At 34.7% G+C, this 144,179-nt stretch overlaps 1 long non-coding RNA gene across 5 annotated transcripts; it reads left to right on the forward strand.

Moving 5' to 3' along the window:
- The first annotated feature begins 34,781 nt into the window (after positions 1–34,781).
- Positions 34,782–94,037, forward strand: LOC135295438 (uncharacterized). Of its 5 annotated transcripts, XR_010357532.1 has the most exons (5): positions 34,782–34,950; positions 35,832–36,019; positions 43,084–43,131; positions 43,300–43,373; positions 49,891–50,020. It is a non-coding gene; the product is annotated as an uncharacterized LOC135295438 (long non-coding RNA). The 5 variants fall into 5 exon arrangements; XR_010357534.1 differs by lacking the exons at positions 43,084–43,131; positions 43,300–43,373; positions 49,891–50,020 and adding exons at positions 91,314–91,438; positions 93,686–94,037; XR_010357533.1 differs by lacking the exon at positions 43,084–43,131.
- The last annotated feature ends 50,142 nt before the right edge of the window (positions 94,038–144,179 follow it).

The raw sequence follows: 144,179 nt of genomic DNA on the forward strand, positions 1-144,179 counted from the left end.
AGCCAAAGCTCCCCTTGGAGAAAGACGTAGACATACCCAGAGAATGTTTCTTCTTACGCCTAATTATATATCCATGATAGGCCAGATTAATCATGTTCAAGAATAGACTATGATGGAGGTGTCCACAGTAAGTAGCTTCACTAAACACCTCAGTAACTATGTTTAAAGATAAGTGAGAGGAATACCATCCAAGGTATCTTTGCATGAATATTTAACGTAAATTTATTAATATAAACACTACTAAAACTTAAATATAAATAAAATATTGTATTCACAGTTTTGCTAAATTTAAGGGGATTTTTAGATGCTGTTGTTTCATCCTAACCCTTCTATACCATTGTTTGTCATCTATATTTATTTAGCATTTAGAAATCCTGTGTAGGGAACATATTTAAAGTACTATGTGCTAGCCCCATTGGTGTTGTAAATGTACACAATAACATATCCTATTTAATTTAGAATAGTGCAGAAAATGCTAGATAATAGGATGAAAGAGTCTCGTGTTGAAGTTCAGTTGAAATCTTAGCTCCAAAACAAACAGCAGAATATTTATCTGCATGACAAGCACTTTGCATACACGGTAGGGGTTACTGTGAATTGTGCAGCAAGATCTTAGAAGATGAAAGCTTGTGGCTTACTGTGGGTATATTTGTGGTACTGAGACACTATTTCTCATTGTACAACTTGGTATTTTGTGTTAGTACCTTGAAATCTGGATGTTCACTAGCCAAAGAGGTGTGTTTCTCTTTTGCTCTAGATAGTTGTCACCTGTAACACATTTTGATAGTGATTTATCCCATAATCTTACATCGCCTACCATTCATGATCAGTACTACAAAAATTATGTACCCAAATATGCATAAAATATCTTAAACAATGAGGAAGCAATGGTATCATTGGATGGATTTTTTTAAATTATAATTTTAAAACATTCTGAGACTACTGGACGTAACTGTTTCTACAACACTTTCCAACACTCTCTCAGTGTGAGCTGTGACATTCCTTGTGCTGGCTCAGCCTGTTTGGAGAGGTAACTTACATCCTCTTGATAAAAGTACAGTTTCAGTCCTCTGTTTCTTTTATCAGAGGTGAGGAAGATGGGAATATATAAAGGAAGGGTGGGAATATACAAAAGACAAAATGTTATGTGAAATCTTTTTTTACAAAAAATTATATCTCTTTTTACTTTTGCTACATTTCCATTGGTTTGAAATACTCATTCTTGATTTATGCTCCAAAGATGAAGTCACCTGGCATATTTTGGAACATCTGCCAATTTATAAGTATTCATCCCATTAGGGCCCATGGATTTATATATGACCCATTTGCATAAGTATTCCCTGACCTGATCCTCCTCCACGAAGCATACATCCTAGCAGCACAGAATCATGGAAAGGTTTGTGCTGGAAGGGGTCTTTAAAGGCCATCTTGTCCAAATCACCTGCAACAAACAAGAAAATCTTCAACTAGATCAAGTTGCTCAGAGTTCTGCCCAGCCTGACCTGAATGTTTCCAGGGGTGGTAGCTTGGAATGCCTTACTTATATCTCATCTGACTCCACCCTCTTTTAGTTCAAAACATTAACCCCTTGTCCTATTGCTCCAGATATCTCTCCAGTCTCTCTCTTGTGGAAGATCTGGTTAATTAACACAGATGTTAGAAAATAGCAAATCTAAAACTTGCTGTTTCTAAATGAAGTCAGTACTGTCATAGTTTAATTTCAGCCTATTTCTATTTATAAAAGGGATTCTTCAGAATCATGCTCATATCCAAGCTAGACATCCTTCCTGGTAGATGTTTATAGTTATTGGAGAGAAATGGCTATTCTTAGTGAAGAGTTCTCCCAAAGTCCACAGATGAAATGCAAGTTCAAATACCAAGATAAAGAAAATTATTTTAGAATAGGATAAGCTTCCTGGTGATAAGGAGAGCTTGTGTGGCAAGAGATATGAAACTCTAATGTATAAGCTCTAAATTGTCCCATGCTGCACCTGAGTCTGCCTGTATGCACACCCAAGATGTTTAGTCACTTATTCCCTGTGTGGTCACACCCTGTCCAGTCATCTGCATAGATGAGGTAATGGATTCAGTTTGAAATAGCAGAGGGCCTGAGACACGGTTATTGGTTGAATTCCCAACCATTTTCACAAGTAGATGTTTGACTAATTGTTACAGGAACTTTCCATTTGGAAACTTCAGAGTGTTTAGTATATTTCCCTGGGCAGTTCTGGATGTACATAGGCTAATCTATATGCTTACATGTGTTAATTAGCATTCTGCAAGGTTCATCAGGCCATTGCAGAGAATCCCCAGGCTTGCAAAATTGACCTCCATAGAAAGATGATCTCTTTTCAGAAGCAAGAATAGTCTTCAGGAAAAGTAGAAACTGTCTCCAAAGATATAGATATGATTGTATCAGACAGTCTTGTAGGTAGGTAAGATAGTAAGAAGATATTTTTAATATAATTTTAAATAATATATAGCAATAGGTCATGCAAGTGCTGGATTGCAGTGACCAACCAGGTATCATAATTCAGCAAAATAATGGTTTTGAGAGTCTTACTGAGCCAGCTGACAATGCCATTTTAAAGACCCTTGTCTGACATCCAGCCAGTGACCAACCATGTAGTTTGAAAGATTTGATTCACTGCACAAACACTGACAAAATGATAACAGGATTGCATGATTTAAGCATTGGTTAGATGAATCCTACTGTAGCTAGAGACTATGTAGATAGATATAGTCAGAGTAGATAGATACAGTCAGAGACTTTGAAGATCAGTACTTGAGTTCAGGATTTATGCCCCAACAAACCATCTATTCCACTGCCCAAAACACAGGAAACCAAATTGTCAGAAATTCTCTGAAGGGTGTCTTCTTAGATACATAGCCATCAGTCTTGAGTATGATTGTTTGACATGCACTGATCTGGCAAGTATAACTATTACTACAGAAATAACTGTAATACTACTTTTGCTTGAGGAATGCTAAGGTGCATCCTTATTGGAGATGAGATCTGAGTATCTGAGTATCAGCTGTCATATGATCTTCATTGAGCCCAATGCATTCATTAGAAGATCACTGATAGAATACAAGGACTGAGAGAAATTTTTTCAGAACACTATATCATAAGGACTTTTACCTCAATGACACCAAATCTGATTGCCAACTCTTTCCTGCAGCTAAATCAAGTGATGAAAGTTTTAGAAGAATCTGAGTAAACATTCAAATTTCAGAGCACTCAGAATGGTTGACCTTTAAACAGAAAGGTGTTCTCAATCATAACAAACATAGAGCTAATGCCCTATATAATGCTGAATTATCATTAACAGTTAGAAAGGCACTTGTGATACATCAAGAATAGAGCAGCTCAAGAAAGAAAATGTGCTTCTAAAAATTTCTGGCTTTGACATCTTGGTAGCTCATGGAGACATACCTTCTATTAAGATTTTACCTACAATGTATTTCTTATTTTAAAGAAACTGCAAGGAGAAATACTTCAAATAATGAATTCTGTTTGTTATTTTTATGTACTATAAGCTGCACATGTCTTCAAGGGTTATGAGGCATTGCAAATGGCATAGGGATTTTCTTGAAATTTTCATCAATAGCTTGCTTCTCCCAGCAACAGATGGTTTCATATCGAGATTTTACCAGAGAAAGTCAGCATGATGAAACAGCAAAGAAAAGTTTACCCACCAGAAATGGCACAAAAATCTTGATCTTAAAACCATACATTAGAGTAAAACTAGTAACATGTATACTGTTCTGATTATTTTGTTAAGTAAATAAAAAGGCCTCAGATATTATATCAGCATCATACTGAGACAACAGCTTATACCTAAACTTAGAAACACCACTAATAATATATTTAACAGCACAAGAGAGGGTGTAAACCCTTGTTTTGCAGCTAAGTTTTTGTGCTTGCAACTTGATAAGCTATTATACATATAAGGAGTTTTTATTGGTTTGCTTCCTTTTACTCGCTTATCTTTTCAAATTTCTGAGGAAAGCAAGGTATGTATGGAAAGAAACAAGAGGTAGGATATATTTGGTTTTACCTCAGTATATCCCAGTAGAGTTATAATATGGACAAAGAGCACAAACAGTTGCAGGTATTGAGAAAAGCTGAGCTTACTGCAGCAATGATACATGTATGACAAAAATTTAGCACTGATTTAATATGACCTTAGTTAAGTGTTTTGCATTGTTATTCAATTAAAAAGACAGTGTCACAGAACAGAATCAAATGAAATATAGCTTGTTAAGCAGAGAACTAATTAAAGGTACTCGCATCACAGGGCAGCCTGGAGCTAAGCAACAGAGAAAAGTTGGAGAAAGGTCTGGCACAATTTTAAGGCTGCTTTCAGTATACTCCAAGAGCAGTGCAAAATGGTGAATGTTGATCAAAATTTTCTCATAAGGGTAGTAAAGTAACCTCCAGGAAAATGAACAGAAAAAGAGGAATTCTTTGAAAATATGAGAGCTAGCTGCTGTAACTCAGAGCCATACTACCTGCTATGTTTGAGGGTGTTACATGCCTTTATTTCTACATTTGTTCTACTCTGATGTAAAGAATTGTCTTATTTTTTCGCATCAGTTTATTGCAATGGTTGCCATTCAGTAAGAACTGGAAAATCCTCGACCTTGGATCCTCCTTTCTATGGTTTTTAAATGCAGTTTGTAAGATTATTTCTCAGTAGACAAAAAACACCTCCTACCATGTGAAAAGAGCTGCCCCGCACACCTCCAAATGATAGATATCAGTATGTTTTAAAGTCATCTTTAATTTCTGTGTTTTCCTTTTTTTCCTCTTAGCCTGATTCTATAATCTCTCCTTGCATATGAACATCAAGCTCTGGAATCTTTGTAGGTGAGCTTGCTCTCAGTTAATTTTTCTTGTAATGAGGTTGATAGCAGCTGAGTGATTTTAGCTGCTGGACCTGATTACTTGCACTAATGGTCTTACATGAAAGTCATCTTTCAGAAGAGTTGATACTTGAAGCCTTGCAGGATTTAGGTCCCTCTCTTGCATTGATCTCTGCTGAAGTTACAGGCTTAACTAACTCTGGGAATCTGAGCCTAAGCCCTCCAGAGTGCTGGGGCTTAAATATGTACACCTCTCCTGGGCATTTTATGTTGCCTAGTTTAAGCACTGATATTGTGAGGTTTCTTCATGCAGTTTAAAGTTCCTGTTTTATCACACAGGAACCTAGAGATTTTATTTTAAAAACAAACATCTGCCAAAATAAATAAAGGTTCATCTCTGCAACATACTGTAAGTAGTTTCCTTAGATATTGTGCAAGAGCACTAGACCCGAGTCCTGGGGGGGTGGTGCGGCGGAGAAAGAATTCCAGTCATAGACTGTAAATAACTACTGAAGAAAAGACCTGCTGGTGAGAAGGAATTCAATGGAAATGCCTAACAATAAAATCAACAAGTACAGAACTGGTGATTTTAAAAGTGTGGATATTTGTTTAGAAACCTGAAATCAAATAATTAATTTTGAAACTATTTTGTATCTATTTTAAAAGGTAAAAACAATGAAACTCATAACAAAAGAAAAAAGTTACCAAAGGAAAAATAACCAGGGAATATACATTGTTTTTATTTCCTAAAAACTATTATTGACTGCCAAGAAGTTTAAATTAGAAGTGTATTTTAAAATTCCTAATGATACATTATGTACTCCTATCCTAGTGTTCTTTAAATTCTGAAAGTATTTAGCTGAATCCTGAGGGTTCCACTATGCAATTTTTATAGTTCAGTATCCTTACATTAGATCATGTGCAAATTAATAAAAGAAATAGGAAAGATTATTTCTAGCTTCCATGGTGTTGTATAACTGAACTTGCTACATACCTTCTTCCTTGTTTTATTCTTTCTAGTCAAACTGTTTTTTTTTCTTTTTCAGCTAGTGTTATTGTCTTTTACCTATTTCCTTTTTCTGTGAACTAAATTTTCACTGTATCTGCAAAATTCCCAGAATAAATTAACTGTGAATCTTAGGCATATCTCTCAATTACATGCACCTGTAGTGGATCAATTAGCTTGCCTAATTTTTAGCAACAATAAATGGTCCACAAGTGTTCTCCATTAATTAAAATGCTATCAGCCTTTTGCGAGTGCACTTCTAATGTGTTCTGCCTACAACAGATTTGAGGGTAGCTACTTTTGGATGGACCTCATGGTTTAATTTGCATTCTGAACTCACTGTCCCTCTCTGAAAACTAATGCTGGATTTTCTTTTTTTTTTCTCATGAAGAACAGTTTTATTTTATTAATTACTGTAAAAACTTCTTGCTGTAACACTAAATCTGATCTCGTACTGTACCGATTTATATTTTAAAGGAAAGAGTTTTGTTGCAGCTGCTCTTTAATTTTTGTTGTAAAGTCAGATTGGACCTCTCTTTAATGTCTTTATTTGACGTCAGTCTACCCAGAAAATAATTTCCTTACATGAATGTAATGCATAGCCTACTGTAGAAGAGTAATTCTTCTAGATGTTAGAAAAGTATGTTTAAATCATACTTCTGTGCTCATGACCTTTCTAAGGCAATTATTTAAGAGAGTTTTGCAGATTAACTGCTTTATTCTGCACTCCCTGAAAAGTCTCTGCTTAAAAAGCACCCTGACCACTCTCAATGATTCTGTTTAATGATGCAATTCAACTTTTTTGCAAGGACCATTTTTAAAAAGCCATACTGCTAAGTATGGCTTTATAAATTATTTATAGAGAATTGCTGGGACAATATCTTTCTTGGTGACTTGCTGGTGTGAGTAACACTGAATTATCCACAGAAATTAAGTCAACAAACCTTATTCTTTTCTTTTTCTCTTCCAGCACCAAACCTATGTATAAATTCGTGCCAGAAGCCATTTTAGATTTTATTCAGGAATATTTTTCATTGCTTCACTGAGTATTTCAAACAGACAGAAAAATCTTGCATTACTAGCCATTTAAAATTAGCAATTTTGAATCAGTCAATTGAGCAATGTGTACAGGTATTTGGTAGATATTTCTATAATACACACTCAGCCTAAAGAGCTAAGAAAAACATAGTAGAATTATGAAAATAATCATATAAGTACATGAATAAAGTCAGCCTACAGCTACAGAAGAATTAACCAAAACAATAAACTGGTAACAAAGACCTCCTTATTCTATTTTAAATTATGTCTTTCAATTGTCCTTTTATTGACCCTGTTTTATGATCTTTCCCAGAGACTTCAGTCCAATGTGTTATTGACAGCAAGGAGAAATTCAGTGAGAGCCTCTTGCATACAATTTTCCTGAAATCCCTCCCTATCTGTTGCCATGACAACACATCCATTCTTTCTGGAGAGAATGTTTCTTCTATTCCCAGAAAAATACTTTCACAGCTTCATTGTTTCAAATATTTGAGTGGGAAGAAGAAAAGAAAATCCAGGAAACAACCTGGAAAGCAATTCATTCTAAGTGGACTTTCTGAATAAAGGAAGCAACCCCTAGGATTTGGAGCTAGAAGTCACTTTCTGTAACAGTTGTAAGTTTCTGCACATATAAACATTTATATGGGATGTTCTAACTACATGTTAAAAAAACAAAAAAAAACAAAAAAAAAACAAACCACCAAAAGCTGGTGCTCCTGATTTTTTGGTTTTGAAAAAAAGTAACTTTTATGCAAGGTTTTATATGGACCATAATTGTGTGTTAGAAGCACAGTCTGAGAATACTACTTGAGTCAAGAGTCTAAAACTACTAAACCTATACAAAGTCTGTCTGGACCTAGCTGCTTACCACCTAAATTCTCTTAAATTCTGCAGGGAACGGAAATTACATGAAATAGCATTTCTTTGCCCTGTCAAAGCAAAGAAATAGCTAGCACAAACCAATTGAATTCTGTTTTTATTCACATGTAATTACATGAGAAAGATAACTGGGGTTTAAAAAAAGGCAACACAAATTCTCTTCTTTATTCTAGCAGAAAAACCATCAAGGCTGTACCTCAGGAAGCACAGAATACTTTTCAAGAATAGGAGTGAAGGTCCTACTTTTTTTTCTTTTATGCTGAACCATTTTAGTGTAACTAGACTTTTACCTGAAAATAGAAATAACCTGATGTAAACTGAATAAGATGTGGAAATCTCTACTGGTAAGTAACACAAAAGTAGTATTTTATAGAGTAATTTTTAAAGATGGTCTAATATTCCTTTCAAGCATAGGAATTGCAAACTTACTTTCAGTTTTGTGTCATACTCTGACAAAGATTTGTATTCTTTCTTCACTACCCTTTTATTTAAATTTCATAGATTAATTGGAAGTAAAGAATAAATGTATCATACCTTTTTCCTTTTAGTTAAGTCTCTAAAATCTGCAGTTTCCATATTGGTGATTAAATATTAAGGGAAGAAAACTAGTAATAAATTATGATAAAGTTTCAGGAATATATGGAAGATAAAATAATATTCTTGAAATAATAAAGAAAAGTATTATAATTTTCCAAATGAAAAACACGGAAAAGATAACCAGTGGAAAATTTTCGGGCTCTAAAGAGGAGACTGCTGAATTATAAAAATTAGTATTATCATTTCTCTTTATTGTGACAAAGTCTATCATTCTGCCTCAAAGTCTGCTCCAGTTTCTCTCCTCACTAAGTGTATTAATCCGAGTAAAATATGCATCCTAATAAGAACTATTTTTGTCTTAATTAATTGTAGTGGAATCCCTTACTTAATACGTTTCCTAAAAGTAATTTTGTAAAATATATTTCTAATTTACAGAATAAACACTATCTGCAGATGGTCAGGGGAAGCTATTTCACACAGTCAACATTTAGAAGGGAAACAATATCAAAATAATCAGTTTTGTTAATGCTCAGCAGACTGGCATTGTACGTGTTTCTATAATTACAAAAAAAATTTGAGTATTCTGAAATCTTAAATGGACTTGTAATGAACATCAAAATCTGCACACAAAATTTACCTGTGAATAGTAAGGTACATCTGAGTAAATAAAGACAAGAAAACATAATTTTTCTGGATCCAATTTAATGGTATTCTGCAACCTCTTTTATCACTTAGAAACTGCTCAGTACTAAGAGAAAACATATTTGATTAAACTATTTAGAACAATTTACATTATATCCTATTCTGATTTAAATCTATTTTAACTGAACTCAAAGAAAAGCTAGAGTATAATATCAGATCAAAAGCTAAGGAGCTATTTTATAAATACTGGAATAGAGTTTCATATATAATATAGCCATCATGTTTGTCTCCAAAGGATCTTTTTGCATTTCTCTATGCTGTATTTTTTCTTGTTTTGAGTACAACATAGGCACCAATGACTGCATAATAGAAGAGAAAATTAAGAAATCCTACTGAATTTTATAGTCAGCCAGACTACTATAGGATTTTTTAAATAAACCTGCAAATGTTTCATCCAATTGTGTTTTCAGCACTTCAAAAGATATGATTATGATTGTGTTCCCTTCCTTAGAGTGTAATTGTTCTATATTTCCTCAGCACTTATTGTGACAAAATGTGAAAGCGTTAAACAGAATGATTCTGTTTGCTTATGCATTTGTACCCTTTTCCTCCATAACCTAAATTAGGTCATTATATTCAGCTCATCTCTGTTTTATTACACTGACTGCTTCTTTGACAGGAGGAGATATTTTGGTAGGCTTCTATAGACTGTAAAAAAATGACCTTTTAATTTTAAAATATAGTGTTTTCACCACTAAAAGTGTTATTTACCATCTTATCCTCTTGCTTTCTGCTTTGAAACAAGGCCTTCCAACAATTGCACACAGCAGATTTGTGATGTATCAGCCATTTCAAAGTCATGTAAACTCCTGCTCACACCACAAGGCATCTCTGTATATTTATTGTCTCCAGAGCACAGTGCACTATAGCATATGGTGGTGGTGGTGGTTTAACACCAACTGGGAATTAAACTCCAAATAAGCCACTCAATTCCCCCCAGGTCCCTGAGTGAGAGTGAACAAAGAGTGGAGACTATGGGTTGAGATAAGAATTTACTGAAAGAAACAGCAATGGAATGAGAAATGCACGGAACAGCAGCAATGTTAATAAAAAAGTGTACAAAACCAGAAGGTGCTTTACCCACAATAAGGTGTTCACTGCCTTGACTTAGTTCCACATGGCTCCTGGGACAAAGACAAGGTGGCAGCTGCACCATGTGACTTCCCAAACAAAGGCAAGCTAGTGGTTGCTCCCCACAGTCAACTCTCCCCATCTCCAAGCCCAAGACAGCAGAAAACATCTTTGTATCATGGAATCTTTGTATCATGGATTGGGTCATTTTACATAGATGAACAGGTTGTCCTTAACATTGCCCAGACTGTTTGCTAATTAAAACAACCTCAAAAACAGACAAAGAAAAAAATGCAAAACATAGCATGACAATGGAGATTTGGAATGTAATACTTTAGTAAAAAGACAGTAAAATTCATGTCTAATGTATCCTCTTAATTTTATCTGTTTAAAAGCTTTATTTTTTATTTATTTTTTTGGTGAGGAATACATCTTCTAAACATTCTACAAGTTGCCATGGTATACACTTTAATTCTTACCATAAGTGAAAACAATCTTTTCTGTCATAAGGTTTCTACTGAAATATTTTCAACTTCTCCACATATGTATTCACATCTTTAAAGAATTTGGCAAAGCAGCTCAACAAACTCTGTAATGGTCATAGGTGCTGGTATTTCTTGAGATTTGATTTTCAACCAAGAGAACCAGAAGGTTAAGGAAGACAAAAAGGTGGACTATCTGGCAGCATTCAGATGGCTAAAAGGAAGCCAAAGCTTTCACTAGAGCAAATTTGGCATGCTTAATGGTTTGGGCTGGCATAAGGTAAAATGTTTATAAGCTATATCTGTATATATATTTATCTCTGTATTGCTTACAATGTTTTCTCTCCCAGCATAAGGTCTATCTCAACTGACAGACTTCTTTTTAGCCTATGACAGAATTACAGAATCACAAAATGGGGGAAATATAAGTCATCAAATATATAAGTTATACAAGTTATACATAGTTGCAATCTGGTGAGTTTGATCAGTTTCTGTGAACTAGTATAGAATTTTCTTTTCTCAGATAATTAATGTTATTTCTGGAGTGTTTCTTAGTAGTAAATGTTGCATTTGAGATACCTGACTGGTTAGAGATACTGAGAGAGTAAAAAATTTTCCTGCTTTTTCTGACTTTCTGGTATCACAGGCTGGGAGGCAAAGAGATAAAGAAACTGTTCCTTTCATCATATCAGGAGGGTGTGTAATATAACTAAGTTCTATTCAAGATTTTTCATTTGTCTTCTGAGGATATATTGGCATCAGCTGCTGACATTTGAGGAGTTTCTTTCAACAAATGTAAATAGATGAAAAACTAATTCTAACATGTTAGAGCTAAGAACTGCCTTAGGAAAAAACATGTCTAGCTAAATAAGTTATAAGGTTCACATATTTGTAGACACAAGAAGTTACGATTGGTCTTGATCATGAAAAAATAAAAAAATGGGAGAACATCCTGAAATAGCAGAAAGATACTATTTATACATTCATAGCTAAAGACTGAATGTTATTCTACACAGCAGTGCTGACTTCTTACTTTTTTTTCCTGTAGTTTAATTTTCAACAGCACCTTAAAGACAAAATTTGATTAAACTTCTCAGGTAAAATCATAAAATATGTTTATTCCTTACTTTGACCTGCCTTATAATCTAGAATTTGGATTTGTATTGATGGAAAAAGTGAAAAGAATGAACAACACAATTTTGAGCAAGATTTAATGTAGTTTTCATTTTTCTTGGACAGACAGATATTGTAACAACATAATCTATAATGATTTGTTGTAGCAAAACTAGAGGCTTGTTGTGATATTAAAGCAAAAAAAAAAAGTCCATTATCTCTCAGGAAAGGAAATAGAAACCCTTTAATGATTGAGCTGACAATCTTCACAGTCATTAGGGACACTGATAGGAACATTTTCACCATGGTATACAGAAACCAGCTGTCATATATTAGTATTACCTAATATCAAATTCCCTTTCACCATACTAAAAATACAGCTTTGTAGAAACTAAATTTGCTTCACACAAATATAGGATTCTATTCTTATCTCTTTCATTGAAAGAGATAAACCTCTGTTTATAGTCTCTGATTCCCTTATTTTCACTACTGGGAAGTATAAACAATCTATAAGATTCAGTAGACCACAGCCACATAGACCTACAAATCCTCAGGGATGTATCTGGAAGAGCACTAGAATTTCTGCTCTGGCAACAAAGCCCTGCCAGGATATGAAACAGACCATTGGAAGTGCTGTGCAGGAGAGAGGATGGTGTGGGACAGTGCTAAGTTAGGCTCACAAACTCATCTTTACATCCACAGCAGGGTTCAGGTAAACAATGTCAGGAGTGGGAGCCCAAATAATACCCACACAGGGCACAGGTCTTTTATTTATTATGAGAAGGCCATCAAAGGCCCTTGTCCACAAGCTCAGAGGACCTCAGCAATGCACAATTGCAGGCACGATCAAACATTAAGGATTCATAAAGGATGAACAAACACCTTGTGCAGACCCCTCCCAGAACTGTCCCATGAGAGCCACCAGCCCTGTTGTCCAGGCCTGAAATCCATCAAGTCATCAGAAGCAACTCTCTGGATCACCTGTCAGACTATGTATGGCACATCTAAGGGTGTGGGACACCTTATGGAATGTAGGGGAAGAGAGATTCATGGTTTCAGGTAACTTACTATGGGATGTTTAGGGGAAGAACCAAAAGCAGGAAAAGGGAAGGGCTTAGGTGATTTGGAGAAGAACAAGTGAGAAAAGATGAAGAGCTATGGGGGCAAAAAGGCCAGCTGAATACTGACTTTTCTGGTCAGTACACTTGTCTAGCTGTTGAGACCTGGGAAGCTAGAAACTGGGTAGACTGGAAACCAGGGATATTCACTGGGCAGATGGAGCATCTGAACTCAGTAGACAAAGGGATCCAACTTGTATATGTATATAAATACATATGCACACACTTTTTTCCCCCTTGCTATTTTATCTTCATCCTGCTCAGACAGAGAGGGGAGCAGGATGAAGGTCATTCATGCAGTCAGTGATTGTGTAACTGATGAGTGTGTCTGTCTGTGATGTTTGCCACCACCCCCTGAGTGAATCTGTAAATATGTGTTGTACACGTGTCCTGTGTACATGTACCTGCTTGAAATGCAGCTTCAGTCTCACTACTGGATGAAAATAGGAGCATGGAGTCACAGCAGACTCACTTCTCTTTCAGAATATTAAATTTGGCATGATATATGTAAATTTTCACCTAACATAATGTACTTTAAAATTATTTTAATGGTTTATGGGTCACAGCAACCTGAGAATATTTTAACTATGTGTTTTTATTGATAATAAAACATGTTTACTGAAATATTTAGTATTTAAAAGTCTATAGCAATCTTCTGGAATCATAAAAGACCCCATGTCCTAAATACCACAAATAATTTTTTTTCTCTTTTTCTGAAGGGTTAGAATTGTATCAACCCCTGCAGATTTCAAGGGTTCATTACATTTATTCCCAAAGAAATTCCACAAACAGTTTTTTTTTTCCTGTTCTCCTCACTCTCTCTTTTTGTTTGGTTGTTCTTCAAGCAGCCTTGAAGATTTTTCTTGGGAGCAGAGGCATAAACAAGATGAGCAGTAAGTCAGAAAAGGTTTCGCAGTTTAATGACCAACCTCATTTCCTCTTCATAAACCTTTACAAGATTTTAATGTGCTCCTAACTTTATATCTGCATCTTAGTTTAAGAGGCTTTTTAGAAGCCTACAAATATTTTTCACAGTTTAGATTTTTAATCTCTATGTCTCTGAACAGCTAATATCACCTTAAATGTTCATATGTCTGAAAATATCTCTGTATAATTAATTCTGTTTTTCTCATAGGAGAAAAGACAGAAATGGACATCCAGAATCTTTTCTATATCAGCAAAGAATATATATACCTTATAGGAAATGTTGAATATTACTGAAGAACAATACAGTCTTACTTACATGTTTCTCTCTGAGAAAGAAATTCCTAAATATGTAACATAACAATATCTTATCTTAAACTACATTATTAAAAGAGAAAAAAAGGGGAGATAAGAAAATAAATACAAGGGAAAAATGGTAATAATGAGTATAATACTGAATTTGTCTCTTTAATTATGTATTTGTTGTTGAAACCTTAATTTTATTATTTTTCCTTTGTTTATTTGTGCTTTTTTTGTTTGTTTGTTTGTTTGTTTGTTTGTTTTTGTATTTAGAAACCCTTTTTATCATTTAATAGACAACATAATGGGATAAGCAAACTGTAACAGGAAGTCTTCTGGCTCCTACACCAATGGCTGAAAATCTAATGCCAGCATGGTTTTTTTAGGTTTGGTCTTAGATGCACATCTCAATTTCCAAACATATTGTTTGTGATAAGAATTAATGAAACTGAACTGCCAGATTTCTGCCATGGAACACTTCCTATTTTGTAAATTGAATATCTGTTAGGACATCAACCATCCCTAAAAGACACCAATAGGAGGAGGATGTATTCATCTGTGCTATAGACAGAGACTGTCTGTATTATCAACACATTTCAGAATGGGGATGGACTGGCCAAGGGCAAGGTTGTGTTGCTAGTTGGAGTGGAAGAAAATACATTATTTCTAATTTCACATCATTGCTTGATCACTAGTCTGATCATTCATTTAACCAGAGCGCAGTTTCAGTTATTCTCATTCATACTTCTTTATCAAATTAGGTTACATTTGACTAATGTGTTGAAAAGCCTTTGAAGACAGGAGATAGATGAACAGATGTAACTGAAAGTCTTTCTTAAAAAGAAACAAGCTAAAATTATCTCTTCATTACAGTAGCTAACATGATTCATTTCATTCTTTGAAGAGTCAAAGTTAAAATATGTTTCAACTGTTCTTCTTTCAAGAACCAGGGAGATGATTGCGTATTTCTTCATTGTTTCATTTTGCCAGGAAGCTTTTGTCTAATGGGTGTATACACACTCGTGTGCATATGTATGTGCATGCATAAGTAAGTGCATGTGCATATACAGTTATGCTTTAATGTGTATGTCTGTGTATAAATATTAACACAAGTCAATTCTCTAATCTCCTCTGAGCTGTATAATCATCTGTGCTACTCTTCTTTGTCTTTCCTTGTTTTGTGTTTAGTTTTTACTGCAACTATTTTTAATGCTTTCTTTTTTCCCCAGAAAAAAAAGCAAATCACAGATTAAAATATATAATTCACAGCATCTCTGCTTTAGGTGAAAGAGTCTTAATGTTTATTGGGAAAGCACAACAATTCAGCACTTGTAAATATGTCTCTGTATACAGTTATTTCTAACTTAAAATGGGCCTGTGATTTCCACAGTACTTTACAGCAGACAGGATGATCCAGTTTTGAAGATAATTTCTTACAAGGTTAATCTGAAAATAATGATGGATTTCATCTAGCCCACTGGCATAATTAATTGTTTTGTACAAAACATTTTACTTATGAGGAAAACCTGTGCCAATATGACCAGATTCTAACTGAAGGAAATGAAAAGCCGAGAAAGGTTAGCATTGTGAATTTACTTCTCCATTTCAAAATTTAGATATTGAGCTCTAATGAAAATGTTTTTATTTTGTTTTTCTTTCACTAAATGAAAATTTGGCAAAGCCTTGAAACTATGAGAAAAATCAGCCTAAACCAAAAAAATTGGCAAAGTTTTACAGATCATGCAGTTTCTGTTCAAAAATGTCCCAGAACAAAAAGAAAAGTGTGACTCAGGACATATAGTCTGAGCTATCATCAGAGGTAGAGAAAGAATTGCAAGACTATCAGAAGAAGCAGTAAGACTGGATGCAGTGGTACATAATATTGAGCAATCTGTTGATCATTTCAGCTTACAAGACTTTTCTTGGGAGTGAATGATTAGCTAAAATGAGAATTTGTCAATCTTAGACTGTTTTACTAACTAAACTACAAGGTAAAATAGTAATTGTGAATTCATGACGTATCTAATTATACTATAAAATAATAAAATACTACTTTAATGTGTAAAAAACCCCCAAAAACCCAAACAAACTATCTAAACTCAACTGAGATCAACAAAACCAAGAATTTTTCTCTTTGGGAACAGAAAAGGTGAAATGGAGAAAGTGTTGTATCTCCTGGCAATGTTTCATGAAAGAGTAACACCAGGTAAACTGTAAAATTGATGGCTCTCATGTATTGTACTGCAATCCATTTGGATGGAGGAAGGAAAAATATCAACATGACTATATATTCTTGTCCTTATTGGGGCTTAGAAAGCATTCACCATTCTTATTAAAATGGTATAATATTTTTAGTAGTTTCCCAGCTTGCCGGACTTTCCATTCAGTCAAGTGTATGTCAGTCAATTCTTTGCCAAATTAAGCTAGAAAGGACACCTGATCAGGCAGCAGTAACATGGAAACCAGTGATGAGTTCTGGTTATGCTTCTCAGTTCTATAAATTAGATGAATTACTTATCAGATTACTCTTTCCCATGTACATTATAGTAATTTTCCAACTAACTATTGAGGGTTGTAAAAGTGTGCATAAAGATTAACAGAGGAGGCCACAAATATTTAGTTATTCACAGAACAATGAATGTCTACACGAGCATTTTAACAAAAATCCTGAGCTTATGTGGGCTCACTCCAGCAGAAAAGTCTAGACATAGATTTATTTATATTTTACAATTTAAAATTTTATTTCTATATTACAATTTAAAAATGCCTAACAAAACTGACTTCTGGATATTTTTAAAATTATTGTTTTAAAAATTCTTTTCATGCCACCATATCTATGCATAGTTATATTATTTTTAAAATGACTCCCTTAATCCACAGGAATGTGGATTCCCAATGTGAATCAATGTGTATTACCAGTGTGCTAAATATATATAATATTACTTTGCAATCTTCAGTCACATCCTGCAAAAAATCTCAAAATGCAAAATTTATTTACAGAATAAAAAAACTTCTTTTCTCATTAAAAAAAAGAAAAATACCTGTCTGTATTCAGAATAATGTTTCAGGAAGAAAATTTCCATTTAGTATTTCTTTTTATGTGCTCATCAAAGACTGGGAAAATGTATCCATATTGGTATCTTTTATTAGTGGTCTGCGAGTTTTTCTATTAGTTTTTCCCTAAAAGAAAAGCATGTCTCTGAAGTGTTTCTGCTAGATGGAGAAGAATGTTCATATTCAGTCCCAGTATTTTTCCTGTAAATTCAGATGTTTGATGTGGGTGAGTTATAGTTCGCTCCAAATTTTGCAATCATACCTGAGTAATAACTGTTTCTATTTAGAACTGTTTTCTCCAAGCCTCTCAAAAAATTGTGGAAGAAAATGCATTGAGATTTTTAGTCTCATTCTTATTTTTGACATGAAACAATAATGAGTACAGAAAATATATTGATTATGAAAATATTCAATAATTAAAATGCAGCAATAGCCTGGAACTCCTAATTTACCTTTTCTACTGCAGAAGTCCCATTTTTCTCCTCTGATCTATTTCTCTTCATGTTTATTTTAGGTTTGAGGTGGGTTTTTTTTGTTTGTTTGTTTGTTTGTTGTTTTGAGTTTTTTGTTGGTTTTGTTTGGTTGGTTGGTTGGTGGGTTTTTTTGTTTTTTGGGTTTTTTTGTTTCTGTGGTTTGTTTCTTGTTTTGATTAGGGTTTTTTTATTATAACAGGAAAATATTAGAGTAACTTTCCTTGGCCTTTGTAGCTTCTGCCTTAAATTTTCCCTACCAGATTTTGTTATCCCAAGATCAGATGAAACCATTTATCTCTCATTGCATCTGTTGCCCTCTGATATGAAGCAGTTCACTGAGCAGGATAATTTTTTACACACACATAATTCCTTGCATTCATTCAGTAATAGAATAATATTTGACAGTGGCTACAGGCCACTTGAAATTAAGGAAGAAATTGGTAAAATGCTGATAATCTGCATCTTTCTGCCAGGTTAATAGCAAATACATGTTTGGCTTAAACGCTTCTTATTGATCCACCTCTATAAGAGTCTTGGGCCTACACAGAATCTGCAGATCTTTATATTTGTATCAGCTGTGGAAATATGTTCTATGGATTAAATGGGAACCTCGCATCTATGATTAGATCACCTGCTTTTACTGTTATGTTAACGTGGTGAGACATGTCCTACACATTTTCTGTGTCACACAGAACTGTGAAGAGATATAAACACCTTATTTAAAAAGGGCTGTTATTTGTGAGCATATCTCCCTCCCACCCTTTCTCCTCTTTTCCCTATGGTTTAGTAATTCTCAGCTGTAAATATCAAAGATTTCTTAAATAAGCCAAAATGTGCTAGGGAATATTTAAGTGCTATGTTGTCTTTTATCACGAGACATGCATCTCAGCCCCATGAGAAATGTAGCTCTTGTCTACATGGTATTAATTTATTTCTTTTTGCTCCTTTGAGACCTTGTAATCCAGGAGAAGATTTAACCTCTTAGTATTCATTCTTGCATTCTCTATATTTCACTATTAGATTGTGCAATTCCCCATTTAAATAAAGCACTACATTACAGCTGTCCTGATATGTTGTCTTGCTTTTTACAGCTTACCTCTTGCCAATCCATTCCTTTTTAAGCTTGGTATTATTAAGCTGGCATGTTTCTTCATTAAGGATGAAAAAAATATAAATGTATCCATATATCTTCCTGTTAAAATTTTGTGGCTTTGTAACCCTATTTTAACTTATTTTCCATTCTATTTGTATAAAACAGCTCTTTAGATATTTGTTTGTGTTACAGAAGTCCTTTGGTTGTTTTTTTTTTTTTTTTTTTCAATTAACATTGAAATTGTCCATATTACTGTATAAAGATACATTATATCTACTATGTTCATTTCAAATTTGTTCTTCTTCATATCATTTGTCCCCAGAGGCTTTTCCCATATTAAAAGGTATTAAAAGAAAAAAAAAAGGTTTGACATTAAAAATTCAACTGCATAAAAAATGTACTATTTACTAAAAATTTCTGTCATAAAAATCACACAAAAATCACTCTGATTGTCAGAATTTTAAATCAAATGTTGGTAGTACATTCTCTCAGAATCCTTTCATACACAATTAAAGAGAATGTTGTCTTGAAATGTAAGCTGTTATTACTAACTGGAAGGAGGAAATTTTTTTATTGCTTTTTTTTTTCCTCATTTCTTTTGTCGTCTCAGTAATAACAGATGCTGTGAAGGGAAATTGGGGAGGAAAACAAGAAACAGTCTACCTACAGTTAAGATTAGAAAGCAAAGCCTCACATTTTGAAATACTTTTCTTAGAAGAAAACTTCACGGCAGATTAGTTCAGCCAAAGGTTAAATTTTTCTTCACATTTGATATTAACTTGAAGGTTAAAGAACAGTTCAAAGATTCATGACTGCATCCTCTCAAAGCAACTAAGCAATATCACTAACTGTATTGGAAAGCAATTTCAGGTGGGTTTTTTCATGAAAAATCTGGACCTGGAGTATTTAACATCAACAAGATATATAAAAAGGGAATATAAACATCAAACATTTTAAAATAAAGGTAAATTCTTTGTATAACTACTTTAAAGGTAGATAGATGTTAGAAAGCTCTCACAAGAGCACATGCATATGCACCACACATACAAAAAATGAATTAAGTATGTGCAAAGTCTTGTAAGTATTTCTCAAGAAGTATAGAATACAGTAAAACAGATTAGGTCTATATAGGAAATCACAGACGATGGCTCAAATGGATGAAAAGATGGGCACTCATCTGATCAAAACTACTTATGCACAGTTAGCTCAAGGAAGTTATTCAAACTTAGACTTTTTCAGAAATACCTTGTCTAGATCCAACAGATGGTATAACTTGTGCACAACAACTAGGAGCAATGTAGACATCTGAGTGTGGCTTTACACACAAACCTTTCATAACTGACACCAATCTCATTAGATTAGATCCTGTTGCTTTTGGCTTGTTTCCAGACAAGGTTGCAGTAACAGGAGCAACAGATGATATAAACAATACCCAAAAAAACCAAAAACTAGAAGCAAACAGGACAGAAAAATTAAAGCTAAGGACAAACTAAGTAAAAAAACAAAAAGTTAGAAAACCAAAAAATATTTAAAAAAATAGGAATAAGATATGACGTGCAAGTAAAAAACCAAACTAACTATCATGAAATGGCTTTAGATACCAAATAGAATGAAGTTTATGGATGGTATTGAAGTTATGGATATGTAATCAAGACAATTCTCTTTTCTATTTTTTGGGGGTTTTTTGTGAGATTTTTTTGTTAGTTTTGTTTGTTTCTTTTTTTCCTTGTAAAATTATTCCTATGGTGTTATTACAGATGACAAGCAAAAAGAAGATGCAAAATGCTGTTTCTGGATTGTGATCCAGGGAGAGCTGAAATCAAGATATTAGAGATAGATATACACAGCAGATTGATTTTTTTAAACTTATTATCAGTGATGTCCTAAGAATATACATCACAACTATAAATTTGCAAGAGGTATGGTGAGCATTCAATCTGTGAGTTTACTACTCTGTGCAAAAGTAACCTTGTGAGATTAAGAGCCAAATTCTTGCACTTAATACATGAAGTAAATATAGATATAGATAGCATAGGAAAAATCTGTAGTATTTCTTTAAAGTACAGAGAACTTTACATTAGTTCAAATACTGTGGCAAGAATATATAACAAAATACCAGTCATTTGCCCCAAACACTTAGTTGATATGAAGAGAAAATTGGGAGGACTTTTTACACTAGCAGTACCATAAGCAACCATAACTTTATTTGAAGGACTGGGACTATACCATCTAAAGGAAGATAGAGGTGCTGTGTTATCTTCTGCTGGGTTTTGTTGGTTTGTTTTTATATTTTCCATCATTGCTTTGACCTGGAAATTCACCCTGAAAATACAGCAGACTGTTCTATGAATCACATTCAAAACTGGCAAATGCAGGAAATTAAAGCTGTAATTTTCAAGAACTTATGTCCATGTAAACAATGAAAAAGAGTTTTCTGACAAGTTTTATAAAATGTGATCCTTGATATAAAACTGACTTGGTTTCCTAACAGAGTATGGATACACTGATTATAATACTTCTGCTTCTAAAAAAGATTTTTAAAATTCTAGATTATCATAATATTTTTAATGCATGTGTAAAAACAATAAAAAAAATCCAGAAATGTTCTTTGCTACCAGAATACCAGGAAGTATTTGTCTTCATAAGGGAAAAATCTATACTACCTTGAAAAAGAGCAAATATGGTTGCCTTTGAAAAAAACAAATATTCACATGCTTTTGTGAATATCTTTCTGAGAGCAGGAAAGATCAGAAAGACTAAACAAGCTTTTAAATCTGTGTCTGTGCTGGGACTGAGGACATTACTCTTGGAATTTCTGAACACTCCAATACACATAGAGTAGATTTATTCATGTGAGCAGTCAGTGTACTGACTTCTGCTAGATAATTACACTGTGAATATTTTCTTATCTTACTTGAAATCCTCTGTAGAGTTTTAATACACTGCAGTAATTTTATACTTATTCAGGAAAAAAAAAAAGGAAAAAGCAAAAATCAAAAACAAAAACCCAGACCTAAAAACCCAAAGCCAAAATAAGAAAAACCCCAAGTAACCAAACAAATAAATCCCAACACCCAAAAAACCAAACCCCATCCCAAACCTTGAAATAAGAACAGAGTTAATTTATTTTCCCATCGTAGATGCACACAAATGAGTTAATTTCTTTTCCCATTGTAGATGCACACAAATGTGCATAGAGTTTTTGGAGGTGTAAAGGTGTGTTCAGGGTCTGAGCAATCCTTTAAAAATACAATGCTGAAAAGAAGGACAAACCTACAGTTCATTTGTTTCCATAATAAACTAGTCATCTTCATCAATGTCTCTATTGTTCAGTTTTCTTAATAAATGTTAGAAAAATTACTGTCAAAATATAAAATCAGCCAAGCCATTAGGACATCTTAGAATTATATGATCAATCTTAGTTTGTAATAGGTGAAAATCTATCAGTGATAAATCCAGAAACAAGATCATAATGGTGAGAAAAATGTACTAAAAATTAGCAAGAAACAAGCATGAGAAATGAAAAAGAGACATAGAAGGCAGCTCTTTAATTTGGAAAATAAATGCCCCCTCCCCAGAGAAAATGTGGAGCAAAAAGCCAGTCAGAAAAAGAAAATACATTGAAATAAATGCCTAGCAAGGTGCCACATTGAGGACTATTCAAAGGTAACATGCTGTTAGAAATCAGAGGGACTTGATAGATACCTATCTTTAAGTTTCTTTTTGCCCAGAAAATGCCTAGGTTTTGAGTCTCAGATGTTCAGCAAGTGCATTTCCTCTAGCTCCAAGAATGCATCATATTAATTCAGTAGAAAAAATCTGTTGTTCATTTACCTTCAAGTTTCCAAAAACTGAAAATAACATTAAGGCTTAACGTAAAAAGCAAATCAAGGCAAATACTTTTAACATTGAAAAAAGGAATATTAGAATAAGAAAGCAGATTAAGTAGTCTTTTTTTTTCTTCCTTTTTTCCCCTTAGAAATACCATAAGGCATTATCTTAGTTCTAAAGATTTTAGCTTTTGACAAATACTCAAATGTTCATATTGGACCTGATGTTCTTTCTTTTGAATTTAATGGCAAAATTCCCATAGATTTCAAAGTAGGCAGAACCAGGCCTGTTATACATAATTGATATGTAAAATCATGATAGAAACATTAGTGAATCATTTTCCGATGCATTTTTGCATGTTTTCATATAAGTTTATTAATTATCTTGATTATTTCCATGGAGAATAATTATACACATCTCTGAAGCTCTTATCAGTGTAAATATTAAAAAGAGGGAATATATAAACAGATTACACTTACAAAATATTTTGGGCAATTTGAATAATTATCCTACATACTGCTGCTGGAGAACTGCCTACTTCTAGAGTTCTACACCTGCTATTTTAAACTCAGTTTTGGGTCTATCACATATAAGGAAGATCAAGATTTTAGTCTGCATTGAAGCTTTTGAAGTATTTTCCAGGGAAAATCCTTAATTTTAAAAATGTATCATACAAACTACAGATACTAGAATGTCTGTTTAAATTAGCAGAAGGGAATAATAATTAATTTTGCAAACTTAATAGCCTCTTTCAGCTTCATAGAAAATGTTTAATCTTAATTGCAATTTCATCCTGACTTTTTCTTATGCCAGAGAATACAAATGCGTAGCTACCTGTCAAAGATATCCATATTAGTTTTCCCACTCATAAGAATTGAATTTCAGTTTGAGAGTGAAGGTGTAAGTCAGTTCAATTAAAAGTACTCAGGACTTCATATTTGCCAACAGATATGGATCTTGTGGATATCTTATTTTAAGTGATACTCAACACCTATTTTAGAAATTTTTTTGGTCCAGCCTCCAGAAACTTGATGAGGCATTTATGTGAAAATATCCTTATTTAAATCTTACATTCTGTGATGATTTCTAAACAGGGTAATATGATCTGTGATTCAGCTGATAATTCACAAAACATTTAAACTAATTTGCGTAAACCTAAGTGTCTACTACCATTTATGATTGGTTTGGAATTACCAATTCAAATAATGAAGCATACTATTACAGAAAGATAAACATGCACAGAAGTCAATTCTAGTAAGGACATGTTAAAATTGCACCTTTTTGGGGACTGCAGGACTTTAGGCTGCATAAGCAAATTTTGTAGTTTGAAAATATTTTCAATTACTCTCTCATATTTCCCTACTTTTTGTATGCATAAAAGAAATGTCCAGCAATATTCGTGAATTACATTTTCCTACCAGCATTAAATGTTAAAACTAACTGCTGCTTAGCCCATTCTCCATATTTCAGTAATTTAGCCTCTTTTCTTTCCCGCATCAGCAGTGTCAATGAATGTCACAGAAATGAAAATTAACTTTTTTGGGGACTGAAATGCCACATTTGTTGTCTCTTTCAGAAAATACTATTATTTTCCAATGGGTTGGCTTGATCTCAGTTCACCAACCTAGAAATGTAAGGTTCATACCCCTTTATTCATTCTTCCAAATTAGTTTGTATTAGCTATTCACTTTAAGGCCAGAATGACTGTAACAGACTGATGGAAGACTATGGAAGTTCATTTTATTACATGTTGTGGTGTGATTTTATACTTTGTAATATTTTGTAATAATTTTGATTTTCTATCCCCTTATTTTCCCGAAATGATGTACCCTATCTTGTACCCCCTTCCTCTACCTGTGTAATCATTCTCCTGTGTTGAGATCATCCCCCAAATCCCTGCCCTGGCTCTCTGTCAGTCACTCAGCATCCCATCTCCTCTATCTAGAACTTTCGGTCCAAGTCGTCGAGTGATTAGTCCGAGACCAGGGGTCAGCCCCCTAAGTGTTACTCTATACGTTATCCCAAATGTCCATCCCTAAGGTTGCATATCTGAAGGGTCTTTATTGGTCAGCAAATGTACCTACCTTCGGTTTCCTCCCCCCCTTTAAATATAACCTTGAGATTCCTTTGTTGGACTCTGAGCAAGGCGCATCACTGAGGTGTGGGGCCCCCTGAGGAGCTCCGAATAAACCTTGGACTGGCCCCCTGCTGAGAGTTGGCCTTTTATCCTCTACCGATGCCTCCGGTGTCTCTTCTGATGCAAAGGCACCAGCCCAGCTGCCCTCAGTACCCTCGGGGCACCAGAGAGTGACCCCCCCCGCTGTCGGTCCCTTTGGGGCTGCCCCCCCGTTGTTTGCCGACCCGGGGCTGGCCGGGGTTCACTGGGAGGCACCCAGAGAGATGGAGATAATTACAGATTAAATAAATTAGATCATGTCATCCTCTAGAAAAAAAAAAGGTGGAAAGAGACAATGGTTTAAAAGGTGGCAATGTCTACTACATGGGAAAAGGGCAAATACTTCTGTTCAATTTCACCAGTTCTGAAGCACTGGCTAGTTCACTGTCTTCTGAAGATGGAAACTTGGTTTATCCAGCATCCCATTTGAAGGAAAGCTCCTCCCATTCCTGGCCATAAAATAATAGAAGATAGAAGCTGCTCTCAGTTGCAAGCCACAAGCAGCACAAGACCCATGGAACAAAAGCATCATGTATCTATTAAACAAATTAAAATTTAAATTCTCTCCCTTTAGTTCATTTAAATTGCACTTACATTTCTTTCTGGGTGATCCACAAGAAGATATCTAAAATCCTTTGGTGTATCAACTGATGTAGACCATGACATGATTAAGAGCTTTGTTGCTTCTCTCAGCTACACAAACTACCAGTCTCTTTAGACTTCTGTTACTTGAGCTGTATTTTTACAGGACTTTAGTGGGTGGTTTAGGCTAATCTTGGTGAAAGCTCTAGAAAGACCTGTGATACAAATACAAGTGTGTAATGAAGAGGAAACAGTATTTATTATCATTAAAAATCTTTTTTTTTTTTCACTTTTGGTCCATGTCCTTCATCCTTTAACCATTCTGCATCTGTATCTAAGGTTTGTATCAATTTTTGTGTGCTTTGGCACAAAATGATTAGCATTATTATTCCCAAAACTCAAAAACTATTGATCCTATCCCAGACTCAGTTCACTTTCCTTCATAATAGAAGTATTTACTTCTAAATAATTCATATTTCATATTAGCATCCAGGTTAAATATAATGCTTACAAGCTCACACTCAAAGGCTAAGGATATGTTAAGCAAAGAAAGATAAGAAAGAACAACATGGTTCCCCCATAGCCTGAAGGAATTAATTTCTTATTTTCCCTTTCCAACCTCCATGGAAATCCTTAACATTAATTCTGTCAAGATGTAGCTTAAACATGGAAATCAGCACATGAAGCTGCCAGAACACTGAATTAAACAAAAGTGCATGGTTCTATAGGCATAAATCCCGGAGAGCACAGTTAAAAAACAAAACAAGAACAACAAGTGGTTCCAGTTCATCTCACACTATTAAATAGGTCAGTGATTTCTATCCACAGAGTCATGGCCAACTTATCTCTTCCAGCTCAAAGAAAGATGTGTTAATTGCAAAGTGAACAGTACATGATGTTTTACCATTCACTAAGAATTCTCTGGCCTGAATTTCACCTCTGCCTTAGATTACTGCAGCTTGAGCTGAAATGTCTGAAATTAACTGAGCCACAGAAAATTACAATAGAATTTCAGCAGCTAACCATATAATAAATGTATTTCAGCATCAGCACACACGGAGTATATACATTTAATTTAAAAAAAAGTATATGGGTTATGGCTTCGAAATCACATTAATATTTATGCAACTTTTTCACTAGGACAAGCTGTAGCATTAGGATTGTGTACAGCTGCCATTAAATCAGTGGGTGACCACCTATCTGTGATGTAGAAGCAGTAATTGCCACACACTTGCACCATCTCTCTTTGCCATCCTTCTACTGATTAAATAGAGCCTGAGGTCACAGCACTCAACTCGCATTTCTGAAGTAGAATAAACAGAGCTGCAGCAGTCCTTTGGTGAACACAAGCGTTCTTTTGCAGGCAGGCTGATGACAAAGCATGCACACCTGGGCTGTCTGCACTTGCCTGGATGTCAGTGAATGAATACAGAGATAATCACTGTGTGATGTAAATTGTTTCTGGGTTAAAAATAAACAATCCATGAACTAAGTACAAAATTATAAATTAATGACAGACCTACCTTGATTGAATAACTCCCCATGCTCCATATGTAAGATTTCCTCCTATTTAATGGATACAATAATGAGTTGTATGCTTAGAAAAGAACTTTTCAGGTAGTTAAGATGATAATTTTGTCAGTCTCCACCTTCTGAGGAAGAGACACTGACACTTCCAGTGTCTAGAGACACTGACAATTCTTGAGTGATCTCACTTTGGTTCTGTTTCATAAGTTCTGGTAAATGCAAGTCCTTGTTATACAGAGGAGTGCAAATGATATGAAAAAAAAAAAAAAAAGAAGTGATAGAGTTTTTCTTTTATCACTTATATCAGTGTATGAGAGCAGGGGTGATCAAAGTATGTTCTGAAATGCTATGTCATAAGCATTTTTGTCAAATATAAATTGGACAGGGAGTGATGTGCTGAGAGATGAGGTGCCTGAAAACGTTTGCTTAGTTGCACAACTTCCTATTCCTACCAAAACTGTTGACCTATACTTTCATACTGGAGGTGGATCACCTAGTGAAGCAAAGATGTGACTTCTTGTGATTTCCTAATAGACAGCAGTTCTTAAAAGATGAATCATAATCACGTGACCACATGTTGAAAGCATTAGCAGATGTTAAACTGCTACTGTGATCCATTTAGCAAGATCGGCTTGAAGACGTGAGTCCAGGGGGGATTTTAATATGGAAAAATCAGACAGCAGTAGAACTGATTGGTCTGTAACATTGAAAATCAGTTTTGAATTAGTGTGTTGACACTGAGAATGTTATTTCTCTGATTTCCAAACAAGTACATAATCACAAGGGCTAAGCATAAATTTTCATCTCTGTTTGTATTTGGATATGAATAAATGACTGAATTCTCAGCCATTTTGGGAAATGAGAAAAAAAAACCCATAAAAATATATAAAAATATAGATATAGAACACATTAATTTTTGCAAAAATAAGCCCTACTGTTTTATGCATACCTTAGCTCAAATACTCTTAAAATTTAAAAAGTAGGAAATCATATTCTGTGTATTCTCAAATCTTACCCATACCTGGATAGGTATGTGAATTGACAAACACAGGTAACCAAAGGCAACCACCAAACCCCAGCTAAAAGGAAAAGAATAGATTTATTTCATTACCTCACTGACAATGCTGCTCACCAGAGACACACAGGGACACACAGACTTGGTTAGTCTCAGCTCATCCTAGCGAGCAGGGAGGCTCAAGCATGGCTGTGAGAGTGGGTTATCTCTACACAGGCATTCTACTTCCCAAAGCATGCACAGGATTGACAACAGTAGGCATAATAAATTGAGTTTTCCCACACAGACAGTGTTTAATCTCTAATTCATTTGTTCTCTTTATAAAGATATAATATTTTGTATACCATTTCATAACAGCAGAAAAATACTTAGTCAACGTTTTATCCCTCTGTTCCATTTCACTCATTAAAAACTCCACTTTTGTTACATTATATCAGGAAGCCAGCTAACTGATCCTGATTAATTTATCCTTATACATATTTGATACAGGTGTAAAATCAATACACGGAACTGCTATTATTTTCTAATATTAAAAACAGAAACTAAGTCTAAATAGCACATTACTACTATATACTAGATAAGAATGTGAAGATAGGTGGACATTTGACTTGACAAAGAAGAGTGAGTCTTGTTTTATCTTGAAAGGCTGTCTTTGGGGATATGACACATTATCAGTTGTCCTACTTTTAATTATTTTGTGTCCCCATAAATTAGGCATGCTAATTTTTGATGTATAATGAAAGACTAAGTTAAAAACTGTGGTCCTGACCTATTATACCCTTCATATTTGCATGAATTTAATATGTATTTTCCTGCTCTGTAAAGTTGCACGAACATGTTTAACTTTTTTCGCCTCAATAATTTTTAATGCAACATAAAGGTAAATATATAAATAAATTGTATTTAAAAATAGGATTCAAAGAAAATAAAAAGGAGACATCTCCTATATACCGTAAGTGGTTCTGTATTTCCTTGGATATTAAATAGAAACTACTGAGCATACTGGGATTTACAAACCAGCAAACTTACTGGAAAAGTCTCAACTTACCTCAATGAGTTAGACTTTTAAGACATTAATAATTCATTTTCCATGTCATTCAATAAATTGCACATTGACATTTATCTCAGCAGGACGAGAATTATCTCTTCAGATTTCAAATTTTGTAAACTCATTTGAGAAAATCCCTAAATTAAGGATGAGTAGATCACTGATGTCTCTTAAATCATGAAAAGCTATGATTGCAACACACTAGTACTCTTAGCATAAAAATAAACAATATATTGTAAAAAATATATTGTATTCATTGGTTTTTTTGAGGTTGACAGAATTGAAGCCAATGCAAGTTCTGGCTTTCTCTAATGACAAGTCATCTGTATGTTTTCCAAAGAGACTGGACCTTGGCAGAACTGGGTGTCAGACTTCAAAAACCTTAAATTCTTCATCCAAGTCAAAGTTGGTATTTTGCCAGTGGTTTAGTATCTCAGATGTAGTCTCATGGAACATTTCTCAGATTCTGATTTATCTCAGTATTTGGTCTCCAGCATTTACTTCAGTTGAAACAACTACTGCATTAGGTTTTGGCAGGAATCCCACAGCAGACCCGATACAATTTTTTACTGTTATCTGAGTGCTTTATTATGCACCACTTGGGTTAGTGATTGCAGTGAAATTTTAAAATCTCTGTGAAATTTTAAAATTCCCTCATCTGTGAATCTCATTTCTCAATTTGAAAATCAAAATTGTCAAGAATTTCTTTAGCTGACAGCCAAAGCCTTATTTCACTTCTGCTTTAAATCTGCTGTAGCACATGGCTTACTTGATTTTATTTGTGTGTTTGGGGCTGCACAGAGTTCCTGCTGAGGTTCTGATATGAGTGCAAAGCAAAGTCAGCTCCTAGAAGAAATTAACAGCCCTCTTATTGCTAATTAAAAGCTCTTTGCTTTCTCTCCACATGGCCATTGCAGCTGCTTCACATCCTCTCAATGTTTCAAAAACACATAAATTCAAAGAAAATATTGTGAACAGCACCTGGCACTTGCTGCACCTGCCGTGATGAGACTATATTTCATTCTGTCAGTAAATTAAAATTCTCCAGAGCTGAAAAGGATGCTTTTTTTCACATTCAACGTCTTCCATTTTCCCCAGTGGTAAAGAGATGGTAGTTTTCCTTCCATTTTCGATACTAAATATATCATATTGTTGTTTGCTTCAGTGGTGCAGACACCTGCCTCCTGCTGTAAATGTTGTGTTCCACTTTGGAAAGATTTCCCCAGGGCTCCACATTCAAGTATTGGCTTGTAACTATGGCTTAATATCATGTCAAAATCTCTTAAGGAAGATGCAGCTTGTCAAGTCATCTCAGGACTGAACCTCCATCTAGTGAAATTCTGCAAATATCCTTTGAGTGTTTGAAGCCTAAGAAGACAAATAAAAGGCTAGCAAGTCATTTGTAAAGATAATGGCTAACAGCATGCATTTTCCCATTCCCTCCCCCGCTTTCCATTAATGTTGATGAAGGGAGAAGAGCAGAGTACAGGTCAGTGATATTTGTTATTTGTATTCAGGTCAAGGAAAGTTCCAAACTTTTGTGCTTTGAGCATGGCAGCAAAATGGAAGCAAAGAGAAAGAAAATCTCAACCAAACTGTGGTAGATTTAAGCTCTGATATTTTGATCTTAGAGCTTATTTTCAGAAAAGAAATGGCAAGCAGGAAGTTTTTCACTATAAAAAATTTAACAAACAACACTAAAATTTGGCTGGATCCTTGTAGCATGATGCTGCTGTGGTTGCCACAGTATAGGAGTATTTTTTTAAAGAAATCTACAATGATTACATTAGAAGTGGGACTACAACAGAAATTATTATTTGGGATTTTAGCATACAATAGGAAAGGATTTCCCAGTAACTTTTACTAGGGGTTACCTGAAAAAGGTATTCACATATTATCAAAAGGGTGTGTGTTTCTTTTTTTTTTTTCTTTTCCAGATTGAGAAAATGGTTCTCTAGATAAATATTAACCTCTTCCCAAATTTCTATATCATTCAAAAATTTGTACTAATTGTCCCCAACAAAGGGAGAAAACCAAAACCCAACAACAAATCCCAACACCACTTTGGATTAACACCTAACAGGGACAAGGGTCTTTATTTCAGTGTTCTTTTTTACCCTAATTGTATTTCTTTAATAAAATAAATGCAAAACTACCAAGAGCAGCAATACATTACTGCTCCTTTCCTTTGTCAATCTCCTCACTTTCAGTCCTCGGCTACAGTCCTCATAGCAGACCCAAACCTGCAAGTTTGCAGGTTCGAAGGAGTGTGGGCATGCTTGGTATGAGTGAAAAATTTCACAGTTTAACACAGGTCACTGCAAACACTTCATGGAAGAGGCCAAGGAGAGCTCACAGCTCCCACTCAGGAATGAGCATGACACAGAGAAAAAGAAATACTGACATTTGACTGAAGAGTTGTTGCAGATAGAAGGGAAATAACATTTGGGCTGTTGAAATCCTAAAAAAAATATTTTTTGTGTAATGCCTGTTATTCACACATAACGTCTAACACTAACAGACATTCAGTAACATTTCTAAGTGAATTTTACTGAAGGTTGATCAAATCTATGCGAATTTATAACGCCATCATTCAGAAGACACACATGAGAACTGAAGATTTGATTAATTTCTTTGGATGGTTATTTCGTGGGCTTCTCTACCCTAAGACATAAAATTTATGAAATTACTCAGAAAGAAAGTAAAAGATGTATATGTTACATCTACCAAGCAAATTCTTCACAATTTTTAGCTGTAGTCAAGCAGGAAAATAATTCAATTTTAATTGTTAAATGTTGAGCTTGTTTTGAAATATAAAACAATTGAAAAAACATGATAAAAAGAAGCCAGTCAGAAGATCTTCTAAAACAATACAAAGTATAATTAATACTTTGTTAGGCTCTCATATCTATATCTCATAATGCCATTATGCTTAATTAAAAGATGATATTTCAAAAGTCTATTTAAATCATTAGGTAATTATGTCGTTTCAATGTTCAACTATTTCTAATGTTTACTCTTAAAAAACAACAGAAAAAATAGCTACTGATATGGATATGTCAAGGATTTATACTATTATGATTCTATCATTTGAATCTCTTGTTAAAGATATATAGTTTTAAAAACAATATATATATTGATTTTTTTTTCTCACCATGCGTCTCAGAACAATATTTGTCATATCCTTGATACTCATCAACTTTTCTTCACCAGTATGTTTTTCAACTTCTGTTGATAATGTCAATCATGCAGTTTTCCATGCATCATGTAACTTATTTTTTTTTCTTTACCATTTGAAATGATGTATTTGTTTTGTTTGTACTTCATTTAAAATCCATACCAACATCATGAAAATTTACTTTGAAATAATTGGGTGTCTAGCAAAGATTTTCTAAGATGCATTTTATTTCTTGGTATGTCAAGTCAAGACACTTTTCTCATGAAAAATACAGATCTAGCAAACACAAATACTTTATTTATCTACTTTGGATTTTTTTTTTATTGTTCCATAAAATACTGGAATGCTTTTAATTTGAAAAACTAATCTTTTTTTCCTAATTCCACCTATTCAATTTTAGAAATTATTTCCTAATGAAAAATTTACTTGAATATTTGTTCTGATTTTTATATGTAATAACAAATTAAAGTGTTGAAATTTAGAAAAACATTAATTTAACTATAAAATGTCTGAATTTTAAAAACATTATATTTAGTCAAGCTTATGAAAGTTTTTGGTTCTCTATCAAACTTTGGGAAAGCTGACAGGTTTTCTTTACAAGCCTATTCATAGCAGGTATAAATACCATAACAGATGCAAGTTACAATGGGAAGAATTGAATACAGAAAAATTGCCTGTATGTTAAATAAAAACAGCATTGAAGAAAATGGAATTTTCAAGCTCAAAATACCTACTATTTTCAGTATGTAGTAAGTGTTATTAATAAAATAGTCTGTGAATTACCTCTCAGCCACAGAATCAGCCACAGAAGGAATAACACTTGGAACTCCTAGCTCCCATTGTTATACTCCATGTTTCCCTTGGTGTTTCCCTTTGTTTTTGTTCTTTTGCTATACTATTAAAATTCATATATAAGTAATAGGAGAGATTCTGAGTTGAAAGGTGTTGTCTATAAATTATTGATATTAAATAATAGAATGACTGAAATTGGAATAAGCAAAGAACTAAGTGAGCAAACATCACCTAATCATTGTGAATTAAACAACTTCTGTTTGCTTTGATATTTAAAGTTAATTTAAATAATATCACTCATGTAGTACACTTTTTTTGCAAGACAATTAGCTTGATAAAAAGTATTAATTAATACATTTTGATAAAATTTCATGTAATATATATTAAATTATTAAAAAAGGATTAAAGAGCAAGCATCAGACAAATCTCAGGAGGTCATTCCAAACAGACTATCATTATTAAAATATTTAAAACATATATTTGTGTCATGTCATAATAAACTCTTGCCTTACTCTGCATCATTGGTGATTTATAAGAAAATAACAAATCATCAATGACAAAGTCAACAGTAAGTAAGAAATTACTTGTAGGGAAATACCTGGATTGTATGGTAGACTGGGAAGACATACCAATAACATTTTACAATGATGAAATATAAGTGACAAAGAATTATGATACACTTTCTGTGTAAGATCTCTATCTATGTAGAATCAGTGATTCTAGTACTTTTGCTAGTACTAAAGGATATTTTATTCTTGTAGACATAGAAGACAAAGTGTATTTGGACCATCTCCTTTGCTAATATGGTTTAGACACTGCCTTTACTGAAAAGCAAGGACTTAGTTCATTAAACACCAAGTACGCTGACTCACGGGGGAGAAGAATATAAATAACTTTTTCTCTGATTATATCACTAAGTGATATTGATACACTTCAGACCTTCTCAAGACTGAATGTTTCTCAACTGGGAGTCTAAATACCATATCATCTTAGATGAGGCGTATGAAATTAGTTCTATTCTCTTTGAGAACGGGACTGCATAAGTGATTAGAGCTCTGGAGAATCTGCTCTGTGGGAAAAATCTGAAAGAGCTGGGTCTCTTCTCTCTGGAGGAGCAAAGGCTCAGGAGAGGACCTAATCAAAGTATTCCAGTATTTAAGGGCAGCTACAAAGAGAAAGATCATTCTCTCTCTTCATAAGAAACCACATAGAGAAGACAAGGGACAGGAGCTTCAAGTTGCCCTGGGAGAGATTTCATTTTGGTATAAGGAAGGAAGTTTTTACAGTGAGAACAATCAGTCCCCAGGAACCACCTCCCCAGGGGCATTGTAGTTTTCTCATTGCTGGAAAGTTTCAGCATGCAGCTGCATGGGGGACTAGGTAATCTTGTCTAGACTCCAATTCACACAAAAGGTTGAACAAGATGAGCTCTCGAGGTCCCTTTCAATCTGGGCTGCTTTACAATTCTATGATTCCATGAAAATTTTCTGCTATACTCTCGCATAAGGTTAATAACCAAATCACAGAAATATATGCGTTGAAAGGAGCATCCAGAGGACACATAATCATCTCTTCTTCTGAAATGAAGGTCTATGGTCTAATTATATTGAATTTCTCAAGAACTCTTTCAATCAACTTTTGAATGTCTCCAAGAATGGACTCTCCACAAACTCTTTGGGTAGCATTTTGCAGTGTCCAAGCACCTTCTATTTTGTCCTTATTGTTACTCAGACCTTCCCACCTCCCAGCTTGTTTCCATCATCTTCATTGTGCATACTGAAGCATTCTGGCTCTATCTTTGTATCCTCTAATCAGATGCAGGCAAAAAGACTTATTCTTTCAAAGATGAACAAACCAAATTTTTCACCCTCTCCTCACACCTGCATCCCCCTTCCAAAGTCTTTGTTCAATGGAAACCCAAAATGGGTCGCAGCAGTCCATATGTGACTTCACAATTGCCAAATAGAGTGGAAGAATCATTACCTTGGATCTGATGGCTGCATTCTTGGTAATACAGTCCAATATGTCATCAGCGTTCTTTGATGCAAGTCTACTCAACTGATATATGTTCAGCACACTGCCCACCAGGATCCCAGGACATTTTATGCAAAGCTGCATTTTTCCCAATTAGTCTCCTAAATGGTCAGTTAAATCCAATCCTCAGCTTATGGAGTAGTGAACAGAATTTCTGTCCTTTGCCATAGTTTTAAGAATGCTTAATGCAAACAAAATGTTTGAGAGTTTAGCAGGCATTTCTGTCGACATTGTCCACACTAAAGTTAGTTTTTGAGTTTTTTTCAGAAATATATTTCTGACAGGATATGATTAAACAGATTTACAGTAGATTAGCAAAAAAACTGTCCCCTGACTCAAAACTTTAAGTTCTTGCAATTAGATAGTAATGTTCAGTGTATCTTTCAAAAAATCACAAACTTTTTCTATACTACTTGATTTAAAAGTGAAGATTTGGATTAAATATTGTTTTGCTGGTGGTTCAAATATGGCTTTAGTTCAAAACATTTTAACGTTTCTTCTAATTGGGATTGTATTACTCCTTTTATAAAATCCTTCTTATGCCAGAAAAAAAAGAAAAAAAACAGTTGACTATCAACTATCAAAAGTTTATCTTTTACTTTTTTGGCTATTCTAATAGTAACAAAAATTAGGTGCAAGTGTTTTATGTTCAATCAGACAATCAGTTAAAATTTAACACTACAGCTCAAGTAACAAATTTCTGCCAGAAGAATTTACAATGGGGCACAAAAGGAGTGAACAATTGTGCTGGAATTAAAATGTTAGCACTCTTTTTCAAAATGTGGATTGTCCTAAGTATGAAGTCCAAACTATTAATGTTGTAGGAAGAGTCACTGACATTTGAAAATGAGATATGTCAAAAATACTAGCAAAGCAGCCTAAGAGAAAGAGCAATATCTCATTGTCAGAACTATTTTTAATGTTGTACAAAAAAAAAGCTGAATTCTAAGAAATGTCCTGGCCTACATTCCTATCTTTTTCACAAACAGGTTGCCTTTTGCATCTTATGGAACTATATTGCCACCCACCATAATGATTACTTCCAAAATACAAAATACTGCATTAACGGGGATCTTGAAATGCATGGCATGTTGAGAGAACTTTGTAAAGAATGGGTGACGTGAAGAGATATGAACTACATCAAGCTATGCAACTGTTTGCCATTTGAGGCATGCAGGTAAATTGAGTATCATTGCTTTTATACAAATAGACTCTAAAAAATCATTTTGTAAGCTGTTGCTGTAAAAATCTTACACCACCTTCACAAAACACATAAAGACACACTTCTCAAACAGAAAAAAACCTCATAATACCAGCTCACATTTATTAATAGTGAGCTTCTGAAACACAGTTTACAGTTGTATTTCCAGTCCTTTTGGGAGATTATCACAGTTAAAGATGCAAAGATGTTCTTTCCTGTTCTGCAGCTATTCACGCATACTTCTACATATTGATCTGTGTTTTTCCTGTCTTCAAAGAAGGACAGGTCAGGTTCCTATGGTACAGAGAGGAGTAAGATGATAAAAAAAAAAAAAAAAAAAAAACAGTAAAGAAAAAGTGAAATTGTACCTGAATACCTGTTGTGAAACCAAACTGAGTACATGCTGCCAGGGTTCCTCTTGATATCAATGTTTAGGCCTGTGCAAAAGTCAAATGCAATATGAGATTCTTCACATGGAGTGCTAGCTATTTATTGTTGACTTATGATTCTGTTACTATCCCAATTATAGTATCAAAGGTGTTCCCCGGGTTGTTTTGAGGAGGGCTGCTTGAGGCAGGTGGTTATGAAGACTGACATATTCTCTCATGCTAAGAGAATGTTAACATTGTGTCACCATTTATGCCAGTATAAAATTATTGTGTTAAATTTCCCGTTTTTCTGTGATGTCCATCTTTTACAGCTTGATAATTCCACCTATGTCAGGAGTACATTCTGAAAATTTATCCAATGAGAAATTCCTTTTCACCTTTTAAACCACCTGCTCTAACAGACAATTCAGATTTATGCCAGTTATAGGTAACATTAAGAGGTAAATTGTTAGAGAAAATACAAAGAAAAAATAAGAAATAGTGAGGAATGCTAAATCCTGATTGATAAACCTTCTTTCTTTTTGTTATAAAATGACTACCTAAAGGGAGTAGTGTATATCATTTACCTTGACTTTAGCAAGGCTTTGACACAGTAACCTAGTAAAACAGAAGAGATAAGGATTGAATGGGTGGATGACAAGGCAAATTAAAACTCAGAACTACTCTTTGAGTCGAAGGGCAGAGATCATGGTTTTGAAGTCTTAACTGGTAGTGAATGTCATGCTTGGGTAAGTACTGGAACTCAGGCTGTTTAGTCTCTTAATCAACAATTTGGAATATGAGACAAAATACATTATCATTACATCTGTGAACAAAGCCAAACTTGGGGGAATGGCTAGTGTGTTGGATATCAGGGCTGCCATTCAGAGGTACCTCAAAAAGATGGAGGATTGGGTTAACAGAATCATCATGAATTCCAACAAAGACTAATGTGAAATCTTGCTGCTCAAGACAGAGCATCCCCTGACATCAGTGCAGGTTGTTAACAGACTTCTGCAGAAAGGAGCTGAGGGCCAAATGACAATTTAAAATTTAGTGCAAACAAGTTGACAGAACAGATAAGTCACTTCTCTTCAGCCCTGGTGAAGCTGTATTTGTAATGCTGCCTCCCAACTTCAGCTTCCCCATGCAATGTAGGGATTGACAAACCTGAGAAAGCCTAAAAGTAAACTATTAATGCAGAGAGAGCTCCAGACCTAATTATATACAAGGAAAGACTGAAGAAATTTGGTTTGTTTAACTTTGAGAAGGGAAAGCTCAGAAAAAAATATTATTGCAGCCTTTTCCTACATAACAAAGTGATTACAGAGAGAATAGAAGATGACTTAATTCAAGTTTTCATAGTGGAAGCAACAGGCTACAACAAAAGAAATTCTTATTGCATAGTGGTAAAAAAATCACAGTGAGAGAACAATAACATATTCAGATACATAGATAATTTTTGGAAATTTAAAAAGTTCATTTGGAAAAGTTCACAGGTACCTTGACCTACCTTAGAGTTTATTTTTGGTTTGAGCAGGATGTTGAAATAAATCAGATCATGTCTTTTAATCTTCATTTTTTGTAGTTCTGTCATTCAAACACTGCAGGACTGAATGATAAGAATAGCATGCAGAATCCAAAACAGATCTACCAGGCAATTTATGACAGAATGGAAACATTATGGCTTTGGTTGTAATTTTTGTGTTGAGTTGGGTTTTTCAAAGCTATGTACTATATGACTGTTTGCTTATTGCTACAGAATTGGTGAAATGCAGAAGGGTAAGACAATTGCACTGCCTTTAAATTCCCAGCCCAAGTTTGCTTTACCATCAAAGAAACACTGTATTTTCTCCAAGAGTTGCTTTCCTTTTTGTTTTTTTTATCCATTAACTGGTGCTACTCAGACTGCAGTCTGCTAGTTTCAGACTACTTAGCTTCCTGCATTAATTTAGGTAGGATTCGTTTTATCCCCTGATTCACTTTTTGTTATGATCAGTTGTGTGTCTTAGCTTTTTCCATGAACTTTTTGAGAAGTTTTTCTGCAGGGCCTTTCAAGTTTTCAAGTCTCTCAAAAGGTTTGTGAAGGCAGATTCGATTTTTGACCTCTAGCTTGACTTCTCAAGACATCTTATCTTGAAGTAGTACTAGCTCTGATTTACTAGAGTAAAAGTATTTGCATAATTCCATGAAATAATAACTTTTTTCTTACAGGTCTTCAGACTTTTCCTGCCATGACATGGCTTTTCCATCCATAAAACCCCAATTTTCTTATGAGCCACTGTGTACAACGTACTGTCAATAACGTGCTGGTTCTTAGCCTTGAATTCTTCACTGCCTCATCCTTCCTATTCAATTCAGTATAAAGAAATACTTGTTGTTAAAGTTCAAGTTTTTGAATGCTAAGTTTTAAAAAATGTGACATACAAAGAAAGAGCTAAATTTAGAAGCAAGAAAAATTATTGTGAGTGCTATGCACAGTCACAGATGTGAGGTGATTTTTGAGCTGGTTCTTTCCCTATCTTTGTGCTGCTTCAAAAGTAACCTGGTACATAATTTTACCTATGAAGATTATCATGCTCATTATCTTAAGCAACCAGTTACTGAATCCATTGACAGAGAAAACAAAGTTCAACATTCCTCAAAAAAAAAAAAGGAAAAAAATAGAAAAAAATTTCAAATAAATCTGTATGTATTTTGATGTGATATTTTCAGAGAACTGCATTTTTCAATCATCAAATACAACTCAGCCCCAAAATGCATCACATCAAATTACCATCAAGCCAAAAGACATCTGTTCATAACTGCATGGTAAACTCAATAAAGATTAAGAGTAGTTAGAATACCAATTACTCGTGAAAGCCAGGAGCCACAGAGAAATTAGCAATAAATTGATAAATTGATAAAGGCATTAAGGCTAAACAGTTAAAGCTAATGACAATTTATGTTCCAGCACAGAGTATAATCTAACAGGGACCAAGTCCTTTAAATTTTCCTGTGCACAAGAAATCTTTGCTCATGCAGAGAGAAAATGATCCCTCTTCACATACTTGCATCTATATTTGATGTTGTTGCACTTACTTGAAGACCTTAAGGAGAAAATGAGAAAACTTTTTAGGGACCTTAGCTAGAGGAGACTTTTACCCCAAAACATATAAAAGTTATTTGAATGAGAAAATGCATGAAAGGAAGGACTTTTCATAAGCTTTTAGCCCTGGGCATTGAAGATCTGCATTATGATTTCTTATACTTTTATCTCTTACTGTGAAAAAGAATATTGCAAATCTGGAAATACAAAAATTCACTACATTTTTGGTCTCAAGAAACTGTGCTAAACCATCACAGGGCATATAAACTACACTAAGTAAAAGATTGTTATAAATCACCCAAGAAATATTATGACAACTTTTAAGCTTCTTTGCCTGTTTGTTTGCTTACATACTTTATTTTCTTTTTTGTTTTGTTTTGTTTTGTTTTGTTTCAGTTGGAGAGGGAAGTTGTAAGCAGGAATAAAAAGAAAAATAATATTTTCTTTCCTAGTAGCTTAAGAGAAGCACTTGCCAATAAAGTACCCCCCAGTAAATGCAGATGATCTGAAAACACTAAAGGAGACAATATGCTCTTGTAGAAATTTCTTCAGGGAAAAGAAAAATATAAATTATTCAGAAAGTTCTGAAGGTTTAGAACAAGTTGTTTATGATGCACGTATGAGACAACAAATGTGACTGCAGCAGTTCTCAAACACTATTTGTGCTGCAATAAGTGAAAGGTCTCCATTGAATAATGGTTGACTGAACAGACAACTGGCTGAGGCCATTTGTCAAGGTAAAAAGTGTGTAAAGCCACATTTTCTTTATCATTAAGGAGAAATCACTTTAGTTGAAAGAAGAAGTATTTTGCTATACATTATTTAAATTAATTTTATTTGTGATTTTAAAGATTTAATGTCAAATATACCCCATCTGCTATAAGAATGAAGTGAAAATTTTCTCTGACTGCATAAAAGATAAAATAGTTTTTTAAATTTAATATTTATGCATACAAATTTTAAAATTCTGCTTTATCCAAGTAAAAAATATGATCTTTTGTGTAAGTCTCCTTAATATTGTACTTATTGTCAAAGATGCTAAATCTATGATGCATTCATTAATAGGTATTCAATCTTTCCTCATATTTCATCCATAATTATTATCTATTTAATCACAATATATATTAAAATCTTCTGGGTATATGAGAAACAATCAGAGGTTCTTGAATTGTCTGCATGAAGGCTACCTTGATTCTAAAAAGAGTTTTGACTCATAATTATTTTAAGAATTGTCTAATTTTTATTCATTTAATATAGTTTGAGTCTCATTTGTCTGTGGAAGAAAATTGTGTAAAGAGTGGGGTTCTTTTCTTGAGTGCAGACTATGAGCTTAATGAATTCTGTATGCCTTATACTATATGCTATTTTTACACACTAAAGTAAAATGAATGGGCAGCATGCAACTGTTTAGTGGAAAACCAGTGGGACAGGTATAATAAATGTTTGTTGAACAATAGCAATCAATAGTATAAAGCAACTGTTTATTAAAAAAGTTAATGTTCACAACAAACACTACTAAGTTTAGGGAACAAAAAAACAATAACTTGTCACTTCCAGAGAGGATTGTAATATGATGAATTGTCAAGAAAAAAAGCGGCTAGATCATCACTATTGTCTGCCAAGGACACAGTTTATCAATGTCACTACTATAATCACAAAGTGACTAAAGAAATTATATTCCCACTTGTTCCTAAAAAACTTGTATGTGATGGCAAATAACAGAAGCTTCTCTTGAGGGTTGTCTAACAAATTATCCGGAAAGTATTCTAAAGGATGATTTTAAATCAAAGGTGCCATATTAGAATCATGCTGCTCTTCTTCATTCTTTACTTTTTTGTCTTTCATAAGATTTTTCCAAGAAAGCTTTTGGGTTGTGTTTAGAAGATAGATCTTAGTATGTATGTGTTCTATCCCTTTGGTTTTTCCCCAGATTTTCTTTTTTCTGTGATATATGTCTCTAAGGAAACTCTTGGTAACTAAAATAAAATAGACCAAATGAAAACTTAAAAAGTATCAAAAAAATCAGGGAAAAAAAGTAATATTTTTAAATTTGGACTGCATATATAGTGTACTCTGTCCAGTGCTTAGATAAAAAGAATGTGGAATTCTCTTTCAACATTTTTTTTTATCATAGATTTAGATCCTGAGCATTGTCTTCTGTGATTCTGAGTTAAGAAGTGTCAAATAATATTCACAGTCTTTTGAATGAAATAGTTTATACAAATTCTTTCAGCCATTGTTAGATAGCTGCAGACTGAGTCACAAGTAAGATATACTTACTTTAACATTCCAGTCCTATCTTTATCTCAGAATAGTTCCTGATGGCATATTGCATTAGCAGATAAATTGCTTAAATGAAAGTTTTGATTTGAGATTTTCTAAATATAGAAATTATTTTATATTTATAATATGTATTTATACCATATTAACATGATAAATTCCATATATCTTACATCCTAAAATATAGATTAAATAGTTCATCAGACTAACTTCTCTCTATATATGCAAAATTGTTATAGTGTGAAGGGGTGGTGAGAATAGTCCATAGTTGAAGAGAAAGCACAATCCCAAAAATAATCTGTAGCACTCAATATAAGCAGTAAAACAGCTAGTATATCTCTGGGACCATAAATTAATTTTATAAACTTTTCTTACTTTAGATTCTGTCATATTTATTCATCAACATTTGAATTCTTGGGTATTATAAGACATTTGAAGTGGTACTAAATACCTGTGCTCTGGCCAAATCTTCTTTTGAGGTGCTGAGCTGGCATGATTTTTCACTTTCATTAGCTGTCTTGGCCAACTACTCCAGGGACTAGAGTAGGTATTCAAACACCTAGCTCCCACAGAAACACACAGATTTAGGCCTGAGGATAGATGGAGTACTGGCAAGATAATTAGCAGTGCCTAAAATTGTGTCAAACATCCAACTTTAAGAAAATCTAAAATTTTACCCAGGGGATTAGGGGTGTAATTCAGTTGCCCACACATTGGTGCCTTGTGGGTTATGAGATGACAAAGAATATTTCAACTCATCTCCATCTTCATCCTAGAAAATATGTCCTTTGTCATATCTACCAGACAGTGGATATCTTTGCTATCCCATAAGCATATTTTGTGATTCCAGACATCTAGGTATTGAGTCAAACACTCCAAGCACTAATATGATGATAAGCTCTGTCATGTATTGCTCAAACAGAATACATGTTTTATGATCTAAACAAGATCATGTCTGTGTTTGGGGTATTTTCTAAGCTTTCTGTATGAGAAATAGTTCTCCAGTCATCAGCTCATTTGGAAAAATATGAGACACAGATACAAGAAAAGAGAATAAATGAGAGAAGGAAAAGTACTGCTTACTCAAATGATCTTTCCTTTTCCATTTTGTTTCACTCATTGATACCATCATGAAATTCTAATTGTTTTTTTTATCCACAGTGATTTTGTCAACTTATTGTTTTGAGTAAACTTTATAGAAATTGTTTTCCTATAAAAAATGACTGTTGCATTGCCTAGAGGATGAAACAAACAATAAATAAATCATCTCTTTTTTTTTTTTTTTTCTATAAAATGTCTGTCAGGAGGGCTGTAATGCTTGGTATTTTGATGTTTGGGTCAGCATAAGAGCAGTAAGTACCATAAAATTTTTACTTTAGAAATGTCACTACTAAAACAGCTATTACTATGGAAAATTATGCCAGTAGAAAACAATTTGATGTAGTTGTCTGCAGGAGGGCATCTAGTGCTAGTTGGGACTGTCCCTCTAATTTTTTTTTTTTTTTTTGCCTATTTGGAAGGAGATGCTTCTCCAATTGGTTCATTGTCACATCGCTCTTTGAATGTATCAGCCTATAACGTCACTGTGGGTCAGGTATGACAATGAAACATTTTGTTTGAATCTGTTCTTGAAAGGTTAATAAAACATCACTGTTCTCAGTAGATATTTCTCTTTGTTACTTGTCATGAGTTTCACTTACCAAAATTGTTGGGATATTTATTAATAGTATGCCAGCTTTAAGGTCATCTTGGAACAAATTTGTATTTTAGCATGCATCATGTTAACTATGGTAACTTTCTGAGTATGAATACCATAATTCAATACAATATGTAATCTAGTTACTTGGTTTGTAATAGCTGCAGACTGCTATAAGCAATAACTGAGAGATCTCAAGGAAAAAACATCTATAAAAAATATTCACAAGTCAAATCAGGGTGGAAACAGTATGGCACTGATTTTCTGCAAGGGCTCAAAGATCACGGCTTTCAGTCTAGCAGACTTATTAAGGTGGTTGCAACACACTTTAATTACGTGATTGATATTATCTTCAAAAGAAGTATCAGAATTTGGAATGACTCCAGAGTCATAACCATTATACAAGAGATAAAGGGAACAAAATAAACCTCTGCAGATTACACCTGAGGCCTTTTTCATTAGTAAGCTAATCAATACCAGCTTGCAGAATCGGCACAGGAACAAAAACAAAAAAACTTCACTTGCCCTAGAGAGAGGAAGATCCTGTAAAAGTCAGGGCTTGGGAAATAAAATGATAACATTGTAACTGGAAAAAACCCAAACTCTCACATCAAAGTATTCTTTTCTAAAATCTGATTTCATTTTGTTCTGTCCATTACTACTCGTATTGCTTTCCAATTCTACCTTGCTCAAGCACTAAAGAGGAAATTTCCCCTCTGGAAGGTTTTTATCTTTTATGAACAACATCAGAACTCCTTTTGGTATTTTTCCTCTGAGGGTAAGAAGTATATAAACCGAAGATCATTTTGTTTTCCATTCTGACTGTATTACTGCACTTGAGGGGAAATTTGTCTTTATAAAAGGGTTTATGACATTTCAGTGCAATGCAGTATGGTAACACTTGATAACTTTCATTTGGTTTTATTGCTATTCCTTTTGCATCAGATTTATGTGTTCTTTATGGAGTTATGAAAAGACAGGAAAACATAATTTATATTCCTGAATTTTCTTCTCCACAATAGAACTGAAAAATGTGAAATTTCAAAAATCTTACCATTTTTTTCTATCTGTATTTTTTCTCAGTCCAGGATTCCTCCTTTTAATTCCATTATTTTCTGAGACCTGTAATTGCAGTAAGAGCTTTCTAAATTGAAAGTTAAGGTGTATGCTAATAGTAAAGAAACTAATGTAGGCATAAAAGATATTATTCAAAGATAATCGTGAACTACAGTTTTATGTTAGAAGATTAAAAAGTTTTACAACATTCTGTCCACAAAGCTTATGTAGACGGAAAATTATTTGACAGAAAGACCTTTAAAGTAAAAAAAAAAAAAAAAGTTTACTTTTTTTTGCATAAACTACTAAACTATTATTGTTTTGTTTCTATTGCTCTACATTTATTGGAATATCTGTCATTATTATGTCAGTAAAGTGCAAGCAGCTTTTAGTACTTAAAACTTTCCTTAATTATATCTTGGAAAGCAGTATTTTTATTGCTGGAATATAATGTACATATTTGCACTCAAGAGGCCTACTGTAGCCCTTATAAAAGTCATCAAAATGCAGATTAATATTCTTAGAATATTTCCCTAAAATCTTAGGGACTTTTTGGATACAAATCACTACTGTTTTAGATTAACATAATATTGTAACATATCTGTATGAGTGACTGTGTCAAACATTTTTCGTACTTAATTGCAGTGAATATATGTCTCACTGGTCTCCACTGACCTTAGAAACATTTTTTGTTGTTGCATCTTGGTTTTATATGCTTTTTAAAAATATATTTTTATGAGAATAGACCTTTCTCTATCTTTCAGGTTTATCATCCTGTAACACTGTGGTAATTTCTTCCCTGGCAGAAGTGATAAAAACCTTCAAAAGATATTTCTCAGTGGCTTTCATTACAATAACCACAACCATCTGTATGAGTAGAAAATCCCAGAGTGCATAATATCAAATAATGTCTCAAGGTGCAATTCACCAATCTGGAAACACCATAGACTGAGTTACATTCATAACTGAGCTTGAAGACCTGCAGGCAGTTTTGACTGCTATTTCTAGACAGTAATTGAGATACAACAGTGATGGTGCTCATGCTAGAATGGCAAGTGAAGTTTTGGGATTTCTCTTTAGCTTATGATTATTGCTTCATTTAAATAATTTATTTTGCACAAAGTATACTCTTTCCTTGCAAAACAAAATGAAATAAACCAAACAAGCAGGGAAGAATACTACACAGGTCTAGAAATTATGTTAGCAAACAGAAGCAGTGTTTTGAGACCTAGATGTCCACTCTCAATTCTGAAATTAAGAATTACTGATGTAAATGCTAAAATATTTTCTGGGGAAAGTTCCTTTGAGGTCTTCTACATTTTTTTTTTGCTGTACTTTTGGTTGTTTGTTTACTGCAGGCATCATCTTGGCAGTCTAACATTTACACCACACAGGGACAACAGATTGTCATGCAGTACAGATTATGCCATTGCTAAAAACTAATTTCCCACAGCTTAAAGAGAACAAAGCTGGGCTTAGTGACACGATTTGTTCAGTTTTTTATTCTTTAGCTAGAGCTCAGATAATATTGATCTTCTATTTTTTAAAATATCTTTTTAAATAGAATTTCCTGTTTCCTAGCTTTAGGGCATAAGGACATTATTTAAGGGAAACTCAGTAGGCTCAGGCTTTCATAGTAATTCTGATTGGCTTGAAAAAATAGGTTTCAAAACCATGTAGAAAGTACTGGTTAAAAATTATGTCCTGTAAAGAGATTTTTAAGGGAAGAGTTTCATTAGTATAAAGAAATATGCTTATCAGAGGAAGACAGCAAAAAAAAAAAAAAAAGTTAGATGAAGCCTCAAGTAACTCCAAAGATAGTTAAGAAACATGTTTTCCCTCTTAGAGCAGTTTGTTGTAACTGAGGGAATTACTCAGTGAATAAGACATTCAGAAATGGAAATTCTAATGATTTAAAAGAAAGCAATTTTAGAAGTCTATTCTGTGATAATGTTAACAAAAGTATTTTTAGGTCCAAGTTCTACTTGCTTATGTCTCCTGTTGCTTTAATACAAATGCAGCGTTGGCCCTTAAGATTATTTCATTGTAGATGCCAAACAGGCATGATTTTCTTTTAATAGACTCTTCCCTCTAGAATTTCTTTTCTGTAGTTCTCATCTTAAAAACAAAAAAAAAAACAAAAACAAAAACAAAACAAAAAAAAACCCCCAAACCCAAAACCAAAAACATCTGCATGGTGACTACCATCTGTTACTCAGAGTACTCTCAGTCATCAACTGTGCATGGAGTTAATGGCGAACTATTAAGACAATCTTTGAGAAGTGTAATTAAAAGGATGTACATAAGATGCTTTAGCAGTGGAGATGCCACCCCAGGAAATGCTGTTTTGGCATAATTTGGAGGAAAATTAAAATACAGAGAAATAAATATATTAATCATTCTAACTTACAGAAATTCTTTATTTACCTTTTTTGATAAACAGCACTTTCAGCAACATGACAAGAGAGTCCTTACCTTTACATTCCGATTCTTTCTCTAATATTGACAGTTCAAAATATAGACAGTTTAAACTATGTGAGCTGGCATGAAGAATGCTTTTGATGCCATGAGAGGCTACCAAGAACAGAGGCTAGACAGTGTTAAAGGAGTAAAGTAGGTATTTATTAAAAGGTCTTCAAAAGATACACCTTGGGCAGTACAGGAGCCTGGCTGAATCTACACCCAAGATGGATGATGGATTACACATTTTCACACTTTTATAAGTTTTGGTGCATTTACATATTGGGGTTAATTTTCTAATTACAGCTTAGGGCTATGAATTCCCAGCCTCCCAGGTTGTTTTCCTCAATTCACTGTAGTTTACACTTTTTTGGGCCTGGAGCTGCAATGGTGTCCTTGGTTCTCACTGGAAAAGGATTGTTTTGTCTAACTGAACTGTGAAAAGAACTTGCTAACACTTTATATGAAGTTCAGAGTTACATACTAATGCAGTACAGAATCTGGAAAACACAAAAGCTAAAACTTAAGGCATCACTTTAAATTCAGAAAATATCTTTCATCTTATCAGTGAAAATAGCCATGTAGATTGTCATAACTAAAGATTCAATTTGAGAGTATTATTCTGCTCTTGCAAATATGCTGTGACCCATTATGGACAATAAATACATTTTAAAGAAAATCAGGTTATTTAAACATAATTTATGGCAAATGTTAACTTTATTAGAGGTTTTTTGTCATTGTTTGTTTATTTTGTTCTGTGTTGTTTGATTTTTTTTTATTTCTTTGAAAAATTCCTAGTTAAAACACTTATAGAATGGATCTATATAGAAAAAACTTTAAGAATCTAATTGAGAAAAAAGGGTATAATAGAAACAGCTAAAATATAATCAACTGAAATAAAATTTGAATTTAAAAATATTCAAGTAACTTCTCATTAAATAATCAGTCTGTTATTTAGATTAGACCAAAGAAGAAAGGACAGGATTTTAGATTCACAACATTGACAAAAATACACTCAAAATATTTTCTCTACAAAGAAATAGCTATGATTTTTTTTCGGAAAAAACAAACATCTGGAATCAAACATGTTCTTAGTTTTGATAATGATATATTAGGTATATTATCAAGATATATTTACCTTGATAATGTCTTTGTTAGTTCTAACAATGCTGTTTGTATAAAGCACTGCATGGTCCAATCCTATTGTTACTGACATAAACAGAAGGTAACCCACTGACCACAAAGAAGTTAGGATTTAGGTGGTTATGTTAGTTAGAGACATGTTGGTATCAATGAAAACATGCAAAATAATGAAAGTTAAAACAAAAAAAGCAATGTGTTATGCTGCACATTATATTTGGGAAGTTTAAACCATATGCTGAGCTGTGGAAAACGTTCTTTGAGCAGTGACATCTTGCTATTTTGCTTATACCAAGGGAACAGTGCTGGCAGACTCCAAATTGCCTCTAGCCCTGTCATATGCTAAAGAAGCTTATAGGCTGGTTTATGCTTTTAGGTGCTATAGGCATGATTCTGATTCTATTTGTACTGTTGTTTTTTTTTCTTGATACAGTTCCACTATCTGCAATGGAATTGCTATTAATTTTGTACTGTGTGTAAGAAAGGATATTCAGCCCTTAAATTTAATCTAACTTTTTCTTTTAGCTGAAGATATATGTGTTTTGCCATGCATTTGAAATCCAACTTCACAATTTATTTGAAAGTTTTATATACCTTAGGGTAACTCTGTAATGTTTTCTCCCATTCATAACACTTAATACAGATCCCAACATATATTACTTTTTTTGTTTACATCCACTTTTCATTTATTTTGGAAAATTATTAGGAAAAAATCTGCAATCTTCTTGTTTGCAAGAACATGTAATGTTGCACATTACTTCATTTTCTGAGATGGTGGGTTATGTCTATACATCACTGTCAGTACATGCAATTCTTCTTATTCTTCTTGTAATTTGTAATAACATTGCCATATTGCTAGATCCATGCTTCCTTTATGGTGAGATACAGGGTGCATATTTGAAGATAGAACACTGATGAAGAACTCACTTAGTAATTTCAGTATTATGAATTTGCATTTTTCTTCATTACCACGCTAACACTTTGATTAGGAACAAGTACATACATTTATGCTCATATACACAATAAAGCTACATTTTTTATCAGGTTCAGAGTTAGTGAATTGTTAAGCAAAGCCATTTCAATCCAAGCTGACCATACATCATGCTTAGCCAATAGGTATTTCCATGAAGCTCAAATTAATAGCATTTACGTACAATGGCAAGGTCTGTGTCTTAATTGCCAACCAATCTGATGAGTCATCACGGTTTTAGTTTGATATTCATATTGGTACTGTGCAGTAAAGTAGGTACTTCCCAATAAAGGTACTTGGTAATAGAAGATATTTTTTGTCTGACTCTAACTGTAACTTTCTATTTTTGTGATTTTCAATTAACAGGATGATTATTGCTCTCTGTATAATGGATTATGCATAATAACTAGGATGTGTAGGTCACCTGCTTGTATTAAAAAATCCTTTTAATTCACTTCAGGGTTACAGAAGGAAAGAAAGTTATCTTTTGGTTTTCAAATCTCCAACTAAAACAACAGCTTATTTTTAAAAGACACAAATCATCGATGTATTTCTTTATTATTGTTTACCATTTTCTGGGGCTTTTTTACCCATTATTATTGTGCTAGTGAAGTATAGCTTCAGTACCTTTCCTTTTAGTAATTGTATGCTAAACTATTTCCATGTGTATGCAAACCAGGTTATGTCTGCTTTGACTGATTGTGCCGAAGGTATTATATCCATATCAACAATTCCTGTGAAAAATGGAGAGAGGACGCATCAGATCAACATTGTTCTGTTTTGTTTCAGTGTAAAATCACCTAGCTCTCAAATTGATGTTTTCAAGTCCTCCTGACCTTCTTGATGCCCACATGGCCCATAAACCTCCACACACATTTTTAAGACAGCAACAACAGAAACACTGTTCATCTTACTGGACTAATTTCATGTACTGGGAAAATTCTGATATCAACTATGTCATTCTTGCACAGGTGAGAATCTGAAGTGTCAGAGACATTTAATAAAGTCCTTTTTTTTCCTTTTTTAATGATGCAGTATGTCCTCTGCTATGGTTTCTCCGTAAAACCATGTTTATCACTTATTGTTTGCATGCCTCACTAATACTAATTTCTACACTAATCAGGTTCCTATTTCTCAATACCCTAATATTGAAGTTTCGTAGAAATTAACACCTTTTGATTCATAAATAGCAATCAATGTGGTTTTATAATTTCCATTATTGCATGTAAATTGACCGGCTGATTTGTTATTTGCTCTTGGAGAGTTGATTAGGAATGTAAGGGAGTTTTTTTCTGTGAAACAAATTCTGATACTAAACTAGCCATATTCTTGTCTTCAACTTTAACCAGAGGAATTTCTTCTGTTGCTTGTATACTCTCCATCCAGGAGAATTAAATTAAGTTCAGGTAGTATATCTGGATGCAGGAGCCCAAATTTCAATTTAAGCTGCCAAATTACCATAATAATCAAAGCCACTTAAAACAGCAATCTGCAAGCCAGCATGGTGACTCTGATGAGTCTGAAGATTATTACTCCAGTCTGTTAGATAATCTGCTCATGAAGATTTTGGTTTAAGCCCTGGTATCACTCATTTGTCTGCACTTTGCTCTTGATTCTGAGCCATGAGTTCCTGATTGCTACTCCAGAGGGGAATATGGAAGATTTGAAAAGAGAATTTTATAAGTGTTTTAACTGAAACAAAAAAAGAAAAAAAGAAAAAATTAGAGATATTTCCTGGACATAAAATAATAATAAAAAAAGGACACATAATTTACTAGATGAAAAAAAAAAAAAAAACCAAAAAACTTTTTAAAAAACGTCGCTCTTCTTTAATTATTTTTCCCCCAGTGGGTTGTAAAGCTTGTTTAAGTTACACTTGGGTTACTTACATCAGTCACACGAGTTTTTTCTCAAATACAATTAGTCCAAATTTACAGAGAGAAAAAGATCTATATAATGAAAGCCAAATATTTTTGATTCAAATATCTAGCTCACAATGCCCCTTCCATATTTTTACCAAGTATGATTAATTTCTCTATCAAAAGAGATGCCTTAGACACACTGATTTTTGCAGTACTCCACAGGACAGAAGCTGTTTAGCAACCTATAAGGATTTGCTGAGAAAGTTATTGACTCTGTATGTGGTCCATGTATATTTACCAGTTTGTCTACAACATATGTATACATGTAAACATACATGTATACATTTGTATATGTGCATATATATACACTTATACATACAAAAATATGCATTTGCACACAGAATGAAATGAAGAGCCTTACCCCAGAATAACTTTGTGGACCATATGCCATGGATGCTGAGATCTGGCACAGCCTCTGAACTCCTAGATTTATACTTTGGACAGCAAGTTAAAGTTTCCTCTCACTCCCTTCCAACATTTAGCGCTCTTCACCAACAGAATTAGAAGAAATTTCATCTTTATGCCTGTCTGCCTTTTTCTGTTTCCTTTGTCTCTTAAATACCCTGAATCAGGCACAGCACAGAAAAAGAAGTCCAGTGTAGCTTGTAGAAAACAGGTATTGATGCAGTAAACACAGTCAAGCACTGTCATGACTAAGCTAGATTGGTGTGATCTCCACTCAGTTTTGGAAGACTGTTTCTGTTACCTTAACTATCTATTTGAATGGAAATTGATGCCATATTTCAGTCACTTTCATTATTACAACATTGATTTTTTTTCCTTGCTCAGAAATAATTTTCTTATGACTTAGTCAAAAAGTTAAAAATTAATTATTGTGAGTGTGAAGTATTATCACAAATTCTTATCTAAGAGGAGAGCACTCATAGAAGGAAAATCAGGGTGACCCTAGGGTGAATCCCAGGCCTCTTTGATGCCCTGAAGATGCAGCTCAAAAACTTTGAAGCACACTCCTGGTCAAAGCAGGGATATGACATCCCATCATATAGGCTTTATCTCTCAAATAAATACAGACTTTTGGCTTCATCTCTCATTAGCCATTCCTTCACTACAGTACCACTAAGCTAACTTTTAATTTGAAAGCACCTTATTTTTTACTTATGAATCTTTGTGACCTGACAGCTACCAGCATGCTTTTCACAGGTTCAGTGGCTATGTTGACACCAGAAAATTCCAGTGTATTTTACTGCAAGTGAGGCCAGCTGGTACAGAATAACTCCTGTCAGTATCTTTGTTCACTTATTTTCCAAAACAGGATAGAAAATCATGAACTACTTTTTGCACTTTCTCTATGGCCTCTGTTAACTCCCAAACCACTCTCAAAAATTGCCTGGAAGACTGAATTTTGACTTGTGCAACAAACATATCAAAGGACCATTGCTGCAGTTAAGTAGTGGTGCATACTTTTACTCTGTATCCAGGAGCCTTCTCTGGCACTATTAAACTGAATAGTATTTTTTATTATTTTTTCAATAAACTTTAAAAAATAAGTATACCTAAAATCAGTTAGTTACACTATTTGGCTCAAAAATTACTGAAGTTTGCTTTGTTTCATTAGGAGCCATTCTAAGATTGTGGAATTTTCATTATTTTAAGCTCTTAGGAGATTGCAAACTATCCTCAAGGTTTCAGCCTCTATTTCCTGTGATCTTTGACAACAAGCTGACAGGTTGCTTGCAGTCTCTAGATGTAGTACTGTTTCTCTTGAGTGATGAAGATATTAGAGCATTCCTTACACTATTCTCAGGGTATACCCCACAAGTAGCTTACTCCCATTATACAAACTAGTTCTGAGAACACTCCTTTATTTTTCCTCCCCATCTACAAAATGAAAGTCAATACCATGTAAGGGTTGTGATGCTCCTGGTTTCAGATCCAGTTTCAAGCATGGATATTTGCATGTGGCTTTAAGAACACAGTAGATTAAAGCCTTGCTAATCACTTGTAAAACTGATAGTATAGATATTTGCTCACCAGATACTGTTAAGTATGCAGAAGAAAAAAGGACTTTGAGATCCTAAATATATGGAGAAACAAAACCAAGACTTAATCCAAAACCACAGGTCCTGTTGCTGCAAAAAAGTGTATTTCATGAGCTCTGAAAACAGTTCACTTGGAATTTGGACTAAAAAAATGAAAGCTGAAGAAGTCTAAGTTCAAGAGCAGCTCTGAAATACACAAGATATTAGGAAGCAGATGTAAGCTAAAAATAAAACCAGTTAGAGCCAAGACAGATCCATGTTTGTGGCACTACAAAAAACAGGCAGTTGTTGCATTTGCCCTACAGCAGTGTCCTGGTAATGACACTGGATATCTGCCAGTTGCTAATTATCCTTACACTAGGAACTTTAAATTGCTGCTTTCTTCCACCTAATGTCTTAGCTTTAGCTCAAAGGCTCATGTGGACCACCTTATCAGAATGACATAAATCTGCTAATATAGTGTACATCGCCATCTCAATGGCCTAAAGGGCTCCTGGGGCATTTGGAAGATCTTTTTCATAGTAAGGTATAACAACTCCATTTCATTATGACTTTGTACACATCAATGCATAGAAATTGGTCCTCTGACATGGTTTGTATTTTTATGTTTCTATTACATTCTTAAGCAAAGGAAATATGAAGATTGTTAATGTAAATGAAACACAAAGGAAGAGAAGAAAGATAATTTGCATGTGTGTGTGTTTATGCATGTCTGTGCCAAGAGATGAAGGGATGTAGTAGTTTAATACTATGTGTACACAGTCATTACATATTCCTTATGTTTCACATGTATTTATTAGTTGCTGTTATTAAAGTCAAATAGCTCTCTGTGTTCAGACAATAATATATAAATCTTATATGCATGTAAGAAATATTCTTAGCCTTGAAGAGTTTATAAATTGAACAGTCACATCAAGAGAAATATAAGTTAATCTAAAAATATGTGATCCTCACTATTAAAACATGAATTCAAAGTTGTGCAAATATTTTTCAAGTGAAAGTTTGAGAAAACACGATCACTTTGCTCAATGCAATCAACTGTATGCTTATGAAAAAACACTGATATCACACAAACGCTTTCAGAATTAAGTTAATATATAGTTTACAGGATCAGTTCTTTTGCTGGTTTCACTAACTGTATTGGTATTAGAAATATTGCTTCACATTTATAGTTTTTAAGCTGTACATCTGAGGTTGATTCCAATCACGAAAATTTCTCAGAATTTCAGCTGATAAATTAAGAAGTCTTAAGTCTGATTTAACATTGTGCTGCTAGTATTTGTAATAAGATTTTTCTCTGTATTTATTTAAACTATTAAGCACATATGCACAGGAATTGCTCTTGTGAGTGTGATGCCTTAGGATTTTAGCTTTCATATTTTTCAAATCCTGTACTGCATTAGTGCATAACTCCAAACTCCATATAGAATATTAGTTAACTCTCTTTATATTTTGGTCAGACAAAACAATCCCTCTAGGCCTGAGATCCAAGGACACCCTACTGCCTCAAGCCCTGAAAAGTATAAACAAAAGTGAGTTGGAGGGGAGAAAACTGGAAGTATTTGACTTCATAACCTGAAGTTGCAATTGGAGGATTAACCCCTGATACATAAATGGACCAAACTTACATATGTCTGAAAAACTCGTGCCCATCATCCATCTTGGGTATAGCCCCCCTCAGATGATTTTGACTGCCCAAGGTGTATCTATTGAAGACCTTTAATAAATTCCTCCTTTTATTCTCTTAATCTTGTCTAGCCTTTGTTCTAGGTAGCACTCCAAGGCAACAAGTGAATAATATCAATGTTTCCTTTGCTTCCATAAGATAGTGGATGTTAGCTACAAGTGTGAAGGCACTTCTTATTGCAAAAAACATTTTGTTCAATATTTTGTTTTGTAAACACATTGCTTTGAGAGGTACAGGTGTAACAGGGTAAGATTATCTAGCAGATAATACTTAGCTGACTGGTACAATAAGGTGTGCAGACAGGCTGAAGAACTTAGTCCTAGTATATTCTTCCTTGAAGATATTACATAAGAGATATTTTAGAGCTATTTTCGGGTTAGCACAGCATGCTTTTGAAGATGTTTTCTTACAAAAAATATAAAAGCATCACACACTTGAAATACTTTTGTGTGAGAGTATCTGCTGTGATAAGTGGACTGAGGGCTTTTAATGCAGAAACTCCTAAAATAATGCTGTTTGTTAAAAATGTCTATAATTCAATACAAACTGGATGGAATTTTTGAGCTGTAAACATCTCCTTTAGATGGATAATTTGCTGTATGTTAAACTTATTGTCTGATAGTTAAACTCAAGATAGTTTCTTATTTATCACAAATGTGTCATTTGTGATCATAAATCATTAAAAAACCCAAAAAAACAAATTAAAAGTAATAATAGCATCATAGTGTAGAATCCACATTTTTTTTCTTCAACACTGTAGTTCCTCTTGGTAATAATAATAATAATAATAATAATAATAATAATAATAATAATTACAATAATAATTAAATAACCCCAGAAAACAACTTCTCCATGCTCAACTTCCATTGTGAAAGAGGACCACACACAGTAGGAACTTGATTTGATGTATCTGAGAACAGAAAGCCAACATACTACTGACAGTTCCCAGAATACAATATTTTTTCAGCATTAAGATGATACTTGCAACTCACAGAAATGGAAACAGGAATCATTACATTTATGTATCTTGAACAAATCCAGATATTTATTTTTATTTTAGTCACTTTCCTAAATAGACTGGCTATTATTATTACCAATCTATCACAAATAATCACGCAGAATCTTAATGTCATGTTGCAAAATGCATTTGCAGGACACTGTCCTTGCAATCCAAAAAGGGAAGCAACTTATGCTTTGTCTCAGAATCATTTGATATACAAGGAATTATACAGAGATAATGCTTACAGAGTTGGCCTTAATTTAGGCCTTAGTTCCTCATATCCAGACATTTGAGCTAAATCTCTTCCTTCAGGAGAGGACAAAGGAAGAAAATTATGTCTGGTATTGCTTTCTTTTGAACACTAATAATAACACTATTAATCTCTCTTTAATTTGTAAGAACAAAGTCAGAGGAGTGAGACATATCTTTATATCCTTCTCTTTTTCTTTGAATTGAAAGCAGTGTAATAATTCACATTCCTGAATTTTAAAGAAGAATAATGTCTTGTGAATGGTATATAAATTTACCTTCTATTTTTCTGCATTGTTTCTTAATGGTCAGTCTGAATATTACTTATGTTTGCTTACATACAAAAGTCTACAAAACAAAAACACGAAAAAAGGCCTTTTCTCATGAGAATAATTTGCAATAAACATAATTGTAAACATTGAGTACACTCTTGAACCATATGGGGCACTGACTTTAGATGTCAAATTGTAAATGCTATACGTAGAACTGACTAGTGTGTTACAGCACTGCTGACTACACCCAGAACCATCATGCAGACATGATGTTCGGATGTCCTGATGAAGATTTCCACTGCAAATCTAGTCTCTTTCTAATGCGATTTACTTGTCCTTAACAGCTTTCTTAAAGAGAAAAAAAACCCCAAAAAACCTTTCTATCATTAAAACAAAGAAACAGGCCAAAAAAACTAGTAATGTTCAAACCTAAATGTGAATTAATACTGACACCAAGTGGTCAGTCAAAATTGCTGTTAATTGTTCTAATAGTCCCCATGGAAGGTGCTGAGATTTCCTAGTTAGAGGATGAGGTTCTCAATGTATTTAGTCATCTTTATCTCAAGGCCAGTCTGTTGCTAATTTTGACAACATGGCATTAATTAGACCTAAGGTCGTTGAGTGCTGTGTTCAGTGCTTGTTTCTTGATATTGTTTACTTTTGCTGACACTCCAGATAGCAATCATATTGATAGACTATAACAGCCAATATTAGAGATTACAAAACAGACTCCAAAATTAATAAAGAGCATTTTAACAACATAGCATAAGTCAAATGTCTTACAATAAAGGGAGATGGGGAGAAATGGAATTTCTCTAATCTTTTCTATAACACTCATTTCAGTAGACTCCTGTCCAAAGCAAGAGATTTCCAACATGTGAAAAATCAAAGTTTAGTCTTGAATTAGATAAAATCCAACAACTTATTGATAATTTCAGTGCAATAAAATTCTGAGGAATTCTCTACAAATGGTGTTTCTGAACTGATTTATATTCTGAGATGTGTACTAAGATGTGCACTGATTTCACTCTGCAGCAGCAGATCCCAGAGTGTCCTGCTGCAGCCAGTTAATGCTTCCAGGCACTGCTGTCACAGCTCCAAATGCAGCAAGTGGCCCTTCCCTGGCGTGACTTACTGTACAAACTGAGACTTTGGAATATTAAACACTAATTTTGGCAAAAGCTGTAGCATGAATCCATTTTTATGTGAAGATGCCAGAGGTACTGAGTTTTAAGGCAGTCCAACCAGAGTCCAGAGAAGATATAAGACTTACTCCCTAAAGTCTAGAAAACTCATAAAAACCAGCATGTTTTGGAAAAAAACATTTGTGACTCAGCTAGTTATCCCTTTTGTGAACATGTGCATGTAGAACAGAACTATGCCTTTTTAAAAAGGCTGATCTGCATTATAGAAGAATAAGGGCTCTACATACAGACTATCTTCAATGTGTAATTTGCCTTATCATGGTGTGTTTTATTTAGTTACATGACAAAGCTTTGGGTGGAGGGGTGGGGTCGGCTGCAGGGATGACTTGTTTGAGAAGCTTCCAGAAGCCTCCCCTTTTTCTGACAGAGACAATTTCAGCCAGCTCTGATACAGACCTTCAGTGGGCCAAATCTGAGTCCATCAGTGATATGGGTAGGACATTTGTGAAGGCAAAAGTCTATTTAAGGTTAAAAAAAAATTTGCACAGCAGCATTTGAGAAAGGAATGAGAATATGGAAGAGAAACAGCTCTGCAGACACCATGGTAAATAAAGAAGGGGAGAGAGGAGGTACTGTAGGAAATGGCATAGACATTCTCTTGCACCCTGTGATGAAGATTATGGTGAGGCAAGCTGTTCCCCTGCAGCCCATGGAGTACCCCACAGTGCTGCAATTGACAGAGAGCCCATGAAGCAGAAGGCTCCTGATGGGAGCTGTAGCCCATGAAGAGGAGTCCATGCAGGAGAAAGAATTTTGACAGGACCTGTTGACCCTGCAGGGAGCCCATGCTGCAGCCGTCTGCTCCAGAAGGACTGCAGTCCATGGGAGTAACACACACTGGGGCAGTCAGTTACGGAGTGTCGTGTGGGCAGGACACCCCACTGGAACAGGGGAAAACTGTGAAAAGGAATCAGTAGCAGAGGTAAAGCATTATCAACTGAACTCACCCCCCAGTCCCCATCTGCCTGCACCACTCATGGGGAGAAGGTGAGCAATTCAGAGGCAAAGTTTAGTCTCAGAAGAGGGAGAGTGAGAGGACGGTGTCTTTTGTTTCTTTTTATTTCTCACTTTTCTAGTGCGTGATTAATTAGCAACAAATTAAATCAATTTTCCCCACAATGACTCTGTTTTTCTTGTGATGATAACTGATGAGTGCTCTTCCTATTTTGACCCATGAGCTTTTCATTGCTATTTTCTCCCCATCTTGATGAGGAGAGGGAATGAGAGAGCACCTTGGTGGACGCCTGGCAGCCAGTCAAGGTCAATCCACCCTAAATATTAACACAAGTCTACCTCCTCAGCACTTTTATCAAAGGAGAGGGCCTGTTAATGCAGAATCTGTGCTCCAGTTGGGTTTAACACACAGCATTTAGCTTGCCTGAAAGACAGGTCAAGAACAGAGCAGCTTTCAGTCAAATATAGTAGCAGTCCTAAGAGCATTGAAAGTGATTTTTGAGAGGCTCCCATTGCAATTTGCAGTCATTATGCAGGTGAAGTGAATCTCACTCTCAGAAACTAATGGGTGTTTCATTCAGAAGCATTATCCTAAGTGTGTGTGTGGTAAAGACATGATTAAAGGAGATTTTGTATCCTGTTATTAGTATTATAACTAAGCATTATATTACCATACAAAAGGTAGTTCTCACAGCAGCTATCCTCCTGTGCAATTTCACGGAACTGAAACTACAATTTTGCTGAAGATCTGTTGTTTATCATGCAGTACTATGAAGCTAAGCCACTAGTAGATCAGGGTTTTCCATAAGGTCATTGATTTTTAAAGTAGAATAACGGAATGAATGTTCAAAAGACAGCTTAAATGAAAAAGTAACAGAAAAAAATTAAACAACAAAATTCATTAAATAAAATTCTTCACCTAAGAGCAAAATATCATGATATAAAAGAGAAAAACGTTGCAAAAAGGTATGTGAGATTACAGCAGCTACTCCTTGACAATTTAATTCTCTTTTGCTTTTCCTCATTTTAATGTCTTACCCACTTGGTTGTAGAGCTTACAAATAAAACAGAAATATCTCCTTACAATTAGTATCTTAGAATCATGCGACTATTAATGTTGAAAAAGACCTCTAAGACCATCAAGTCTAACCATCAATGTGGCACCAAGACTGTGTTCACTACTAAACAATGTTGTCAAATGCCTTATCTACACATTTTTTGAACAGTTACAAGGATGGTGACACAACCACTTCCCTGGGTAGCCTGTTCCAATGCTTGACAAACCTTTCTGTGACTATATATGTGTTTTTGATTTTTTTTAAAATTTCTGATCTAAACTTTCCCTGGTGTTCCGCGAGACCATTTCCTCTCATTCTGCCACGTTACCTGAGAGATGAGACCGACCCCCACCTGGCTACAAGCTCCTTTCAGGGAGTCATGGAGAGCAATATGGTCCCTCCTAAGCCTCCTTTTCTTCAGGCTAAACAATCCCAGCTCCCTCAGCCACACCTCATTAGACTTGTGTTTCCCTTCTCTGGTCATTCTCCCAGTTTTTTTGTGATCCTTCTTGTAGTATCCCAAAACTGAAGACAGGATTTGAGGTGCCAGGTACAGAGGGAATGAGCCATATGGAGCAGAAGTAATAGAATTACCTCTGTTACACGGAGTTTATGTGGTCTTTTTTTCCAAAAAGACTGTACAGGTTGATGCATGTTTTTGGTCTTCTGCAATGCTTAGTGAGAAACAAACATTTGTGCTTCATTTATTGGGAGGTATAGCTTCTGAATTTACACTTTTAATAAAAAGTGTAAACTCTTAGAGTCAGTAAGTCTTCAAAGAGAATGTTCCTAACTATTTTAATATCAGGTACCTTTGAAGCGTCCTGTGTTGGATAGCCAAAAATATTTGAGGCCCATCACCATTTGGGAAACTCCTCATTTTTATTCTTGCAGTGGCACCCTGAAGGCCCTCATGTACATGGTTTACCAAAAGAAGAAGGCAAATATTATGAGAGGAGAATCACTTATAGAAAGCTGCAGACAGAAGTCGAGGAAAGGAGTTCAGAAACACTTTTCCAGTTTGGTGCCAACAAAGGTCTGGGTGATAATTATGCCTATGAGGAAATGGCACTGCCCTACTTACTTCCCTGCCAATGAAGCCGTGAAATTCAAAGATAAGGGAATCACAGAGTATATTTATTGAAAGAGTAGTGAAAAGTCCTTTTCAGTGGCAGCTCTCCCAGGAGACACAAAAAGAGCTGCTAATCCTCCAGTTATATTATTACGATTGTTACATTTTTGGGTAGCTTGAGCAATTCCTTGAAGCCACAATTACACCTCCTAAAGTGAATCTGCAAAGTAAAGTTTCCAGCACTATGTGGTTGTCTGTATGTGATTCCAACACCTCTTCCAACTTAATATCATGGCTGAACACAGGGGTGATAACTGGTAAAATAACTTGTGATTTTCTTGATGATTAAGGCCTTAGCAATTCTTCACATACAAGTCAGTTCTTGGTAAGAGCTGAAAACTTATTTCTCAAAGCAACATATAAATTAAAACCACTAACTGATAGAGAGATGGATAGATTGCTAAAACTGGTAGGAAACAGATCTTGTGATTGTAATGCATTTTTCTCCAGCCGTTCAGATAACAATACTGACAGTTCTGCTTTCATTTAATTCACAGTAACTGTGCAATATTGTAGATTGAAATCAAATGATTAGACAGTTGACCAAGCCTTTAAGAAGTGAAAAATTCTAATACAAGACTTGTAATTAAGATAGTAGAGGAAAATGAAAGAATCATCTTTGATAATCAGTGTATAGCAGTTTAACCCAGCATCTGAAATCTTTAAAACAGAGGCACACAATTCAATACAATTTGTTTGATAATCGTCAAATTATACTCTTGAAGAGAAGTAAAAGTTGCAGGGCTAGTTATTCACTAAATCCCACATGAGTATAGCTCACAAGTTAGAAAGGTCAAAGTGTACTCTCCATTCCGTATCAATATGTTTCTCTACTGTTTGAAGTGGAAAAGTATAGATTTTTGTTTGATTTTTTTTTTTAATCTTTTCTTCCAAGTAACCTATGTTTTACAATGTGGCATCAGGCTGTTTGTAATTTACTGTTGCAGTGAAACTGTGAGCAAAATAATAACTGATAGATTCTCATCTGGCAGTTAAGGCAGTTACCTAAATATTCACCAGGAGCATTTTCTACCTACAGTCCAGTTCTGTAGTTCATAGTAATGCAAAACTCTTCACTTCCACTTATTGGAAATGTATCTTGGGAAGTAAACCTGAAAGAGAAAAAAGGGACTAAAGAATCATACTAAACATATTGAAATGGAATTAAGATGGGATTTAATTTTTTTTCCCCTAGTATTTTATAAGGCCTGAATCCTGGTACAGTCTGCTAAAATAAGTAATTTTTCTGAATGCAAAGACTATTTCAGAACAGCTCTTCTGAGTAGGGGTTGATGACTTGGGCTCTTAATCTATCAGACATTACTATGCCTTTATGCATATAAAATGACTAAAGCCCATTTTACTCTAAAAGCACTTATATTTAGTAATTTCTAGCCGCAGAATAAACTGAAAATATTACAGACTGTTAAGGTGATTCCTTTGCAAAGACAATTATGCAGCTATTTAATTTTGCTCTTACCTATTAGCACTAACATCATGGAAAAGCATGCTAATTTTCATTATAATAAAGCACACAAAATCCATTGTAAAACATATTTATTCACTGTAACTCAACTTTGTCTATGTCATGGTTTAACCCCAGACAGCAGCCAAGCTCCATGTAGCCCTTCACTCACTCCCCCAACAATGTGATTGGAGAGAGAATCAAAAGGATAAAAGCTGGAAAACCTGTGGACTGAGACAAAGACCGTTTAATAGGGCAAGCAAAGATCATGCATACAAGCAAAGCAAAGCAAAGTAAGAAATTCTTTCACTGCTTCCCATGGACAGGCAAGTGTTCAGCCATCTCGAGGAGAGTAGGGCCCCATGTAATAGGAAGTTACTTGGGAAGATAAACACCATCACTCCAAACATTCCACACTTCCTCTTTCATCCCTCCTTTTTATATACTGAACAGGATGCCAAGTGGTCTGGAATATCCCTTTAGTCAGGGGGAGTCACTTGTCCTGGCTGTGTCTCCTCCCAGCTTCCCATGTGCCTTAAGCACCCCTGTTGTTGGAGCAGTATGAGAAGCAGAATAGGCCTTGGCTTTCTATAAGCCCTGCTCAACAATAACCAAAACATGTTAAATTACCAACCCTGTGCTCAGCACAAATCCAAAACACAGCCCCATACCAGAATCTGTGAAGAAAATTAACTCTATCGCAGCCAGAATCAACAGGACTTTTCAGAGAGCCTGGCATTGAGGTAATGGCCCAGAACACATCCTGGAACTGTGGTAAAGTTTGTAAAGTATAATACTAGTATTCATTATTGATTCACCTTGTTTCTAACTGTTTATAAGTTTGAACAGCGTCTCACTTTTATCTCATCTTATGGTCCAGAGGATAGAAATAAAAAATAAAAATATCCATATTCAACAAATAAAAAATAAAATAATAAAAATGTGATTTAAAATAAGACTTTAGGGAAATATTTTCCTTTTATAAAAAAATATTTAAAGGGCAAACATTGCATATGTAGTTGAAAATTATAGACAAGCATTTGAAGAATAATTATGAAGAACTTAAACCAAGAACATTAGCTCAGTTACCTTACCTGTTTCCTATAGTGTCATGACTGAAACACGTTTGAGTTGAATAGAAGCTGTTGCTTGGAAACTCAATCCCAATAACTAAAAATTGTCCTTAAACCCTCGTTTAGGACATCAACTGGGAACAAGACAGCTGCTGACCTATATTTAAGTGTTTACTTAAGAGCTTTTCTGGACCTTGTCTAATACCAAAGAAATTGTCTAAAGTAAGACAATAGACAGTATGTATTTGAAATAGAGAAATGGCAACAACTGGAAGAATGAAGGAGCAATGAAGATATACCTGTAAGGTGCCATGCAAGTGATTGGAGAAACACAGATTTCAGCTTACAGATCATTACAAAATAGAAATAGTGAGGGGATTTATATTTATTAGCACTGAATGCTGAAAGATATTTTGATTTGCTGAAAAGAAGCCATTTGACGAAAGTTTTGGAAGTTTCACATAATGGTCGAAAACTTTCTTAACTAAAGACATTGTAGTGGAGCCTATAGTAAAGAATAATGGATATCACTCAGAAGTCTTTGCTTTCTCTAGCAGAAAAAGGCAATGGTTCCCCCTTTTGCCCTCCCTTTTTACCATAATTCTGGGACAAATCAGTCAAAGAATCCAACACAATAATAGAGTTGAAGGTATAAAGATATTGGACATCCTGGATAAAATTTCATTATATGCCGTTGATGTCATTCTTTTTTTTTTTTTTGCCCAATCCGTATTAATCCCTTGGGGGCCGCGGTCAATGAATTAAAGAATTTGAGGAAGTCTTACTGCGGAATTGTAATCAAAGAAAGTTTAAGATTCAATGTATCAAACTTTGAGTAACATTATATGAAGGCATACTAAATATGGCTTCATTTGGACTAAACATTCAATTGGGTACTTTTGAGTGCAATTACCGCATTGTACTGATGGTCATATGATCTCATTTTTGTTCAGCTATATAGGTCTATTGACCTTGAATAGTGTAACTATATAATGGATATAATAATAAAACTACCCTGCTTTAGGAAGAACTTTTCACCCAAGGATGTCAAAGTATTTTAGAAAAGAGGTCAGGATCATTATCTGCATTGGCTGGGGGAACAGGAGCTGAAGAAGAAAACTGACTTGACCAAAGTTGTCTAGAAGACCTGTAATATAGCCAAAAAGAAAAAGACCCTTTTGTGTTTTGGTGTCAGCACCAGGAGACGAGACAAAGCATAGTAAGATTAAGGTTTTTTCCAATCTTTCTTTATTGCTCCATTTATTGCGCTAAGTGAAAATGCTCCAGATATGTGTGTGTATATTGGGCAAGAAAATTAAATCATCTTAGCTTTCAAAGCTTTCTCCATCAAAACCAGCTTAATTTCAATAAACTAATAATGCCACATTTAAAACCATGCATATATGCAGAAAAAATTCACCAAGCAAGCATCAATAAACCCTGAGATTTTAAGAGTTTACAGTGTGGATGGAAGAGTTATGAGAAAAGATGTGTTGACCAACACTAAGGTGGAAGTATGGGTTACTGTGAGTGGACTTAGGATAAGGCCTTGGCAATAGGACAGCAGGGTTCATCAGTGTTTGCACATGGAGTATAGATTTGAAGTGAAAACTGAGACACTGTCTGACTCCAAAATCTTTTTATTAAAATATCTTGCATGACCATAATTATGCAATTAGAAGTTTATTTGTGTAACTCCCAACCATCAGAAAATAGTATTTGGTTAAAAATAATATTTTTTAAAGATTATGATATATTAATAATTAAGTATACTGGCAAAAAAAATAAGCTACTTGCTTTGCCAGGTCTTCCCATGTAAAATCAACATGAAAATGTGAATTTTAGTAGAGAAAAAAAATCATCAAATCAATTGTTCATATATTTAAACTTTACATTCAAGTGGCTCTTGAAAATAACTTTTTTTTACTTGTGTTACTTAATATAAATATCAGCATTATGTTGTTCATTTTATTTATATTTTTGTGAATATTTTAGTCTTGCTAGGCTAACAAAAAATACCTTCCAAAGAACAAAATATATAATAGTTCTTCCTTGATTTTAGCTCTCAGTGAAAGTCTTATCATAGAATTCTTTCTGTAAACATTGTGACAATCTTTACTGTTTCAATATTTCTTATTTCTACAATGAAATTCGATTAGCTACAGAAAATTTATCCAAAAAGTGATTGAAAACCTAATTTTGATTTACTGGGTATACGTAGATTCAAAGCACCTCATATTGTTCAACACCAAGAGCTGCTGTAAGTCATTAATGGGCTATGTTTACACCTCCTGAAAAGTTAAACTGTAAACCAGCACTTTTCATCTCAGTACAGTTTTCCAAAATTCTCTGCAGCAGATATTGTGGAAGAATTGGAAGAAATTACTATTGTACACTGAAGACATCTTGGCTGATTGCAAGATCTGGTCTCAGACAGAGCATCAAGAAAAAGATCTTTTGGAGGAAACCTAGGCAGACAAAGCTTTGATGTGGTTTTGCCTTATAGTATTTTCCTCAGTGAAGATTAATATGCCTAAAACTCAAGAAGTCAAGTTTCATTAGATTGTAGACTAGGATATTGAACTTTTCAGATAATGAAAACCTGAAGACTCTTACCATGCCCACTACATCTTTGCAATATAGTTTCTCTTTTCCATTCTGAAAACCAAACAGCTCAGATGATGTCTCAGTAGTCACAAACTCTGCAAGACCTCCCTGTATCCTAGAAAGCTTCTGTTTATGCCACCTCTGAAATATTACTTTCTGCTTCTTGTAACTCAGTGAAGATGTTTTGCCCTTTATAACTAGTCTGCTCCCTGGTTCAGTTCTGAGACTCACTTTTTCCCATATTTTGTTTATGACTTATGAAGTTTTTCTCCTTAAAGAGGTACAGCTAATTCCCATGTTAAGGTGAAGAATCCCCCTCAGTTCAGAAGGTTTTGGCCTGTTCACTGTCCCTCAAGGAACTTTTTATACAAATGAAAAATTATCAAATCAAAAGCTATTGTCTGGTGTGAGAATTCCAGCCTCTCAGAGTCCACCTAGATACTCTTAAAAAGGGATTATAAGTCTCCCAATATCTAAAATAGCTACTAAGAAAATCAAGTTTTTCTATCTTAATTAAAAAGCCTATAATTTGTTTGCCTCATCACTTTCATTTAAAGAATTGTCAATTTTTAATACAACGATGATGTACAAGAGCTAAGTTGACTGACAGCTAGTCATTGACCCACAAACATAAATAACTGCCATAATGAGGAATAGAGCAAATATCGACTAAGGATTTGTTTGGTATTGCTCCCATAGAAGAAATAAATGTCAAAACACTAAAGTATTTCTCAGTGAAAAATATGTATACATGTGGTTTCTTCTGTCTCCTTGTCACACAGTATCTGATGTGATATTTACAAAACAATTTAGATAGCTCAATACATTAAATCCAACTTTTGGAAATGTGTTACAGACACAATTCCCAAAGGCAACACAAGAAAGTTAGATGTTTCATCTGCAGCTGCTTTAATAACAAAATGAAAAACTGCAATCCACTTTTATTAAAAAGTCTTAAAATGCCTCAGGGAAAAGTAGGATCATAGTTTTAAATTTCTTTAGGTGACACAAAAAGTCATTATCTTTTACCCAAGACTGCATTGTGTTTCGTTCTATAAAATGCAATGAAAGCACATCTGCAGCAACTTGTAAAAAAAAATATACAAGAAGGCACATATGATGACATTTTTAACATTTGCAATATTTCAAACTAGGAGCAATTAAGAATTTTGTATGAAACCTTGAAGCAAATGCAACTTTATCAGTTTTGGGAAAAAAAAGAACAATAAAACAAAACAAAACAAAAAAGCAAAGAAAACAAAACACATGCTTTTTAACACCTTTAGTGAGCATTATGATGTCCAGGTTATGCTATACAATCTGGCTTTCATTTTAATCCACAGAACATACAAAAACTCTAATTTCTAAGTTTCTTTGTGTCTCTCCATGTTTCCATACATGTCTTTCTGTGCCTTTGTATATGAAATGGAAATTGTGAGTTCCATTTTTTCCTTACTTTTAGTTGAATTCAGAGTTAAAATTTACATCACACTTAAAATACAATATACATGCACACATAAAACTAAAATAAAAATGCCTAATTTTTATCAGGAATTTAGGCCATGCAAATAGGTGATTTATGTTGTAAAATATATTTGTACTATGCAAAACACAATCTTTCCTTGTGTATGATTGGACTTCTAGTTTTAGTTTGTTGGGAGGTTTTTTTGATGGATTTAACATACTGGACAAGACCTCTACAGACGTCTACAATCTTACCAAAATTCACACAATTATTTCATTTGTTTGTTTGACATACAAGTCTTGAGAAAAGTAATTGTTTCAGCTTATGTTTTGTTAATAAATGTTATAAGTAAAATAATTTTTTTGCTATCTAATCATAGAATGTCAGAACCATAGAATTATTTGGGTTGGAAAAGACCTTACAGAACATTTAGTCCAACACCCCTGCTATGGGCAAGAACATCTTCCACTAGACCAGGTTTCTCAAAACCTCATTCAACCGGGCCTTGAACATTCCCAGGGAGCCGGCATCCACAGCATGTCTGGGAAACCTCTTTTCATAACTCACCACCCACTCAGCAAAGGACTTATTGCTAAATATCTAATCTAAATTTACCCTCTTTCAGGTTAAAATCATTACCCCTCCTCCTATCTCCACACTCCATTATAAAGAGACCATCTTTCCTGTGGGCCCACTTTAGACAATGGAAGGATGCTATAAATTCTCAGCCTGATCCCATAGCAGAGGTGTTTCCACCTTCGGATCATTTTTGTGGCCTTCCTATGGACTGGGTCCAATCGGTGCATGTTCTTCTCAGGCTGGGGGCCCCAGAGCTGGATGCAGCACTTCAAAGGGGGTCTCACAGGAGAAAAGGGGGAGACTCACCTCCTCTAACCTGTTGATTATGCTTCTTTTGATGCAGTCCAGGACACTGTTGGTTTTCTGGGCTGTGAACAGAGATTGCTGGGTCATATTGAGCTTCTCATCAACCAATCTCCCCAAGTCCTTCTCCACAGGACATCTCAATCCCCTCATCACCCAGCATGAATTCATTTCTGGGATTACTACTACCCACGTACAGGACCTTGCATCTTGCCTTGTTGAACTTCATGATGTTCTCATGGACCAATCCTTTAGCTGTCAAACTGCCTCTATAGGACATCCCTTTTGTATAGAATTTCAGTCACACCACACAGCTTGGTGTCATCTGCAGACTTGCTGTGGTCATGATCAGTCCCAGTGTCCACATTCTTAGTGTGTTAAACTTGTGTCAGTCCTGATACCAGTTTCCTGAGAAACACCACCCATCACTGCTCTCTGCTTGAACACCAAGCCATTGACCACAGCTGTTTGAGTGCAAACATACAGCCCATTTCAAAGCCAAGTCTCTTCAGTTTAGACAAAGACATTTTGTAGAACAGTGCTGAATGTTTTCAAAAAGTCTAGGTAGATTACGTTAGTCAAGCTTTTGTTATTCATTGTCATTAAAACTCTATCATAAAAAGACTCCAAGTGTGTCAGATAAATTTGTACTTAGTGCGATCACGTTGGCTTGTCACCACTCACCCCTCTGTTTTCCATTTGCCTTAGCATTACTTCCAGGAGGATTTTCCTCATGACCTTGCTGGGCACCTATATGAGACTGACCAGTCTGTAGTATACCTGTTCTTTTTTTTTTTTTTCTGTTTTAAAAATGAAGGTAAGATTTCCCTATTTCCAGTCAGTGGGAATTTCACTGAGGTACCATGAATTTTTAATTACAATGGGTAGTGTCTAGTGATCAATTTAAAAGGAAATAACTAACCTGATCATAAGAAAGCACTTTTATTCACAAAGACTCCTTTATAAATATTTAATATATTTTATATATTTTTAAATCTTCTTTAGTTTCTTATGACATTTTGGAGAACTTACTTTAAACTGGGAGCTATGCCTTGTTTGAAACATTTAATAAGCATTGGGAATTACAAGTCCTGGCTGTTGCAAAAAGTGAAAGATTACAATGAAAGGAAGATCTCAGTCCTAACCAAACAATCACTGATACAGCCTCTTCAAAGGGCAAGACCTTTTAAATAATATACTATTATTATATAGACATGATCCATGGTTCAGAATCCTTTCTTCTACAAATCTCTTTAAGATCTGAACATCTGGAAAGAGTGGTGACATTAAATGGATATAACGGTCCTGTCTAGAAAAATGAGAAATATTAAAATGAACTGTCAGACCTATAAACTATGTGACAGTTCAAACATCTGTTTGACCCTGTTTAAAGAAATTTTTCATTAAAAATAATTTCTTCTAGAGGTACTTTTAGACAAAATTACTCTTGATGAGGGACTGTTCTGCAGAAAAATACTGAAGTCTTTACTAAATTAATCCCAAAACCTCCCCCCCAAGGAATGCAGAATATGGCTATGTCTTAGATGCTTGTATAGCTCTTTGGAGTGGAATAGATTGTGCCCTTATGACACTCTACTGTGCAATTAATTGAAAGTTTTATGCATAATGTGACCCTGAAATAGCTATTTGGTACGTGCATGACAAAAAACCCAACCAAACAAAAAGAAACTCCATTATAAACACTGATCATGTTACTGAAAATGTGATATTTATTTCTATGGAATAGAAATAAAATGCCTAGAAATGTACCCAGAAAGCCTATAAGTACCTTAAAATGGTAATATTAAGGACCTAATAACTTTGGGAAAACGTGATCATTATCTAATTTGAAAGCTCTGAAAGACATTGCATCTGTGGGGAAATGAACTATGCTACAACACAAGTAAATTAGTCTGGAGGTCCAATTGTTAATTGAATGTTACACCATCTGGATGAGATAAAGAGGAATCTGAAAAGTGTAGTAATACTAATAGAGTTGTAGAGAAAATATGAATCACATAAAGATTTTAATGAAAAGTTGAAACACAAGCTGTTGATACAATCTAGAGAACTTGAGACATGCACAGACAAAAAATATTAATATCAAAGCATGTTGGAAAATGACCAGAGAGATTTCTTCAGGCAATCAGTCCACAGGGGTAAAAATAATAAAGTAAGAAATAAACAAAGTGTGATTGATTTTTTTAAAACGTCGGTGGATAAAGAAGGCATCATGTAATCAAGGTAAGCTGAAAACAAACTAGTGAGTAGGAAGAGGTTATTAATCAAAGTCATTACAATTTGCAAAGCAGACAGAGAAAGTTAGCTAATTGGTAAACATAAGAAAGGAATAGAATTCATAATAATTGCTTAGAGAGTGGAGATAATTTATATTTTGAGTTTTAAATATATTTATCACAGAAAAGGTACAAATAATTATATATGCACACTTAATTAAGCAGTGGAACAGGCTCTCCAGGGAAGTGGTGGAGTTTTCTAGTAGAAGTGCTCAGAAAACAACCAACAGCCAAGTAGCTTGCAATTGCACACTGCCTCTTCCCCCACTGGTGGGATGTGGGAGAGATTGGAAGGATAAGGTAGAAAAGTCATGGGTTGAGATAAAGACAGTTTAATAGGGTAAGCAAAAACAAGACAGAGAAGAAAAGCAAAATAAGGAATTAATTCACTGCTTCCCATGGCCAGGCAGGCGTTCAGCCATCTCCAGGAGAGGAGGGCCATATAACAGGTAAAAGTTACTTGGGAAGACAAACACTTTCACCCCAAACAACCTCCTCTTTCTCCTTTTCCCCCCATTTTATAAACTGAGCATGATGCCATATGGTATGGAATGTCCCTTTGGTCACTTGGGCTCATCTCTCCTGTCTGTGTCCCCTCCCGACCTCCCAAGCACCCCCAGCTTCTTTGCCAGCATGGCAGTATGAAAAGCAGAAAAGACCTTGGCTCTGTGTAAGACCTACTCAGCAGTAACAAAAATCTCTATTTTGTCAACCCTCCGTATAGCACAAACCCTAAACACAGGCCCATATCAGCACACATCTTACACAAGTAGATGTGGCATATTATGATATGGTTAGTGGGTATGATGAAATTCTGTTGAAGCTTAGGCTTGGTGGTCTTGGAGACCTTTTCCAACCTTAATGGTTCTGTGAAAGCTGAAAGGCAGATCTTCTGTCTTCAGGAAAAAGAAGCATTACTTCCTAAATGTGGACCCAGGTATTTGCCTGTAGTTTGGCATATACTCTCTGAAATTACGCCAATTGAATGTATTTAAATTAATTTTGGGATTTCTCATGAGAAGAAATAATTTTGCCGTTCTGAGAGGTCTACCTGATGACTGATCTGCACTAAAATTTTCAGCCTGTAAGCTGACTAGGATTTCCAAATCAGCAACCAAAGAAAAAAAAGACCCCAGGCAACATTCCTGGATTACAAGTGCGCTTAAATTTATAAAATGCCATCTGCTATTGGAAAAAATTCTATTGAGTACATGAGGAAGGTGCATGTTATGCTTTAACTACAGGTTAAAACTGTACCAAAAACAATCAGCCATGATGGGATTTTTTGGAAAGATTTTATGTGATCTTTGTTCTTTGTTTTATCATTGTCTGCAGTGCTAAGCTATTTAAAGAGAATGATATATAACCTAAAATAATAGCCATTTAGATGTTTTTTGCAAATGTGTTTCATATCCATGACCTGAAATTATTAATTTTTCAAATGTGTGAATTTTCAGAAATATATGAGAATGAAACTCAGATAAAACTTACTTATATTTTGTTTGTGGTTGTATGCATTTTTAATCTGGGTTTCAGGGGGTCATTGTCTTTTGTATTTTTTTTGAGATACCAAAAGTAATAGAGGAGAGGGAAATTATTACATACAGTAGAATCTCATGGAATTTTTTTTTTTCCAGATAAGGTGAATATAAAGATATTAAGAGAATTAAAAAAAAAAAAAAAGTTTTTGATGTTAGCCTGTGTGAAAGATAAGGGGGCACTTCACCAGACTGAATACAACTACCCAGCTTGTAGATCAGTCTTAGCTCCCTCAGTCAAAATAGAAAAATATGCATTTTGGAGGGAGCAACTAATTGCACGCTAAAGGAGTACACATGTGTGTTCTGTTTAATTCCCTAAATATGTTTTTTATCCATTTGTCTATGAACAAGGAAAACTGGATGACTACTTCATCTGCAAAGATTTCAGAAATTTAACAGAGAGTCTCCTATCCAGACCAACTAGATCTGGATCCAAATCTAGGTTAGATATGGAGCAAAATTAAATGAAAAATATCATTTCAGTACCAGTAAACCATCATACAAAGAGGACAAAGGGTTGTATAGGGATTTAAATAGGACAAAGTTTATCTGGATTCCTTTTTTTAGAAAAACAATAACTTGGAAAATTGACAAATGCCTTACAAAAGTATAAAAAAAGAAAAGGAAAATAAACTGGCCCTTTTATTGCTGAAAGCTATATTGTACTAGATATATTAAGGAGAAGATAAGTGATAAAAAATATAAGCCTCAAATGAAGGCTATCTGGCCAGATGCCAGAGAAGTTTAATTATGGGAAAGTAGTAAATTGGCCCAGGATAAATTTATGCTCATTACTATAAATATTAAATCATGACAAAGTTGTTAGAATTGTTTGGTACTTGCTATACAAAAAATACAGACTACAAGTCAGAGAAAGGATCACTGTCACAGGCAAAGTTACAGAAAGATTACAAAGATATTGTAGGATTAAAAAAAGTTGTTATGAGAAGCACGAACTAGGAAGACTGTGTGATATCTTCAGGAGACAGGGAAGGTGGGTCATTCACTGCAGACTCTTCCTGAAATTATGAGCTTAGGAAAATTGATGTAAAAGGAAATTCAGTACGCAAGTTTATTTATTACCAAATTGTAGCATGCTAATATTTGAAATTATTATAACAGCAGAAAAAATAGAACAAGAATAATAGCTGATCATTGAAGTGAAAAGACTCTTACTATTGAATAACAAAAAGACCATTTTTTGTATTTGAAGCCATACAATTAAGGCAATAGAGGATTTAGAAAGAAGCGTTGGTACGCACCTACAAAAGAGTGAAGTGGAAAAATTCCAGCATTACTTAAACTTCCATCTAAGGTAGGTTTGCCTTGATGACTGCATCCCTTATTGCCTCTTTCCCTCTTTTTAAGTGTTTAGGAACCATCAAAGTGAAAGTGCAATAATTGTAATTTTAATAGTAATAGTAATTACAAGAAACTTAGTTATTATAAGCAAGAGAGGAATAAAATTTTAGTAAGGGTTGGATGCTGACCAGTGAGGCATAGGATTACTGAAATACCAAGCTGCATTACCCTGCAAAGTATTTCTTTCAAAATCTCTGCTAACATATAACAATATTTTTGAAGTTGTTGCGGTAACTGATCAGCTTATAAGCATTCTGCCAAAAAAGTATATTATAGATTCTATTATTGCTGGCCTTGTAATGAATCACCTCTAGTGCTTGAATAATTAAATTGACTAATTTTAAGCTGAAATAAGAACATGAGCTGTCAGTCATTAACAGACATTCTCATAAATTATCTTGCTCACTGGCCTTTTTTGTAAGCAGAACTTACACGTAAAAATAGCATCAGCCATAAACCTTTGGTAGTTAAATGTCTTCTATTCCCCATGAGTGCCTTCATAACTACAGTTTTCTTGGCAGTGAAGTTGTAATGACAGCTGTCATCGATGGACTTTCACGAAATATACTCTGACCTTTGGATGCTATGTGTTACAATTACTGTTGTAAAGCCTTTGGGGCCTTGAATTGGGATTTCACACTTCAGTGTCACTGCATATCATTAACACTTCTTAAAGCCATCCAAGAAAATATAAGAGCTTTTCTTGTATTTTTTTTTTTAATATGGGAACTCACACAAAGATGATAATTTGCTGTTGAAATGCAAATATTGGCTGAGAGACAACTATTTCATGAACGAGTTCTGAAAAGAAGACATTTCACTATAGAGGTCACACACTTGAAAAATAAAAGTTAATCTGCTTGTCTATAAGGAAAATAAAATAATGCAACTGACAGTTCTTAAAAGAAGCTGTTTGGAAATCATAGCCACACGCTTCTTCTATGCTACTGAAATGGATGAGTTTTGAGAACATCCTCTTCATCATACTAAGAATCTTGGTAAGATACAGGATGACAATAGAAAACTCATTAAAGCTGAATCCCTGATGAACTATTCTACAAAAAGAATCAAAGCTGACATACAAAATTACCTTCTAAAAATGATGGTCCAGATTTTTTTTTATGTGATAGTCATGCCATTTACTGAAATGAATAAATAAATTAAAATTAGACATTTTAGATATTCTCTTGCCTCTCATGTCAACACCAAAGCACCATACGTTCTGCTTTCTGAGGTGTTCTGATAGAAGCCGTGAATAAGGAATTTTGATACTTGGTAAAATCTATGTTGATTGAGAACAAAGATGCGTTTTGTTGCTTCATTTCTAAAATGAAAAAAAAAAGCAAAGAGGATTATATGTGATAAGCGAGAAATCTACTTTTTATATTTAATGTAATTTTACAGTGTTTTGCCAAGAGTATCTTTTGTCAAAAAAAGAGGAAATTTAGCATTCTGTAGTTACAGAATTCCAGTGGTAAGGATAGCTCTCAAAGAACAGTTTACTGTAGATTTCAATGTTTCCTTGGCATAAAGTTATGGTAATTTTCCTATTCTGTCTTAGTAGAATGACTTCTTGTAACAAATACAAACATGGGATGATTATTTTGGCTAAGAATATTAATTTTAAGCCATTTATTTTACCATATTTGTCTTTATGAACGTATACATCAAAAAGTTTCCCATGTATCTTTCCAAAAAGTGGCCTGTTGAAACCAAAATCAATGATGGGAATGGCATGTTATTTCAAATGTCTCAGATAAACTTGAACTTGTTTAAGAAAGTTTCATCAGCTGTAGCCCCAGTCTTCATTATCCTCCTATTCTATGGGATTAGTTTAGAGCATGTAAGTAAATGTTTAATAATATTTAAAAAAAAAAAAAAAGCTCACAAGTTACAGTAAAGTCTTTGAGGAAAACAAACAAGTATTTTGACTGTTTATATTAGAAAAATCAAGGAGTATATGGCATCTACCATAGTTTGCAGATTTTCAAGCTATTAATAACTTTTTAAGGGAGTAGCATGTATTGCCATGCAAGTATTAGATATATTTTTCAATGTTTTCTGGGGTTGCTTTTAGGTTTACATCTATAAAAAGCTGACTGTATTTTTTTTACATCGCTTCTTGATCTTAAGACATCCCTGAACTCGATTTTCAAGAAATGGTTGTTATTTCAGAAAAGTAAAAATTAAAAAAAAAAAAAAGGACAGAAAAAAGAAAAATAAAAATGAAAACCAGAAAACTATATAAAAATTTCAAACTTCTAGATTTGGAGGATTATTCTGAGAACAAAGACTTGAATCTCTCTCTTTGTTTTCTTTTATATTACTATGGAAGTAATATTATTTAGTAGATGTTATAGAGAAATATCATATGTTATATTTTCATAATTATTTTATTCTGTGTGCTAGTGATTGTGAGAATCAGCCTAAAAAATCTGAGGTTTTTGAAAAGTAATGAATCTGTTGGTTCTAAGAAATTCACTTACTATGCCAAATTGACAGGATGTATGGACAGCACAGAGACAACTATGTCATACAAAGCAAGTAGAAGAGGATACACTTCAGCCTACCTCAGACTGGAATATTTACTAAGATGAAATCAAATTTGCCTTCTGTGACAAGGCATAAGATCCCTCTGTTAACAAACCTGCAAGACATTGGGCTTATTTTGACTTGAGGTGAAATTCAGGCATCCCAACAGCAAAAACAGTTTAAATAATCTTCAATACCAATAATTTTGAATTTGCATGCACTTGACTACATATATTATGCTTATATTACCAACCTAAAGTGGGACCATGTCCCCAAGCCATAAAGCAGTGACTGCCTTTTGTTCATACTGGTTTGGGTTGTTTTCCTCTATAAAGTTTTGTGCTGGACAAAGATGCCTATAATCATGGACAATAGTGATGGCTTTTATGAAGCTGTCATAATAGTGGCAGCTTGGAGTAGTTTTTATTTGTTCAAATCTCAGTAATTTTTTTTTGGTTTTTTGTAAACTTCCTTGGGTGAAAAGCACTTGCATGATATTTCACAAAAGAGGAAGAGTATAAGCTAAAGTGACTGTTAAGGAGACTATAGTGAGAAGTGAGTTGTGTTCTTGATGTTAAAAAATTCAAGCACAGTTTCCCACTTTGTACTATACACCTTAAAGTCCCTTAACCCCTACAACATTGCTTACTAAGACTTTAAAAACACTACTGAAATATTTTAGTGGGGAAAATTTGTGGGAAACACAAACATAGCTTTTAAGAATTTTTTAAATTAAAATGCTACTCAAGAGTTAAGCTCACAATATACTTGAAGCATGTCATATGGCTGAAGGTACAAAAATACAGGTGAAAACCAGAAAAAAAAAATGGACATTGCTCTTCCTTGCTGCTGTCCTATTGCAAAGGTTCCATACCTTCTCGGTGGTTTCTCACATGCAGCCCCTCATAGCACTGACTCCTTCTTCTCAGCACAGCAAACAAACCCCATCTCCCTTTCAACCAGCCAACTTGCTCTTTTATAATACCCCTCTTAACTGGATCCAGCTGTGGCCTATTAAGAGCAGGCTTGTTCTTAATGGTTGATAATTAGCACAGCTGTAACTCCTTAGGGGCCAGATTACCTTCACCACTGTCTCTATTTTCCTACCTTTTATCTAACCACACTTCCTCTTTTTTTTTTTTCTTTTTTTTTTTTTTTTTTTTTTTAGTAAATTACCATGACACCGAAATAAGAGCTTAACTGTGTGTCTTCTCAGTGAGCTATAAGTACAGAGGCAGGTTCAGGTAGGATATGTATCATTCTGATCTGAAAGTTCCTTTCAGCATTATGATGACTACAAGACAGTGCTTCTGAGACCTGCATGTAAGTTTAAAAGGATCTTCTCCAGACTTCATCAAGGAATGCCTTAAAGTCTTCCTGATAGACTATATAAAGAGGGATTCAGCAAAAGCACTAGTAATTTCTAAAATTTACTTAATATAGATATTTAGAAAGCATATCGTTGTTATGATGGTATATTATGTGTGTCTTGTAGTTTGTCATTAATCAAATATAGCTGTTCTGTCTCACCACAAGACTTGTCCAGTAAAAAAGGGAACCACCAGGTTTCTATTCAAGATAATTAATGGTCACCTGAATTTTTTATTCAGACTGATGAGTCTGGGGAGGCTCATTCCAGAAATGATGCATCTGTTAGGTTTAAGAGAATATTATAAATTGAAGTCATTTGGATATGCCTGATTTGAAAACATTTATATAATATTCAAAAGTAGTCCCTACAGAATTTTACATACCAAATGTTACACAGCTATAATTTTCCATTCATTCCCCACCAACACACTTAATCTGTGGTAATTAATTATCTACCTGTGAAAAATTAGATCTAAATATTTACTTCAAAGTTTCCAAACTAAAATAGCCACAATTTTTTTTTGTAAAATGAATACATCAAGTTTTCTCTTTCTTTACACTACAGTTTACAGAATGCTCTCAAAGATAAAAAAAGAGATAAAAGAATTTTTTTGGGGGAAGGAATATCTTTAAAATTTGTCTGATAAGACATATTTTACAACTTTGCCACAATAGCATTGGTTAACTCATCAACATAGCAATTTTTTCCATAGAGAAATCATAGAGATTCAAGGACATTTAGTTCATCTTTAGAATCAGCAGAGCACAAGTAATTATATCAAATACTTCAGAATTTTCAGAATATGGTGTCAATTCACATAGCTTCCAATAAAAGTTTTAACACACGCATAAATATTTTAGAACAAAATGCAAGCTTATATACGTATTTACAACATTTGCTTAGTAAAAATATTATGATAGAGAACATAATAGAGAAAATGTTCTAAGCAGTTCTGTTACATCTTTCTTGGCAAATGGGAATTTCTGAGTTTGGTCCCTATTTTCATTTTTCTACCATTGAAAAAAGAGGTTGGGGAAAAAATCTCAAGCTCCTTGATAAGCCTACGCCTTACATATAATGCAGTTGTTTGATTCAGACATGGAGCATGATCAATAGTTCTGCTAAAATTTCACTGCAACAATTTAAGAGTTTCTAATTCAAAACTGCAATACTTGAAAGAGAAAATGTCATCTGCTTTCCTGCTTTCATCCATTTCTCCTCTTTTCCAATGTAAGAGAACCACATTCCGCCAGTTACGTTTTGTCTTTTCCTTTCATTGAGCATTCTGTAGTTAGAAATTTTGTGCATTTGAACATATGATTAGCAATCAAGAATTTCTTCCAAAAGACTCAGTGCTTCTTTTTTGTAGCAATCAATACTGATCAAAACAACAGTGTTACATAAACTTACTATTGTATTTGGCAGTAATAACAGAATGAAGTAGGAAAAAAGGTTGATGGACAGGAAAAGTAAATTACTGTATCTTCCATATCACATTCATAAAATCATTAAACATAAGGCAAAAAAAAAAAAGAAAATAATAATTGCTAACATTGCTTCTGGTAGAAAATAAGCTTTGCCTTAATAAACAGATATTGAGCAGAGAGAATTAAGTTGGTCATTTCACAAATCACTGTGGTATTCAGACAATGCTGGCAAATCTTCAGCCACAGGGGGCCTCCAGGCTATACAAACCCTACCTAGCATGTATGAATCTTGTTATTCACACTACATGGCTTTATTATTCCAGAGTATGAAAAACTCTGTATCCCTGGAGAACAAGGGTGTCTCACCTTTGTTATGCTATCACTAAGTATACAATACTTTTCCCTATTTTTTTTTTTTTCTTTTTCATTTTGTAACAAGATGTGTACCTGTTTCAGCATGTTAGATTTCTCAGTTTTGGACTCAATGATATATAATATGTATGATCCATGGGTACAAAGGCAGTGAAAAATATCATATGACATCTGATTATTAAATCCACACCTGTATGCATGTGCTCCCCTCAGAGCAGCTAATACTTGCAGAAGACAAAATACAGGAAGTTACATGCAAATCAGCTGAGGTTTCCAACCAGTGTTTCTTGTATCCCAAATTCAGCCAAAATTATTTTCACGAAAAAAAAGTGTTATGATTCAATATCTCCCAGGAATAAGAGGATTTTTGCAAGAGAAAAATGTTTTTCAAAATCCTCTCAAAAAGACATAGGCAGCCATTTTGGCAAATTATACATGTGTAAAGGCATCAGTGAGCAACAGATCATGTGCATATATTTAAATATTTTCTCTTTTATTTGTGACAAGAAAAGTATTTACCTAATTTTCCAAATCAATATATTCCTCATTGAAGGTTCATCTGAAGACAAAGTTTTCAACTGCCTACAAGATTGTCCTTTTGAGAATGAAAAAATACCTTTATAATTTCAACAGCAGGAATTTATGTTATACATAGCTAATTTGGAAATACTATAAAAAGCCACCAATTTCTCCATTTTAGTATTTTTTTTTCTTTTAAGGTATGTTCTAAATAGTTGCAAGTTAATAGTGAATGTTTCTCTATGTCAGCAAAATGGAAAAAACTGGATTTATATATGCCAAGGGATTTACAAAATTGGTGCGGTTGCAGTTAATAGAGAAGCAAATGTTTTTAATACCAGTGTTGGTATATTTGTATTCCACAAATTATTTCCAGTGAATGCAGTAAAGTAGATTTTATTTTTTTAATTATCAAATTATGTTTATAAACATTGCTATAAAGATATTCACCATCCATTCCCATTGAAAAAAAAACCAACATATTGCTGAAAGAGAGAGGGTAATAAAGATCTTGAATACTAATTCTCCTTTCTTTCAAGTACAGCATTTCAGCTCATATTACTATCCCAGCAAACTCAGTCTCTGCTCCCTCTCAGATAGACCTTTACCTAATACTAAATATTTTTAAAATCTTACATATATTTTATGTAAATACAAAGATATAAATAAAATACAAAGTGTATTATTGTGTTAGCTCTACTTTGAAACAATGACGCCCCCATCCTTATCATCTGAGGATAAGAGCACAGCAAAAATAAAACACATATAATATTTCATGCAGCTTATTCCCTGCAGGCAACCAGCTACTCTTAATCCTACTCCACTCTACAGACTTGTGTTAGAATACTAAAAGTGAAAGAAATTTTATTATAGTTTTGTATCACAGTCTACAAAATAAGCCAAAATCACATGCCCAATTTAGGTTAGTCTTAGGAGTGCCTTTACTTCTAGGCACTCCAGAAGATTATTTATCCCATCACAAAGTGCTGGATTGTATCATTTCAGTTATCTTAGGACAGAATGACTTCCCATTTGGAAGTGGTTCTTCTCTTTTTGTAGAAAGTCCACATAAGTAGACATTAACATTTAGCTATCCAACATTATGGCACGTTGCATATTGAATAGAGTTAATTTCATTGACTTATGCCTTTACAGTCATTTTAGGTACTACAGAATTTCTAACAAGCCTTTAAATGCTGTTTAGTAAGGGTCAAGTTCTTCCCTTACTTCTTCAAGTCCACACATGCAAAAGGAAAAAAAAAAAATAAAGACAAGGCCAGCAAATAACTCCTCTCTGGTCTAACTTAGATTCTAGTCTTTGTTGTGGGGTCTCCTCAGACAACACAGATGGCTTTATGGAGGTGATATTTAGTGACTGTTTAAGGAAACTACATCCACTTAAGTTTAGAGGCCTTATACTTGTAAAATTGAAGTTAAGACATAAAAAAATATCACATCCTCGTTTTTATGCTTTAGGTACACAAAGTTATGGGAAGTAAATCTGAATCCTGCAAAAAATAAGCAGCATTAAATTCTTGTACCATTTTTTACAAATGGAACTGAGGTGGTTGTCCCAGATTTTCAGATTTGCCATGGTTTATTGTTTTACTGTGAAAATAGCAAGTAGGAGATATCAACACTGAAACATTTGTCTTATAAAACATTTTCTCAGCAAAGTCACAACAGATCTTGCCCTCTCCTACCTTAATCTCCCAAACTTCTAACATATTTACCATATCTGAATTGCTAGCCCTGAATTTTCAAATGTAAAATTTATCACTGGAATGTAAAAATCATAACAGGACTTAAAATAAAAAAAAAATTGGATTCTTTTAAGTATGTTACATGTGGAGATTTCTTTTTAAACTGTAGTTATTGATTTACTTCTTTATTTGCTTTACACTTTGTAAGCACATGGATATATTCCAAGTTTTCCAATTTTATTATATCTTTTCTTGTTTTATGTCCAGCATTTGGGGGTTTTGCATTTTTCTTTATTCTAGGTCAACTTTCCAATTACAAAAAAAACCAAAAACCCACTGTATGAGTAATTAGGATCAAATTTGCAGCAGAGCTTGAGTAACTATAAAACATATCTCTTGTCTATGATCATTAACTTGTTTCAAAAAAAGGCAGTTTTAAAGTAAAAAAAAACTTATCCTACAAATAGGATTTGTGTAATTCCTTTGGCACAGAAGAAATATTCTCCTTCTATTTAATATTTTGTAATATTATGGCTGTTAAATATGTACTTAAAAATGCTTGATATTTTATGAATACTTTTTACCAGGAAAAAAATTCCTCAATACTGTAATGCTCCAGAAAAAAAAAAAAAAAAAAAAAAAAAAGAAACAAACGAAAGAACAACAACATAAAAAAACCCAAAACAACAAGACACAACAATACCCCAAATTCTAGCAAAATATAAAGACTATATGCTTCTACAACAGATTTTATTCCAGATAAGTAAAGAGATAATACTGATTGAAGGGTTAGAAATTTGTTTCTATCCTGTCACTTTAAGACTCTTGCTAAAATATTGTCTAAACAACAACAAAAGACAGCAAAATGGAACTATAAAGTTTATGGCACTTGTGAGTGCCTTGCTTTAGTCTGCTCTGAAGGATGATGTCCTTGCTGAGTGTTTATGTTTCTAGTCACTTTGGAAGAGAAAAACACAGAACAGCTCAGTACGATTGAGGACTGTCAAACAGTGGAACAAAGGGATTTGCTCCAGGTAAACCTAATGCAACCCAAGTAAACATCAATTTAGCTAGCAGAGGAATTGGAGCTTGAGAGAAAGGATAAGAGAAGAATAACCTTTTTTTTATGGCTTGTTTGCTGTAAGTGTAGTTTGATCTCTAGTGGCTTGCCAAGTAGGTCAACAAAAGTATTTGCAGTAATTGGCAGTGAGTTTCTAGAATTCACTGTCAGAAAATATAGTGTAACTTCTGAAGAGTACTTGTTCCTAAGGGAAAATAACTTCACAGAATGGATTAGAATAATTTTTGCACTGCTTGGTGAGCCAGTTGGTTAAATTGGTGTTTTGTTTTACTATGGCTGTGTTGCTTACTGTGTACTTCAATACATTTCACTGAGAAGCCAGAGAGAAAAAATTACATTTGCATATTATAATAAGATGCTACAAAGGACATAAAATGGGAAAGTTTTTTATATTGCATGTGGAAAACATAAGCTGTTATACCATTATGAATGTTTGCTCTTGACAGAGGGGAATTGCCAGTATCCTTTATAGTTAAAGCCAGAACTGTATGAGAACAGGGCTCATGCTGGGCAATCTTCCCCTATGTAGCTGTAAAAGGAGGGGTAAACCTTTTTGACCCCTGTGGGGTTCTAGTGTGATTGTTGTCATGTAAACTAGGTCAGGGAAAAACAGAAGGGAGAAAGAAAAGGAGAAGGGGGAAGTATTTATGTCCACTGCCACCCCCAATTGTGCTCTTCACTCTTCTGTGTATGAATCAGGATTGATTCTCCTCCAATTGCAGGAGAAAGAAGGAAAATTGAGTCATTATTGCTTAAAAGTTAGTGTCTTAATTCCTGCATTTTGGCCTTCCACTCCAAAAAAGTATCAGCTCATTAATAAAACCAACAACAAAAGAAAATCTTGTAGGATGAATTCTGGGGAAATTTTAGTCCAGCAAGTATTCTCAAAGAGAGGGACAAGAGGGCCCCTCAACTTTATGAGCCATAAGGATTTTTCCAAAACCATTCTAGTAAGCACTGTGTTCTTAAAATTCCCATGTGGCCTTCCAAATACCTCCAAGACTTCTAGTATTTGTCATCAGATTTCTCTTACAAGGGAAGTGTTGTGGTTGCCTGCAGATCAGTGTATTCTCCTCTGTGTGACAACACTCGTATCTGTTATCATCCATGGGTTTGCTGGGCATGTTGTCAGCTCGACTGTCATATATTGAACAATATCAGCTCAGGCCTTGATTTTGTGCTACTCTGCTTGTTATCAGTCACCAACTGGATATCAAACCTTGGAGTTTTACCCCTTGGACCTGCCAGTCCAGACAATTTTTATTCCATCTGACAGTACACTGATATAACTTACAGCTCCTTGGTTTTCAAGAGAGAATCCTGTGGCAAAGATTGTGAAATATTTTAGGATTTAAGATATATCCCATCCACTGTCTTACTATCATCTGTACGGCCTTGATAGATCACTGTAAAAGGCAATCAGGCATGGTGTCAGCTCAGTAATATGAATTGATTGCTCCTGACTATCCTCTTGTCTTTCACATGTCTGGAGAGGAATGCAGTAGTTTTCATTCTTTGTCCCAAGGGCCTTAGTCCCAGTTTTTCTGTTTGAACTCTCAGCAGTGACATCACCTACCAGCAGCAATTGCTGGGCTGTGGGCCGGTGACAGAGACTTTGCAAACACTACACTGAGGTGAGTTTCAGCACCAAATCTATATCATGTGATATAGATTTCTATTGCAAATCCATTCATAGAGATTTCAGAAAACCTTATAATTTGATCAGTTTAAGACATTTTTTGGCAGTTTATAGAACAGTTTATAGTTTATCAGTGTCCTCATCTATTCCCACTATCACTGTACAGTAATAAAGTGTAACATTGTTCCAGGGAAAAAACTAGACAATTTAAATAAAATATCAATAAAGTGATGTAGTAATTTATTAGCAGCATGATACTGACTAATACATGTGCTGTCAAACAATAATCCCTGACGATGTATAATCCCCCTGAGGTACAGTTACCCCCATGCTACAACCTTCAGTGTCACCCCACTCTCTGCACTGTGGCAGCTCACTGCTCCTGCCAGGGATCCGCTCCATTCTCCATGGACAAGGACACCTCTGGCAGCCTGAGAACAGCTCTGTCACTTCTGGCTTTCTAATCAGTCCTGGACTGTAATATTTTGATTTAAGTCGTTGCCTGTATTATTTCATGTACCTCAGACATTCATTAATTTTTGATTCATAACAAATTTTGGTATTTTCATTTATTTTCTGCTAGTTAACCAGAGAAGTTTCTAATCAGAGCTTCCTGCAGACTCAGAAACTAGATGAAGCTGCATATTTTTGCCCTGAAAGTTGACTAAATTACAAAGAATGCCATCATTTTGCTCTAAAGGGAAGCAGGCATTTTGTAAATATTGGTCTGTACTGTCAAGTTACATATAGAAAAATTTGCTTTTATTAAAAGTCTTGTGGCTCTGAAAACCATTAGAAACTATTCATTTGATATTGTCTTTGTATAACCTCCACAAACTGAACTTGTTTAGAATAAAAGAATATCACAAGACACTAGTAGGAGTTAATTCATGTGCTGCCAGTACTTCAGTTTTTTTTGTCACTTAGACTTTAGAAATTAATTATCTCCAGAATGCCAAAACATTCAAGTTTTTGTTGTTAAAAGCTACAATTTCAGTTGCAGAACTTGAATTTCTTGGCTTATGCTATCTGCCTTCTCTTGTGATGTAAATCTGTAGGCTATTTTAAATTGTTGATTATATAGACAACCAAATAGATGCCCTGTCTACATCGAGGAAAGGAGGAAATATTTCAAGTTGACAGTGGGAAAAATTGGATGGAAGGAATGGAAATGGTTTCTTCCGCTCACAAAGTGATAGCAAGCAGTCTAATTGGAGAATGAAACAAACTAGAAGGTTCAAGGTAGTTATGAATATGAATTCTTACTTTCTTATTGATATTTAATGTTTGTGTGTGCCTAGATATAAAACATGATTTAGTGTGGGTTTTGTTGTGTGAATATCTCTAGGAATGCATGTATCTTTCTGTGAAAAAAGCAGAAAGATTTTGCTCCTGAAGACATTTCCCACAATTTCTCTTAAGTCAAAAACAAGTTTATGTTGCATTCAGCAGAAGCAGGATTTTCCCCCACACATATTCCCAAAATGAAAAACATTTCTTGATTAAAGGTGTAATGACATATAATGACCTGCAGTTTGCACAGTACCATACATACAATTTAACCAGCTTTAATTGCAATTTCCTAAATAAAAAAACTACCCCAAATAACTGCACGTAAATATCAATCCACCTAAATTTTCTATGCTGCACTTTTGCTATCCCATTGTAATGGCATGTTTAAATTCATTGAATTCTTTTCCTGTATCCTGAAAATTTTCCACCCAGCAGTCTTGCAGACATGTACAAATACCTCATAGAGACAAGTATCTGAGGTCTAGATTTTCTTCCAGAACCTTCTGCCCAAGTTCTGGCTGGTGTTTCACAGGGTTCCCTAGCTCTTGTATTAGATCTGACAGTCAAATGTAGATGGCCAATGTACTTTACAGCATCTGTGGGAGAATTTTACTACTTGTAACTTTAAATGGAATAAGAGATTAAAATATTTTATATGCAAAATAAGCAGTTACATATATTGCGATTTGCAGCACAAAACCCCACAAACATCAAGTGATTTACTCTGAGTGCTTCAGCTGCGCTCCAGCTATGAATATATACTCAGTTTTCTTTGTGATAGTAGCTATATAGTACTGTGGATTTTGTACCAATATTGATAGAATTTGTGTTATATATAGAAGAAAAAAAGCAAGCAAATCACAAAACAACAAAAACCTTTTTGCTTAATTAATGTAAAAACAGTTTAATCCGGTGTGAAACAAAACTGGTATTTTTGTCTGACTATTTCAAATCATATAGAAAATATTGCAATGAGCTTTATGCATCCTGGAAATGTGATGCTTTACTAGGAGCTTGAGACTCAAAAAGAGAAGGGGAGTTAGATATCTGAAAGTACCCTCAGTTAAGTTTCAATATGTGAGTGCAGAAATACAGGAATGTGAATTGTTATGTTTTGCTATTTTAGCATGGAAAAATTGAGCTTTGGATACTGAGGCAAAGTCTGAAGGACAAATCCTCAATGTCTATTCTCATCATCCTGTCCATCAAAGGGAGGAATGACAATTTGCACCAGCTGCTGAATTGCCCTCTGAGTCTGGGACACAAAAAAAAAAAAAAAAAAGAATGCTGTAAAAACAGAGTGCTGCCACAGCACCGCAATGCAGAAACTTTTAGAGAAAATCAATCATAAGCCAACTTGATAGATGGCTCAGATTTGAAAGAGAGGCATAGATACACATGCCTGCCCTGCTTTTGCTGACTTAGTCACAATATATATGTACTGAACATTCACATGATTTTATTAATTTTTAAGAGCCAAGGAGAATTGCTAAAATGTCCATAAAAAGGAATGCTTTGTAAGTCCCATTAGCCCGAGTAGTCACAGGAATCATTATGGCTCAGACACCAAAACTTTAAAATTCATATACAAATAAGCCCTGTATCCATTAGACTCAGATTTGTCTTTAAAAGAAATGATTGAATGACATGGAACAGATCACATAGTAGGAAAAATACTAAGGCTAGCAATATTATTTCACTGATCATTTTGTGAGCTAAAAATTAGTTGCTTTCTTTTTAAAAATCAGAAAGAAAAAAAATACAACAAAAGAACTCCTGCATCTTAATATATTAAAAAAATTCTTGGTTTTGTTTGTTTAATTTATGCTTACTTTTTAAAAAGTCTTATGCTATGGGAGGGGTTTCTGTATTACATAAAAAATCTATGAAGTTATTTCTGTACAAGTGAAAAGTCAAAATAGAAAAAATAAAAAGTTAGTCAATACAATTAGACATTTTTTAGAACTGAGAAACTGAAGGGGTGGAAGGAGGGCAGACAGTCAGTCAGTCAGGAAGGAAGGAAGGAAGGATTCCAAATACATTATCAATATAATGAAATTAAAAAATAAGTATCTTTTAAAGGTGGTATTATTTACTGATAAAGTATTTTTCTGTAATATTTGACTAGCTGCAGATGTAATTAAGTATATCAAGTATAATTATATAGTTGTGTGTATGAATATACATATAATTTATATGATATGGTGAGAATAAACACAGCTTAGATGGAGTGATCTTCCCATACTTTTGACTGTAGATGTAGAAATCTGATTTTAAAAACTATCATTTTACAAGCTACAGAGAGCGCATGAGTCATTCTTTGTGTCAGATGAATGCACTGGAGGGTGACTACCCTTTAACAGCGTCTGTTCTGTCCTTTGTCAGAGAAAGGAGGCTGAGGGGACTAGGGAAGGTTACACTGAGGCTGTGTATGCAGGGATAAATAAAGCCTCTTGCCATAGTTGTGTCTCTTCTTTCTCTGCAGATTATTAAAAAATATATATATTTAATATCACCTTCTGCTATGCAAAACTTTTCTATGCATTCGTTTATTTTCACTTACAAGAGGATTTTATAAATAGCAAAAAACAAGCACATATGTAGGTAGTGTAGCAATGATGACAAAGATGCTTAATAATTAACCTTAAGTTAGAGTGAGGCTTTCCTAAAAGTTAATGAGGTGGTTATTAGATTAATTAGGGCCCAAGAAGGAAATTATAACTTAGACAATATAAAAATACTACATGACAAATGGCACACCACATGGTCTTTTAACACACTATCAAATTGCAACTGTCCCTTGTACAAAACAAAAAAAATACAAAGACTCTCAGGAAAACTTCATGTAATATATCATTTTCTTCCTCATAACAGTTACCTGTCAGCATAGAATTATGGTCTGAGAAATAATACAAATTAAACAGTAGTTTTTCAGTTGTCAGAGAGCCTACACAGTTCTTACGACTTTCTAGAAGAATTATATTTAAATACATTGCATGAAATAAACATACACAGTGGTTAAATTAACAAAATTCTCATGTCCCTGGTAACTATTAAAAGTTTCATATATAGCGAATGTCCATCTCTGAAAATTAAAACTATGAGAGCAAAATATGGTCATGATTTTCCATTATACAATACCAACATTCTGCTATTTATATCATATTATTTGGTCCATCAGCAAATAACTATAATTGGATAACCCAGTCATTCAAAGTCCCAGTCATTATTTCCCATAAACAAAAATGTTCTACCAACATGTTTATGCATCCTTCAAGCTATCTAGTAAATATAGGACAATCACTTTATCTTCACCTTATCCAATTATTTTAAGAAGGAGAAGGATTTCTGGAGCCTTTAGAAGAATAAAGGACACAAAATGAACACAACTTGTTTTGTCTGGAAAAAACTAAGGATGAGAGGGAATATAATTGTTGCCTACAAATAAAGCAGTGGCAAACCCAAGGGACACAAAAGAGTTATTTAGCTAACAGACAGTGTTGGCACAAGCGTAGATGGATATAGAATAGCTGTGCATAATCAATGCAGGCTTGACAGAGAATGTATGTGTGTGAGTTGAGGAATGAATCCTGGAGAAAGTGTTTAACAGGTGTAATAGAAACAAAACCAAACCAAGAAGGAAACACAGACTCCCAAACAAAGGAAAAGAAACCCCAAAAAAGAGAAAAAGCTTAGGTACTGCTAGGAAAGAAATGGGATAATTTATTAAGTGAATTATGCTAAGTGATTAAATGTAAAGAGAGCAAAAAGGGACCCATGACCTAGAAGCTCCTTTCAAGTTCAATATTCTATTATACTTTTTTATTTTGATTTCTGAAAACAGAGCTGGACAAAATAGAGTGTAATGCAGAAATGGCTAGACAATACTTACTGTTGTAAAAGAAGACTGAGAGGTACAATCATAATAAAAAACAGCTGAAGAGATTTTTTTAAAACATGTTGAATGACAGAAAACACAGCAGTTGACACAGTTAGCACTGTGCCTCAGATAATAACCAGATTTTGCATTGATAATATTGTCAGTTGTGTAAAAAATGATCAAGAAAGGTGATTTTTTTTTGTTTTGTTTTTTGGTTTTTTGTTTGTTTGGGGTTTTTTTTTGTTTTTGTTTTTGTTTTTTTTTTCCCCCAGGACTAGGGGAATAAAAAACTACAAATCATTTTGAAACAGAACAGTGTCTTGATAATAATGAAAAAATCATCAGAAATTTTGCCAATAAGCTCTATATAAGTCGGAGTTCTTCTGGATTTCATTCTGAGGGTGTTAAAAATAAGACAATTCTAGTCTCAAAATCACAACCTTAACAGTGATGTAGTATGTTGCGACTTAATAGCTTCTTACTTTTCAGAGCTTATAAGCCCATCTGTAGAACACACTCTTTTATTTATATGAGTTTATGTGCAACAAAGTGTAAATCAAATTTTCGTGCTCTTGCTCAAGTAGATATGCCTAAAATACTACCCAAGATTTGAAACAAAGATCAAAGGAGTAAAATGGTCTATAATAGTAAATAATATACATGTATAGTATTGTTGGTCTTCATGTATTGACCTGTTTTATACTATAAATTTGGAAAATATTAATTATGTTTTATAATCATAACGGACTCATAACTATTATGCATGTGAACTATAGATGTCTACATCACATACTAAGAAAGTTTTTTATAATAGAACGCACCTTGTTTTGTTTTTCTCTCTCCATCATGTTGTTTCACTTTCCTTTGCTGCCAGTAGTTTTTAACTCTGATGCAGACACTTCTTTATCAGAGTATTTCACTTTTAGGCCTTTGGTTGAGTTCCAGAACACACTCAAGATATGCACTAGGCATCAATTCAGCTCCAAGCAGGTGTCCCTGTTGCCACCATTCCAACAAGTACTCACTGACACCCTCCTTACCAATCTCATTGGGCAGACCAGGAACAGCACAGAAATAGCTTTATTCCATCTGAGTTGATGATGGTTCTTCTGAGCCAAGATCGAGCCCTGCTGGTAGAACAGTGTGAAACAGATTGCATAGGCTGCTGATGCTCCGTGCAGACTGTTGTGATTTTGTTGCCTGTGAGTCTGTTTTTTTATAGGATACCTTGCTCTTTACCCACATCCTATCTTAATTCCTTTCATCTGTATTTTCCCTTTGTTGACAGAAAGAAAAATGTTTAGGCACTGATGTCATTAATGGAAAACAGATCCTTCTTTAACAAATTTTCATGCATTGATTTTGGAAGGAGGGTGCTCTTGCTTGAAGTGTCAGTTACTAAAATTCTGGTAATCAAGTGTTTAAAGATATCTCTCAAAAAAGAAAGCATTTGTTTGGGAGAATGTACAACAAAACAGTAAAAATTCAGTGAAGGGTCGTCAAATTCATTCCTTTTGATTCATCTATATTACTTCTAAAAAGTCATTACAGTTTGTAATTTAATTAAAATTATTACCAATATTGAAAAATTATGTTTGTCTTCAATGACATATTTGCAAAGACTAGGTTACAAAAAATTATGTTCTGGAAAATAATACTGTTTTAGTAGAAGGTATTGCGTTACAGGTGGTACTTTAGTGAGCCAGCAAACACAAAATCACTAGATAAATCACTGACACAGAGATATAGAGATTCTTTCTACAGTAAAAAAGCAATCTGCCAGTTATGTAGGACCATTCCACAAGACCATAAATACAATTTTTTATTCATTTCTCCTGAATATCCCATCTCAAGATTCCTTGCAAAGATGTATAAAATGGTACTAACAAGATTTCCAGTTTTCTAACTGATTCTTGCAAGTTTGGAAGGATTATAGGATATTGTAGAATTATATAATATTTATTAATTAAAATAATTTATTAGGCAACATGTAATGCTTTGATTCCTTTACTTTATATGGCTTGAAATGCTTTAGAAATTGTGTAATATTTTGAAATGCATAATGCTGTTTAGAAGCCCTAATGCAATTTATTTTGTGCTATATCAACTGTTCCCATCTTTTATTCAGTGTCTTACTGCTGTAAAACCACTCAACAATTTTGAGATTTCTTTATCCCAGACTCTGTATGACAGTCATGTCCTTTGTTCTACCTCTTTTTCTAGTTTCTTGACATTTAATATCCTAACTACAGAATGGCACATTTTGAATAGAAAGGGAAGAGAATCAGCTTTCCTGCTTATTCTATAAGAAATTATCAACCACAGCTGATGCCCAGGATGTAAGAATTGTAAGTGCAATGTTCTGAAGTTAGAGCAGAACCCAAGTCTTCCTTTTCCTGAGTTAATGTCTCAATCAATGAACAGATACTTTTTCTACCTTTTGCAGTTTACAGATTCTGAAACCATTTGCATGCAAGTGCAAACTTTTGCGCTAGAAATTTTAGCCACTGACAACAATATTGCTTTTATTAATAATTTTTGGTTGGACTATTTAGGAATAATTACATGACAGCAGCAGTTTATGGACCACAAATTATAATCCCTGAACTAAATTATTGTGCATTGTTACTCAAGAACTTCTTTATAGGAGCAATTTTCTGTCTGGAGAAAATCCATCTGGGGAGCTGCAAACACTAGATCCAACGAGCAAAGAACAACCTTAAATCCATGACCTTTGAAAAGCTTTCCCATAGTTCAAGCATATCTGTGAGGCATTAGTTTTTTACATTTCAAAAGCTTTCTTGACCCTTTCTCAGAGGCACCCAGCACTTTCTTAGTGACTATAGGGGAGACCTAAGGGCCTTACTTTGGCAGTCTGATTTCCCTACTGCTCAAGGTGTCTCAGTATCTAGAGGGGATGATGTCATAGGTACATCTGTTCAAAGCATGAGACAGTCTCTCACCAAAAGGCATTTCATATTGATAGAACAGAAGAAATAGACTGATAACGTGCCTAGCAAAGAGAAAATACTGGTGGTTCAGTTGGGGAAAAGGTTTTCTTTTCTTTTAATTATTATTTTTGGTGTGCCCCTCAAAATTACTCCCTGCAGTTACAATAGTAAAAGTCTACTGACTCTGGCCCAAAGATCAGTTTCCACACTGCAAGAAGGTTAGTCCTATGGCAGCTACTACCAAATTTAATTAATGAGCAATCAGTGTGAGATAGGTCTTTCCTACAGTCACAGTGCTAACAGAGACAATGAGACAATGGATAGGTTTGGGACAAAGGACTGGCACGAAGTAGATGATGGAGAGACCTTCTTGCCACCCTTAACAGCATAGGATTTGATAAATTAATTAGTTCTGTAGCTCTCAAGGGGAACTTTGTGCTAGCCCAAAAGTTTCCACCAGGCTTCCTCAGAGGAAGGACTTTTTATAATGATAGCAAACTACAGTGCAGTGATCTGTGGATTCACAGGTGCTGGTGAGTCAGAGGGCTGCTTAGTCACACATGCTAGGAGAGGTAGATAGGAATGGCCATGCTTGGGAAATCAGATACTATCTGTTTATATAGGGCAGAGAGAGGGGGGATGTAAGTAAAATGTGTATAGAGAATTTCCTTGATTTGGTTGGGGTTTTTTTTAATGTCAAATAATTTTATAATTCATATAAATGGTTAAGCCTGGGATCTTGATTTAGGCTGGTACTAATTTAATAGTTTAACCAGAACTAGAGTACAGTAGCTACCCCAGTAATCCTAGCTTGGTTCAGGGCCTGAAGTGTAAGACATTTCTCCTGACAGTAAGGGATACTAATGCACTTTTTGCAAGAGTCACAATTTTAAAATTTATTTTGGATGAACTGTTATATCATCAAGACAGCTTATTATTTGTACATTCTGAAAATTACAGACAGTAAAGTGGTTCTGTAAATTGTTGAACTCAGTCCCATAGTTCCTGACATGACTTCTTATAGATGTGTTGTTTGAGCCTGATCAAAGCCATTTTATGATTAATTCTCTTGATTTGCATCATTGGTTCACAGAGTTATTTGAACAATTAATTTTGCTATTACTTCGGTTTTCTGGAGTTTGGCAGAAAATTTTTTCTTAGCTTTTGTTTTCTGTCACAACTTTTCCCACTTGGTTTGAGTTTTATTTATTAACTTGCTTACAATTAATTACAACATTTTATTAACTGGTTAATTAAATTTACTAGTATAATATTACTATTAGATGGAAGCCTACTTAACATTCTCAGAATTCATATTAATATAATGTTAAAATGTTTGAATCTCTCTGTTCTTGAGATTTCAAGTATATAGGTGTTTTAGCACTTAAAATGTTTGATTTTTATGCGTAAATATTGTCTGTAGAAGTTCAGCAGCAATTCTGAATTTCAAAAGTTCTATACCATGACACAATATTTTATTCACAAATTGCAAGGAAATGCTAAACAAAACACATGTATCTGAAATTATACAGCAATTATGTTTTGCCTATAATGGGGTTGGGGAGGAGAATATCTATTACAGGCTGAAGGATAATTAATGGAGTGTCTTCCCTATTCTCATAGTTCTAATGAACCCCTTTGCAGTGTGTCCTAAAAGCAGTGACTTGCCAACACCTTGGAATCTAAAGCAGAGTGGAAATTATTGCTACACTTCCAAAGTGACAGAGAAATTGTTCAGCTCCAAATGGAAGTTGTAGAACACAGGACTTGGGATACTAAATCATCTAGCAGCAGAGAGGAATTCAGCCACATGATTGATGCCAGATTTCTGCTGGGGGATCAAAATCCATCAAGCAAAGTAGCTATTGCCATTAATCATGCCTCTGAAGTGTTTGGTATTTCTGTGACTTAAGAACATGCAGCAGCCCCTCTGGTGGCAGGAAGTGGAAAGGGAGAAAGAAGCTTTTGTGTCTCTAAGTGATGAGAAAGCAAAAACTGCAGGGATGTTTCAAAAAATAAGGAAGAGAGAAGAGAAGAGAAGAGAAGAGAAGAGAAGAGAAGAGAAGAGAAGAGAAGAGAAGAGAAGAGAAGAGAAGAGAAGAGAAGAGAAGAGAAGAGAAGAGAAGAGAAGAGAAGAGAAGAGAAGAGAAGAGAAGAGAAGAGAAGAGAAGAGATTACAACCCTAAAGGCAAGATTTTCTCTAAGCACACAATGCAAGCTGGGTGCAATGAGCCAGCCCTAGCCTTCTGTACTTGCAAGGGGCTGGATACAGCATAATTCTAATAATGGAAAAGCACAGTCATGTATAAAGTATCGTGAAAGGTACTATAATATCTCTTCATGATTAAGGGGAAAAGGATACATTCTGCCTACCTCCAGGTGTATTTTTATAAAATAGCAAAATTATGATTGTCTTGATTCTGTCCTTGACATTTTCTAATCTTTTCTGAGGTTAGAATACAGGTTGATGTATATATTCAGAGCATGAACAGTCTTTGGGAAACCTGTGAGTTTAGAATTTAAAAAAAAAAAAAGAAAAAAAGAAAATGTCACTTTCTCAATAACCTCACATTTCACATATCAGTTTCTCTCCTGTCAATGAGTCCCTGATAAGTATTACCTTAACTGCATAGTAGCCAGCAAGTGCCCACTAATAATTTTGTTTCATTACCATATTTAACTCTCTCCAAACAATTCATTTTCCTTTAATCCTCCATCAGAGCTGTGGAAGAGAAATTAAAACCAGGAATTTTCTAGAGATCTGAGGGTGAAGGTGCATTCAAATATAAAAATGTTATAGAGACAAAGATATTAAATAAAATGGGGTATATCTGTGCCTCCACTTGCTTATGCCCCAAATTTCTTATTGAGAATTTATTAAATATTTTTTAATAATTCAGACTTTTTTCAGCTGTAGACTGGGTCTATAAATACCTGATATAAGTATTCCCAGGTCTTCCTATGCAGCAGTAGACTGTGAAGGAACTTCCCAGCTGACTGACTCTAGGCAGGTAGGGAAACTCAGTGCCTGCCAATGGCTGCTGCAATGCCACTGGTTATCAGGTTAGCACAAGACTTGTAGGCAGCAAATTCAGTACAATAGTGTACAAATATTATTTTGAAGAGAGAGGTAAAATCAAGTTACAGATATGTACCTGTGCAAAGTTTGCAAATGATACTGCCCTGGAAAGCACATTCAGTGCAGTCAAAGTATCATGGTTGTCATCCAGACACCTTGACAGGCAACAGGAGTGGGTTGGCAGGAACTTTATGAACTTCACCAAGGACAAAAAATACGTCCTTCACCTAGAAAGGAGGAATCCTTTGCAACAGTAGGCTGAAAACTGAGTGGCTGGGAAGAAGCTCTGCAGAAAGGACATGGGAGACTGCAACCTGACACTGGGGAAAGCCAAAAGCCTCCTGAGCTGTTTAAGGGGAACACAGCCACATTGTGGAACTCAGCACATCACTCTGGATGTCCAGAGCTACCGAGACAACCCTTGGGGGGCTCGGAAGTCCTGGAATGTTGCCAAAAGTGTCTGGTGGCTTGACTTTGACCCTTCATACCTGTGTATGAGGAGCTGAGAGATTTTCAAGTTTGAATGGTGAGGGGATGATATTCACAGGGTGAAAAATATTTTAATGCACTGTACAGGGGGTTTTTGAGTGTTGTACAGGGGGGTTTGGAATCCTGTACATGGGGGTCAGGAGTCCCAAGATGGAGGGATTTGGGCATGCCCTGTCCTTCTTTCTTCTCCTTGTCATCCATGTTCAAGATGATGTTGGCATGTGTGAATTGGTTCATGGTGAAGGTGCACTTGTTAACAAGGGTGAAAAGTATTGGAAATTGAAGGTAAATATCTTATACGTAGTTTTCACTATAAAAGACACAACTGCCCCGTGGGCAGGGGAGAGTGCTTTTGGCTGCCTTGCTGGTCAGACCTCAGCTGGGCAGACAGAAAAACCTTGTAGATAAGAAATAATAAACACAACTGAAGATCGAAAACTCAAGAGTCCAGGCTCATTCTTGAAAGCGCGGCCTGCCCAGAACCACCTTTTCCTGTGTCGGGACTGAGACAAGTAACAGCGGACCCCGACACCACATGACAAAAAGATTTTTTTTCCTCTACTTACACTTATAAAGATTGTGTGTAGAATATTGTGCCTGTTTTTGTACCCTCAAAATAAGGAAGATGTGTGAACTGAATGTGTTCACCACAGTGGTCTGTGAGGAAAGGCTGAGGAAATGCAGCTTATGTAGCCTGGAAAAAAAAGAATGGAGAGAGATAAAGCCCATTCATAATGTCTTTTGATGCAGATCTGAGGAAATGTCATTAACCAGATGCAGACCTGGTGCATCAGGTTTTATTTTGAGGAAACATTAGTTCATTTGAGTTTGGATCCCAAGGCTAAAAATTTAATTTACCCATCAGACTGGGGATTTGAGTCTTCTCAAGAGCTAAGTTGTTCTGTAGTGCAGATATATCCATAATGGTGGGAAAGAGATAGAATAGAAACAAAGCATATGCATATTTTGGTTGCCATTTCTGTAATTACACTAATTGCGTCACACATTGAGGTTTAAATTGAAGTACAAAGGAAGAAATGAGAGTTTTACTGCTCATTTCAGTGATGTTAGGTTTTAAAAATCCCAATGAGCAATAAAAAACATATTAAAGAAAACATATTAATCTCATATTTAAACTTTTCATTTTTGAGAGACTGCAGTGGTATGTACAGGCTGAGACGTTGGTTTACAGTGACAGATTTGCTTGATTTATTATAGCTTCTGCAGACATCTGTGGTGCAGTCAATTGCCTCTGAACTAATCACCTCATTTGCATTAAACAGAAAGCAGAATTTTATAGAGCCTTTCCTTTGGTCTTTTGCACTGGTTTTGGCTGGAATAAACCTAATTTTCTGCATAATATTATTTTCACAATAATATGAAAATTTTTCTACATAATAATATGGGGCCATATTTTGCATTTATGCTGGACACAATGTTGATAACACAGGGATGCTTACATTATTCCTGAACAGTGCTTGCACAGTGTTAAGGACTTTTCTGAAACATCTCAGCCCAGCCCACCAGTGAGGAAGCAGGGAGGGCAGAAGAAGTTGAGAGGGGACACAGATGGAGTGGCTGACCCCAGCTGACCAAAAGGATAGCCCAGACCATATGACATTGCACTCAGGATGTCAAAGCAGGGGAAGAAAAGGAAAGGGAGAGACATTCAAAGTGATAGTGTTTTCTTCCCAAGTCACCACTACAAGCAATGGAGCCCTGCTCTCCAGAAGATGGCTGAACAGCTGCCTGCCCATGGGAAGTGATGAATGAATTCCTTGTTTTGCTTTTCTTGTGTGCATAGCTTTTGCTTTCCCTATTAAACTGCCTTTATCTTAACCCATGAGTTTTCTACATTTTACTCTTCTGATTCCCTATCTTGTCCCACCAGAGGGAAGTGAGTGATCATCTTTGTGGTGTTTAGTTTAGAATGAGAAGAATACTGTTCTTTATTGATGATATAGGGAGTCTGAAGTTGTTATGAGACAATTCCTAGCCACTAAAACAAATTTACAAATGTAAATATTTACTTTTCTGGTATTTGCTTCCACTTACTCTGACTCAGAAAATGAGAGATATTAACGCATATAAACAAATAAAATAATTAGTATACCATACCCTAATAACAAAGCACATCTGAATGCTCCTTCTCTCTCCAGCACTGTAAAAATTTTAGGAGTTGTTTCACTCAGATAATCAGATTATCTCACTTCCTCTCATGCATTTTCACGTATGCTTCCTAATAAAGCATTTTACCTTGACAGTGGAGCTCAAAATGTTTCTTTCTTCTTTTTTTTTCCTTCATAAAATAGCAAAGAAATAAATAACTAGTTATATTCACCCTAGGATATGTTGTAATTTAATTTCAAATGCTTCCTAACAAAGACAGAATAGCACAGGAAAAATCCATGCAGACATAGAACAGCATCTTTTCTTTTTTTGGATGCTGTTTTAAAATCAATTATATGTGAGCAAGGGAGGCCTGAAGGTTACAAGTCAGTTAATGTTGTTTTATTAGCACTGGACTGTCTTTACAACTGAAACACATTTTAGCCACATGTCAATCATATTCTAACATCAGTCTTTTATTAGTTTTCCTTGAATTATTGCTTTCTTCTCAGTTTAAATGAAATGGGAAATTGAAATGCTCTTTTACATTTTTATATTCTCCATGAGAAAATTTAGAACTAATCTAAAATAAAGAAACCAGCAATCTATCTGCTTTGTCAGTCTGTATTGACATACTGTTCAATTCCATCTGTATGCTAATATCAAGATTCAGTTCTGAAAAAGTATTCTTCAAATTAAACACAGGCCAAAAATGTAGTTCTGATGTAATTCCAGTGAATGAATATGTATCATTCATAGCTTCATGAAGAGTCTTCATATTTCAGTAAGATTTTGAATTTTAAAAAAACCCCAAAAGCCACAAAAAGCTCTGCAAAAGCTGAAGGCCGCATTTCTATGGATTTTTATTCCAAGTTCAGATTTAATAATAAAGACATAGCTACTGCATTCAATATCTGACTGAGTTTCAACAGAATACTGAGAAGTGATATCCTATTTTTAAAATTTAATTTATAATAAATATCTGTGTCTAGATCACAAAGCTCTGGGATTTCCTTTTAAAACAGAATGAAAAAAACCAATAGGCAGCTAAAGTTGAAGCAGTTGCAATTACCTTTTTTCTTGTTAACTAGAAAGCAACACTCAAAGGAAGATTACCAAGTCTTTTTCACCAACAACAGTTTCCTTACAGGAAGATATTTTTCCTGCAATAAACATAGAGGAGAAAAACACATTAAGTAGACCCTATCAGTTTACTTATATATAGATCTTAGGGGGTTTGCACATTCTACATTCTACACAAAACAGATTGATCACAGTGAAGATTTTAATGGACGTCATGGAATGCCTGGCTCTTCTGCCTTTCCAGATTTATAGGAGTCTCTGCTGGAGGTTGACTACATCCTGAGGAATGCAGAGAGAAACAGCTGATGGCATGAATGCTATTCCTGTGAGGGTGCTCTCCAAGAAATATACTGATATATTTTTCTCTTGTCTGTTTATTGCATCTCTTAGTGGAGTATGACTTTTTCTTTCACAAAAGAAAGAAAGAAAAAAATAAGTGTGGTTTTGCTTTTATAACCCATATGCCATTACACTAAATTGTCAGAGAAAAATGTTTCAATTCTACTGGATGTTAGTTTTCTGAAGGAAATATTTTGTTAGCAGGCCTAAAAACTCAATCAACACTGCTTTTGTCTTGTTGTTAGCAATTCACGGAAAAATTGAACAAACAAAAGTTAATAATTTTATCTCTAGTCCTAATAAAAAAAAAAAAGTTTAAAACACCAGTTGTGTTACAAACCCCCTCTATTTTTACCATAAAAATAGATTTTAAAAGTCTAATTAAGAAGGGAGGGCAGGGTGGGGAGGACAGGGTACTTTTACTTTGTGTGTGGGCCTGCGTCTCTCTGCATCTTTTAAGGTAGGGATACTTACTGCTCTTTAATAAAGATGCTTCCAGAGGGAAAGGATGGTGGGTTTGTAGCAGTCTATAGTGCTGTTAAGTGCACAGTGAAATTGGAAAGAGTGGCACCTTGAACACCAAAAGCAAAGATATTTCACACCTCAGTGATTCTGAAAGGGTTCACACAGGCTTGAGGTGATTATAGAAGCATTAAATGAGCAAGGAACTGATGAACATGATCCAGGTCATCAATAAGCAACCCAGATGTGCAGCACAAGTGTGTACAGAGATTGATGAATCCTTTGAATTGGGTAAGGGAAGCAGTAGGAATTTGACAGGTTATTTACTGACTGCCATAACCTTTATTACTGCTCCATGAATCAGCTAGCACAAAGTTACAGCAATGGCAGGCTTCATCTTAGGGCAGAGGCGCTACTGCTCCTGCAATGCCCTCCTGAGCTCATCTCTACACCTGCACTCCACTCACAGATATATATGCAACTGTTTGTTGACCTTGCTATAACAGAGTTTCTACCACAGCAGCCAAAGGAAAAAAGGATGAAAGAATGCACTCAAGACAATACTGAAAAAATCAAGGAACATGGGAGCTTAACACTTCACTCCCTGCTTAAAGCAGAGTCTATTCATGATGTCAAAGTCCAGCTATTTATTAAGTCATTTATTTCAAAGATATTGAGAATGATCTTTTGTGCAACATGCTAAATACTATCATAACCCAAGACTGCTTAGTCTCCCTCTTCTGAATATAACTGATGAGTTTAAAGATACTTTAGATACTCACTGCCTCCTCTCTACTAGAGGTTATAGCCCTCCCATGAGATCAAATTAAGTGAGCACACCTTGTGTGCTTCAATATGTTCTCAACAAGGAGCAGCAATAATATGTGTTGTTTTGGCTGTGGTGCGGGATTATGAAGGTTCAGTATGGGGCTAGTACTGATTTACTCAGACTCATGCCTACAGTTTATACTGTACCATATTTATCAAAGCAAAGTATGAAACCTTTTCTAAAAGAGGGAAATTACTCCTGCTCAGGGAGCAATTTAGACTGTACAGAAATAACCAAGTGGTGTAATTCAGGATGAGAAAGAAAAATGTTCCAAAGGAGTGAGAGGTCTGCAAGCAATGTGGTGACACAAGAAGCCTACTTTAGTAGACAAAAGAAGGCTACTAAGACCAGCATGGCATGGACAGGCAGAGCTACACATCACAGACAGAATCAAAAGGGAGTTACCTTTCCTCTAGTCACTGAAAGATCTCTCTATAGAGAAATGCACCAAAAAGTCCTTGAAATAATATCAGTCTGAAAGTTAACCATGAGGGCACAACTAGTGCCAGAACTGGGTGGTCATCCTTTTTATCTCTTCATTCCAAACTTCTCTTAAAACTCAACAGTTATCAAATTACCTTTTTTGCTTCTACCACAGCTGATCCTTCTTCTCAGGTTGGTCACCCAAAGTATGAGTGTTTTGAAGTATCTATATAATACTGTATAAAGAAAAAAAAAAACAAACCAAAACCAAAAAACAAACATACTCCTTTTGTCAAACAAATTATAGCAACTTGTGTTTAATTTGTAGTAGTTTCAGCAATGTTAAGCCTGCAGGTAGTCTTTTTACTCTACATGAGAGGCAGGGTATAATAGAAAGAATGTAACTGTTCCTTTTAATTTTGTTTGCTTTGCTCAGTCAAGCATAAACTTAGTTGTAGATTAAAAGTAAGAATAAAAGGCTTGTACACCTGAGTGTACAGGTGTACACTTGGGGCACAGTGCACTCATCCAGTCCACCAAAGACTGGGGATTTGACATTTCCATCCCCTAACCCTTTGAGAAGTGGTCACAGGAGAGTTTATCAGCCCCTGCAAACACATTTCAGAGTTTGAGGTCTTTCCCAATGATGGAGAATGACAAAGATTTCTTATTCCCTCCCTCAGCTGCAAGGGTAGGACATAAACAGAGAAGTACTATTGGGAACCTTTTCAGAAGCATGAGTTCTTTTAGCAGTTAAAACATTTTTCAAGTACATTTCCTTCTTGTGTACTACAGAGGTTAGTCAGAGATCTTCTGAAGGGCAGAAGACATCGGGTGTCTACCAGTTTGCAGCTCACAAGAATAATTATTTGCCACACAGCTAATTCAGGTTCTGAGAGTCTCACCACTGTGAAGTCATGTGCAGATCACTGTGCTGGGTCTGGCTGACACTGGTTAACTTTCTTCATTGCAGCCTGTATGTTCCTGTGGTTTAGATTTCTTGCCCTAATAGTGTTGGTGACACACCAGTGTTTTGAATATGGTTCAACAATGCTTGCACAGCATCAAGGCTTTCTCTTGAAAAGCCAGAGTAAGCAGGCTAGGGATGAGGAAGATGGGAGAGAGAGTACTTGGGTATTAAGTTCTGTTTTATCGGGCCAGGGTTTTATGAGCCCTTAAAAGGGAACTTAATACACCCAAGGATAGCTTAGCTATTACCTTTGGAGGCAAATAATGAGCAGGATGGCTTCTGCTGCAGTGTTAGAAACAAAAAGGTTTAATAAAAGGAAAAACAATAAACAGAAAATCCGATCCAGGTACAGTGGTTTGCCCCTGGTAAAACACCTTCACAAAAGCCTCGTGGTTTCTTTTGTCCTCTCCTTTTCTACCTTATGGCCCAGGCGGGACCTTTTGGCTTTCATCCAATTAGGTGACCCCAAGGTTTTAGTGAAGTCTCTGGGGTCCTATAAGGTGTCTTTTCACCTGATCGTTGGGAGAAACTTCTGGGCTTCCTTCCTTTTTTGGGGGACAAAGGCTAGTTTGCCCCTCTCTCATTGGGGGCATCCCCCTACACTCCTTCACTTGGGCATTTGACCTAAATTGGATAAAGGAGTATTCCACATTGTCTTTTGGCCAGGGTTAACTTATAACTACTGTGAAAATGCACAGCAATATCTTTGCCTGTTAAAAATCAGAAAAAATAATTCAAGCATAAACAAATTGACATGTTTTGCTCATCCAACTTTTGCAGGAAAATTCATTGTAAAAATGATAATGTAAAGACTTGGTGACAGATAAAAGAGATTCAATGGAAAATTAACAATAGCAGAAACTTCACATTTAAGAGGCTGATGACAGGAGATTTCTATTCAGTTACATAGTAAGCTATTCTGAAGTGTTTTGTTTCCAGCAAACAAAAGATAAAAAGATTTCATAAGATTGTTGATAGAATATTGTGTTAAAATGAAGAGGTAAATACTCTAGGTATCTGTAAGACAAAAGAAACCTCTCATTTTTTCTGCCAACACTGAAAGAAAATACACAAGTGAAAGATCAGATGATAAGATGCAAGGAGGAGTTTTCATAATTGCTGTTAGAAATGATTAAATGAAGTAAACATAGTACCAAATAAATTGTGTAGCAGGGTAAAGTGCAGTTGGAAAAAATAGTATATTAGACATGAAAAACAGAACACTTAAATCTCATGTTTTCTTTTGTGTAGATAAGATTGCTCAGTTATAAATGTATCTTGCAAGATACTTAGTGTCTCTAAGACATTCCAGTGGAAGTTTCAGGGAGCTTCACTTTCAATAGTACAGCCTTTCAGGAAGGCTAGAAAAAAGTAAACCAGCCCACAAGACAGTGGGGATATTTTGTATATAAAAAACTGCACAATAATAACTAATGAGTGTATGTAAATAAGAGAAAAAAGACCAAGGTCTGGAATGATACTGAAGGGTTTTAACAATTGGATCTCTCCCATCATTTATGTAAACATGAGCTGCAATTATTGGTAAAATGAATCACTCGATTATAGTCTTTTGAGTTTCTCTGTGAAGGAGAAAATTTGCTTCAGTCTGTCTGAAAGGACAGTTTGACTAAAATATGTCAAAGGCAAGTGTTTTGTGTTTTTATGGTGGGGATGTATGCAAGAGAGGAAAGCAACAACATTGAATTCATATATTAATGGCTGAATAGGTGAATCCAGCCTTTTCATTAAAAAACACCCAGAATAAGGTGTCTTAGGTTACTTCTTTTAGTAAATACATGTAAGGAAAACTTGTAAAAATTGAAAGAAAATCATTGCCCTGAGAAAGTAGTGACTCTGAGGACATTACTGACTTCCTTCTTATCCAGTCTCCTGCAGGAGGCTGTTGAAGGACAACAAATCAGCAAGAACCAGCATCCATTTAATGTTCAGTATTAGGGGAGCAATACTTTATTATGGGTAAGATCACCTTCTTACTGTCATCATATACTTTTTATATGTATCTGTTGAGGGAACCTGAATCCAGCAGACTTCAATACTCAGGAGGTTTCTACTCTCCAGTGTTTGCTGATGTTCTCTTTTGTACATCCAGACAGTAGCAAGGCTGAGCACACATTCTACAGCAGGGGGTTCAAACACACATGCAGACACACACATACAACCAATACACAGAAAAAAATCAAGAGAAGCAGTGAACATTATCCTTACTGCTACTCATATAAACACCAACAGCAGTCAAAAGAACTACAAAAACCTGAGCAGTAAACCACAAATACGTTTGTCCTCTCCAGCTGATATAGGCTGAAGTTCACTAGCAGGTGAATGCATACTCTTCCTGTCTTGATCCACAGTCACATTCATATCCTCTCATCTCTTGAACTCTAGATCAGATCTTAACTACATCAAAGATCTGTCAAGACCCTGTGTCTCATGTCCTATTATTCTCTATGATGATGATGATGATGATGATTTCAGGGTCTTCTGATCCATGATAATTAGCAACTCAGTCATTCAGCTACAAGCTTAGAACACTTAGAGACAATTGCATTGATTCACTTACTTAATAAGTGTTTTTATTTTTAATAAAATACTGATAGTATTTAAAGTTGGACATGAATTTAGTTACTTTAGACATTTAGACATCCATACCCTTCTTTTATAAGTACTGTGACTCCAAAATCATAATGTAATTTTTGTCTTCAAGGTAGAGAGTTCACAGAGAATGATGAGTTAAGTTAGGAAAGTAGAAGAGTTGAAAGATTTCACATTTAAATATTAACTAGTAGGTTGCAAATTAGCTATTTGCCCATGCAATTTACCAGATAATTACGTTTGATTTGCACAGGTGTGACACTGCTATTTGTGCATTCAGCTAAGAATAATCTTTAGTGCCCTCTGGTGACCAGAGAATGTGGAAGACTTGTTATGACACATTTTGCTGGGTCAGTTCCATTACACGCAGCCTTTCATGTTCAATCTTCTGAATATGGTAAAATTGATTTGATTTTGGGAAGTCCAGCATTGATGCTTCATTTTTCGTTTTTTTTTTACATGAAAAGTGAGAAAAGTAGTAAAGCATGCATGAAATTTGGGAGGGTTTTATTATTAACCTAGGTCTCATTACAATTACTTCTTGTGTTCTCTTCTCTTCACATTTTGCATTTTGCTGACTTGTTTGAGCTAATTACAGTTAAGCCATTAGCAGCTCCTACTGCTGTGATTTGGGTCCTGGAATGGAAACTGAAATCCTCAGTCCTGAGTTCAGAGATGGCTGTCTCTGGATGCATTTGGGACAAAAAATTCAACAAGACTGTTTTCTTAGTCTAGATTTATTTACAAAAACTGAATGAAATTAATGTGCATCCCACAACTAGCTTTTCTCAGGTAGAATTCAGTTCTTCAAAGGCCTTGGAAACCCTTGACTGCTTATTAACAACTTGGCAGTAGTATTAAAAACCTTTTAGTGTAAATGTGTCTTCGGAATCACTGTTCAAGGACAAAAGAGGAACCAAACAAACCAGAGTTCATTGTGAAAACTTTTGCAGGTAACATAATAAAACCTACAGAATTATGGAGGTTTTTTGAGGATGGAGGCTATTCTTAGACTATGACATTCACTGTCTGTTTGAAGCAGAGCTGTCAAAACAAATGTGTCAGGTCATGCAGCAAGTGGTTATCTCTGTGGAAAACATTAGAATAGAGAGGACTGTGGTCTCAGAGATAGGCTCGTAATTAGGTATTGATTGCTTTTGCTAACACATTGTGTACAATTCCAAACAAATGCAAGATCATTTCTGACTCCTTTCTTTTAAACCCAGATAGTTGTCAGTGCATTTGTTTGAAAGATTACAAAATATGAAGCAATTTTTACAGCTGATTCACTTGAGCTTCAATTGATTTGGCTTCTATAAAAATCCTCCATTTAAAGGGAATGTCAGCAGTATCTCAGCCCCTGTCCACAACCAGGACTTTTACTTTAGATTACAGAAAAACAACAATTGTCTTGCAAGGGAGTAGAGAAACTGTCCCTCCTTAAAGATGCAACAAATTTTTGTGAGCTAATGTGGTTGTATCCTTAGTTTGGTTTATTGTAATATGAAGATCTAATCAACCTTAATTCTTGACACTCAGTAAGCCCTGCTCAGCAAAAATGAAAACATCTCTGTATTATCAACCCTCTTTTCAGCACAAATCCAAATGAGACCCATATCAGCACAGGCATGTTCCTCTTCATTTCTTTGTTCTTTTATGGAGACAAATGGACACTGAAGGTTTTGGTTATCTTACTATTTGCATTCAGACAAGGTTTCCACTCCAAAACAATGTATTGATTGGTGATTGATCAGGTAAAGAGTCTTTTAAAACAGATAAAGAATAGTTGTGATTTTGTTTTCAACATGTGGTTTTCTACGACACCTCGAAGTATAAAGGACTCAGTTCTACTTTCAATTAACTCAATAGCAAAACTCTCATTGACTTAAAGGTCTGAAAGATCAGGCCCTAATTTACCAACATTTTTAATTTCCTGAAAGTCCAAATGCTAAAATGGTTTGCAGTCCTTGGATATTCTGCTGAAGTAAATGTACAGGTTGGAAAACTGGGGTTTTGGCTCTTCATTAGAATCATGAAAATTCTCTAGCTGATCATATCATCTTTGCCTTATGTAGCAGAGAATTCCAGTCTGTGGTTCCCAGCTTGTCATGTAACAATTTTTTCTCTCGCTTCCATCTCTTTTCCCTGCAGATAAAAGTAATTTCTGAATATCACAAAGTTCTAGTTAAAGAACAGAACTTCAAATATATATTCTTAGGTGTAAAACACTTAAATCACCACAAAGGAATGCAGAAAACAAATTAACTGCATGAAGTACCAATTAAAGAGAATCTGAGAACTCTGAATGTCTTAATTATCTGCAATAAAAAAATTGTTGTGCAGTATAAGAAAACACAGGCAAATTATTTACAACTCTACCTATAAATAACAGTACTATAATCATAATGCTGTTGCTGCCTACTTATATCAGTTTACTTATCTACTTTCACATACATTTTCTCATCTGAACAAGTAATGAAGTGCAAATTTGCAACATTTCATTACAAACATTTAAGAAACCTGAGATATCAACATCTGAAGAATTCTATTATTTCTTAAGTTATCATCCCAAATATATGACCTATAGTTGCTAGGTGTATAAAGGAAAATGCACTGGTTTTTTTTGTTGTTGTTGTTTGGTTGGTTTGGGTTTTTTGTTGTTGGGTTTTTTTGTTTGTTTGGTTGGTTGGTTTTGGTTTGTGGGGGTTTTTTTGGGTTTTTCTTTGGTTCACATTTTACCACATGGAAAAGAATAGAGCATAATGGGGCAGAGGACAACCTTGTGGATAGTCCTCTAGCTTCTAAACACGATATGACAAGTTACTATTAAGGAGACCTGCAGTTCCTTCAGAGAAAAATAATAAATAAATACTTTTAACTTTCTATTCCAGTTTGAAATGAAAGAGCTTCTTAATACCTCACACTGTAGGGCTGAATGTAAGTTTTGTATTCCAGTCAGCTTGACCATGGCATTTCTTTTAAAGTCCTATAGATTGTCTAACTAGGACTGCTCTATCAAGAATATAAGCTTTGGAAAAAGGAGAATTTGGAAAAAGGAGAATAAATCAAACTGAGAAAGCACCTGACAATGTTTTTTATCGCCTTGCAAGTTACAAGCGATAGCGTTTCTTCTCATTTGTAGACAGAACTGCTGGAATAAACCAGTTTTACTTTTTGGTATCAAGAGTCATGCACTTTAAATAACTATTTCGGTTACTCTTCCACACGTTAAAGGTAATTTAACAGACCTGCAGCTGTATAATGATGCAATCATTAAACAATCCTGCATTTTTCCAAATTGTGCCCTTGAAATCAGTGGGAATTGGATTATGCCGTAAATCAAGCAAAAAATTTACAAACATCTCAGAGGATGCTATAGTATCACATTTTGTAAATTAAGTGGAAGCTCTGACTTCAAGATGGCAGTTTGGGAGTTGAAAGTTTGAATAAAATTAGGAACTTTTAGCTAAGTAATTTTACTGGGATGATTCAGCAGTTAGCATCACTGTTTAAGAGCTTTTTGGAACACTTTTGACTTTGTAATATCCTTTTATTTTATGTGATTAAAAGGGGGTCTTTAATTTGTGGCATCTCAGGAGTATTGTATTTACCCACTTAAGGTCAAATAGATAATTCTGTGTATGAGTCAGGGTAAAAAGGAAAGGATTTGTGGGTTTTTTTTCCTTTCTTTTCCTAATCTTCCTGCTGCAGGAACTCTTCTTGATTCAATAATGACATTTGGTCGTAATCCCAGAGGAGTAATAATTTTGCCTGAAGACTAAACTGAGTGAGTGTTGATCTCCCTTGCTGTCAATGACCTATAGATGACATTTTGTACCTAATTAATTAGATGTCTTTCTTTTGAAAGAAATGGCGAATAACGCATAATTAGAAAAGGCATGAAAGTTGGAGCTGTTGGCTCATTAATCTAATGGACCTAGCCTGTGGCACTTAAAGACCATTTATATTGCTTGTGATGTTTGTGCTACTTTATGAGCAATTAGCACTCTATACAAGACTGATTCTCTTGATAGGTTTCATTTTTTTCACACTCAAGGAAAATATTTAGATTAGTTTAGGATATAGTATGAGCTATAACCTCTAACACTCATAAATATTCAGATATTAATGATTTACAACATGGGTAAAGTTTCCTGGAATCTAACACTGACATTTCTTTTCTTTAGGCTAAACAAAGAAGGGAGGAAAAAGCCCTTCACAGAACTGTAGAACTCATAAAAATAAATTTAAATAAATCATACATTCAAGGAAATGACAAATCCTGTGATTTTTTTTTTGGTGATTTTTTTCAGTATGAGGAGTGACAACATCAATATTGTGTACACAAGTCTTTGTGTGTAAGAGTAAGAAGGGTATTGTGTTTATTTATCTTTCTTCTAAGTTGCTTAATATTAATACATTTTCTATTTTAATAATATTTTTAAATATATGCAAAGATTTAAGACATTGAATTTTTATAAAGGAGATTCCTTTGCAGGCTTTTTTGGAGCCAATGCATTCTCAATGCAACTGTTCCAGAAGTTTAAATTTCACTTTCCACCTACAGCTTGCCAGATTGGTCTATAATCCCTGCTAATTATTTCTCTAGAGAGTCTGACTACTTTAGCTTTACTAGGATTTGTTCCTGTAGAATGACTGGTTGTTTCTTACCATATCCATGTCTCACAGAAAATAATCCAAGAAAGTTGAAACATATATTATTGTGCCATGCAACATGCTTAAAAACACATCCAGCAACAGCTTGGGAAAATTAGACACCACTGATAGTTTCATATTCTAATTTATAGTAAACCATTTATCACATGCCTGGGCTGTTCAACATACACACATGGATATGAGCGCGAATATATTTTTGTGTGGATATCTTACGTATACTATAGCTGAACAAGTGTATGTTTTCACAAAAAAAAAAAAAAAGGGCTACACAAATATTAATTTCAATCAAAACTTAAAATTTTTATTTTTATTTTAATCTTTTTTTTTAACAATTTTTCTTCACCACAAATGCAAAGTCTACTAAGAGGCAAACAAGTTCTCACTGAATCAAAACATATTTTGGAAATCTTGTGAATTTTATTAATTTCTTTTTAAATCTTAATGGGGACACCTAAAATTCCCCCAGGCTATGTAACACCTATATAACTGCATAGAATCACAGATTTTTTAAGGTTGGAAAGACCTTTAAGATTAACAAATCCAACTGTTAACTCCTAACACTGCCAAGTCCACCACTGAATGATGTCCTTAAGTGCCACATCTACATGTAACTTAAATACGTGGGCAGTGAGGACTCAACTTCCCTAGACAGCCTATTCCAAAGCTAGGCATATTTTTCTCTGAAGAAATGTTCCCTAATATTCAATCTAAACCTCCCTTGAAGCAACCTGAGGTCATTTCCTTATTCTGCCGCTTGTTACCTGGGAGAGGAAGCCAACTCCCACCTGGTTACACCCTTCTTTCAGGGAGTTGTAGAGAATTCTATGGTCTCCCCTGAGCCTCCTTCCCTCCAGAGTTAACAAGCCCAGCCCCCTCAGATGTTGCTCATAAGACTTGTGCTCCAGAACTTTCACCAGCTTTGTTGCCTTTCCCTGGACAAGTTTTATCACCTCGATGTTGTTCTTGCAGTGAGGGGCCCAAATTTGAACACAGGATTCAAGGTGCAGCCGTGCCAGTGTGGATTACAAGGGAGTTATTACTACCCTAGTCCTATTGGCCACACTATTTCTGATATAACATTCAACTATAATTTTATACTTTTATACTTTTTAGCCATTGAATTTATTCTTACTGTTTGAGTCCATACTCCATTATTTTACTACATACAGTAAATATTTACTATACCCGTACTGGAAAAATTGATGGTAAGCCAGTTTGTCAATATGGCTAGGCAGTTAAAAGAATCCTTGCCAATGTTTTGATCTGGATCAAGTATCAGTCTTCCAGAGAGGTTTAAGCCAAAGCACAGTTTTCAAAACAGCTCTCAAGTACACTGTGTTGAAATCTTAGATATTTTAACATTATGAATACAGCCAAATGATGTCAATTAACTAGGAAGAACTAGGAAGTGGATCCTTGCGATGCTTCTGTTTACTAGTACAGTTTTAGTTATTTATTTTTGTATGATAATAATTTCTTCTGGGCTATATATCATAGTCATAAAAGTAGAGACTTAGATGTTAATGTTTGTTTTCCACAAAGACTGTAGCTTATAAATCAATACCCAGACTCTTCCCTCCTGCAGAGATTCTAAGACCAATGTGCAGTAGTCTTGCCTCCATGTTATCTTAGCCATCCCTCATCAGCACATTTATGCTAATTTGCTGGCTCTCAATTAATCTCTTTTCTCCTTCTGAGAACTTTAGTCCTCTTCTGCATCTCTACTTATGGCCATGAAAAATCACCACTGCCCCGTGGGAATCCCATGCTAAGCAGGGTCCTGGGAGATACCAGCTGACTCATGGAGAGAAGAGCCCATGCTAGAGCAGGTTCCCCGGTAGGGAACCCACACTGGGACAACTTGTTCCATGGGGAACCCACACTGGGACAACTTGTTCCTGAAGGACAGCATCCCATGGACAGGCAGCTATGTTGGACTTGTACAAGCAGAACTGTAGCCTGTAGAAAGAACTCACACTGAGGAATTTCATGGAGATCTCCCATGGGATGGATCCCATGATGGAGCAAGGGAAGGACTCCTCTTCCTGTGCACTGGCAGAAATAACCTGTGATGAACTGACCATAACCCTCATTCTCTGTCTCCCTGCATGACTGTAGGGGAGAATGTAGAGCCCAGGAAAGGAGGGGTGGGAAGAAGATGTTTACAAGATTTGTTTTACTACTCATTATCCTGTTCTGATTTTGATTGGTAGTAAATCTAGTTACTATCCACAAGCTGAGTCTGTTTTGTCTATGACAGCAACTGGTGAGTGAGCTCTCCCTGCACTTAACTCACGAACATTTTGTTATATATTCCTGTGTCCAGTTATGGAGGGGATTGATAGAGTTGCTTTGGTGGGCACCTCCACGCAGCCAGTGTCAACCTAACACAAATCTGTCTTTGTTCCTTCTTACATTCTTTTTCGAATGCTTTTAGTCTATTAAAAAATTACTAAATGACTAATCATCAAGTTTCTCTCTACTGCTCACTCAAAGGTTTTCTGAGACAAAACTAGAAGAAAATAAAAAAATCCACACCTATCTTTGTCTTCTTGCACTTCAATATTTAATATTTCCCATTCCACCTTTCCTTTTCTTCTTTTTTCCTCCCATTCTCCCTTTCTTTTTCCCCCACCTTTTTTTTACTTTTTTCTTTTTCCTTCCCTTTCCCCTTCTCTTTTTCCCTACATTTCTCTGTTCACAAGAAAGATCTGTTTTCTGTCTAAAAGTGGTTTCCCAGTCTTATTTGAATGCCCACTAACATGAAACAGTGCTCAGTAGTTACAGGCTACTTATTTTAATGCATCAGTAATATCAAATGGTATGCAAAATGCATATGTAGTAAACTGCCAGCAGTATCTGTTTCCTTCAGGCTGCAATAACTCCTGTTAGAATTGCCTTTTGTCCCAATTCTCTCTTTAGTCTTTGAGGTGCTCCAGAGCATCAGTCTCTTGTGGATGTAAATAAATAATGACTCATTAACAGACTGATACAAACAAGTGTATTTTACAAAGGAACAGAACTCAAAACTTTGCTCCTTGCTCCTGACATGTATATATAGCATTAATGTATTGAAATAGGCCAAGGTATTTTTGGAGTGAACAAATCTTTATGCCATAGTTCATTCTGTGTTCCTACTGCAAACTTCTGAAATGTACATTTACCAGTGTCCTGAGTGACATCTCCAGAAGAAAGTTAACATGGTCATTCCCAGAAATTTGCTAGTGAACAAGAGATTTGTAGATTCCATTCCTGCAATTCTGGTTTTGTAAAAGGGAGATTTATGCAGCAATTTTATTTCCTTTTCTAGTAAAGCTGCATCAAGATACACAGTTTTTCTTCCTTTCACAATAGTGCTGGCTGAGTTGACTCAAAGCACTTGTCTGGTGGCATAGTAACAACCATAAAATAATATTAATGTAATAATTTGTCTTTATAATTACATGTTTTGACTACATGTCTCATGACACCTATGTAATCTTACCCTTCTTAAATGGCACTAGGGTAAATCAAAAGCAACTACAGAGACACACAGAGCAGGGCCTGTAAAAACTTGTCAAAGAAAAAATCAGGCCTAGGAGGAATGTGCAGACGATTTTAATGTAATCTGGAAGAAAGAGATCACTTCTGCCCATGCTTTGGTCTCCTGAACTCTGGCTATGCCTTTCTGAATTATGCAGTGCACAGTAAAAGTACTGCGGCATGGTTTACATTGAGAAACTGGATTAAATAAACATGGTGCCACAAACTATGTATATTCCAGCAACCAAGTTAGCTAAACTAAAACAAACTTTGATATTTCATTACTGTGCACAAAGGGCATGCACATAACCTAAGAATTGGTAACAGGACAGTTCTTCAATTTCATGTGCTCAGAGAAGGCAAAAGTACATTTAAAAAAATGCATCATTAATCTCTCAACTCATCTCTTAGATTTCAATTTTATTCTATTGATCATGAACATGAAGATAAATTATTTCAAGAAAAATATGATTATTTTATTTAACTGTTTCTATTATTTTCACAGAGCTGTTGCTAGAGGAGAACTAGATGATCTCCCAATGTCCATTCCAGCCTCAAGAATTCTGCAATTCTGTGAAAAATACCCAGGCAAACCTGAGATATGAAGAAGATATATATGTATATATATATAGTTATATTAGCAAGTAGGTGGAACTGAAGGAGGAAGAAAATATTAGTGCAATGTCCCTCAAATTATCAAGAGAATTATGTAAGAAAATCTTTCTTCCCCTCCTCAAATGAGACCACAGTGGCTTTCATACAATAAAGTGACCAAAGAGGAGTTAGAAACTAAATTTTGTTCATTACAAGACTCCAGAGCATGCATAGACACAACATTCAAATGAATCACATATATTTAGGTAACTACATATAATTGAAAATATTTCTAAAACATCTAATAATTTTCTTGAATAGTTTCTAAGGCAAATAATTGTTCCTTCTGTAACTAGCTAGGCAGAATTACATATATTGAATTAAAGAATTTTACATGCAGTGAAAAATTGCCATTGTGTTTCAACTGATGTAAGTGAAAAAACCCAATTTCCTTTTATGCTGTATCTACTTAATTTATGCTACTGTGCAGCAACAGGATCAAGCCTGGGCATGAGTTTTGATGTAGAAATGGATCATCTTTCATTTAAATGCGGCTCATTTCTTGTAAAAATTTTCAGATTGTTGCATAGGAGATGAATTAGTGATTTTAATTATTGTTTAAAGTGACTCTTACTAGCTAAAGTAAGCTTTTTAAAACAAGTCTCAGTCACCAATGCCTTCTATAATTTTTACTTTTGTGGTTGTCATGCCAGTCTGAGAGCACAATATAGACACTTTAAATTGTTTCAGATGCAGACAGCATAAATTGCCTCCATAAAACCTTGTTGGGCAAGCGTAGTGTCAAATCATACTATATTATAGCCTACTACAGTGCAGTATTTATTTCTGAAAGCATATAAGAAGAAAATAATAGAAAGAAGTCAGAAACTCTAATTCATGTAGAGATAAAATAAAATAATTAATAGGAAATTTAGAGGTAAATTTGCAATTTCACTTATAATGATGAAACAAAGTGCATAACTTTAGGTTCCTAACTGAGATTAACATCTTCATAACTGATGGTTCATCTACATCTCTGCATCTTCTACACTGAGAACAAAGAGAAAATTATGTCTCTCAGTTCTAGATCCTCTAAATCAATACTAAGTCACTCACATTTGGCTACAGAGGGAAAATATTAGATTGTGTGAGTACATTGCCACTCTGTTTCCCCCTCTTCCCAGTCAACTATTTTTGAAAGTGTAATTTGAAGGTTCATTAAGGTGATTCAAGATTTTACTTAAATAATAGTGTGTTTAAGCCATAGCAGGTTGGCTGAAAATTATACAAAGCCTCAGAAATCACAGGTACACAGGTTTAAACACATATCAAAAGATTTGGAGTGTCACCGTCATATTTTCTGGAAAAATCCCTTGCCCAGGATTTCGCTCCTGGGAAGATGAGAAGCCTCAGAGAAAAATTAAAACTATGATTATCTGATTTACTTCTCCTGTGTTTTGCTGCTGTGGAATGTGTTTGGACATTATTTAACAACAGGTGGCTGTTTCATTGGTTTCTACTGTGAATTACTTTGACTTATTGTCCAATGATGGACAAGCTGTGTCTGACTCTGAGGAGAGAGTCACGAGTTTTTCAGTAGTATCTTTTAGCCTTCTGTCTGTAGCCTTTCTGTATTCTTTAGTATAGTTTAGTATAGTTTGGTATAGTTTAGTATAGTATTCTTTCATATAATATAGATAATAAAATAATAAATTAGCCTTCTAAGATGGCTAATTTATGGGGACAGATTCATCATTTCATTCCAATGTTGGGGAAAATACAAGATTGGAGCCTAACAGCTTTGACTCAGTTAGAAATTTCCAGTCATGATATTGCAAATCCACTTCGCAAAATCCATGAAGAACTATGCCAGTGTACTGGCCTTGCCAGGATAGGGTTAGTTTTCTCCACACATCTCATATGCATGGAGATTTGTGGTGGTTCTGTGTTTTGGATCTGAGACCAAAACAGTCCTGATAACATTCCATTGTTCTAGTGTTTGCTGACCAGTGCACAGCATCAAGGCCTTTTCTGATTCTCACTCTGTCCCCCAGCGGTTGTACAATCTGTTGGCAGGAGTCACAATCTGGCAGGTGACTTGCACTGATCAAAGAGACTTTCCATACCATATAGTGTCATGCTCAGCAATAAAAGGGGAAGGAAGGGGCTCTGAGGGTTAATAATTTTTTGTTAGGAAACATGATGGGCACCAGTCTACTTGTGGGAGGTGGTGAATGATTATTTTTGCATCACTTCTGTTTACATTTCTTTTTTTCCACTTACCATTCACTTTTTTTTTCCCTTTCTTGACTTCCAGTTCCTTGCTTTTACTCTTCTTTTAATATTCCCTTGTTTCACTAAGGGAATGAGGAGCAAGTGAACAACACACTGTGTGGTGATTGACTGCCCATTGGTATTAACCCAGAACAGGCCGCAAGTTTGAAGAATTACACTGGCTTAAAAATCGGAGATATATTAAAAAAAAAAAAAAAAAAAAAAGTACCCTTTTCTGTAATTATTTTTTCCTAATTTCAGAATTCATAAGAAGTTTTTGGTTGGCTTTTTTGTTTTGTGTTGTTTATTTGCTGCTGTTTTAGAAAATTGAATCAGATTGACAGCTAGAACAATAATAGTTTTTCAATTCCCAGAAACCAAGCATCAAATAGTCATGTGACTGTTTATAAACTATACCATATATCAACAGATACAGAACAAAACTACAAGATCTGACAATGCTGCAGTACCAAGTGCTGTCAGAATTATCAGTAAGAATACAAATTCTCTTTTTATCTGAACAAAGAGCTGGTCAAGGGTCTAAGTATACAAATTCTGAGGAAGCTGCCAAATGCACCTTCCCATTGTGTTGTGGGATCCTCTTCAAAGCCTCACTCAACAGGAATTGCTACTGAAGTACAGAGTAGTACTTTTCTTTCACCTATCCAGTGTAAAGTATTCAAGACACTTGCTGTCTTCAAACAGCATTGCAGGCATTCAGCAAATTATCATCCCCAGCATGTTTTGTCCAATTTCTATTACTAGCTCTCAAACAATTAAACAGATGTTGCAAGACAAGGACTCCAGTGAAGGCTGAGAAGTACAAGCTGCACTCATACTGCTTCTTTCAGCATGTCATGGTTTAATCCCAGCTGCCAACAAAGCACCACACAGCCACACACTGAATCACCTCTAGTGGCATGGGGAGAGAATCAGAAGAGTACAAGAGAGAAAACTTGTGGGTTGAAATCAAGAAAATTCAGTAAGTAAAGGAAAAGCCACTCATGTAAGCAAAGAAAAACAAGGAATTCATTCATCATTTCCCATGGGCTGGCAGGTGTTCAGCCATTTCCAGGAAGACAGGGCTCCATCACATGTAACAGTGACTTGGGAAGACAAACACCCTCAATCTGAGCACACCCCACTTCCTCCTTCCTTCTTCCCCCACTTCAAATGCTGAGCATGACACCATATGGTCTGAAATATCCATTTGGTGGCATCTTCCATGGCGTATGGAATACTTTAAAAATTCCCACAGTCATGTGAAAAATTTATTATGCAAACTTAGATGATGCCACACCCTAGATTGTGTGATAAAGATAATAGTGAATTCTCTGATAATGACATCCTTTGGACCTAGCTAGAATAAGCACATGATTCTACAGTTTCTTAGGTGAAGGCTACGGGATTAAGCAGGAGTGGGCCCATATATATTTTTCAGATATTTTGTTTTAAGAAAATAATTGAATTTTGTTGCATTTGTTTTTTTCAAAATTCATTATGTTCTTAAACATTTTGAAAATTTCGAAAACAGTAGCTCCTTTTGATTCTAAAAACAGAGGAGGTTCTTTTGCCCTCTGATTCAAATATTTCTACAGACTTTGTGAGAAGATGGAGGAGTTCAGTTCAGTTTCTTTAATGACTATGTAAGAAATATCTCAGCCAGGTTTAAAGTACCAGCCAAGGGCACTGGGGGTCTGTCATAGGTTTGGCACGATATTTACCTCTTTAAAGTGAAGTTCTTGGATGTGAGATGTCTCAGATAATTTGAAACAAGGTGTTTAAGGTAATGTGTAGCCATCTGGCCTGCTCCAAAATCATCCATATATGCTCCATGTCATTAGAGCAGACAGAAACAAAAACAGGTTTTAGAAAAAAAACAAACATACATTTTAAAGCAAATATCTTCTTTTCATAATTACCAGTCATTTTCTAATATTACTGAAAAACGCTCAGATTTGAAAAAAATATTGATTACAGACAGAACAGATAATTTATATCTAGTAGATATGCTTTTCATCTGTGTAATTTTAAGAGTTTTCTTCGTTTTTCTTATTTTTCCTCTGTTTTCAACAGACATGATTAGTATTAAACTTTAAAATATTATAATGTCTATAAATAGTGTTAGAACCTTAAATTTCAAAATTTTTCAAGATTATAGCTATTCAGTATTTCTCTTTTTTTCTGTCAGACTTTTATATAAGTGTTGTAGAAAGCACTATCTTCACCTAGTTATTTCACAATATGTCTATGAGGTAATAAAATAGCAACTTTTCTAAGTGAGAAATCAGCATATAGAGAGAAAATCACATATAGATTAACTAATGCTACTAATAAAATTATCAAATCAGAGTAATTATTAATTTAAGGTTTCCTTCATTGTGTATATGAAGAATTAGATTTTTGAGGGAATAATCTTCAAAAATCAGCTGTTTATACAGCCACCCCAAGTCCTGAAATTAAATATAAGAAACAACGGAAAAGGTCTGCTGAGGACTCTGATTTGCAAAAGCTACTTGTACCAAACGCTTATTCCATTTTTTTTCCTTCAGATTTGCTGATGAGAAAGAATTCACAGAGTAAACTTTACAGGAGTCAGGACACAAATTACTACAAACTTCTGTTGATTCATTACAGTGATTTACTATGGTCTTTTCATTTTCGAGCAACAGAAAAAGAACAATACAGAACTTTGCAAAACTTCATCAAACAAGTATCTCAATATTTTCAGGAAAGAAAAATAATCAATTGTAAGATAGTAATCTCTCTGAAGTACAAATTTAGAATCACAGGATAAAATCACCACAGGCAGATAAAGTGCTGGAACTGTAGTGTTTTTACAGCACTTATCCAAAACATCATGATTTATTAAAGGTTTCTTTTGCTTTTTTCCACATCCTCTGTAAAATATTTAATTGGGCAATTCACTGGAATCTCACGTGAGAATTTGAACATATGCTTCTATGCAATTGTACAACTTTATATGTAATAGTGAAATGTTTAGCATATTTTTATTCTTGTTTTATGTCAAAGATGGTTTCAAAAGCAATTGTTTTCATTGAATGATATATTATTGAGGCTCAGCCTTTGACTAAGAAATATAACAGCTATTGATTTGGTGGATTGGAAAAAATTGTGTTTTATTCATAAGATGATATTTTATTTGGAGTTAGAGCAATTTATCTACTGAGTTATCAATTCATCCTTATTTTCAATTTTTTTTGTTTCTTTATTAAATAATTTTAAGATTTCCAGCTTTGTTTATTGTGACTGTAAAAGCTACTTTTTTGCAAAGTTGTGGAATTATCAATACTAATATAAACAAGGCAGTTCTTTGATAGTATCTATATATTTGCTCATTTTACACCATCAAGATAAAGTTGTGAACATAAAGGGAGTGTTTCCAGCTTGCATTTATCAGACCTCACTAAACATAAGGAGAACAACAACAAATTTGTACAATTAACTACACAGCCAAAACTAAAACAATAAAAAAACTAACAGAGATAACATTTCTCTTCTGAATGTTTTTTGCTGTCAAGCTATGAACATAAAAGTGTTTGTAAAATTGCACATGCCACCTGTATGTCATATGGAAATTTTGGCTCCTTTTTATATCATAAAACCAAAAAAAAAAACCCAAAAAACTGCACCAAAAACCAAAGAAATAACAACAAAGTAACACACTCCTTCCAAACATGTGAAGATTTACATAATTTTAAATATGTTTTTGACATTTATGTTAGCTAAGCATTTAAAATTACAAGGAGACATCTACATGTCAACATTACATTATTTTCTTAAACTGTACTTGAATCCTGTGTTTGAGATTGAACAGAATGAATCCATGAGCAATCTATGGATTCAACAGAATCCATGAGCAATCTTTTTTGTATCTCGAGATTTCTTTTGTATAAACTATACATCGTCCTGACTGTATTGTGAATACTTTCAGAACTACGTTTTATAATATGGATAATTTATAATTATCTAATTAATAATTAATAAAAATGAAATATTTAATTAATATATTTAATCAGTTCAGGTGAAAACAACCAGAATGTGGCTGATAGACAATGGCAGACAATCTAGTTTTCCAGTCCAGTTCATCTAAGTAGAACTCTCATTTTGGTTCATGGTTTGTCCTAGGGAGAGCCAGGTATGATTTTATAATTCCTTGTGTTCTTTTGTTTTTCCTGGAAAGCTGTTCCGGTAAACTGTTTGCTTTTGGAACTTTTTTAATATAATGACAACATTGACAGTCAAAGAACACAGCAAGTTGGAAGAGGAAGGAGAAGGAAAAGGATATGCAAGTGAACTTTTCTGTCCGGTCAATGCCTTTGTATTTGTCAGTTCTATCACAGAGCTGTAGATTGCAGCTCTGTTGATATTTTCTCATGTTTGGCCAAGGACACAAGCTGGCAGATGAGGGTGACCCCAGCCTGCTCTGACTGATAGGTCACAGTCCCACAGGGTCTGAGCACAACAGCCAGTGCCAGGCTCTGCTAAAATCTCCAGCACAGCACACATAGCTCAGGAAGGGACTGGATGTCTGACTCAGAGCTGTCATGAACTCCTGGTGTCATGGGAGGGGAAGCCCTGGGTGAAGTTTCTCAGGGACACTAAGGTGCACTGATGTCTCCAGGGCCCTGATGTCCCTATATGAAACAGAAGGCATTTTCTATCTGGAAACAATGAGTAGCTTGCCACTGATCCCCAAGGGGAAGGCGGGCATTCAATGCTTTTCCAGTACTTACTAGAGATTGATGTGTTCTCATTTTTTCAACAGCATTAGTTCCTCAAACCTAAGCTTGTTGGATCAATTGCTTTCTGGATGACTGGAATGGAAGGATTGTAAGTCACAGCTTTTATTTATGTCCTTTGGTATGGATTTGTTTCGTATCTAACTGACATAGACTCTGCTTAGCTTGCAGGTTTCTGAAAAATCCATTCCTTAGGCACTTGGCTCTTCTTTATACCTTATTGGGAGCCAAAACATTTACTGGCTGCTGAATTTTCCAAGAAGTAAGCTGGCAGCAGATGAGGTGTTGCTTCTCTAGTTTAATGGAACTATGCCTAAGCACCTTTAAAAAACCTGGCTTTATATATGCTACTTCTCATCCATAAAACAGAGAAAAAAGAAGAAAAAATCCTGGATTTATAAGCTATAAGAGCAAGCACATTTAAGTTTGTAAGGTCTTCAGATATTGTGATACAGAGGCCACAAAGAGATGTTTGATAAGATGGAATTATAGACAAGTTAAAAATCAGAAACAGCTTTTAAATTTCCAGCCAAGCTGAATACTGAACAAAATACAAGTACTTTCAAATGTTCCCAGTCACTCATTCAATCAACTAAGTGAAAAACTTTTGAGCAAATCTGAATACTGAATTAATATGAAAAAATAAACATTTTCCTATAGATATTTTGCAAATGGAAAAGATTAATTAAAGGAGGCCTTTATTTCAATTATTTGCTCAGCTGTTGTTGCTCAGAATTCAGTGGAGTTTGCAAGTTTGCATATGTTCAATGCAGGCCAGGGAAAAGTATATATATATATATATATATATATATATATATATATATATATATATAATTTTTTTATTTTTGGGTTTTGTGTGTGTTTTCTTTTTTTAATTACTTTTTTGGTTAAAACATACAAAAAAACCCCACATTGCATGAAAGAGCTAGCCTAGGTTACTTGCCAGATAAAAGAAGGTAAAAGACTGGCATTTTTTAAAAACTAAACAAAAAAACCTAAGCAAATTGATTAAAAGAAAATGAAAACATCTCCATAGCTGATGTCCATTTTCTTTATTGAAGGGTCTGGTTTGTATCTGTTAGGATATTTTCTAAGACTAAGTTTTAAGAAGACTATACTTTGAAATCCAGTGAATTCCACATGACTATGACAAGGTGTAATCCTGCAAAAGGGCACCTTTGGAGCATAGAAAGGGAGAAAGAAATATGAGACAGACTCACCAGAGCTGTGAACCTTGACAGAGGAAGAAACAACCATACTCAGCTAAAGGTCTTGGAGGGCCAGTAGATATATGAGGGGTTTCCTACTTAAGTGACGGGAAGTTGTAGCAATAAGTGGCACAAGATGAAGGACACAAAGACAGGAACAAGGCATTACCATGGGAAGTAGAAGGCAAAAGCATGCAAAAAGGGCTTGAAGATGGTCATGTCATCATGGTGACAGTGGTAGTGTGCTAGGAAAAATGGTACCTTGTCCTAGCTGATTCAGGAATCTCCAGGGATAGCAGCATCCTCAGCCAAAATGGACTTCCTGGGACTTTTCTACCTGAGGCTGCAGGGAGTGTCAGAAAACACCTGTGAGTGAAAGTTAATGTCAGTATCTTCTATGATGCACTTATGGGTGTGGAGTGAGAAGCAGTTATTAAAAAAAGTAAAATATAGAAACTAAACTGAAGGAAACTGAAGTATGTGTTGAGGTGTAATGTGTTACCACAAAGTAATGTGCTACTGAACCACAAAAACAGATCCATGCAGAGCACTAGAAGTGGACTGAACCTGTCCAAGGCTTCCAGCACACATCAGCATCAGCAGTGAAGTTTATGCCTTGGAGCACCCCCAAGACAGCAGTGGCTTCTCTAGGCAGACAAAGATTATAAGATTATGTGTAAACATTTGCTAACCAGAACATCCCCCAAGGGACTACCAAATGCTTGCCAAGAAGACACTTTTCCCTCCATATGACCCACTGTTCCTGAGAAAACAGCTGTGTTTTGTGTCCCAGCTGTGCCCAGAGAAGCTGGGGAAAACCCTGCTCTAGCTCTGAAAAAAGCTTTGAGCAGGAGTTGGACAAGCTAAGGTCTAGTGGTTGGTTCCAACCAAAATTCTTTAGCAGTGCTTTCAGCAATCTAAATTGAGCTTTTACTGATAGATCATACATTTCCAAGTTTATAGTGAAAAATTCTTAGTTTTGTAGCTTTCAGTACTGCTTACAAACATTTAAGTGCTGGGATCCCAGTGATCTCTGATGTGTTATTCTTAAAATAACAACTGATTATTTTGGCTCTTTGAAAGCAAAACATGGATGAGGAAGCAAAACCCATTATTGCTAGTCTGAAAGAAATAGAGGCTGTTTTACACACATACATCCTTTTATTCACATTCCAGCATTCACATGTAGGCTGTGCTCTCCAGTGTCTTCATCTCTAAAGGCAGGACACAGATATTAGATGTTGTAAAGAGCTTTTATATTGGGCTTTTTCACAAAAGATATATTTAATTTTCACAATATGCAAGTATGCATGAAATCTGTAAAATATTGGTGACTTTATTCCCTGGTTAGAGAGAAATCATACCAATCTATTAACTGAAGAAGTCAGTTGGAGACTTTTGCTAGCTAATGAAATGCCAATGTTGACTTTGTAATAAAAGCTACACTTCTGGGTTTATGTTATTTTTTTTTCACCTAGGAATGCTAATGAAAATTGAAGATGCCATAGGCCAGAATTTTTTTATAACTAAATAAAATAGCAAGTCAAGTGAATTGCAAAGATTTAAGTAAATTATGAGAAGTTGTATATTTGAAGACTATTTTATGCTAATCAATAGGGTAATTTAATTAAACCATAAACTTTCTAATAATAGACAGAAGGAACTAGAAATTTACTCAAAAAAGTAAAAGCTTCATCAATGAATGCAAAACCTGATATTGAACTAAGAGAAAAAGTGTATTAAAGTGCCTAGTTAGGGCTTAAAACATATGGTAGAATTTCACTTCTATTATATGTGTCTTAACCACAACTTTTATGTTTCTGGGGGAAAAAATCATTTTTATTGTGACTTTACATTCATCCATTTTATAAAAAAAATATTAATTTTTAACTAGAAAGAGTTAATAAATTAATATCATGGTTCATATTAAATACTTTGATTCCCTTTGCAGTGTTAGTTAAATATTTTCTTTCCCACTTCCCTATTTTCACTTTTGTTAAAATCAATTTTATAATTACCTTTTTTGTAAAATTGTGAGATGGAGGACTTTAGATATAATCATATTTCATTTCATTAAACCACAAAAATGAAAAAAATTGAAAATTTTTCTTTAAGGTAAAATTCCCATGTTTGTCTGATTTGTTCACAATACATAATTTGATCAATTACTTTTCATTTTAGGAGCTCAGCCTGAAGGATACAAAATAAATCTAGTTTGCAACCATGTTACAGTTATGTCCTTGGCATGACTCAGAAAAAGCAGTATTTTTAGTGGTGTGTAATATCTTAGAAAACAACAAGCCACCTTTTTTCATTGATAATTAATAAGTGTGGAACTGTAATCTCTCGGGTTTGCAAGTCAGATAGAAGCTTATCAAGAATAGTGACATATTCCTAAGTATCAAGCTCACACATATTTGGTTTTCACTGTGTGTCATCTCTAATTTATTACAAGATATTTTATATGTTTGAATAGTGTTCAAAGGCAATTAATATGATCAGAGACAATCAGAATTGTTTAGCTCTGAACTCAAGACCAAGAGCTTTAAAATCTTGTAAATCACTTGACAATAACAGCATGAAAATCCATTCTCTATTCTCCCACAACATTCCTAGCATTCTGTGCATCTAGAGGAGCTGAGAAGGTGAAAAACAGAGACCAAAAAAGCTGGGGGAGGTTGTGAAGAATGGCCAGGTTGAAATTCCTCTGGAAAAATCCTAAACACGTAAGGTTTCAAGAAAAATGACTGTGTCTTTGTTAAAGTCATTAAGAAATTAAACATATTTTTTTAAATTAAAATACATTTCAATTAAAACACACAAAGTTTCAGTATCACAATGAGATGACATCAACTGTCACTTTCACTAATGATATATCCCTCATTCCCCCAGTTGCTTGCCTCTAGCATCTACCACCTTCTAAATGCCAAATGCATGAAGTTCCTATAGCTGCATGATGAACTGGTCTGGTTAAAAATATTTTTGTCTCCAGGGATCACTTCTCTCAGCAGCAGCTAAAATTCAGGAAATGAAAGGTGCATATCCATAATCATTTCAACAAATCTAAATTGAGACTGCTGTGATCTCAGCTGCCTTTTCCATCCCCAGCTGTGCACTCTCCTGCCTTGAACTGGCACTATGTCTTGTGTAATCATGTATTGAAACATTATGGGAGCTGAACGGATGAAAATTCACAGAGTAAAAGAAATTAAAAAAATAAAATAAAAGAGAGAGAAAGAAGAAAAGAAAACACTTATTAGTCCTTAGCTGGATCAAGTCACTGAAACAGTTTTTGTTGTGTGTGCTCAAGCCCTCAGAGAGCAGTAGTTAGGGAAAAGAGATAAATATTAGGGGAAAAAATAGGAGCCTGACAGACTATAGAATTCAGAGATTACTTTGCTTTTACAGCATATGGAGACATCATTTTTAGATCTGTGGCTAAAAAAAAAAAAAAGACAGAGTTCAGGTAAATATACTACAGTTTAAATATATATGTATTTTTCATTTTTTTTTGTTACAGTTCTGCATAAAACTGAAAAATGGATGTGAGATACTGGGCATCAGCTGATAGAGGGATATCACCTGGGATATCAGCCATTTTGAGAGGGTGGCATAAGGCTCTGTGTTGAATCAGAGCATCATGATGCCCCTTTGGCTTACACTAGCAGCAAAATTCCCACTAACAAGGACTTAGATTATCAATTCAGTTTTGATGTTGCTATTTTTAAACTAGGACCTCCTACAAAATCCCAAGCACCTTTAGTCTTCATTTCATCAAAATAAAAAAAGGAAGTGATTTTGAACTCTCTTTTCTTCCCTTACAAGTTAAAGTACTCCTGGCAAAACAACACACTGGCCATTTGTGTTTTCTTAGAGTAATGCCAGTATTTCCCAGCTTCAGGCATGAGAACAGAGAGAAAAATCCCAGCTCACTTTTAGTTTTGGATCACCTCTGCACTGTAATGGACTTGCCAGGCTGCTTACAGCAGCTTTGGGGCTAGTTTGCACTTGGTCTGGGAACAGAATCACAAAAACCTGGCCCTCCATCTTCTAAAAATCTAAAACTCTGCAATCAAGTTTTTCAGTTGCATCAAGACAACAGAACAAAAATAAAATGTAGTGTAGAAAAAAGACGGACATGGAAATATCACCCATGTTCCTTAGTGAATTTCTACTACTCATTATCTGTTTAATTATCAATTCCTTCCTGCTCACTTCAGTGACAATATCAGCTGCCTAGTGTGGTAGGAGACATGAGAATCCCAAAATGATGTTAAATAGGCAAGCTGAACTGTAAAAATGCATTAAATATTTCCTATTTAGGCAAGAATATGGCTGCATTTGATCTCACTGAAATCCCCAAACTCTCACTTCATAGAGGTTTACCCAAGCTCTAAATCAACGAAGCTGAGGGCATGTTGCTTTCTAACAATCTGTTCCTTCAAGTTAAAAACAGCTGAACATGATCTTGCTAGCTCCCAGTGTGGTGCTGTGTCTGAGAGGGCTAATGTGGCTGCATAATCAGGGGAATACTCAGCTGGAGTGGGGAGGTTATATTACTGACATAACAGCATAAATGTTTATGTTTACTCTGAGACTCGAGGTGCAAACTGTAGTGTACACACTCCCTAGAGAGGCAGCTTTTCTCCATGACTACAATGTTGAACAGGATGGTAAGAAAACGGGATTGTTTACCACAGCAGGAAGAAAACGACTCACACAGATTTAGATGCCAAACAATAAGATGCTAGGAACTGAAAATACTGATGACCGCAATGTTTTTGTTAGTCTCATGTCACACGTACAAGCTTTTCCTACAGCAGATTGAATAATGGATGAGGAATAAAAAAAGAAGTGTACAGTGAGAAATGTATATTTCTGTACTGTATCTGAACTTACTGCTCTTTTTAGCCTTCCCTGAAAAAAGTTTTTATACACAACAGTTAGCTTAGAAATACTTAGTAATAGAAAAGAAGAACACAGAAAGAAGAAAGAGACAAAACACTGCTATATTTAGATACAAATGTGTGTCAAGAAATACAGAGCATGCAGAGTTTTCATACTTATTTCTAGCTTCTCTTCATTTTCCTTTACCCTAATGAAAAGAGGCACTATCTTCTGAGTGGGGTAACACTGTGAAACTCTGACATCAGCTTTTCATCAATCATCTCTATTTACAGACCGAAATAAACAAAAAACCAACCCACCAAACCACCAAAGCCACAGTGAAGAAACCACTTGCTGCAGACAATTCACCGGGGTAATGAATGATGATGGAAATACCCAGAAATTCCAACCTTGTTTTCCCAAGTTAATACTTACCCAGTAGACCATGCTGGTTCTGTGAGATCACAAGTGCATTTTGTCTTTGAAGCATGTTATCCATTACCTTTGAAGGGGCTTCTTTTAATAAAATACAAATCAAACACATCTAAAATAAATCAAACACATCAAGGCTTTGAACCAGATCCCAAGTGCTCCTGATAACATAGTCTGCATTTTAAAATGTGCTGATAACATAATTTGCATTTACAAATTCTGCTAGTCTCAATGGGAGTTAGGGATAATAAGGATCTTACTCAGGATTTATATCCAAAGATAAAAATTAAAAAAACCCCAACGAAGTCCCCCAAAAAGCTACACATGGGGCACGAAGGTGAGAGGTGGAAATAAACTGAGAGATTACTCTGCCCCTGATATTGAAAACAGCAGCTGGCCACAGGCATAGTCTGAGTGCCTCATCTTTTAACTGTAAAGGGGTAAAATTTAGACACTCATGTTTCCTATTCTTGTAAGTCAAAGATGCTAATGATGTGTCTGCCTACCAATGTCACAAAGAATGCAACTGCTGAGATCCTTTTTTTGAAGCAAAGTGCAATTCAAAAACTGTCATTTTGTCATTGAAAATCCCTGCTAAAGCTCTGACATATTTTTTGGCCTCACATACAGTGCTATAATGTAATACTAGTGGGAGCACCAGAAGTTCAAAATCCTCTAAACCCAATAAAAGAGTTAACGATGACTTCCATAATTAAAAAATCATTTCAGCACTTCTCACACCCAAAATATGTCATTACCTGCCACCCTATCAATCAGGAAAGCTATAATGAGTCTATTCAGTAATTTTAAAACTGGACATCTCCATACTCTTCCACAGATACTGAAAGATCCCATGGAGCTCTGCTGAAATTTTCAATAACTTTAGCTTGAACTATTATAAGCACAGATGATTGTCAAATTGAAGGCTTTGTTTACAGCTACTGCACTGAACATCTTTGTAGAAAAAAGGACATTTCTGAAGAAAGATTGTAAATTAGATGATAGCAAGGTTCTGAATGTGCAGTTCAATGTCAAGATGTTACATCAGCCAGAGCAATTTGAGCTCATATTCATTTTTCTTCAAAACATGCCATTTATATTGAGTAAACAAGGTTAGTGGTTTAGCGAAATGCTTGTTGCAATAGAAAATATCATATTGAATCATCCAATGATTTAGGCATTCACCTTATATTATAAAAAGTTTTAAAAGATGAAGAATAAAATTTGCACTGAAAGGTAAGAGATGTGAAACCACCAATTTTTATGTCCCACATTTGGCCAATTTAAAAATGAAAATAATAGCCTCATTAATTGTCAGTCTTCAGAGGCATGAAATTAATGTTAAAGATCTGTATCTACTGTGTGAGTTATCAAGAATACAAGCCACAGGAATAATGATTCTGCCTAATTTAAAATCTTTGTATCAAAAGAAGAAATGAAAGATTGGACATAACAGAGGTGAATGAAGCTGTCGTTCTTTTAATTTTATTTAACTCACCGTAAAAATCTTTCTCAATGTTTTTCTGTAGATTTTTCTTATCCAACAGCACCACCTTGTGACAGTACCGATTTTAGTATTTGGGTTTCCCCACACACACCCTCAACAAAACCTTTCTTTAGTAACTGAGGTAGATAAAATGCTGAAAATGTGAAGTATTATTAAAATAAATAAACACAATACAGGTGAACCTGCAGTCCTTAGATTTTCAGTCAATAGTCTTTGGAAAAATTTTCTGGTGAGAAGATGTCTTTTATAATATGAAGATACAAGAATATACCTACCTACACTAAAAGCAATATGCTTATATATTTATATTTACATACTTAACTGGTATTTAGTGCTGTAAAAAAAAGCTTAATCTCTGGTTTATTCTTTAAATGCATGATTGTCATTGCTTTGGTGATGATTTCCAAGACTATGTTTGAGCCACAGGTGCCCTGTGGAAGGCAAGATCTCTGTAGTATTTCTCACTGGCAAACTAATAGTAGCACCTCACCTAAGTAGCACCATCCTGGACCTCCACTCTGAGGTATCACATTCTGTAAATCCCCTCTTCAGGGGGTCCAAGACTGTGCTTTCAGTCTATTAGCCAAGGGCAAAATTTTGACTGGCTTTTTCATGTTCTCTCTCTCCAGCCTAACGAATATTTACCCAGACAATGCAGAGTGGACCTGATTGAGGAGGATGGACTGAAATTACACCATTGCAGAACATGTCCTTAGTGCATTCCCATTGGAAATGATGAGGCAAAGAATGAAATTGAGTCTTGGTTTCCCATATCCTAAATGAATTACTTAATCACTGAGCAGTCAAAGAGGAGCAGGTCTGTGCTGGCTTAAATCCAGTAGATATTCTGTGAAAGTATCTATGAAATGAGACCAGGAAGCAGAGATTATTTGTGGATATGTCAGGTAAGAAAAAAGAGTTAAACATCTCTGAGTGATTCCCAGATGAAGGCATTTCTGCATATGCTTGTTAGAACCTTATTCAGAAATGACATATGAACAAAGGGTGTTAGGACTAAAGTAGCTGTCTGGATTGAATTTTGGAATTTTTGAATCCAAAATGTCAGCCAAGTAAGGAAAAGTCAACCAAATAACTTTATGAGTTTTCATAGTTTTTTATATACATTAGAAGTATTAGAACAAAATCAGTTTCAGGAAAAGTTTTCAATTCTGTAATGATGAATTTAGTGTCTTCTAACTGGGAATTTCATAAATCTATCACTTTTCCTCTCTTCCTTTTTTCATCCATTATTAAATACATAGTACAGTGCTGTTTAACGTAATTTTTATATTTTCAGACTTTCAAGTGAATTTAATTAAAATAATTTAGAGACTGTTTTATTTTTTTAAACTATTTTAAATTTTTTTTAAAATAATTTAATTAATTTAATTAAAAGAAGTCGTAATGCCCAAAACAATGCAAAATAAAACTTTCCATGTATAGTGACTCTTAATAAATAGATCTTATAAACTTGTGTCTCGAGATAACATACTTTGTATTAAGACCTCTGGAGAACTTGCTAACTGTGTCACAACTGTTCTTATTTAACAACTCCATTAGACCACTTAGGAGGGAACAACTATTATGTTAATAGCATATACAGATTGCACTTATTCAAGGGACCTTTCAAACCCTACCAAGGATATAAATATAACAAAAGTGAAGTTAGAAAAATTGAGTAAATGGATATACAAACCAAAATGAGATTTTGAAAGGAAAAAAAAAGTAATCCACCACATCTAAAGAAAAATGGAGGTCTGAAACTCTTACTTTGCAATCAACAAGAGGGCTAAAACATAAAAGTTAATGATGTTAGGGAAAAATTTGAAACCAACTTATAACACAAGATGACATAAAGCAAATGTAGTGTGATTTATAATATTATACAAAAGAAGCATTGAGTCACAGAAGACAGAAATGGCAGTGTATCTCTGGTATTTCATTTCAGAGACCACCTCTGAGTCTGAGGTAAACAAATTCTATATGAAAAAAATCTAGTGTAATAAACTGAATAACCAATAAATGTGTGACTCATTTTTCACGAAACCTTATAATGAAAATAAATCTGTTTTGCATTAATAAACGGGCCTTCTTCTACCTCTTGGCTCTAAGCACTGGTTCGTAGAGCCAAGTGTCACTGTCTGCTCACATCCATTGCACTTGAACCAGCTTTGGTCTCCCAGATGATTTTTGACGCTGTTCATGGAAAAGCAGTAGCCATAGGCTGCTCCCAGTAGACCCCGTGGGTGTGACTGCCTGCCTAGTGTAAATGGACACATTGTAGACATTGGCATTTGCCTACAGGGAATGAGAACAGGACCTGGCATCCTGTAAAATAGGCTTAGCTCTATATGACCAAGGTCTTTTGCCCTTTCTCATTTACCATTAAAGACATACCCTTAGCTAAATGTACATTGCTAAGTACATTGGTCCCAGGGAGAGATGCTTAGTCTTAGGACAAATGATAAGAAGTAGCTGGCAATGACACTCTTCAAGGCTTTCTGTAGCATGGAAAGTGATTTTTTTCTTCCATAGAAAATTAGATGCTATGTACTACGCATCAACTCTACATCACTGGGTCTTCTGGCCTCATCCACCATTTCTGTGACAGTAAGACATAATTATTTTGTGTGTATTTTTAAATATTTTTTTTAATTCTTGTTTTTGCCCTCCAGCATAATTTGTACAAAACACTGCAAAACCAGTCCTGCAACCACCAAAGCATTTTTTGTATGGTATGAGCCTCTTGCATGTGTTTCACACCTGTGGTGTGATTTAGGGAGCAGTAAGTGTGCCAAACCTCCTGGGACAGCTTTGGAGCATGCTGTAATGTGTGGGTCAAATCACATATTTACGTTATCCATTTTGCATTGCATTTTGTGGCTATTCCCTTGATTCAGAGCTTGACCTATGCATTATTTAGGAATACTCTAGTTTCATGATTCTTACAGAGACTGTGGGAGTGAAATAAAATGTTTATGACTTAGGCAATCACAGGAGCAGGTTCCAATCTAGTAGAAGAGAGCCAGATTATTTAGCAACCCATCAATACTTACTTTGAAAATACCGTCTTTAATAAGAATAAAGTCAAACCTACTAGTAGAACACTACATAAAAAAAAGTTTTTGAAGAAGAAAATAGTGGTTCTATCTCAACAAACACAGTAAGAATGCCTGAGCATCTCTATAAATAGCATTGGGTGACACAAAAGTTTTGCCCCCAAATTCTGGGCTATACAACCTGTGCGTAACCTAGGAGCACAGCAGAGATTCTCCTCAGTCAGTTATTAAAAAGAGATCATCTCTTGAAAGAGTCAAGATGCAAAAAAAACAGGTGTATTATCTGGAATGCTAAAAGAAGGTGAGACTCAGGGTAATAGACTCACATTTTTAAATAAAAACATAGATCAAATGTCTCTATTCTGTCAAAACAACCCAAACAACAAAACCAAAATTGAAAAGCCCCTTGCTAAACAATTCCAATAGCAAACTGAATAAGTAACTGTAAATTTGATTTTTTTTCTGAAGCCCCTTAATATTGTGACTGCAAGTTATAGCCATTTTACTTTTATTAAAAAAATTATTACAGTTCATTCTATTAAAGTGAGCAGCCTGTTTACCAACATTTTTTTTTCTGTGAAACTGGCCTACTCATTAAAAATATCAAGATATATCTGAAATTAAACCTATTGTTTTAATGAAAATGCTATGTAAAAGTCACTGTAAGTATGTTTTCTACATTTCTCTATCCCTTTCAGGACATACACACAAAAAGATATATAAGTATCTATATATAAATGTTCTTTCCAAAAATTAGGCTTATTAGTCTATTAATGCCAAAAGATGTTATTAAAATGTATGTTTCCAAAATAACCCATAAAACCCCTTAGATTTTCAATCATCTCAATTGAATAAAAAGTTAATTAACAAACTGTCAATGGAAACAAACAACCCCCTCCTTCAAATTGTGAGTGATTCTTTTCTTTAAAGCTGTTTAGAAAAATAATAACCTATACTTAATAGGCCTTGATGTGCAGATTGCTTCCACATCTTTAAGACTAGAAGTAAATTAATCAAACTCAGACTTCATTTTTTTTAGTCTGTCATACGTCAAATCAAAATTAGACATATTGTATTACTGTGCTAACAGTAAAAAGTTTTTTGACAGAAACATTACAATTGTGAAATTTGTATTTTTACTAAGAGCCAAATAATAAATGTGGAATAGAAGCTGAAAATTTCTTTTGGTTATAGCAATTTCTGTGTTTTAAACTTTGAAAATCACTTTCTACAAGTATTTCTTTCTAGAGAGACTCATGCTTTCTTTATCTCTACCATAACTTAAATACTAACTAATTTTTTTCTGTGTTATCTATTGTGTTAGTTCACTTGCATCATATTGATATTTATTATATCAATATTTAACTAGTGAAAGTCACAAACTTTTCTATTTTAATATAAACAATATATAAGTATTATATTTTCTTTTAAGATTTGGACACATTATAAATATTTTAATTACATTTGATCAAGAAAAAAGTTATAAAATTTACCATGAAATACTCAAAATAATTTATTTTGAAAGGTGTTTAAGGGAACCATGTGTAGTGTCAAACAGATAGGAAGACCCTGTTGCATTTCTGCAAGCAAGTTCACCCTTTTCCACATTTTCCTCATATTCCCAACCTAAAAATTTTGCCTCATATCCAACCTAAACCTCCCCTGGAATAACTTAAGTCCATATCCTCCTGTTGTATCTCTTGTTACCATGGAGAAGATACCGACCTCCACTTTTGTTACAACCCCTTTTTAAGAGGTTGTAGAAAGCAATAAGGTCACCAATGAGCCCCTGTCCCTCTTAGTTAATGAATAGTTAACAATTAATAGCTGGCATATTCCACAGTTAGTAACATATTCCATAGGTAGTTGGTTAAGTGTCATTGGGTGTTGGGATCTCTAGCTAAGGGTGGGATAAATCAAGTTCTAGGGATGTTGTTTGCTTTGTTAAGTAAAGGAAGCAGACAGGTGAGATTCTCTGCCTTTGTCACACACATTTTTCTCTTGGGCAAAAGCCTTTATCATCCTTTAACTTCCTATTCTCAGCCTTTACTATCCTACAAGCTCTAGTGCATGGCTGACTGCAATCTAGAAATGAACCAGAGAAGACTACGCGACATTTTAAACACAGACTCTAAAACTGAGGCTATCTATTTTAAATGCTAAAAAGCATTCAACTTTATTCTGAGCTCCTCTGTGCCAGGATGCTCTCCATGGTAACAGGAAATTGTGGTCCAATTGAAGGATACCTTAATAGGGTAGCAGTAACACTGTAATGCCTTAATAGTGTAGTATGGTGAGAGTTACCAATACAAAACTGAATAGAGTGCTTTTTGTCTTAGTTTGAACTATCTCTGGACAACCACTGAATTTTAAGTGATTTGCAACAACAGACATGAAGCAGACCACTTTTACTTAAGAGTGAGTCAGGCTCACCCAGATTTTCTTGACTCTTCATTCAGGCTTCAGGAATCGCTCTGATTTTAGCATGAAGTTTGCCACTATACCCAAACTGTAGTGCTTGGTAGGCTGTAAGAATGCAAGCTAGAAGGCACCAAACTTTTATGAATTACATGAGCCAGCTCAGTGGGAAAATGTTCTAATTGCAGAAAATGCTGACTTCATACGAGATGTATTTAGAAGTTTAACACGCTTATTAACAAAATGACTCCTCAATTAACATTGTCTCTACTAATTAACAAAAACACCAACAGACTAGTAATGAGACACCCACCCTTACAACAAGCAGGGGAGAATTTGAAGACAAAAAAATGTGAGTTGCTGCCAGGGTGAAGAGGAGTCATGGGAATGCAGCTGCAAGTCCTCACAGAACAACTATGAAGGCAATGAAAAATCACTGCTGGAGTAAAGGGATAAAAGAAAGAGAGATGCTTTTTCCCTGCCATAAAAGAGAAAGATACAAAAATAAAAGAAAAAGAAATCAGAAGATAGAAGGAAATATCAAGAGAAGAGAAATGGAAGAGAGAAAATCAACACAATCTTAGGACAACTATATTACTTTTAATTAATTCAAATTAATTTATTCATTATGTTTCAATTGGAAGAAAATTGAAAGGTGGGGAAGAGGGGCTAGGCAGTTAGTAGGGAGAAGAAAATAAATAATTTTCATAATATGAACAGAAGAAAAATAATTTCTTAGTAATATTGACTGTTGGCATTCATGAGGGAGGAAGAATGGTCATGGCTTCAGATGTATCAGCATTACTTATTGCCATTAAAAATGGGTAAGATACTATCATTTCAAGATATCAATTTGGAACAAATAATTCGTTCCAAATTCAGAGACAATGATAATCAAGCTAATTTCTTTTCTTCCTTCCTATTTATGATGGACTAAGTTAGTAATTTCAACACTTACATAGAGAAAAAGAGACATAGCTCCAATTTTTTCTTCAAGAGATTCAAACTTAGATCCAAGAACTCTCAGATTGCACTGCTATACAGGGAAGATAAAAACTGGCATTCTCATTCCTTTTTTTACACATCCTCTTCATCTGTAATTAAAATTAATTAGCCCACAGAGATAAAAAAGACCAAAAATCACTTCTCCCTAAGTGTTTATTTATAAACTAGGAGATATTTAAGATTACTCACCTAGTGTGTCATTTGAGATGACTCATCTAACTCATCAAGACTGCAGCTGCCACTTCAAACAGAAGTGGATTTCTTGTAGGTCCTGTGCCATATTTCCAATTATGTAGAGATGACTCAAATATGCATTTCAAACAACACCTGACAACAGCAATTAACAGGCAGTAATTTCTAGCTGCAACTAAACCATTGTACCAAATACATCTCAAAAATTCTATTCATCTACCTGAGATCCACAGCCTGCAATTATCATTCTGGGAACAAGGGTGGGATTCATCATGGCCAAATGTAGATCTCTAAAAATTAAGCCTAATCTCAGACAGCCTTCTGGATTCCCTCCACATCCAGTTGTGCTCTACATTAGCCAGGAACACTGCCTTCTGGAACGGCTTGTCTCCATGAACTGCAAACAGAGTAAGACATCTGTGAGGCTAAAACAAGAAAGAATAAATTAAGTGAATCTCAATCATTCCTTTAAAGAGCTAAAATTAGATTTTAATTTCTACCATTTCAGATAGAATCAGGAGTTACAAGTTTTCATCTTGAAGCAGGAAAGCTTAATCCTCATGTTTTACACCCATAGTCAGGTATGGAGCAAATGGAAGAGGGAATCTGCAGCTCCTGCAGATGAGGGTTTGTGCAGGAAATAATAAAAAAAAATTCACAAGACTAAAAAGTAAACTAGCCACAAGTCTATAAAAAGAACATGGTTGGACTGAAGATCCTGTGAGGGAAGGATGAGTTCATTATACTCATTATACAACAGCAAACTGTTTTTTAGAACCAGAACCTCTTGAATTTAATTTTTAAAATCATATTTCGTTTCCCAATTATTCTCTGAGTTGTTGTGACTTTTCATACTATTGCAAGATGAATCTTGTTTTATGCAAAGAACCCCAAAAATGTGTATTGGTAGCTGAAAATTATTAGTCTGTTTCAAAGTGAGACAGATTCTCTCTGGTTGCCGGCAGCATATTATTATCACAGAGCTTATAGCTTTCTTCTAAAGTTAAATGGTCTTCTCCAATAATAACAAAAAGAATTTGACATGAACAGCTGTAAGATTCATTTTGGGAATACCAGTAGATAGTTTCTGATATATATTTCTGCTGCTTTAACCTTTCACAAAACAGGTTTGCATTTGAGCGCACATCAAGGCAGTCCTTGGAGTACACAGATGGTTCTGTAAACCGTATGGCACCAAAACTTTTTCACTTCCATGTACTTAGATGACATGGAAAATTCTAGGCATTATTGAAAAAAATGAAAAGTATTGTGGGTAAAATGTCTCTTACTAATGCTCCATTGAGAACATTTTATTTGTATCTGAGGACCATGCTTAACAAAAATTAGATAAAATTTTGCAGTATCTCATTAGATCAGTTTGTTCATGGTTAAAAGCAAATTAAAGTATTTCAGCTGGTATTGCCTTGCAGTGAACAGGGGAAACTGACCTGGTGTTCTCAACTGAATAAGCAGGGTTCAGCATCTGGGAGGCAATGATTTTTCTCATGCATTCAGCATGATTTTCACTGTACACCATGGTTGTGATGTGCCAGGGATTTGAGGTCAAATTTCTAATTTGAGGTCAGACTTTCAAAATCAAAGCTGAAAACATTAATGAAATATGAAAACCTGATTTGGTTGTTTATAGTGGAAAAAAATCAGTTCATTTGTATCCATGCCAGCAATTTCTGACAATGATGGCATATATTCAGATGCTAAATTCATCAGAATATAAACCACATACCAAATGACAGAAAGAGTATCTAATTTTTAATTATGCCTTCTACAAAACATTGCTTTTACATTTTAACTTCACTGCATGAAAAATTATCTTCAAGAGGAATGGGCATCCTAAATAGTGTAGTTTGCTGCTGTGCAATATGGCCTTAGGATTTTCATATAAATGAGAATTATTCAAGCTCAAAATAATTGCTGTTTTGATAATCAATTTAGATCATTTTTCTGTGCTAATTTGCATAGTAGTCATGCTCTAGGTACCTTCTCTAAGAGTTAGTGATTAAGTTATACTCAAGACGAGCCTCAATATAAATGATTCCTTTATTTTAGAAAGGGAAAAGCAAAAATAATTTACTTCATATGCATGGTAGTTATATTTCAGGATTGCCAGTATTCATGCATTTTTAAAAATCCTGTTCTACAGCCTGTGACTATTCCAAAATTTATCTCTTTAGAGTTAACTGTAATGGAGTAGAATGAAGAAGCTCTTGGTGGGAGATAGGTAGAAAATAATTAGTTTTGCTTACTCAAAAAAAAAAAAAATCTAATGACTTTCACGGAAAAAAATCTACTTGCCCTAAACTGAAAAAGAACATCTTTGAAATATGGTATAGTCCTTTAATTGCCCTAGATATGTATCAGTATATTCATCTATATACTAAAAGATCATTAAGCTTTAAAGGAAGCAGAGATCACACTTAATTAGGATCTTGTGAGTTATCTCAGTTTTCTGCAGGTTTCATCTGTGGTAGACCTGTTCTATCACAGAGCAGCAGAAGCTCAGTGAGACTCTCCCTGAAAATATTCTTATCTTCAGTAATTCCCAGCACTCTAAAAAGATAATTTGCATCTGGAGCACATACAATCCCATTTCTAGTATCTTCTCTTTCTTCCCATCTTGATGTCTCTTGTGATTGCCCACTTCTTCTCCAAGTTAGCATTCCTGTCATAGAATTCCAACAAACCTTTATGGCTGTAAAAGCAGCATATGCTAGATCTCAGCCATAAGTGCAGTTCCCTTATACATGTTATGCCCTTGGTAATTCCTTGCTGGTATCTGCTAGTAGATTGAGTAGGAATTACAAGCCAAGAAGATAAGACCAAAAAGATGGACCTGAGAGTGAGGGGATGAGAAGAGTAAATGGAGCAAGGCAGAGCCAGTAGAGGTGAAAAGCATGGGATGGATTAGAGAGGCAGGAGGGTCACTGTGAGTCATCCAAAATCAGTGGGAATAGAAGCCAGAGTGGAGGGAGATCACAGGCTCTGGGGCAGATGAGTGTGAATTCAGGTAGCTGAGGAACACAGTGCTACTCCATGTAACAGCTACACATCAAGAAAGAAGACTGCTCAAACTCTAATATTTGGGGAAGATGCTTTAAAGGGAAAAATGTATGAAGCATGAAGCATATAATTTACTCAGTATTCAAAGAAAAAATAAAAAATATTACGCATTTGCCTGTAAGGGACAACTTGTATGTGCATGCCTCCCTGAAGGTGCTAATCTCTTGGAGTCCTTTCCATACCTAAATTTCCAGGCTACAGACTGATATAAAAATCTAGCTTGACTGTATTAAGGTCTGTGAAAACTGCGTCAGTCCCTGTGTATGAGTCCACTGCTGAATGTCTTAAATCAATGGTGCTGAATTTTAGCATTTCTGTGCATAAAACTTAAATGTACTGAAATTACCCACTACTGCTGAACAAATCATCATCAGATAATATTTGTTCATTTTTGTCCCATACTGTTATGGTCAGAAATTTTAAAGTTCTGGTGAAACGGCCTTCACCGAATGACACTTGTAAAGTCTCATTGGGCAGTAGTCATTTAAAAATGAGAAAATGAGACAGCAAAATTTTAAATGTAGTCTTCTGGGAATGAGTTTAAATGTTATTTTTATTCGATTTGTAGGTTTATTTTCTTTTTTTTTTTTTTTTTTTTGACAGATGCTTTGTTGCATATCTCTACTGACTAGGGCTAAATGAGAGGGCTAAAATAAACATGAAGTGCTACTTCGAAAAGAGTTTTACAAAGACAGTCCTCACACACAATATAGAGTACACCTCTTACAACATTGATTTTACTTAAATAAATGGGATATAGCAAAGAAGAAACAGTAACGGCAAATAGCAAATTGACTTTCTCTAAAGTTTAAATTAATGATGCAGAGAATCAGTGCTTCATGGTGAGACAAACTGCACAGCCTTCACAAAGACAAAACTCCCCACATTATCTCCTCTGATCTCATCCTTCCTGGGTAGGAGCTGGCAGTAACTTAAATGCAGTAGACCCTCCACTTATGTAAAATTCATGTGTCTGGTTTAGGACAACCTGCTTAAAGCTAACAAAATGTCCAAGATGCTTTCTTGGGCCAGGGTAAAGTGGTCAACAGCTTAAAGAATGCATCATGGAAAGAGAAGGGACATTGTCTCCTTTCTTACAGTATTCTTCCTATGACATTTTATTACTCCAGTGTTCCACCCTCAGTAACAGTAAGATATGGGTAAATAAACCAGCTGCAAATCTTATAAACCACAGTATTTGTTTTGATGCCTATGCTCCATCCATCTTTATGACAGAGAATAAGGAGTCTGTAGATTCTCAACCTGATAAAATACTAGGTATTAACAAAACCTCATCATTTTCCATATTTAGAATAAATTAATTTCATGCTTCTGTGGGTCTGTTTTACTACTTTGGACCCATTACTCAGGACACCTATGGCATCTCAGACTCATTAATCTCATTAAGCTCATCTGGGAGGTTAATTTCAGTCTTTTGATGCAGTTTTATTTTGAGTATTTCCAAAGAACTGCTTAAAAGTATGGATCCATCAATATGATCAAAAGTAGATATTTTTCGCATATCTTAATTTTTAAAGCATGTATAATTTTATCAAAATAATAGAAAATAACTATTAAAACAAAGCAAATAGAATAAACTTACCTATCTGACTTGGTTTTTGTCCTGTTGAATACTAACTTGACCATGCATCTATGTATCAGATATTATGTAGATTTTTTGTCATCAGAATGTTTTTGTTGTACAGCCAGAAGGAAAGACATTTTATTAGTCTGAAAAGTTAACAAACATGTTTTCAGTCTTTTCTCTCCAAAATATTTGCCCTCATACTAATTAGTTGTAATACTCATTTCAAGCACTATAAGTAGTGATGAATCCTGTCTACTTAAATTATATTTATTTCAACTCACAAGCCAAGTGTTTTAGTTCAAAATATATAATTTATCTCATATAGCAGGTAAAACATTGAAATTTTTTAATCTCTTTAGATCTCTTTTCCGTTTTGAGGCTTGGAGAAAGCTGCCATATTAATATTTTCCAGTTTATTGGTAGAACTAGCCCAGTAGAGTTAAAAAGCCATTAAAAGTAATTTTTTTTCTTTTTTTTTCTTTTTTTCCCCATAGTATCACATGTATTTTCCATGGAGTGCAGGTGATAGTACAATGAGATTCTGGATTTTCCCAAAATATCAGTTAATTTATTTCATAGATCTCTATGCTCATATTGACTATCTCTCAGTCTCTCATATTAATTAATTCTGTACACATCAGTCTCATATCAATTAATCTCATGCTCATGTACCTTTGGGCATTTGTCCAAAACAACAATAGCAGGAACCAAAAGTCCTGTAGTCTGTGGAGAAATTCTGAATAGCCAGCTTTGCATTTTAGCAAAATCTGACTGTGAGTGAGTGATGAGCTGATTTTTTAATGATGAATTTTCCACATTGCTATTCTTGTCCCTAATATCCTGATAGGACTCTTAGGGAATCTTCTGACTTCAATCTTATCTTTCAAAAGAAGCATACAATGCAGGTTCAGGGCATCTGATTGCATAAGATACTACCAAAATTAAAAAAATAAAAATAATATATAGATTAAGCATAGAGGAAAAGATTAAGCAAAGAGGAAAAACATTTAACCAACAGAAATAAAAGAAATATTTCTGATTTATTTTCAGTCTTAGTAGAGAATGAACAAAACCAAAATATTTTAACTTTTGCAATAGATTACAGAGTTCACACAATAGTTTCCTTGCAAACCAGTGAGTTTTCAAAGACAAAAGAATTTTTTAAAACCCCAAAAAATAAAACTTTGTAATGTGCTACAAATATTGAACAGTCAAACACATAATGGAAGAAAATACACACAAGTAAATGGAAGTAAAATAGTGCACATCAAATGGCTGATATGTTTTTCAATCTTAAAGGATAAAAGCAATGTTTTATCTCAGCAACTAAATACCTTTCTCAGCTTCAAATATCTAACTCCATTGGTACCTCTGTCTGTGCATCTTTGGCATCAGATGCCAAATTAAACCAACAGACTAAAGAGTTCATTAAATTACATTATTAGAAAGAGAAGTTTTATTTAAAGCCAAAGGACTGTAAAAAATAACTTAAAAAATAACATTTGCACCCAAATTAATGATAACAACAACATTATCTGGTAGTGAGCATTGTCTCTCAGCTTGTTCAGACGGCTGAAGAGAGAAAATTTAGCCAAAGATCTGTTGGAAGAAGTAAATAAATTAAAAATTATAACATAGCAAAATGCTTGACCCATTTCTAGCCTGGAAGATAGTCATGGGGAGGTTTTAATGCCTGAAGAGGACCAAGATTAGACTGACAGCAGCCCTGTGGAGCAGAATAAGACATTCTGTTCTCCACCTGCAGCTTTTAGAATCCAGCTACTAATTTTACATAGTACTTGTAGTCTGATTGTCTATACTAAAAGCAGCAGTCTCCTTCAGGAGAATGAAGAAAATTAATCTGCCTGTTTAGGTTTTTTCCATGGTATTGAAAAAAAAAGTAATTGTCAGTTGTTTTTACAAGAAGAAGGAAGAAAATAATCCATTTTTCTGCCAAGCTTCCACTGTTTTAATACACTGAATAACATTCATCTTACAAATGATTTTTGGGTGCCAGTGGGATTCCAAGTTCTCAAAAGATTTATGTACACTCTTGTTAGTTTGGTTCAATGATAGATGTAGTACAGATATTATTCTTCATTTGTATCTTGGGCTATACCTATATAAAGGTTCTTTCTTTAAACAAAAGTAATAAACCAAGCAGAGATTGAGCTCTTTAACTATTGCCTCAGTGCCTCTCATGCATTTGGATTATTCCAGCAAGTTCTTCCCAAGGAAATTTTGACATAAAGGGAGTTTATTTAAATCAGTGCTTGAGGGAGATGGCCCGTGTTGCTTGGTCATGATCTCTTTACAAGTAATCTCGTGTAATGTCTCTCTCTACCATGTCATTAAAATCTGACACCTCCTAAAAATGGGATAGCTTCACCTATATTGCCACCTGGAAATATCTTATGCTCTGCACCCATGCCAAGGATTGCCTGACAGTTTCACCAGACATGCAGCAAAACTATTCCAGAAAATATTCCCAGAAAATAAATTGCATTGAAAGCCAGTTTTTAAGCCTGTTTAGTTTACAAAGTTAATTACAAGGGCCTCCTACTTCATTACAGTTTGTGAACTGAAAAATTAAATATTTCCTCTTCTATTTTGTGCAGTGGGTGACCAAAAATTTTGACCAAATTTAGTCGGACAGAGAAGTTGTCAAAATGTATACGTCATCATATATATATATATATATATATGTATATATGTATGTGTATGTGTATATATATATTCATTAGTTCCATAGACCTCTTACACTCAGGTGAACTTATGAACTTCCTCTTTTAGATCATGCATATTTCTGCAGAGTAATTTAAAAAATATATGTGTCATAATGGCATATTAAGTGCTTAGGGTTTGATACATAATTTCTGCTTTGAGCTGTCCTTCATCTGACTTAATTCTAAAATAACTGCTCATTTTAGGTCTATCTGAAGTACAAAGCAGATTGCAAAATTGCTCATCTCGCTAGTAAGATGTAATCTGTTACAAGGAGGACAGAACACAGAAGATTTAGAAAAATAAGTCAATTTTATCATTCAGGAATGTAAATCATAGAAGTGTGAAATTCTTTCTGAAACTTCTTAATGATCAGTTACTAAAATAGCCCAACTAAGAATGTCAGCCTTACAGCTGCAGCTTCTTAAAATTGATCAAAGCTAAACCGTGTACTCTACAAAATTATATTCTAATACTCTGCATCCTGCCTATCACCTGCTTCTCTTTGCACAGCAAAATTCGATTACAGATTGAGAGAGTTCTGTGTACACAGCAGTAATTGATTCCTTCTGCCCATTACTTTCAGTGAGCCCCAAAAGTCAGACAAGGTTTCTAAAAATTCATACTTAGAACAAACTGACAACAAACTCTCAAAGAACATCTGATCACACTAGCTCAAGTTTTTATCTGAAAATATGGTAAGCTTAATCATGCCCATTGATCACCCTGTAATGAGTTAAATATAACTCTACACTGACAAATACTGAATTACCCACAACCATACTTACATAAAATGCATATTTTAACTTCAAGATACTCCAGTACTCAGCCCCCACTACCTCCTTCACAAGTCATTGTCAGAGTCAAAAAATTTTTCTTCGTGAGATATCATGACTTCAAATTAAGGAATATATATACTATTGTTGTGCTTTATTACATATCGTGGCTGAGGTGATGATAACCCAATAGCTATAAGGAAGGTTCTCAAAAATCTATCAATAGTATTTCAGTTCTGCTTTATTTCAGAATCCATTGTCACTACTGGTCTATTTTACAGTTCCTTCTCTGACAGATCACCTGGTGACACAGCACTTAGCACACTGCCTCTTCTTTGGAAAAGAGTTTGTATTAGGAAAGATTCTGTAATCATGGCACTGAAAGTAATAAAATGTAATTTAGCAATGCCTCTAAATAAGGCTCCTCCACCTTAATTTGAGGATTGCACAGGAATCAGATTCATACTGACCACATTATCTAGTTCTTTTCTTGCTACAGTTCCAAGTATAAATGTATAATCTCTGCAGTGTTAAAATTTAACAACTTTTAGTTTATATAAAAATGTTTTGTAAACAGCATGAAAGCGATATTTGTCTAATTCAATTGACTTCCCCTACAAACACCCTGAGAGGAGGCCTTTTTGTTAGACAGTTCTTGGGGAAAGGTGTTCATTAGCAGGTGCCAGGAATGAACACCTTATTCATTGGTAAGGGGAGCAATATGCTTTGAAACCCACAAAAAAATCCCCCTTGGTTCATTTAAAGAATATGTACAAAAAATAGAAATGGAATAAGAAACATTAATTTATTTACAGTGTAGATATACCTGATAAGTACAGATATTCTGTTTCGAGAAATCATATTTTAATATATTCATACAAGCCTAATTTAATTCTAAAGTGTTTTGTACATTTCTTTTCAATTATAGACCTTGAAAGAACTCACTCAAAGGCAAATCTTTGTAGTTCTTTTTGTTCATAAAAGTCACTTAAAGAGGGAACTTGAAAACATCATTAACTGCAATTCGTCCTTGATCCTTTC

Source organism: Passer domesticus, chromosome 2 (assembly GCF_036417665.1).
Source record: "Passer domesticus isolate bPasDom1 chromosome 2, bPasDom1.hap1, whole genome shotgun sequence".
NCBI lineage: Eukaryota > Metazoa > Chordata > Aves > Passeriformes > Passeridae > Passer > Passer domesticus.